Source organism: Camelus dromedarius, unplaced genomic scaffold, assembly GCF_036321535.1.
Source record: "Camelus dromedarius isolate mCamDro1 unplaced genomic scaffold, mCamDro1.pat HAP1_SCAFFOLD_114, whole genome shotgun sequence".
Taxonomy (NCBI): Eukaryota; Metazoa; Chordata; class Mammalia; order Artiodactyla; family Camelidae; genus Camelus; species Camelus dromedarius.
This window is the reverse complement of record NW_026989787.1, coordinates 8,062,571-8,184,466: the sequence shown is the minus strand read 5'-3', so window position 1 is coordinate 8,184,466 and position 121,896 is coordinate 8,062,571. Positions and strand designations below refer to the sequence as shown.

General features: G+C 37.5%; 1 long non-coding RNA gene and 1 pseudogene across 12 annotated transcripts; one reads left to right on the top strand and one right to left on the bottom strand.

Annotated features, from left to right (window-relative positions):
• Nucleotides 1-21,859: 21,859 nt before the first annotated feature.
• On the bottom strand, nucleotides 21,860-25,128 carry LOC135320674 (diphosphoinositol polyphosphate phosphohydrolase 2-like; annotated as a pseudogene).
• A 129-nt stretch (nucleotides 25,129-25,257) lies between these two features.
• Nucleotides 25,258-73,141, top strand: LOC135320753 (uncharacterized). 12 transcript variants are annotated; one of them, XR_010380052.1, is made up of 11 exons: nucleotides 25,258-25,621; nucleotides 26,593-26,717; nucleotides 27,432-27,542; nucleotides 27,900-28,073; nucleotides 37,041-37,136; nucleotides 42,029-42,169; nucleotides 45,087-45,260; nucleotides 52,064-52,176; nucleotides 60,877-60,977; nucleotides 62,927-62,991; nucleotides 73,011-73,141. It is a non-coding gene; the product is annotated as an uncharacterized LOC135320753 (long non-coding RNA). The 12 variants fall into 12 exon arrangements; XR_010380048.1 differs by lacking the exon at nucleotides 73,011-73,141 and having other exon boundaries at nucleotides 62,927-65,841; XR_010380050.1 differs by lacking the exons at nucleotides 60,877-60,977; nucleotides 62,927-62,991; nucleotides 73,011-73,141 and adding an exon at nucleotides 48,245-48,341 and having other exon boundaries at nucleotides 52,064-52,621.
• The last annotated feature ends 48,755 nt before the right edge of the window (nucleotides 73,142-121,896 follow it).

Genomic DNA, 121,896 nt, shown 5'->3' with positions numbered 1-121,896 from the left:
CCTAACAGGTTTACTCCCATTTAGAAATCTCCAGTGCATGAGAAATCAAATATGTCAATTTATGAACTTTTAATTCCTTATCATTAAGAGAATATGCTTCACATTTCATTGTAATTTTCTAAGTTCTTTCTGAAACTGCATTTCATGTTCTCCTTACACCTATCTGTGAGATAAAGTGAGCAAATGTTTTAATTCCAATTTTGTACATATGGAAATCAAAACAGAGAGAAAGGAAATAATTTTCTCCAATTTCTTGAAACCAGTCAGTGACCAAATTGGGTTTCAAATCTAAGTGTTCATTTTTCAAACACGTAATGGCCTAAATAAATAATTGGATCTGAAGGGCTGTAAAGTTAACCCAAGCAACAATAGATTTTCTCTAAGAAGCTTAATTTTCATGGGAAAATTATTGCACACATGTGGGTAGATAATAACATCCAATGTATCTCAAAGAAGCAGAAAGGATAGGTCAAAAGAAAAAACATTTAGAGATGATAAATAATCATCATCCAAGAATACTGTAAGTATCTTCTTAGCTATATAAGCAAACATAAAATTGGAGAGTTGAAATTATTTAAGATTAGAAGTAGAATAAGAATCAGATGGCTTTTTTCAGGTCCTCAACATCAATTATATCTTTTCCTTTGTGATTAGTTAAAAGGAAATTATTTCTTCCCATTCAACTTCTGAAAGGAGAGTTAGGCAGTCTTTGCCTGTGACTCATATTAGCTGGTAAAGATGAGGTGCTCAATAAACATTTCTCAAAAATATAGTCTTACAGAATGTTTTTAGTGCTCTTCATTTTTAAAATTCTTGTGTATTCTTGTCTACAAAACAGACAGTTTAAAAGTAATAAAAAATAAAAGAGTCATTGTATTGGAATATGATGTATGTTTTAGCTGTGGTGTGTGCAATTAGCAGAGCAACGCTCCCCATTCTCTCTTGACTCATGAATCACAGCTGAGCCCAACACATGGCATCACCAAGTGACACACGTACAAATCTTCATAAAATATAGTAATACATTTCTCACATAAATTATATTTATTGGCTATTCGTCAAGTCACAGGTTCTTTCCCTGAGTTTTCACAATGATTCAGGACTTGGGACAGTTTGGTTTTGGCAGCTGTTCTCATAATTGCCTGATTGTCAGTCATTAAATTTGCCCTGATTTTTAATAACCTATGGGTTCACACACACTTGGTGTAACAATGATTAAGCCTACACTTATTCAATTATCACTTTTTTATTGTAAAATATTTCTAAATAATTTTGAAAAGAAATTCACTTAACTCTTGCAACATCTGTTAATGAGGGAATCAGATCACCAGTATTGTCTTTTTTGTTTTATTTTTGTTTGCTTGTTTTTGTTTTGACAATGACCAGCATCAAGAGGTTGCTGGCTTTATTTTATTTTTTTAAATTAAAGTGTAGTTGATTTACAATGTTGTGTTAATTTCAGCTGTACAGCATAGTGATTTAGTATATATATATTATTTTTCAGACTCCTTCCCATTATTGGTTATTACAAGAGATTGAATATAGTTCCCTGTGCTATACCTTGTGCGTCTGTTGATCCCAGACTCCTAATTTATCCCTCCACTGCCTTTTCCCCTTTTGTAACCATAGTTTGTTTTCTATGTCTGTAAGTCTGGTTTAGTTTTGTAAATATGTCCATTTGTATCATTTTTAGATTCAGCATGTAAGTAATATGATATTTCATTTTCTCTGACATCAGATAATATGATAATCTCTAGATCCAAAAATAATTAATAAAAACCATTCTTAGTTTCTAATCAATTCTCTCATTTGGTGGACTCAACACTTGTAGATTTTAACTTTAAACTTTTAACTCTTCCCAAGGAACTCTACAAGTTCATAGTATGTAATATTTTGTATCTTAGTTATAGTGAAATTTAGATTCACAATTTCTCTTGCTGGGATGAAGAAAAATGTTTTTGAACTATAATAAATTCACATGACCATCTCATATAAGAATAACAGTGCTTTTTCTGGTTCTTAATTCCCTGTCAATGCATAAAACTCGAGAGGAGTGCTATGAATAATATTTCCTAAGGAACAAAAAACATAGTTTTTAAATTTTAAAACATTGAGTGAGAGAGAAAACTTCTGCCAGAAGTGAAAAGTTTTGCTATGTAGATATTTTCCCATGACATATCAAAATATAGTGACTTAAAATCACATCTACCTGTTATTTTTTTGCAAGGTTTTGACTCAGTTTGGAGGTCTTGCTAATCTGAATTGAGTTGGACTGACATTGCTGAAGGTTCTTTCTCCTGTATAATACACTTATGAGTCAGTAGTGAACTGACCAGACTTGGCTGGCTTCAGCTGGGGTGACTTTACCCAGCTTGATGGGGCCTCTTAGCTGCCAGGAAGCTAGTCTCAGCTCATTCTCAGGTTGATGGTGAGGATTCAAGAGAGAGTAGGTCATGTCATGAACAGGACAATCAAAAGTGCACTCTTCTATCTTCAATTAATTTTCAGCTTATATCACAATTGTTAACATTGCTTTGACCAGAGCTTGCAACGTAGAAAAGTCCATTGTCAAAGGGAAGAGCAGAAAATTACAAAGTAAATGACAGGATTTAGAAAAGAATTAATGAGACCATGAATGAAATTAGCCTACCACAAAAGGTGATTCACTTGTTAATAACACTGTTGAAGACCTGTCTTCTAAGACAGGGACTGATTCTCCATTGAAGGGTGAAGACAGTAGTAGTAGTAGTACTACTACTACTACTACTAATACTACTACTAATAATAATAATAATAATTAATAATAATAATAATAAATAATAATTAGAACAGATATAGCAAAGCAGAAACAGACTCACAGATACAGAGAATGGACTGTTGGTTGTCAGGAGAGAGGGGTGTGGGGTGGGGCAAAGCTATTATAGAAGATTATGGAATACAAGCTACTATGCATAAAACAAGATACAAAAAGACCTAATGGATAGCACAAGGAAAATAGTCACTATTTTATAATAGCTTTGTATGCAGTATAATCTATAAAAATATAAAATTTCCATGCTGTACACCAGAACTAATTTATTGTAAGTCAAAAATACTTCAGTTTAAAATAAAAGAACTTAGTGAATGAAATGAGGGTCATTTGGTTTTTTACTATAAAATAATTACCATACAATAATTACTAGCTTCCTGATGGCATTTATAATGACTATAACTTTCAGTTAGAGGCAAACTAGGAACCTCTAAGAAGTCAAAGAAAACACATATTTTGCATGATTGACAAGTCTTTCCTTCCAAAATACACTCATACTTCAATTTAAAAAAAAAATCTTTATTGAGAGCCTGGAAATACCGTTATGTTCAATTCAGAGTCCTTGCAGTTGAATTGGCAATTGAAATATAAAGAAATCCATGTGCCAATAGAGCTAAATACATGAATTCTATGGAGTGCTACATAATCAAAAACTAAACTTTGCCACATATATGCTTTACTCTAAAAGTCTTTATTGAAATATATAAATGATAAGACAAGTGCATAAAACTTAACTTTAAAGCTTGATGAGATTTCACAAATTGAAAACACTGACATAACCAGCTCTGGGATGCTTTTGAATGTTTTCTCTGTGTTGTCTCTTTCTTTCCCCTTATTATTGGCAAATACTTAGAATAGCAAGTGCGTGTAGTGCAAAATTTGTGGCTCAAACTAGACCAGATATCTGACCATGTTTTTTTTCCAGATGCATTTTTCTTGAGAGACATTAAAATGTAATATACATGTTATCAGTGCATTGCCTCTCTGCTGCAAACCACCCTTAAATGACTGCTCTGAAATAATATATTTGGACCCTGTAGATGTTTCTCCTGTGGCAGATGGCATGCTTTGTTAGTAGAGAGTACCAGAGAGACACTAGAGTAAGAAAGGGGTTTCCCTTCCAAGTCTGCTGTGTTTTCCTAGGCAGGCTCCTGCACCATGTCAACTTCCAAGCTCAGCAGAGGGCATAGCTCCTCCAGTCCCTTGACTCCAGAAGTACCTGACTTATAAGCAGCTCAGGATATTCCTGGGGGGTAGATTTCTCCACCAACTCCACAGTGGCTTCTTAGTGGGGATTTTCCAGCAGGGTACCTCCTATTAAAAATTTCTTCCTGTACTCCCTGGGAGGCTTGTGGCCTCTGTGAACTTCTCCACTCTCTCATGAGCCATAGATATACCCACCCTCTAAAAAGAGGTCTGGGTGTTCTCCACACTTCAGGAAATGAGTCTCTCCCTGTGGTTCATGATCTCATCTCTAGGAGATCTGGTTGTTATTTTATCTGTTATTTCTAGATTTTCTATAGGACCCTTTACATTCTAGTAGATGTTTCCCTGTTATAGTTAATACTTTTAATTAAAATGTCCACATTCAAGGTACCACATGGTTCCTGCCTCTGGATTAGTGCTTGACTGATGTGCTTGCTTTCTTCAGGGTCCCAGAGCTCTTCTGATTCAAGACATGATTCACAGTAGTAAAGTTGGGTGCATTTTGCATAGTATTATTTGTCAGTTGAATCTATGAAATTTAAAATATCTGTCAATGAATATTAAGCTCAACTTAGTAGAATATTAAAATCAACCTGAGATATTGGAAAGGTAATTATTGAAATTACATTGAAAGAAAGAAGCAAATTCTATTGAAAAGCAAATCAAAAGGGAGTGGGAAGGAATAAATTGGGAGTTTGAGATTTGCTGACACTACTATGTATAAGATAGATAAAAAACAAGCTTATACTGTTTAGCACAGGGAACAATGTTCAGTATTTTTCAGTGACCTGTAATAAAGAATATGAAAAGGGATATATGTATGTATATGTCTGATTGAAATATTATGCTGTACACCAGAAATTGATACATTGTAAACTGACTATACTTACATTAAAAAAAAACATCAGAAATGTATATTATTTGAGTACAAATACCGAGACATATTTTGTTTTATCATTTGAATATATAATAGCATCAGAATATAATTTTAAATTGTCTTTATTAGTTATTTATATATGTTCATACAGTTAATTAATTGATTCATTGATTTGTACACTATATATGACTGGGTGATCCAAATTCTAGCCAGGAAAAGCATACTTTACACAGGATAACTGACCTTGTTACCTCCCTTCTCTGATTTCTCTTAACCCCTTTGGCGGATCATTCACTCCTCTAAATTATACATCATTTTTTTAGGCACGTTGATAACTTTATTCTGGTTCCACCTGGTCTCAAACACCTGGGAGACACCCCATTTACTAAAGATGATCATGTAATTTTCTCTGACAGAGTTTAATGCTTCCCTTCATCTTTGGCCTTTAGCAGTATGAATTTATTTCTAGGTTGTTTTTTAATTCATTATTTGTTGAAAATTCTTGACCATTCATTTTGCAATTTTTTTCCCTCATTCTTTTACTTTCTTTTTCCTTCTGGGACTTCAATTAAATATATTTCAGACTGATTGGCCTACATCTCTTGGATACTCTGTTCTTTTAAATTTAAATTATTAAAATTTTCCAAGAATTTCCTCTTTTGTTTTCATTTGAGTAATGTCTGTTGACCTATATTCAAGTCCACCAAGGCTTTCCTTGAATGTGTCAGGCCTACTGATGAGCCTGTCAAAGACATTCTTCATTCCCTTTGCTGGGCATGTGTTTAAACTTATTCCTAGCCTGCTCTTTGACATTTTCTTATTGTTTCCATTTCTCTGCTGAAATGACCCATCTATTCATGAATGTCTTCATGTCTTTTCACTGGAGCGTGTGATGTATTAATCATAGTGATTTTATATTCCCTGTCTGATTTTCACTTCTATTATTTGTTTTATCTTTCAACAGTGGATTCTTTTTTCTTTCCATTTCATAGGTCTCATAACTTTTAGTTGAAATCTACATATTCCGTGTAGGGGGTCAGAAGCCTAAGTAAATAATGTTTAAGGCTGGAAATAGGCACACCTCTTTTCCTGCTAGGCTTTCATTGAGGAACTGAGCTGTGTTTCTGTTTTGCTGGTAGTTTCAATTACCTGCCATGCATGGCCAACCTCAGGTTCCTTCAGTGTCACCTTGTGGTTAGGGCGGGAACTAGACTGATAGACTATCTGAGTTTTATTCTGGAATGTGCTTGGTCCACCTTCAGTTGTAGATGTTCCCTGTGACCCTGCATCTTGGTCCCTGTGTGCTCTTATCCCTCTGCTGGGGGTTGGTCTGCTGTTGCTTGTTTCTTGGTCCTGGTTACTCCAGGTGGTGAGAAACAAAGAGGCTTTCCACATTTTCCTCATTTAGCATCAGTCTTAGGTAGCTCACGTGTCTCTGAGTCATTGGAGCCAAGTTTCCTTGGTGATCTTGCCCTGCCCTCCATGGTAAAAAGAAATCTTTAATTTTCTGAAACTAGGAGGATGTCTGCCTGTCTCCATTAAGCAAACTCTGAGTTTTCAACCCCCTGAAATTGACAGGATTTACTGCCCTTTATTTTCAGCATCTTAAGACATTATTCCACTGGGGAAAGCATCCAGGTAAGAATTGATTTCTCCCTCAGCAGTGCCATCCCAGGGCAACAGGAACACACCAACTGTGGGAGGCTTTCTCCACTCTTTCCTGCCCCCAGGCTTTTTCACAAGCAAACAGTGAGGTCCATGGAGAAGGGGCTGCGACCATCTGTGATCCCAGGACTCCATACTCTCCCAACTGGGAGTGCTCAGCTTTGAGCAGTTCATTAAGGAGTTAGTTGATACTTTTGTATCTGTTTGCATCCCCACCTTGTCTCCTTCTGTTACCCTAAAAGGGGGAAGGAAAAGGCCCCAGTTCTTGACTTACTCAAAAGATAAGAATTCACATGGGAGATGAAAGCATTGTGCAGTGAAAGATTTTATTAGGAAAGGTGAAGTACCCCTCCAAGAACAGGAGGCAGGCTGATCCAAGTGCAGACAGCAATGGTCTTTGCTCCTTCCTCTTGTACCCTCACTTAGAGGTGGTCTTTTGATTGATTGATGGCTCTTGCCCCTGGAGTGCTCAGTCATGTTTGTCCCCTTTTGTGAATGCCCTTATCCATGATGAACACAGAAAAACCCATGGAGGGGCCAGAACCTCAATGCTAATTATATTACAATGAGCACTGTGTCATGTCCGGTTAGGTCCTTGTCACTACCATGAAGTTCCAGCCTTTTAGTTCTAACTGGTTTCTTGCTGGCACTCACTTAGAAGAAGTAAAGCCCCTTTATGCTGGAGGCAGGCATGCCACCATCATCCAGACCATCCTGTCTCTCCTCCACCTGTCTGCCTGGTGCCCCCACTTATCTAACTACCTAACACTTTCAGTGCTCTGGGACAGGTGACGGATTGCCAGTGTCTTGTCTGTCTGGAGGCTCATGCCAGCATTCCTCAAATTTTACCCTGATGGTAACCATTCAAAGTCAGCACTCTGATGGGTTCAGCAGCAGTGTGATTTTGCAGATTTCCCAGCTTCTTCTTATGGTTTGATAAGTATGACACTCTTTCCATGTGTCTATCCTTAGATGGAACCAGGTCTCTGTAATACATGTGATTAAATCACTAATTATTCATGGTTACCAAGATTCCAGGTATTTTTGGTTATTATGTTATTAATATTTCATGATGAAACCAAAATAAAGATGTGTTCTCCTTTGAAATATGCCAAAATATAGCTTAAAATCTAATGTTTTATTTTTATTCCATTAAATTAAAAAATACAGTTCCTGTCTATTTAAAGCAATAAGAAAGAGATGTGGGATTTTCTATGTATACTTAGGGGAACCTATGTACTTTGAAATATGTGACAATTTTTATTGAATTTTTTATACGTATTGCACACATGAGGGTATCTATAAGCTACATACGACTTAAAGTAAAATAATACTCTGATAACTGTAGAATAAATAATCATTTAAAAATATACAATGGCAAAGACACTTGAAGCCCTTGGAGGCTCCTCCCCACTAAATTCTCCTTTTTCTCTAGAGGTAACTCCTACCATGAGTCCTATGTTAACCAGTTCTTTGCTAGTCTTTGTATTTTTACTGTAAATGTATGTATCTGTAAAACATGCCATTTATTTTTGCCTGTTTGGAATTTTACATAAATTGAGCTATACCTCATACATGTATGACAGAGTCTGGAGTTCCATCTGTGTTAATATCTATGTCTATAAGTGTGGACTTTCAGAACAGGGACTCAAGAGCCAGAAGGCCTTGTTTTGAATATTATATCATTAACTTAACAGCCTTCATATAGAAGTTCCTTAATTTTCCTGTCCTGTTTCTTTGTGTGTAAAGCATATTGTCATATTAATTAAACAAATTAATGCAGTCGATTCATATAGCTAACTAATACAGCTCAAGGCTATATGACCCTTTAACTTTTAAAGCCCCTCCATTTTGAAGCGGCTCTATTTAAGAAATAGAAGACAAATTATAAATAACTATCAGTCACAAAATAAAATATTAATTACAATAAGAAAAAAAATCACAATTATAAATATATTTCTAAATGTAACAAAAATAACTGACCATATAAACACATTCTAGGACTGTTTTCAGGTCCCTGGAAAGGTTTGTACAAATGAGGTGCTCGGAAACAAATTCCATCAGCTTCATGGCAAGTCTGACTCCGCATATGTAAAACACTGAATAATAGTTCTGTAAAAGTGACTGATATTTTTATGTATTTTTATTATGCATGTTAATAGAAATTTTTTACAGTATTGTTTCCTTAAGTGAAATAAAATTAATCTAACTAATTAAATGTACCATCAAATAATATTGTCACATAGAATTTTCATACTTTTGGTTTTAGTTTTCTTTTGTTGTTGTTCTCAAAGTTTATTGTTGCAGGGATTAAAAAGAAATTGAAACTAATGCTGTTATTCACTCGTGCAGTTAAATACCTTCAGGCACATATGAGACACGGAGTGAAAATTTGAAGCTTATCTTTCTGCAGTCAGGGGTTGGGGACGAGGGAGGGAAGCACGCTCCAGCTCCGGGGGAGGGGGCTGTTTGCGAGTGTATGCGGTGCGCGGTCCAGATCCGGGGATGCCCGCGGGCAGCGGGGTCCCCGAGGGGCGATCATGTCTCCCAGGTGCCCCCCTGGGGCTCTAGATCCCACGCGCTTGGCACGACCAGCAGCGCGCCAGCCCCTCCCGCTCCAATTCGGACTCGCGGGTGGGCGGCAGAGGACGCACATCTGTCCCGCTGGAGACCTTTTCTCTCTCTGACTTGGACACCAAGCTGGGCCCAGTCAGCCCAAAGCCCCAGCTTCGGGAGCCCGGCTTTGACACCGGATACTCGCCAGCCCTGCACTGAGGCCAGCGTGCCAGGACCTGAGCCCCCAACCTGCCTGGAGAGGTTCTACCCGGGGCCAGGGCCGGCCACGTGGGCAGTCCCCTCTTCCACACCAGGCCTTGACGCTGGATGTCCCCGCTCCGCGTGTCCCGCCGCCCCTGCCCAGGTCCGAATCCCGGCTGGGCAACTTTCTGGGCGTCGCAGCCACGTTAGGGACGGGGTGCGCATCGATGAACGGTGGCGCCCGCGCCGGGCTTACGTTGGAGCGGGAGCGGCGGAGCGGTCTCGGGCGCAGCCACGCCGCCTGTGCCCGCGGCGCGAGACGCTCCAGTCTCGTCCTGGAGTTACTTTCTCTCTCGGTCCCAACCCTCCCCGCACCCCTCCCGGCCTGGCCCCAGCTTCGCGCGGCCCCTCCCCTCCCCTTACCGCCTCCTCGCCCTGCTCTCCGGCTGCCCTCCCGCGGCTCCCACCCCCTGTCCTCCCTCCCCTCTCTCCAGCGGCCTTCCCCGATGGCCGGCGAGAAAACCAGCCCCCACCCCAGCCGGTAGCTGGCGACCCACGGCGGCCAGCCCAGGCGCAAAGGGCAGCGGTCCGGCTCCCAGTCACCCAGCGTGGCGCGCGCGAGCGGGAGCGCGCCGCCACTCCTGGCTGGGGGCTCAGCTGCGCCGCCTGGTGGTAGCTTTTCTACCAGATAACGCAGTTGCTTCACTTTTTGTTTGCTACCTATTTGAAATAAGAATTTTAATTCCTGTACATTTCGTTTTCTGCTGTGTTTCTTTGAATTGATACATGAAATTTTTTACTTTAGGAAAGAAAGTTGTTAAGAGTAATGTATCTATCAAATTCAATTTATATATTTAATTTATATTTCACTGTGCTATTTATTGATGAAAGATTAAATATCTAAGTAAATAGGCCAGTAAGAAATTGCCATAATTTTTAGAAAATCACATAAATTTTTAGATAATAGTATTTCTGTGACCTTCAATAATTAGAAGCTTGCCTAAATTATGTTTATTGCTATTTTATAAACATATATTGTGTGCACATTAAAAGCTAGGAAAATAGTTTTCACAATATTACAAAGTAAAAAGCATACTGACATAATCAAACTTAGAAAGGAAACGACTTTAATGTCACTGTATATGAAAGCAATGCATGTTACATAGAAAACTGCATTTAAAGTGTACTAAAATGTGGAGACCATGTAATTTAGAACCATGAGTACAAACCTAATATGAAATGGGAAAACAAACTTAAATTTACAATTGACCACATTGTAACAGACAGAATTTATCTTTTACATCGTAACAAACGCCAATGGTTAAATACATGTCTGAAATTCAGCTGCTGGAGTCCGGTGCAATCACACCTGATGTTCACTGCCTTGTACATTCTGACTGAAAAGTGCTCATCACCTACAGGTTGTCAAACCTTGTGATTATTATTCTCACACAATATATTACAGTCAATTAGCACTAGCCATACAATTTTCAAAATTTTAGAAATGTACTACAAATTTTCTTTCCCCCCCACCAGTTCCCTTCTGTGCTGTCTTGAAAATAAAATTAGCAATCAACTCAGTATAATACATTATTTTAGGTATTTCCTATTGACTTTCCAGATATTAGCACCCTGAGGCAACTGTTAATAGTGTTGAGGCCTATAAAGATTTAATCACTGAGAAAATATTTATGGAGTGTCTATTAGCAGCAAGACTATAGAGACGTAATAAGGGTTCTGAATAAGTCAAGATTTTGTCCCTGAATATAAGAAGTGTCGGTTCTAAGGCCGTAGCTCTCCCTGGTGACTAAACATCACAATCACACATTTGACTTCATCTGTTTAAGATTGGGAGAATGCTGAGAAAATCAAAGAGTAAAAGATCAGAAATGCTGAATCAGGATGGAGGTAAAGAGTAGAACTGATGTATCTGTGTTAAAGAAAATTTCAACAGATGATTTTGATGTTTCGCTAAAGTAGTGGAGAATTGGGAAAGAGGAAGATGGGTTAGTAATTGTAATATCACAAGAGCAGGTCAGTTCTAGAGTCTGACTGGTTGGATGCCAATCTTAGACCATTGCTTTGACGTATGTCTTATTCTGCTGGGCTGCTGTGACAAAATCCTACCACATTAGTGACATAAACAACAAAAATGTCTTTCTCACAGATCTGAGGCTAAGTCCAAGATCAAGGTATGAGCACGTTAATGTCCTGGGTGAGGGCCTCACCTTATGGCTCATAGCCAGTCTTCTCCTGTGTTCTCAAATGATGGAATGGGTGAGAGATCTTTGTGGGGTCTCTTTTCTAAGGGCACTGACCCATTCCTGGGGGCTTCACCCTCACAACCTAATCACCTCCCTCAGGCACCAGGATTACAACGGATGAACTGTGGGGTGGGGAACACATTCAGCCCATAGCGGTTGATGACCCCCAAACAATTTAACATCAGTATATTTCAGTTTTCTTGTATATAACATGGGGCTAGTAGTAGTGCATTTTAAAAAGATAGTTTAAAGGATGAAGTTTATTTATTTAAATTCTTAATCACAGTGCCTGACATATTTAAGTGATCAATACATATTTATCGAGTTTTACTTTAAGTGTAGTGAAAAGATCCATGCTTTATTCAAAGTGGGGAGGCAATATTAAAATATGACTTATTCAGAAATGCTGTCTGGAATGGTGATTGTAAAGTTGAGTCTGGAAGTTTCTGCTTCCACTTAGAAGAAAGAGGAAAAAACATGGAAAGATATATAAGTTAGAAGTGATCACACAATATTCTGATTGAGACAATATCTAAATTAAAGGGATTTCCTGTTGCAGAATGACACAGATAGCAAATTAAGATACTTTAGTAAACATTCTCAAGGTTATATTCTTGGATAATTTTCACTTCACTGGGTGAAGGGATCTTGATTATAGCAGATAGCGAAGGGCTGTGCTTTCTAGATAGCCATATAGGAAAACGGTGGAAAACTTGTTTATTTCAGGTTTTAAGGGTTATTTTTAAAAGATTATTTGAAAATAGACTTTAAAAACATGTATGCAGTTTGGGATAAAAGAATATATAAATGTAATTACAAATATCAGATATACTTTGTGTTTGGATGATCGTTTCCAGTTATTCTCATCCAGCAAAGGGGCTCATCTTTGTTCTGATGTGGTCCCCTGAGCTGTTCTGCTTGTGAAAAAGCTTTCTCATACTTGCATTCCTGTGTGCTTGTCTATCTTACACACACTGGTTATCTTACTGTTACACTTCTGGTCATCGAGAATTCTTTTTGGCTTGTGAGATTTTTCAAAATATTTTTAACTTGAATCATCCTGAATTGGTATCTGCAGAAGTTTGACCTCTTCCTTATGATACCCAGCCATGTGTGCACTAGCTGCCTTGGTGTTAACTGGAGGGATGGCTCTGGCCTTTCTGTTTGGAATCTCTGTTCTACTGCCTAAGTGCTCGCCCAGGAACCCTGTTTTTCATGATAGCCTACGGTGGTGTTGGGGGTGTTATCTCACAGTAGTGTTACACGGCGATGTCTTTGTTAGGGTCTAAGCCCCAGATCTTCTCCCATTGTCCAGGTCATGAGGCTTTTCCTGTAAGTCCACAAAAGCTCCCCCTGGGAGCTGCAGAAACATGATATGCATAATCTTCTATAATATGACATTGAGAAATTTTATTTTGTTTGATAGTTATTGAGAATGTATTCTTCTTGAGCTAAATAATACGGAAGCCAGAACACACAGGATGTTTCCCTTTCTCTTCAGCTCCTCCTCCTCTTCACCCTCTCATTGACTTTCTTGATAGAGAGAATATTTTCATCATTCGAGACCTAGATTCAACAGCCCCATAATAATTTTTTTCCTTAATTGCCATCAATCTGTGTCTATCAGTTGGAGGGAAGCCATTTTTAACAGAAATGCACATGTTGTGAATACAGGTAAATTCAGAAACACAATAGAGAAGATTTTTGGAGCCATGCTTTGTGGATATTGCTAAGTCCCTCAATACTACAATATTTTAAAGATACAGGGATAAAAAATAACAGATGAGGGAAAGTTTTCTTAAACAAATGATGCTGACACAATTAGTTACAGTTTAGAAAAAGAAGTAAAGATGGATACTTACTTCCTTAAAAAAAATTTGAAAGGAAATGTTAAAGGGTTTGATGGAATTGTTACAACAATAAGGGAATGAGTGAAATGTATTGGGAAATGTATTAAATTAGAATGAAAAAGGGTTTTCTAATCATAAAGTTGACATAAAGAATGAAAAAAATCCCAATCAAAAATGTTCTACACAAAAATTAAAAGATGAGTAATACATTAAAAGTAAAATTGAAGAACAAACATGAAAAATAGTAAACTCAATACTTAAAAACTGGAAAAGATAATAAAGAATTCTTAGAGGGTACATCCTAATCATTAACAAATATATGAACAAAAACCTTTAAATAACACCTATAGTAAGAGATTCTGAAAATGTGCAAATCACAGCTTAAGAAGACAGGTGCATCATCCCCTCCTGGTCATCCTCATTCTCTGCTGCTGAGACAGTGAAGACACCACTTTTGACTCTAGTTTACAGGTTGTTGTTTCCTGACCTCAGGAGATCTGTCAACTTTTCTTCCCTTTACCCATGCATTTCCACTGTATTTCTAGCCTCTCGTTTTCAGCCCTATCAGGATATTTGACCTCCTTTGATTTGGGCATTTTTCTCTCTGCTTGCTTCTTTGTTCTCCTTTCCTGTCTTTATTCCTATTTCAGTTCATGATTGACAAGGTCAGCAGTGTATGTAGGGGCTTAAAAGCCCGGCCTCTGGAGGAAACTTACTGGTGTTTGAGCCTAGCTCTGCTAACTAGGGGCCAAGTGAAACTAAGAAGATGACTTGACTTCTCAGTATCCCCCGCTCTAAAATGGGAGGATTGTAGTAGTCTCTTGTCATTGGTTTGTTATAAGATCAAATATGTCAATATGTATGGATTACTTAGATTAAGTATATGGCATATAATAGCTGCTATGTAAGTAGGATTCAAATGTACTGATGATCTGTTTTTTCATTTTGCATACATAGTTTGGGTTATTATATTTCAAGCTTACAGTGTTTTGTAATTCAGTGTTTCTTCTTTAGAGAAACATTGATCATTCTTTCTAGATTTCTAATTTTTTAAAATTCATAAAGATTCCATTAGCCAAAGTGATATATGGCTTTATTTTAATAAACTTAATTTTTCATTTTTATGTACTCCATACATAACTTATTTTTAATAACAACTTTATTGAAATATAATTCTCATATGATAAAATTAACCCCCATAAATGTGCAATTTAGTGGTTCCTAGTATATTCCCAACATTATTCAGTCATGAAAGCTATTAAACTTTAGAATAATAGGATTCCATAGCTATTAGTGGTTATTTCTAGCAACCCACCCCCTCAGCTCCTGGTAAGACTAACATATTTTCTGTCTCAATAGATTAGGCCATTCTGGACGTTTTCATATAAACTGACCCCTACAATTGGAGGCTATTTTCATTATCATAATGTTTTCAAGATTCATTTATGTTGTAGTATATATCAGTACTCTATTCCTTTTAATTGGTAAAAAAAAATTCTATTGTATATAGGTATTCAATTTTGCTTTTGCCCATTCATCAACTGATAGCTTTTTGAGTTGTTTTCACTTTTGGTTACTATAAACATTCGTGTATAGTGTGTGTGTAGACATATGTTTTTATTCTTTTGGATATATGCCTAGGAATGCAATTGTTACACAAAGAATAACACTTTGTTTAAATTTTGAGGAACTGTCAAACTGTTATTTAGAGTTGGTACACCATTTCATATTCACACCAGCAAAGCTGAAGGCTCCAACTTTTCCACATCCTTCCAAAAGTTGTTATTGTCCTTTTTTTTTCATTTCAGCCATCCTAGCAGGTGTGAAGTTGTATCTCATAGTGATTTTTATTTTCATTTCCCTAATGACTAATGAGGCTGGACATTTTTTACTGTACTTATTTTTTATGTGCTCTCTGTAAATTTTTTTTGAACAATATCTATTAAAATCATCCAAGATGTACTGAAGATAATGGTTATCGTGTCTCTTTTCATACCAATACTTTTTTTTTTTTTTTTTTTTTTGCCTGGCAGCACTTGCTAGAACTTGGGAGTAGCAGGCCCTTTTGTATTTCTGACTTAAAAAATAATGATTTTAGTGTTTCACTGGTGATTACTATAGTTTTTTGTAGAAATGCTTTTTCAGGTTAATACAGTGCCTTTGCATTCCTAGTTTACCAAGAGGTTTTTTTAAAATAAATTTATTATGAATAGATGTTGACGTTTAAGGCTTTTTGTATATCTGCAAAGATGATTATATAGCTTTTATAATTAAGCTCCTAACATGGTGAATTACATTGATATATTTTCAAATATTGAACAGTCTTTTATTTCATTCTTGAGGTAAACCCTAATTGGTTATGAAATATCAAGTACATGCTAAATTGTATTTGCATATATTTGGCATTTTTGTATCAATATTCAAAAGTGAGATAATTTTCCTTTCTTGTACTAGTTTAATCCAGTTTGTATATCAGAATTTTACTGGCTTTGTAAAATTAATTTTTTAGCTTTCTTTTTCTATTCTTTGAAACAGTTTATATAAGATAGGAATTATTTATTCTGTAAAGGTTTAGTAAAATACATGACATTCTTTTGGGAAACATATTGGATATTTTTATTTTAAAAATTACTATTGTCAACTGCTGTAGCAGGTGTTCTTAAGATCCAGAATTTATATCTAAATCTTTAGATGAAATCTTCCTTAGATATATGGTCCCTAATAATCTTCTTTAGATTGCCCTCAGATGACTTTTTAGCACTTGGAGAATAGCATGTCTTTTCTGGTTACACACATTCTATTTTTTAAAAAAAAATCTTCAAAATGTTTACATTGTTCTTTATTGAGTTTAATCTCATTAGTTTTGATTCATCATTACAGCTAACTGAGGTGTTTTAATTTTTAATTTGTTTACATCATTTAAAGCTATTTTTTGTCTTTAAAATATTTTATTTTGAAACAATTTTAGAGCCACAGGGAGTTGTAAAGAGAGTTTAGAAAGTTCTATTTACTCTTCTTTCTGTTTCCTCCAAAGGTTACATCTTACACAACTATAGTACAACATCATAACCAGAGGTTTGACATTGGTACAATGTAAGTGCAGTTCTCCGTTATTTCATCCCGTGTGTGGATTTCTGTAATCACCACCACAGTCAAGATACAGAACTGTCTCATAATCGCAAAGATCTTTCCTACGCTATTTCTTTATAATTACACACTCCCCCTCCCCTCCACCATTCCTGACCTCTGACAACCACTCATCTGTTTCCATCTCTCTAATTTTGTTATTTTGAGGATTCTTGGTATATACTAGATATGAGTCCTTTGTCAGATGTGTGTAATTTCTCCTATCACATAGCTTGCCTTTTCACCGTCTTCCCAGGGTCATTTGCTGAGCAAAAGTTTTAACTTTTGATGAATTGTCTTCTTGATTCATTGATTTTTCTCTATTTTTTGTTTTGCATTTCATTAATTTCCTCTTTTTATTTCCTTTCATTTGCTTGCTTTGGGTTTACTTTTATCTTCTTCTAGGTTATTAAGGTGAGAACATAGATTATTGATTTGAGACTTTTTCTCTTTTCTAAAATTTTTCCTTTTGGCACTGCTTTAGTTATGTTCCACGCATTTTAATATTTTGTATTTTCTATTTTCATCCTGTTCATATAGTTTTTAGTTTCCCTGAGCCTTCCTCTTTGATCCATAGATTATTTAGAACCATGTTGTTTAGTTTCCAAGTGTTTGGGGGTATTTTCTCGTTACCCATCTCTTGCTGATTTCTGGGTTAATTCCATTGTAGTCAGAAAGCATTGTCTGTATGGTTTCAGTTATTTTAAAGTTTTGAGGTTTGTATTATGATCAGTATTAAGTTTACTTTGGTCCCCTGTGCACTTGAAAACAATATGCATTCTGCTCCTGCTGGGCGGAGTACTCTCTTCATGTTGGTTAGACCCTGCAGGTTGATAGTATTGTTGAGTCCTGTATCCTTGCTGAGTTCCCTTCTACTTGTGCCATCAGTTGCTGAGAGAAGGGATTGAAGTCTGCAGCTGTAACTGTGCACTCTTCTACTTCTCCTTTCGGTTTTTGCTTCATGTATCGTGCAGCACTCTTCTTTGGTACATGCACATTTAGAATTGCTATGTCTTCTTGATGGATTGACTTTTGATCATTATTTAGTATCCCTCTCTGTTAGTGGTAATTTTCTTTGTTATAAATTTTACTTTTTCTGATAGCAATGTGCCACTCATACTTTCTTTGATTAATGTTTATGTGGAATATCTTTTTCATCTGTCTAGTTTTAACCTACATATAGGCATACCTTGGAGATGTGGTGGTTTTGGTTCCAGACCACTGTAATAAAGCAAATATCACAAGAAAGCCAGTCATATGAAATTTTGATTTCCCAGTCCATTTAAAACTTATGTGTATACTGTGCTGTAGTCTGTTAAGTGTGCAATAGCATTATGTCTAAAACAACAATGTATGTACCTTAGTTTAAAAATATTTTATTGCTAAAAAATGCTAACCATCACCTGAGCCTTCAGTGAGTCGTGGTAGTTACATCAAAGATCTCTGATCACAGATCTCCATAAACAAATTAATAATAATAAAGCAGTTTGAAGTGGTGTGAGAATTACCAAATGGTGACCCAGAGACACAAAGTGAGCAAATGCTTTTGGAAAAGTGATGCTGATAGACTTGCTTGATTCTGAATTGCCACAAACCTTCAATTTGTAAAAGTCAATAAACTGAAGTGTAGTAAAACAAGTATGTTTCTATACTGTTAAATTGAAGTGTTTCTTATAGACAACATAGAGCTCAGTCATTTTTTTTAAATTGACTGTTATTTAACTGGTGTGTTTAGACCACTTAGATTTATTGTGGTTATTGATTGGTCCTTTTTCTGTTTGTTCTGCTTTTCACTTCTCTGTTTTGCTTTACGTGACTTCTTGTGGATTACCTGAAAATGTTTTAGAACTTAATTTTGACTTATCTGTGGTGTTTTTGAGTGCTTCTTTTTGTGTATCATTTTTTTTTTTTAAATTGAAGTTGAGTCAATTTACAATGTTGTGTCAGTTTCTGGTGAACAGCATAGTAGTTCAGTCATACAGATTTATTCATTTTCATATTCTTTTTCATTATAGGCTACTACAAGATATTGAATATAGTTCCCTGTGCTACAGCTATTTGTGTATCTTTTTAAGTGGTTACTGTAACCATTACATCATATACACATAACTTTTCTTAGTCTGCTGGTGTCAACACTTACCAGTTTGTTATGATAGTCTTGTATGTTTCCTCTTCACACACTGAGAAGTGCATTAGCATTATAATTTTTGCTTCAACTACCAAACAAAATTTAGCAAACACAAAGGAGTAAGAAAGTGTAATTGTCCATATTTGTACTATTTTTATTGTTCTTCCTTCCTTCCTGATGTTCCAGAATTCCTTCTTTTTTCATTTTCTCTTTGTTTTGTTCATTCTTTTAGAGTAGATATGTAGGTTGACAAATTCTGTTAGTTTTGTTCATCTGAGAATGCCTTATTTTGCTATTTAAAAAGTTTTTTTTTATTGACACAACATTGTAAGCTGACTATACTTCAGTTAAAAATACATACTTAAAGTAAAAACATTTTCTTTTGTTGAAGTACAGTCCATCTACAATGTTGTTACTTTCTGGTATACCACAGAGTGATTCAACTTTATATATATAGGCCATTATGAGGTACTGAATTCCCATGCTGTACAGGAGGACCTTGTTTTTTATCTATTTTATAGATAATAGTTAGTTGATTTGCTCTTCATTTTTGAAGGTTATTTTTGCAGAATACAGAATTCTGAGTGGGCAGTTCTCTCAACACTTGAAAAATATGTAACTTCCTTTTGGGCTCCCTGATTTCTGATGAGAAATTTGCTGGAGGCATTCAGAATTTTTTCTTTGGTCTTTAGTTTTTAGGTGTTTAACTATAATATGTCAGAGTGGATTTCTTTGGGTTAAGATCCTGTTTGGAATTTGTTCAGTCTTAAATATTTAGGTTTGTTTATTTATTTATATTTATTTATTTATTCATTCATTCATTCATGACAAATTTGGCAAAATTTTAGCCATTATTTCTTTGAATACTTTTCTAGCCCTACTGCTTTATCCTATCTGGGACTCAGAATGCATAAATGTCATATTCATTGATATTGCGCCCATCTGTCCCTGAGGCCCTGTTCATTTTTCAGTCTATTTTCTCTTTGTTTTTCAGTTTGGGTAATTTCTATTGTCGTGTCTTCAAGTTCAGTGATTCATCTGTTCTTTTCTGCTGTTGAGTCCATGTATTGGGATTTTTATTTCAGGTATTAGGTTATTTGGTTCTAAATTTCCATGTGGCCTTTTACCTTTGCTGTGATTTTGTGTTTCTTTGCTGACTTTTTTGTTTGTTTGTCTTTCATTTGTTTCAGGTGTGTTTGTAGTTGCTCACTGAAGCATTCTGTGATGGCTTTTAAAGTCTTGTTTGGTAACTGTTACCTGTGTCATGCCAGTGTTCTTATCTATTGATTATCTTTTCTCCTTTCACTTGAGATGTTCCTGGTTCTTGCTATGTTGAGAGAATTTTTGTTATTCAGTGCTGGACATTTTGGGTATTATATTATGAGGTTCCAGATCTTAATTAAATATTATGTTTTAGTAAGTCATTTCTGTTAATGCTCCATCAGAGAGAAGGGGATAATGCCAGTTAGGATTTGAAGCTCAGATTTTAATCTTGGCCTTTGCTGACACTCATCTGGGGAGGGGCTCCATGTTACTGCTGATTGTGGACCAGAGTTCGGGTTTCCCCCCAAGGCCTCTGCAGGTACCTTCTTTCTGGGATGGCAAGGGGTGCCCTACTGTCATTGGTGGAATTCCTGACGTTCCACTGGGCCTCCTGTCATAACCCAAACATGGAGGCAGTGAGGGGGATGGAGGTCCTCGTTCCGCATGTGGTGTCTACATTGCAGGTGGGGGCTTGTCTTCCTGTAATGTTTGGCTGGAGTTAGGCAGTAACTGTGTAAGTTTTCTGTGTTTCCACTGTCCCTTCATCTCCTTTGGCTGGAGAGAGCAGGCTTTCTGGGGACATTTTTTATTTGCACCCATTGGCGTTTCTGGGATGTTGGCTTCCCTGGCACCTAGTGTGGGATGCATGAGACAAAAAGAAAACTCAGGAAGTCACCACTGTGTAGTTCCTCAGGTCCTGATCCCTGGCCAGTCTGCCACATTCTCTTCACCTCTCAGCATGTTTTTGTTTCTTTCAAATATAAAGCCTAGGGAGTCTAGCCATGCTTAGTGGGAAGAGCAGGGAAAAGTATGTTTATCCATCTTTCCAGAAGCAGAAGTCCAAATTTAATTAACTTTGAATGGGTAATACATTCATGTGACATACAAGTTGAGTGATATAAAAAGAAGTTACAGTGAAATTAACTTTCTCCCACCCACTTCCCCTCTTAGATGGCAACAGTGCTTCTGGTTACTGTGCTTCCTTCTGAGGTAACTTTACAGATACCAGCAGACATACACAGATGCGTTGTTACCCAGGTGGTGGCATACTGCATACACTGTATCCTGTTTTTTTTCTCATAACACTGCAATTTAGTGAACCTTCTGGATTCATACAAGAAGAACTTCTTTATCATTTTTCATGGCCTCATGCTATTCCAGTGCATGGAGATGCCATCTGTATGTAACCACTTGCACTGTTTAGGTGTTGGTCCTGTTACCTGATATATTTATTTTCCCTTCCATCTTAGTGTCTTCTGCACATTTCTTGTGTTTTCTGTGTACACCTGAGTCAGGGTCCTGTGTAAGCTGAAGTGTGTTGGAGACAGTTGCTGGTGACTGAAGTCTTCATTTTATGATAAGTCATATGTATACTCCATAAGTATTTGGAGATACTCATTACAGCTGCTTTCCTAGACTTGGTTCTCCATCATGTTCACAAGGGCTCTTTGGTCCACAGCTTGCTTTTCATAGGTGTCAACAAAAGATTTTGGGTATAAGCTCTATATACCCTTATTCACTTTCATGGGTTTAGGTGCTTCCACATAACAGTTAACAGAATGTATGCGCTTTGTTGTTGTTATTTCTAAGGGGCATGAAAACACAGGTCTACTATGATTTGGGGTCAGAGTACTTGTATCTACATTTTGGGAAAGATGAGATTGATTTTGTTATCATTTAAATTTTTGAGCATGGTAGTTTCATTCTCACTAAATTAGCACTTTTTCTTTAGGGTGGTGATTTTTTTCTTTTGAGTAGAAATATTGCCCTCAAATTCTTGGTGAACTTGAGTAAAGTCATGAATTGAAGAACCTTTTTGCCTTTGTCTCTTGATAGTCTTTCATGTTCTCTTGGCAGTTTAATGCTAAATCCATGCATAAATAAGTTTGATCTTGCACAGAGGATGGAGTCTGGAACTTGCACTGATAGACTGGAACTTGCACTGACAGACTGAGGATTTTTTTTTTAATTTCAATTTTTTAATTTGATATTTCCAAATATATAAAACATCAAGATTCTTACACCAGTTATCTCAAATGAGACCATACAAAGCAATTTTAAAGTGTATACAACAATCATTCCCCCCTTCAGTTTTGCTACTTTATACAACTATGGGATAGACAGAAAATTGAATGGTATGTGCCTAGTTGGAAAATATCACCTGTTTACAAAAAAAAAAAAGGAAGAAATTAAGAAAACTCAAAATCAAACATGTAGGATACTTGCTACTTTGTGTCTGCAAGTCAATTTACAAACTTTTTTTTTAATTTAGTAGGCTCTTGGGACTGAAAATTTTAGCTGCCCAGTTTTATCCAACTACTTAACAGAAAGCAGCACAAATGAAATTCCCAACACTCTGTAAACTTTGAGGGACTGAGAGAGTAGACACTATTTTTTATCTGTAGTAGATTCAATTGTTGAGCCTGCAAATGTAGGCTTTTTTCTCTTAACAGAAATAAATATCCTCAGGGCCTTTCCTCTAGCTTCAGTGGGCTGAGTTCAAAAATAGTGAAGAACCCCTCATGTGAAATTTAAAGTGTGACAACTCTGAAGTATTCTGATGCATTATACAAAATTTTGCTAGTTGCATAGACCAAAGACAGATGTTTTGCTAAATGGCACTGAAGAAAATCCTGACCCAAGTGGCACTACTTGGTCCAAATGTTACTGACCAAAGAAAATGATACAATATTTATAGGCTCACCTTTAAGAAATGGTTGACATTAATACTGTACATATTTTACACATCAAATACATAGTCCAAGAGTTTATAAAAGAAATTCACGCATTATTACTTTTAAGAATATCAATGTACAACATACCCAGGCCCCCCAGTACTTGTGACATTTCAGGTGGACACAGTGTTATGTACAAAAACAATCAATTTATCTTCTGTGTTAAGTATATAATTTAAAGAAACTTCAGAGATTACTGAGGAAAAACTTAGTCCACTGAAGATTGATAACAAGTGTCAATCTGTGGGATTTTTAAGTATTTCCTTTAAAAAAAAAAAACACCCAGAAAACATAACCTCTGTACAAAGAAAAATATAAAAATTCTGGAAGATCATGTCTGATCACACTACATAATTTAGAATGAAATGTCAGTGGTTTAAAGTTTTTCTGTCTTATTTCTTTGGCAGCCTTAATTTGTGAACTAATACTCATATTTAGCTCAGCTGCTTTTATGGCACAAGAGCCCAGTTTCAAAATGGTGGCACTGATTTTCCTTATAACAGCACTATTTTCAGCAGCAATTATATTTTTAAAGGTTAACAATTTGTACAACAAATGTCTAACTATGCTTCTTCCTACTTTATTCTCAACAGTTATGATCTTTACAAAAAGCTAATATCTACATAGAGAACCACCTTTTACTTGCCTCATCTCATCTATGACTTGGTTGAGGAAGTACAGGCATTTCAGATTAGGTATTTATGTGTTTTGGATGGGATTCTTGGATTTATGTGAAAATAAAAATAAGACAAAATAATTCTTAGGTACATTCCAGTGTCCCAGAAATTAGTTACATGATAAATAGTACCTACTTGCTGACCACCTATAAAAGATGAGACATTCTGAGGCACCCTAAAAACCTAGGTCTGTAAAAGGTGAACAAGAAGGCCATTTTACTCAATTCTGATGCAGTCACCACTGACTGCTATTTAAAGTGTTTACTGGTAACCAGCAAGTTTAACTGAAGAGATGTCACTAAATTCAAACTGAATATATATATTTAAAAGCAGCAATTTACATTGAGGGAAATATGGTTCTTGTGTGTTCTGTGTAAAGAGAGATTATGAATAAAGGGAATTGGCAACTGAGCACCCTAATTCACTTCCATGATTACAGGTTCCATGATAAGATATCTACTACATGCATTTTGCTTACAGTAACTGCCTAAAACTCACCAGCTATATAGAGTTAAACTCTGTATTAAAGGACTATTGAGTTACAGGGGAATTGGCCATATCAGGTAGCTAGTGACATAGTACCAGTTGTGAAAATTGAGATAAATGAGTTGACAAATGGATTCATTGAATATGTTAATATTGTGAATGAGAAGACAATTCACCAGGATAATATACTCACATGTATGTTGATCTGAAAAAAACCACAGACTGACATCAAATGGATAAAAAAATACTGGGGAAAAAGTGAAAATGCCAACCAAAATAACAAGGTGGGTGGGCTGGGTGGGAGAGCACATTTAAGGCATCTAAAAAAAAAATTCCACATGGCTTTGGCTTATTAAAATATTTTACACTATCTTTTTTCTTTTTAAAGAAGATTTGAAAGCACCTACAAATCAAGCAGACTGTTAAAAAAATCCCGCATGGCAAATTCAGTTTGTAAGCGTCATTCAGATATTTGTCAAGGAAAATAAAGAAGCCTCTGCCCATGAGATTGCACATAGTGGAAGAGTTCCTTCCAAACCTGTCTATCTTATGCTGGATGGCAGCCCAGAGGTTCGCTGTGCAGCAGCTACAAACAAGGTGTTACTCTCTGGAAGGGAAGGGACTGTGGAATTTCCACTGGTTGGCGAGCAACCCAGCTTTAATTTTTCCAGATACTCTGCATGTACAGGCTTATGACACTGGAGAACTTTGATGGCATCCTTTACTTTGAACCACTCTGTCTTCCTTCCTGTATTAACAGAATCTTCCCAGTCTTCTAATATTTCAGTGACAGTAAGGACATAGACATATGCCCTGTGCTTTCTGTCTTGGTTCTCAAATATGCCCAGGAGTCTGCCTGACTTTCCTTTGACTCCAGCCTCTTGGTAAGCCTCCCTCACGGCAGCACCGGCAGGCTCCTCCTGGGGCTCCAGTCCTCCTCCTGGGCCAGTCCACTGGTCCGGGACCGAAGCCTGCCCACCTGCAGCACCTCGTCCTCCTGCTCGCTCCGGAAGCACAGGGACGCCGCCCGCTTCTTGAAGCCCTCGCGGTCCTAGGTCCGCGGCCTAGGGGGGCTTGGACCTCATCGCAGAGGCGGGCTCTCGCTGCCGCGGCCCCTGCGGAGGCCGCCACCCCGCCGGGGCGCGGGGGCGAGGGCGAGTCGGGGCCCAGGGCGACGCGGCCGGTCAGTCCCGGAGCCGGCGGCCGCTCCGACGCGGGGCGGGGCGTGAGCGCCAGTCCCTGCAGCCCGGGCACCGCGGAGGGAGCGCGGCCTCCGCCCGGGCATCTTCGGCTTTCCCCGGTTCCCGCCGCTGCCGCCGCCGCCCAGGGCGGAGCGGGGCGCGAGGTGCGGGGAGACGGCTGCAGGGGCTCCCGCCGGCCCGGCAGCAGCGCCGCGGCCGCGCGAGGCGTTTGGTGTCGGCTGCGGGACGTCCTGTCAGGGCCCTCTGACGTGCTGCGTGTGCACAGGTGGCTGCGCGGTGCCCGTCAGTGCGCCGCCCGTGGCGGGGTCTGTGTTCGGGGACGGGTGTGTTTGTGGCTGCAGTTGCCGCAGTTCGTCCCGGCCCTCCAGACCTCCCCAGCCCCACTCTCGGCCTCGTGGTCCTGGCATGCCCGCTGCTTCTGCCCCGGATGCTTCCTCTGGGCTCCGCCCCCAACACGTCCACGTCACGCCTGCTGCCTTAGTCCTGCAGAAATCCTGCGCTTTGGATTTGTGCCACCTTCTGTAAGTTGAAAGCTTCTGGACCAAGTGCGGCAGTGAGATGGAGTCAGAAGAGGAGGTGAGCAAAGTGATTTCTGTCCTGTACCTCTTTTTTTTTTTCCTACCTTTTCAAGCTATTATTTCAAGATGCCTTTCTGAGGGCAAGGTTTAAAATTCATTCCCTTAGATTTGCTGTTATTCTTCATTTCTAATAAATTGGGAACTACAAATACTCTACTTTTAAAAATGATTGTATATGTTTACTCATTTGTTTTGGAATAAATTTGATGAAGATGAGTTTATGGGAAAGCAAAGTGTGACCAGGGGTTAGGAATTTAAGTGGAAAATTGAATCTTCATGAAGCTTTCCACATTTCATTAGATGTTAAATTCTACAGTGAAGTTTCATATGATTATTAACTATAAGTATATTCCTAAATATCGTGGTTAAACTTTTATTAAAATAATATATCATAAAGCCATTAATATTTTTACATAATACAGTTGTTTGATTATTGAATTTTTCTTGTGAGATATTAGTCAGCAACCTCAGTTTTTTCTTTTAGTGATTTTGTAACAAGAATAAAAATATATTTTAAATCTGTGTGACACAGTTTTATTAAAATGACTTGAGAGTGTATGAGCATTTTTCAGTTTATTTTCTTCTTTCACATTATATTTTTAATTTTGTGTCCTTCTACATTGTATTCTAAAATTTGGAACCGATTGATATGTGCTTTTCACTTCACTATCATGAGGGATGTTTTTTCAAATGAAACTGAAAAATTTAGTAATTCATCTTTTGTCAGTATTAAAAGCAGACCAGCTAGGCTCCTTTGTGCCGCACTAAAAATAATACCAGAACATAAGAAAGGTTTCTGTATTACTTTATGTGCTCTGTGATAGCGTCTTTTCTGTGAACACTCTCAATTCCAAATAAGACCCTGACATTGAAAATTTACTTGTACATACACAGGGGTTATATTATGCTTCCTTGACCCTTGAAATGAGTATGGATGCAGACAGAAATCTTTGCGTTGTTCTCCCTAAGGTATTGCCATCAGAGAGTCAGCAAAAGTGGTTGACCAAGCCCAAAGGAGGGTGCTGAGGGGAGTTGATGACCTGGACTTTTTCATAGGGGATGAAGCCATAGATAAACCCACGTATGCCACAAAGGTAAACTCCCCACCGGGATTTGCTTCTGTAAGTGTATCACCAAGAACAGAGAGTAGGATGAATCATGCAAAATGGTAGATTTCATAGCAATTGTAATTGTGAGCTGTGTATTTTATTCTTGTGTTGGAAAAGAGGTTTTGTTGTTGTTGGTTTTGAATGGGGTATTTTTCAAAATTGAAGTATAGTTGATTTACAGTGTTGTGTTAGTTGAACAAGGTATTTTTCATGTGAGGAATCAAGTGAATTTAAGAAACCCCAGAATGCAGGATTGACTCTGGGAATGCTGGGCTTCATGTGAGAGCAAGATCTGCTTCTGTGGAAAATTGCAGGTTGACTCACTGACCTGTCAGATGTAGAAGAGCTGTAGACTGATTAATTAAAAAGAAGCACTAAAATTGTTTAACTAGGTATTTGTTCTAAAAACCTCCAAACTCCAAATGGAGTGGTATGGCGGATTAGCTGTACTTTTGCATCTATTACTCCACTGTTAAGATGATACTTTGTACTTAGAGATGTGAAGTAGAATATAAATGATAATATAACTTAATATTTCTGGTAAAGTGCCTGTTATTTCTTTACATAAATTAACATTCACCCAGTGCAAAGGGCTTGTTTTCTCTAATAACTCAGTCTCTTCTGGGCCAGTGTTTTTAAAACTGTTGCTCATACTAACATGGACTGAAGCTTGACATAGTTTGATTTCTCTTGCTTTAGTGGCCAATAAGACATGGAATAATTGAAGACTGAGATCTAATGGAGAGGTTCATGGAACAAGTTATTTTTAATTTTCCCTGAGCTGAACCTGAGGGCCATCACTTTTTGATGGTGAGTAACTGGGACTGAGAGAAGAGCCCTGTGGATTCTTGGTTGCTTAGATTTTAAACCCAGGATATTCTTCCCTGGGGAGCTTTTAATTCCCACTAAAGCTCTTTGTATGATTTGGAGTGCTTTTGGGGCAAATAACAGAAGGCTCAACCAAAATGTCCAAAACCAAAGAGGGCTTATTATCCCACAAAACAGGATGCCAGTGTCAGGACACTCAGGACTGGTTACTTGAGCAGCTCAGAGATGGAGGTGAGAATCCAGCCTAATTCACCTGTTTGGCCTCTTGTGCTGGTTCCCCTCAGGCCCCAGGGTGGCTGCCCTAGTTCCTGTACTGACTTTTGGTGTATTTACTTTCAGAGTTTTAGAATTAAGACTCTCATCCTCAGAAACCTTCCTAGCAGATTTGCCCTGTCTGTCCGTGCCCAGTGTGGGCCCTAGAGGGGAACAAAATTACTTTGGTACATTTTGATGAGTCAAGATTCTCTCCTGTTGCTGGTGAGGGGACCACATCTCATCACCTGGCCCCAAGAGGTAAGTACCTAAACCGGCCTCCAGCAGCAAGGAATGAGGAGGGAGGAATGGGTTTGGGTAGGAAACCACCTGTGTAGTTAGGTGTCCTCCTGAAATAACTGGATGGCTCTGACCTTTGCTTCTTACAGCAGAGGGAGCTGAGTCAAGGTGCTGTTTTGCCAAGGTTAAATCTCACTCTAACACTGAGCTGAGTTACGGGCCCTGATATTGTGGATGTAATTGATCTTGTTCAGATGAAATAAAACAATACAGAGAAATGAAGAGAAGTGTCTCTTGGTTGTGGAGCCTGTTTTCATTGTTTTATGTTCTTTTTAAGTTAAAATTAATTACATGTATAAAGCACTTACTTTAAGGAGAGCAATTGCATGTAACATAAGCTGCACATTAAAACCTACATAATTTAGCTTTGCATTTTTTCCATGCTAGTGCATTGTCAAATGGTCCCTGATCCAATTATATAATTCTTCCTAATGTTAAATATGGAATATTCTTTAGAATTATCTGGCTTAAAATATGTTAAGTACAAGGCTGTTATGGTAGTTAGTGGAATCTATATATTTTGTGTCTATTAAATCAAGTCCTTGAAAGTGCTCTAAGCTTTTTCCTGGCTGTATCTTCACAACTAGGAATTGCCACATCCAAGTACTGTGTTTTACAGGCCACTGTGTATTTTCTCTCCTGTGTATCTACGATGGTTTATGTAAAATACATGGAGCCAGGAAACTGTCAGTATGTCTGAGTGGCTTTGTCTTTACAGCCAAAACAAATTACAGACTCCCACCTGCCATGCTTGGCATGTTCCCTTCTCTCGTACGTCACATAACTATCTGTTGGTAGGACTCCAGGCATGGGCCTGGGGCCCAGCTTCCTCTCCCTGCCTGCCCCATCCTGCTCTGCTCAGAGGGAGTCTGAGTCTTAGGCCTGTGGAGCAAATGCAATCACCAGGACACAGCCCACAGGAAATTTTTCCTACCAGGAATTTTTCTGCTCTAGCTGGCATATACACCGCAGTACAATAAAACCAATTGCTGGGAACGAACTGGAGATGTTTGGTATGAATATGGAAAAGCTTAAATCCTTTGCCAAAAATGAGTATCTGAAGTGAATGTTCAAAAATAATTGTTTATTACATTAAACATAAGAAAATATTGTGTTACATTTATTGTACTTTGAAGTTAGGAGGTGTGTTTGCTGCATGATGTGACAGAGGAAGTTATGAGAAGGGTGGTTTTATCTCAGGCTTATGTCCTTCCTCATCAGTTAATGGGATAATTGAAGGGGAGTGAAGCAGGTACAGGGATTTGTGGCCATGTCCAGAAATTCATTGAAGACATTTACTGAACCACTACATCAGCTAATGGCTTCTTGGTGTAAAAGAGTCTAAAAGTTTTAAATTAAAGTTCCCTCAGTAGCCTATGAAATTGTCCCTTCTGACTGCCATGACAGACATCTGCACATCCATGGTGGGAATGAGCTCAGTACGGCTCATGTTTTTCAAGAAGTTTCAGAGACTCAACTCATGTTGGTCACGTGGACTAAACAGATAGCAAATGGGAACCACACTCTTTTCTCTAATACTGAATTTCCCAGAGTTCAAGACAGAATCATATATTCTAAAGAACTGCAGTGCTCTTGAAGGGAAATTGAATTGTAACTGTAGAGGAGATTTGCAAACCTTTTTGAATATGAATCAGGGGAGGAAGAGCAAGCAGCAGTGCTGCCCAAGGATGCTGGGAACCAGGAGCTCTGCCATCCACTTGAGAGCAGGAAAGATGTGTGTCCCAGCTCAGGGATGGAGGATCAACCTTCCTTCATCCTTTTGTTCCAATCAAGTCCTCAGTAGCCTGTGTGCTGCCCACCCACATTGGCAAGGGCAGGTCTCCAAACTCAGTCTGCTGCATGCTAAGCTCTTCCAGAGACACCCTCTCAGACACACCCCAGAAAGAATGGTTTACCAGCTCTCGGGGTACCCCTTAGCCCAGTCAAGCTGACACATAATATTCACCATGACATGTGGCTTGTCCTGGCTTACCGCAGTAACTCCCTTCCTGGTTCATGAGGGTGGCTCAGACCTGCTCTGTCCTGTACACTAGCACTGGCCGGTGTGGAGCTGGACATCCTTGGCACTGCTGAGTCTGTTACTGCTGGCCCGTGTTCTTCCCATTTTCAGTATATTGTCATCTCCACTCCTACTTGCCCTTCCTTGAGGATTTATGTTTTTAAAAATATTTCTTTACTGCAGTTATGGAGAGTTTTGGGACTGGAGCAATATTAGTTGCATGTGTTCAGCTTGCTTTCTTTATCCAGAAGTATGGATTGATTTTTATATTACTGACTAATTATTCATATTTGAATTAATATTTGATGATATTTTACCATTATTATGAATAAAATGCTTATGTAACTTACATTCATGTGAAGTTTTAATCATATACTTCAGTATTTAAAAAATAAGAAAAACTTGATATCTCCAATTTAGATCTCGTTATGTATAAATAATGGTTTTTGGAAGGTTTTATTTAAATTAGTCCTCTAAAGGAACAATTACTGGTGGTAAACATAGGAGAAAAGGAGGATTGAGGAAAACATAGATTTATGATTATGGTTCTGAGAACCCAGAAGAATGTGTCTTTAATAATGCTGAATTTGATTCAGGAGCCAGGAGAACCTAATTTTATTGTAAACTTTCTCTTAATGGAAGTGTATAGATTTTAATGTTAGTTCTTCACAGATGGTGAATTGTTTGGCAGCAAGTACTAAAGTGTAAAAATCAGTGATTTAAGCAAGTTAAAGGTTTTATTTTTCTTAAAGTCATTTGTAGCAGGGAGGGCAGTGCTGGTATGTCAGGTTTCTGGTGTCATTAGGGATCTGTGTGCTCTAGTATATTTAGCATATGGCTTCCATTCTAAGATTGCCTTAGATCACAAGTTAGCTGCTGCAGCTCCAGTCATCACCTCCATATTCCAGGAAAGAAGGAGTTAAGAGCAGAAGTGGGCCTACTACATGAGTCTACCTTCAACCTTGTAAGGAGCTTTCCCAGAAGACACATCCAATAACTTTTGCTTCTTATTGGCCAGAACTTACTTAGCCATCCCTGTACACCAGGAAGTCTGGGAAATGCTGTTTTCTGGGCCTGTGATTGATCAGTGGTTTGTCATTAAGGCAGAAGGCAGAATAGATACTGGGTAGGGAAATTGCAGTGCCTGCCATAATGATGTGACTACAGGTATGAAGACAGTGGCAGATCAAGAATTCAGCTGTCTTCACAACTGTGGTTGGATATGGAAAGTGTTTTCCACGTTACAGAGCCAACAGGCTAGGGAAAAGCCACACCAGGATGTGCTGTGGCTTCTGCCCTGGGGTGAAGTCTTTCTTCTGTTAGCTTCTCTGCCTGTGGAGAAATAAACCAGGAAGTTGTATTGGGAGTTTCTGTGGCCTTCGCACACAGGCTGTAACTCAGGGTTTCACAACTCTTGTAATGAATTTTTTTTTTCTTATTATAGAACTATATGTGCGATTTAGAAAATTTGGAAGATTCTTGTGGGGCTTTTCACACTCCTATCCCATTATCATAAATATTAACATTTAGTATAGATATACTTAATCTTTTCACTCATGTTTTTATATGATTTTGCATTCAATATTGTGTCCTCCATCCCTCTCCCCCATTTTCTTGCACGGTTTTCATAATCCTCGCTTTAATGGTCATGCAATCATGTATCCAGTGGTTGTTTCCTGTCTGTTTAGCAGCCCCACTATTTTTAGATGTTTACTGTTGTTTCCAGTTTCTTGGTTTTGTAAGACATAACATAAATTAATATTTGCACATTTTTTTCTATATTTAGAGCATTTTTATATTAAGAATATAAAAATTATATATATATATATATAATTTGGAGGTCCAGATGTGTTAATAATTTTGAATCTCTGGTATACCATTTCACACTGAAATCTTCAATGTACAAGAAGCCACATTATTTGAACTCTTAGGATTGATTAATATCATTTTTGATTATTTGACTTTTTAATTTGCAGTTTGAATACCTTTGATCTTAAACAGTTTTTCATGTATTTATTAGTTGTATTTTCTCCTTTGTGAATTGCCTATTCATGTCCTGGGTTTTGTACATATTAGTGTTTTATTGCTTTTATTGTTGCTATGATTTCTTTGAACTTTATTCTACTTAAATTTTTCTTTTGTGATAAAATGCACATACCATAAAATTTATCATTTTAACCATTTCTGAATGTACAGTTTGGTGAGTTGCGTACATTGACATTGTTGTGCAACCATCACCACCATCCATCTCAGGAACTTCTTCATCTTCCAAACTGAAACTCTGTCCACATTAAAGAATAACTCTCTTTCCCCCTCTCCCAGCCCTAGCCCCCACCATCTCCCCTCTGTCTCTATGAATGTAACTATTCTGGGTCCTCATATAAGTGGAATCATCCAGTATTAGTCCTTTCATGACTGGCTTATTTCACTTGGTATAAGGTCTTCAGGGTTCAGCCACATTGTAGCATGTGTCAGAATTTCCTTCCTTTTTTAGGGCTGAATAATATTCTGTTGTATGTATGGTCACAATCTGTTTATGGTGTGAACTCTTTCATATAACAGATAAGAATTTTTGTCATAAGCAGATACTTTTTCTCACTTGATTTTTTGTAGGTTATGTTTTTGAACATCTATAATTGTAAATTTTTATGTAAGTAAACCTACTTTCCTTTGATGTTTATATATATTTTTCATTCATCTGGGATTTATTTGGAACATCACTTGACACTGAAATTAAACCCAGGAAGAATCCAGAGCCAGGGTTAATCTACTTCTTGTTGGAATGCCTTCTATAGGCTCACATTTTTTTTTAAACCAGGCAGGAAGGAAATATTGCATGACTATGCTCCCACTTTGCATACCTTTCTAGCCTTCCTCTCTTCATCCTATTCCCCCCTCTAATCAGTTTAAATGTTATGTTTATAAAATTAACTTATTAAGGTGCTTGGATTCCTCTTCAAGGTAAGAGAAGACTCTAGGTCTCTGGAGTTAATACATTCAATTTCTTCTGGCCTGAGATATATTCTTGATATTACAGTTGTTTGTTGATATATTCAGCACTTGCTAAAGGCCCAGCCCTCTCCCCACCAAGCATTTGCATGAATTAACTCACTTATTTAATCCCACAGACAATTGTGGGGTAGGTAGTTATTAGGCCTGTTTTTCAGGTTGGATAGGAGGTGCCATAAGGAGATATATTGTAACCTAAATATTGGAATCCACAGCTATTCTTCATGTGCTTTAAATGAAAGAAAACTAAAAAAAAAAAAAATCTGATATAGTAATCACTAACACAGTTCTAAATGTGTACTGGGAACATTAAGGTATTAACTAATTTGATCTCAGCCCCTTGAGGTAGGCACATTAAAATAAGTAATGTGTTGTTGAATAACGTTTAGATCATTTACTTACAATCTGCTTTTGATGACTTTATTATTTCTTGTCTATGTCTTAAGATTGCTTTCTCTCTCCCATTCAGGGAGTGTATTGATTCTAATCAGAGTAATTAAAACTTACTTGGGGCATGATGTTTGAGCTTTATATCAGACAGGAGTATAAACTAAAGCCCCCAGCTAGTTGATAGCCAGATTTGATTATTTGCTTGAAGAGTTAGCATACACACAGCACAGAATTCAAAAGGTGCAGTACGATTTCCAGTGCAAGAGTGTCTCTTTCCCACTTCTGTGTTGCCTTCCAGATCCCCTTCCTGGAGGAAACCAACTTTACTGGTGCTTAACCAGCAATAATTATGTGCAGGCACATGGATTATACATAAACTTGATTCATAAAATGGTAACAAAATTGACATACTATGGTACATTTTGATTTTTACTTTAAAAATTTTAGAAATTATAATTTGAAATATATGAAATTTACCCACTTAACACAGTTTTAAATGTATCATTTGGTAACGTTACCTACATTGATATTGTGAGGTAACAGAACTCTAGAACTTTTCCATCTTGCAATATCAAAACTTTGTGCCCATAAACAGCTCCTCATTTCTCTCCCTCATACACCTTGCTTTTTAAAAAAAATGTTGTAGATACAGAAGTATATTTAAGAATGTGTATGTATGGAGAGGCCTCTTTTCATGTAGCAAATTTATAGTAGATATTGTTTCATATCTGCAGACACACTGCCCATCCTTTTTAATTGCTGCAAAGTGTTACATTTTATGGATGTGACCTAATCTGTGTAATCAGTTCCTTGTTATGTGCAGTTATGTTTTTTCTGATCTTGGAAGCTGTGACAACTGTGCACCTCTCTGAGGCACCTTGTTTTAGATGTCCCTTGGCTTGACAATGGAATTTGATTTTGTCTCATAGTCTTTGTTCAGAGACTTCCTCTTCAGTAGGTGAGTTTCTCACTGGTACATGCTGATGATTTTAGTGATAATAATGCACTTTCACTGAGTACGTTCCCCATGCCAGGTGCTGCCATGAGCACTTTGTTTAGACTCCTGTGAAGTCAGTGCTAATTATGCATGGAGAGAGGAAATCACTTTCCAAACTTGGTAAAATCGAAGGTGGGGTGTAGCTGGGCTGATTGGAGTTGGAGCTCTCCCGTTGCCCGTGCTGAAATGGCCTGGGCTGTGTGGCAGGTGTGTGTGGTCACAGCTGCTTTTCTGGTGCTGTGCTTTCTGGTTTTAGTGTGTTTTATTTATGTATGGATATTTTAAAACTCAGGCTTGGCTTTCTCTTTGGTTTCTATTGGGTGCATATTCGTTCTGATAATTGGTAAAACATATTTTAACATAACTGTACTTTTGTATAAGATATTTACCTGTATTTGTTTAGGGATGATTACTTCCTACTGTGCTTAGTGACCACGTTGGTACATGGCCACATTTCTTACCTCCTCCTCCTTTCTTCTATCATCTGCTTTTGATTGTTTATGTTAGTGAACTTAATCTGATATTTATGTTTGTGACTTTATGTTTACTGGTGTCTCTGCTGCTCTACCAAGAAAACAATATCTTTTGATTCCATGACACAAGGGCATCAGTGTCTTTATATTTTCCTCCTTTCCATCTGTGCCTGTCAACTTGATACTACTCCTGTTGTTTTAATTTATAATATTTACATTCTGTTCTATAGCTATAGATTCTCCCAGAAAAGAAAAGCATTTATCCCTACATCTTAAATGGACTACTTGCTCACTGTAAGTCTTTGGCTGTACTTTATGCATTCTTATTATTTGGCTAAAGCTTATTGTCTGATGGTTAATTCATGAAGGGTTCATAGAAACCAAATTCTCTCAAGTTGTTGTATGTTTAAATATATTTTGTTTTTGCAACAGACTTGATTGGCAGTGTGGCCAGATATAGAATTCTGGGGTCATATTTTCCTGCCAGAAAAGTCTGTAAATGTGGCCCTGTGTGTCCCAGTGTCCTGCATGCAGCTGTGCCAATGGCCAAGACAGGCTGCCCTTTTCCTGCTTTAAGAGTATGTTGCTCTGCTCAATAAGCCTAAAAAAACACCATAGGCTGAGTGGCTTCAACAACAGACAGTTGTTTTCTCACAGCTATGGGGGCTTTAGGTCTGAGATCAAGGTGCCATCATGGTTGGTTTATGATCAGATCTCTCTTCCTGGCTTGCAGATGGCCTCCTTCTCACCAGGTCCTTGTGTGGCTCTTCCTCTGTGTGTGAGTGAGAGAGAGCTCCCTGATCCCTCTGCCTTATCCTGCAGAGATGTTAGTGCTGTCCTGTGACCTCACTGATCCTGGATTACCACTCTAGGGGCTTCATCTCCAAACACAGTCACCTGAGGGTTGCAGCTTCAGCATAAGAGTTTTGGGACACACAGCTCAGTATATAACAAAGGGTAATGTGGATTTTTATTTATTTATTTTTTTGCCAAAAGGCCTAGATTTTTTTTCCTTTCTTTGTTTTTTTTTTCTCCTTTTCTCTCTCTTTTTTTCCCTAGCTTAAATATGTGATGTAAATCCATATTTATTAACATGGAAAAATGTTCAACATATTGCTGAATGACAAAAAGCAGTTTTATTTATTTTTATCTTTCTGTAATCCTGTTAATTTCCTCCTATTAGATAATAGTTATTATTTTAAATAGACATTTTAAAAAACTCGGATATCTATGTCATGATATTCATCTGCTTTATTTTTATATTTTTCTGGGTACATGTTTTTTATCTGCCATTTGTTTTTTCCTATTTTCTCTCTCCCTTCTCTTCTTCTTTGAGTGTTTTTATATGGTGTTTGGCTAGTCTCTTTGTGTTCTTTCCTCATCTTTGAGTGAGGGGATCTCTTTCTGAACTGGCTGTGTGTCGGGTTTAGGCTGGGTGGTGGGCAGTGTCTGGGTGAAGCAGCTTCTGTCCCAGGCTTGTCTTTCTCACAGCTGATGGTGGAGGTGTAACTTCTCACCTTGCTGCCTGTGCTCTGAGTGGAGCGACCTGGGGAGCGAGGCTCCTGCAGCTGTGTTGCTCAGACTGCTCTGATTCCAAGCAAGGGCTCTCTGCTTTTGCTCTTCTCTGGAGAACTGGATATTGCCTGGTATCTGAAGTCACTGGTGTTCTCTTTCCATGTCCTCACTCATCTGGTCTCAGTGGGGCTGTTATTGCCCTTGGCAGCTCAGTGCATGTCTCTTCAGATTCACGGTGTTTGGGTGTTCTGTTATCCGAGGTGGAGTTTCCTTTTCTGTAGCTTGTTCTTGTTTTGGGGTGGATTAGTAAGAGCAGAAGTGTTTAGAGAGGCTTTACTCTCTCAAAGATTTTAAACCTCACAGCCAAAATATGTTTAATCAATCACTCTGGGTGTACTCTGTCTGTCAAATTAAGGAGTTGTACAGCATCTTAATGAACATGCTTTTAGATTAACATTTTGCTGTTCTGATGTAATTACATGAAATTTGGGTGAACACTAAATATAGTGAATATTTCCTTACAGACAGAACCTCCTCTGAATACACCAGAAAATAAAGAATATCTTGCAGAAATTATGTTCAAATTATTTAATATACCGGGACTCAACATTGCAGTTCAGGTAAGGACAAGTGACTTTCATGATTCCCAAGTGACCTTAGTTGTCTAATGTGGAAGAAATGGTGATTCTAGAGGCCTCTGTAAGATTGTGTCATGTGGTTTCCTTTCCCATGCACTCAAGTGCACATGAACTCATCCCATTCAGGTCTGAGCTCAAACACTGTACAGAGCAATTTCTGTGATTTATGTTTTTACTGCTGGTGTAGAGTTTGTCCAGCTTTTGTCTGTTTACACTCATTAGAATCTAAGGTATCCTCAGGAAGACAAGATCAATATGTAGGTGTGGTTCTTTGGCTTCTTTTACTTCTGATCATAAAAAAGAAAATATACTATAGAATCTGTTAAAACAAAACAAAATGAAACAAAATAAATGTCTTTCAAGGGTTTCCCTTTGTGGATCTGAGCTCCTGTGGTTCCATGAGTTTGCAGAACTTCCCCTGAAGCTGCTTGTTCTTCGTGGGGGGGGTTTGTTGTTTTTAGGTGTAATGTATCTGCCTCTATATAAGGGAATTGACTGAAATTTGGGGGAATAAATGATAAAATTGTTTTCCAAAATGCTTCCTGCGTATTCTATTCCCTTACTTGTAGGAAAAAAGAGTAGGAGTTGCATAGATGTTTAACTTGGAAGATTCCACATGCTGTGTCCTCTGTGTGGTGATTCTCAGTAGACAGTGATGTCTTAAAGGCTCTGAAAATGCCTACATTAGGAAACTCTGTTTATTCCACCACTTCCAAATTTAACCAGAAATATTCCCCCACCCCTAAGCTGTTTCTGTTCCATGGAGTAGGAGACACTTCAGGAAACACTGGCCCAGTGGTTCTCAAAGTGATCTATGCAGCAAGGTCTCCTCAAAAGTGTTTTTTTCAAAATACACATTCTCAGAATTTATATCAGACCACGGGTTTCCAGCCTCAAAATTTTGGATCGGGCAGTCCTCAGGGGAGGGGAGGTTACTGAGCTGTGTGTTGGATGTCTAGCAGCATCTCTGGTCTTGACCCACCAGGGGAAGCACCACCACCAGCCTCCCCTCCCTCAAGTGTGACAGCGAGAAATGGCACCAGATATTGCCAGGTGCTCCTTGGGGGCAAAATTGCCCCTGGTTGAGAACCACTATCCTGGTTCTGCCGGGATGAGAATGAGAATTTCTGGGTGCCAGGCCCAGTATTTTGTCTTTCTAAAGTCCCCACAAGTAGTCTTATTGCAATCCATCTGTGGACCCACACTGGGAACCAGTGGATTAGAAATTAAAACCTCCTGATTCCACAATAAGATTCCTTTCTCTCTGGCTTTTCTTTGCAAGCTTTGATTTATCTTACTGAGAAGTTGACTCCTCCAGATTAAGTGCACAGAATTTACATGTTAGTTGTCCACTTTGGAATTTGGATTTGGGAGGAAGATGGAAGGTAGGGAAAGGGAAAGGTCATTCAGTCTCAGTAAGAAAGAAAGGGCTTATTGCTCCAACCTGAAGATAGGCTTGTGGAACACTTGAGAAAGTCCCCATGCTGATGGTCTCTGTGGTATTTGTGAAGGCAGTGCTGGCCTTAGCTGTGTAGTGGACATCATGACAAGTTGGTGAACACACATTAACAGGAATCATCATTGACAGCAGGGATGGGGTCACTCACACTATCCCAATGGTCAGCAGGGCCCCGAGTTCTGCTCTGTCTGTGGGCCTAACCTGATTTGAGGTGAAGGAAGCAGTGAAAGAAAAAACCCTTCTGTTAATTAAAGCACCACTTTTGAAGACATACCTGTACTTAGCAAAGGTAACAAGAGCCTTTAAACACAGTTGTGTGAGAAAGTGGAAGATGCCTAGTGTCTGTGGCACTGGCAGTTGGAAATTTGCTGTAGCAGATTTGTGCAGTCTGGTTTCAGCAGTCGTCTGATGTCCCGGGGCTCTGCTTGGCCCCGGTGTCACTTTGACAGGAGGGTTTTCCTGGCTTTCATTCTGAACTGTAATCTGGGTATCAGTGGGTGTGGCACATGAACATTTGGAGGATGATTTTGTGTTCTGTGACAATCCTCTGGAGAGGATTTGTTTCTTGCTTTTTAAAAATTATTTAAGAGCCAAGAAGGAGAGATTGTTCACCTTGACTTGTAGGATGCTCTGCAATGTCACTTTTTGGTTTTAATTTTCAAAATATAACAGAAGTGATTTCTAATTCAGGCTTCAAGAGACTATATATATATATATATATATATATATATATATATATATATATATATATACATTTGGTACAATGGACTAGTTAAATGAATTATTTAAAGTTTTTTTTTTTTAATAAATTGAAGCTATCTGGAGGGGGTTACATTGGGAATTCAGACCTGCCTTTCCTTCTCCACGTCCCTTCTTGGAGGCAACCCCTGATACTAATGTTTGTTATTTTGTGTATTACAAGTATCTTTTGTGCAAATATAGGTTTGTGTGTTTATGTGCTAAGCTCCATTTAAAAATGCAATAAATGAATCACTATGCTATACACTGGAAACTAACAGAATTTTGTAAATCAACTAAGACAAATTTAAAAAATGCAAACTAGTTTTTTTTTTAAAAAACAATTCATTTATTTCATTTAAAAATAGTCACTGTTTTATTTCAGGACATTGCAGAGATGATGTACTAATATGCTGGTGCTTTAATACCTCAAAGTTCAGAAATCACTGCAGGGGGAGGCTGATGTTTCTACAGTCAGGAGGAAAAAGCCAAATCTTTCCCCTCTGTCATTGCACCCTGCCAGTGTCCCCTTTGCCCGGGGGTGAGGAGAGGCAGGAGTCCTGCAGAGCATGCTCTGTGCTCGCAGCCCCTTCATCCAGTCTCAGAACACTGCCCCCTCCTGGGTGTGAGGTGTTTAGGTGCCACTTGCTGTGTGGTCCTGCCTGGCTCCTCTCTGAGGTCACGTCCTCAGAGGTCAGTGCAGGCCAAGGTCAGGGCCTGTGCCTGTGGGTCTGCTTCCTGGCCTCCCCTGTGCATCTGAAACAAGTTTCACACTACGTGCAGGCCCACAGAGAAAGTTGTTGTTCAAATTTTTCTCTGTTTCTTAATGCAGTTTTTTCCCCCTATTTATAAAAATTACATTTACTGTACAAAATTTAGGTAAAATGGAGAAATGTAAAGAAGAAAATAGAATGACCCACAAACCTGCCCAGAGGACTGTGCCACACTTTTTTGGTATAGTCTACTGAGCTCTTTTTCTTAGACAAACAACACACATTTTAAGCACAGTTGGGATACCCTCCATCTGATTTCATGTTCTAATTGTACAATGTGCTCCTGAGGTTGTATTTTGCATATTGACTTATCCCTGATGTATCTTTATGGTTAAATACTCTGTGGAAAGATATTTAGTAACTACCTGACAGCCCATCATGTGGGTGTAGCACAACTCACTTACTTGTTTTCCTACCATTGGCTGTGGTTTGTTTTAATATATTTAATCTGTGATGAAGCTGATACTCAACATGGGTTGAATTAATTTTAGAAAATGTTATATGTAATGTATTGAGTATAGAAATTGTGAATAGTTTCTGTTTGTGAGAGCTACTGTTCTTATGATTTTTTTTATTTTAATAATGTGTACATATCTTTTATCTTGATCTTAAATATTTTACAATTGGCTTGGGCTCCTGAGAAAGGCTACACACTCTCTCACTTCTAGAAGTTGGGCACCTCAGAAGACATAAGAGGAATTCTGTCACTGTTCTTGCAACTTCAGTGGTAACTGTGTTGTACATAGTGGAACTGATCCATCTGTCAGATGGATGAGGATTTGCTCCAGCCTTCTGTCTCCATGAGTGTGTGACAAGCAGCCAGTGCCATCAGGGAGCTCAGAGTGCCTCCTCTACCTGGTGCAGGTGGGGACATTGTCCACTCTGCACAGCTACTCCCACCAGCATGAGCTGGACCTTCCCAGCCTGTGGCCTGCATGTTGAGTGGCACCCCAAGGGGCTGGTGAGGACCTGGGACCACACAGCAGCTCCTGGCCCTCTCCTGCTGGTGATGGCTGACAGCCTGGTCACTGGTCCGGGAGGGCAGCTGGGTGAGTGGATCCAAACTCCCCCCAGCATGGATCTCACATAGCATAGGGTTGAGGGGTACCTGCCAGACTGTTCCTTCCTACCAAGTGCAGCTCTTACTAGAGTGAGCAGATCGGTTATTGAGACTTTAATGCATGCCTAAACCATGCTGTGTACTTGACCCGCTGTCTGTCACTGGGTCTCATCTGTGCACCCACTCACCGCATATGATGGGTGAAGGTGCCAAGGCTGAAACATATGTGTTAACAGATGTGGCCATGGTTACTCTGCCCACAGATGTGGAACCAGGATCTGAGTCCAGGTTGTCACACTCTAAGTCCTGCATGCTAACCAGGTGGTTGACTTTTAAGTGCAAGCCAATTTGTAGTTGGTTTAAAAATTAATAGTTAAACAGCAAAAAAAAAAATGTGACAATGAATATATATATGTTCATGTATAACTGAAAAATTGTGCTCTACACTGGAATTTGACAAAACATTGTAAAATGCCTATAACTCAATAAAAATGTTTATAAAATTAATAGTTAAAACTTTTTCCTTTTTGTTAGAGGAACAATAAAATGACCCATTGTTCGGACAGACAGCAGCATTTTGGAAATTAACTGCCTTCTGTGGTTTTCTCTTCACATTCCTAATGGAAAGGCCACTTTGCTTACAGAGCATCTCAGGTTCTCCTAATGGAATTGCATGCATGGTCATTTTATTCCCCCTCCCCCAGTCCTGAGCTTTGCACAGAGTGGAGATTCAGTAAATGCTTGCATTGCCAGGGCAGGTGGGGGCAGGAGTCTAACTTACAGTCCAGGGAGGGCTTTCCTCCTGGAGTTACTCACATGGTGTTTTGCCTCTCTGTCTCCCCAGGTGGAAGGTTAGGTAATTGGAAGCTGCATCAAACACATCCCTATTGCAGATAGAGATATGTATTTCATTCAACAGCTGCCAAGGGAGAGGGAGGTGGGAATCCCTCCTGAGCAACCACTGGAGACCACAAAGGCCATTAAGGTAAAAACAGATGGGAAATGGGCCAGTTTGGTGGTGAGAGAGAAATAGTGTTTGCACACTTCCCCTTGTGGCCACCACCCCTGCTCCCACTGTGCCTTCCCTCCCCTCCCCATGAATGTGGGTCTCCATCTGTTTACCACTTGAATTAAGGGGCTGAAAACTTAGCCTCTTCTCTGAACATGGATGCTTGTGGAGTTCTCCAGCTGTAAATGAGAGCAGCTTGATAACTGGTATTGAGCATCCTGCCTAGTACGATGTCATTTAATTGGAGCCTGATTAGACAGAACCTTCAATTAGCCAATGTGTCTTGCACCTCTCCCTCCAGGCTTCATTTCCCGAGTAAGGAGCAGACAGCAGCAGCAGTGACTGTGAGGAATCCTGTGCAGTCAGCCAGAATTCAAACTCATTTCCAGCTCTTGCTGTGTGTGGTTCTGTACCCTGAGAATTACCATTCAGAGTGATGCTGTTCTAGGGTGAATCATTGAACAGAGTCCACCTGTGTTTTCTAGACTCTGTTACCATGCTGGAGGAGTTACAGGAAGCTCTAAAATTAAATCAGTAAGATTCGGAGGAAAATGGCTCATTGGTCCTTATTTAAAATGCCCACTTGACTGATCCATCGGTTTGGTCTTTGTGTCACTCTGTAGGTAGCAGTTGACAGACCCCTTTCAAAGCAATTTTCTCTTCAGGTTGCAAAATCAGGACAAATTACTGTTTTGTTTTTGTTTTGTTTTAGTCAAAATGAAGAGATTCTTAGTAATACAAGGATAATTATTATATAAAGAGCAAAGATTTTGTTTTTGGAGAAAAATTTAAGCATGGAAGTGACATGTGACCTTGAACACACAGTTTCTGAGCTGCAGGGGAGTTTAAGGGAGGTTAGCCTCCTCCCTTCCCTCCCACTTTTGCACCCAGTAACAAGCTGGTTGAAGGAAAGTTAGTGCCTGGAGGAGTCCCACATTTTGCATGACACTCTTGGTGGACGGAGAGGTGTTTTTAGGACAGGGTGCACAGGTGCGAGTCAGAGCCGGTGTGAGTAGGGTGGCTGGGTGCCCGGGTGTGCCCAGGACTAGAGTTTCCAGGGATGGGTCACTTCACAGCTTGGGTGTGTGGTCCTGGGCAGCCCATGGGAGTCAATCCTTTCCCCCTGGAGGAAGGTTTACAGAAGTAGCATGACTTTCTTTTTATGTTAAAATATTTCCTAGAACTTCCCCTAGTCCTTTCCTTGTGTTTCTTCAAGGAAATAAATTTGGATAGTTGACCCAAGTTCCCTCACCTCCCCATTCCTGTTACCAATATGTCTCACAGCCTCTGGCTCCTGACTGTCGGGGTGGCCATGCAGGTGAGAAGGGCCCTGAGTATGCTGACTGTGACAGAGGCTGCTCTCCTAGTCCTCGTGGTGGGCTTTACCTTCCTCACTGGCTCTCTGGGGTCCATCTCTGACCCTGAACCAGGTTTGGCCCATTTGGGCAGTGACAATGTATCACTCAGCCATGAAGGTAGGCAGTGGAAGAGCTCCTTGTGTTCCCTGCAGGTCAGCCACCCCATCCCTGCTGTCAGTTAGTTCTTGCCCCACTTCCCTCTGTGGGAGTGGGTCAGAGTTACCCTGTGTCTTGTTGCCCCTGTGGGCAGGAGTGGGCCTGTGGATGCGTGGATTCTGTTGGTGGGGACAGTGGTGGTCCAGGACTTGGGGCTGACACACTGCACACCATCAACACTGTGGAGGCACTTCCTGCCTTCATTTAAGCCTCTGAGTTGCTGCGAGACATTGACCTGGTGTCTTAGGACAACTTACTGTTTCTGCCCTCAGCCTGGTAGATTTGAAGTTGTATGGGGTGACCCACTCACTCAGTTATCAGTGAGCACAGGGGTGTGTAGCAAGTCTGGCCCATCAGTCTTACAGTTGTGCAGAGTATACCAAGGATGGTATTAGGTTTCATTTCAGGGATTCTAAGAAATTTTGAACTTAGTATCATGAAAATGCCTTCAGAGGTCCTCCTGAGCACCAGCTTTCGGCCTGACAGAGTGCAGGCATTGAACAAAGCCCACCTGGCCCACAGGAAGCTGACTTTCAGAATCCGGTACCCAGGGGCCAACTGCTGTTCTTGTGAGGTTAGCTCTAAGGACAGATGATCAACCCAGAGACCCCCAGTCAGGCATCACCAGCTGAGGAAACACTTTGCACAGCACAGGCTGGGGCTGGCACTGAGCGGGTTCTCATGCCCCAATGTGTGGCAGCTCCATCCTGTCAAAGTCGGGCTTTCCTTTGGTTCATGGTCCCAGCACCTTATAAAGTGCCCTGCCATTTACTTATTTATCACTGTCACTTGTTACTCTGACTCTCAGCCAGTGTATGGGCCAGTGGGCAGGGGTCTGTGTGTGTTTTATTCACTTGTGCATCCCACGTGCCTAGGCACTCACTAACTCTCTGTCATGGAGCCACTGAGTGTGCTGTGTCAGACCGCAGAGCAGGTTAACCACCTGCCAATCGGATGTGGTGACCACAGGGCCAGATCTGCTGCCTTCAGATCTGGGTTGGGCTGCGATGCGGGTCTGCTTGTCCCAGTAGGTGGCAGCGAGTGCCTGGGCAGGTGCCACGTGGGGGCATACAAGGAGTAAGAAGAGAGGAGATGGAGACTAGGGACTTGATAGGCACCGTCAGACATCATCTCAGATAGTAGGCAGCAGCATGTGACACAGTGAGGCTGGGACTAATAGCAGAGCTGGAAAGAAAGCAGAGTACGTGGCCAGAGCATAGCTGTTAGACATCACTGAGCCCAGTAAATGTCCCTTGGAGCTGTGGCATTGGGCAGGACTGATGTCGGGGGTTTGTGGTGCTGGAGTTACTGGGTGTTTGCCGGAGGGCAGACTGGGTGGCCGCTATTGCCTGGTGACATCTCTGTGTGTGTGTCTGCAGGAGAAGTACTGTCACATTTGCCCTAATATAGTCAAGAAGTTTGCCAAGTATGACGTGGATCAGCGGAAGTGGATCAAACAGCAAACAGGGAAAAATGCCATAAGCCAGAAGAAATTCATTATCGATGTTGGCTAGGAAAGTTTCCCAGGCCCTGAAATTTTCTTTCACCCAGAGGTAAGACGTTTGCTTTCTGAGTGTGCAGAGAATGACGTGTGTGGAGCAATGCTGTCACCTCGTGTGTGCAAGAGTGGCTCCCCGTTGGGCTCCCAAGTGAGGTGGCCACCTTTCAGGGAGGACCTTGGGAGTGTAGGCTGCAGCTTCAGTGGCTGCTCTGGCTCCTGAATGGTCCACGCACTTGACTGTGTTTCATCATGCTCCTCTTTGGATCTGGCTATCTGTTAAACAGTTAATGGTCTGTTAAACCAAGAGTGGTTAGGAAGAAGCTTTAAGAGCAATAGAAGAGAATGGATTTGAAATTCATCCCCTACTGATATGAAAACTAGTTAATCTCAAGGATTGATTGGAATTTGCCTCTGTATAAGAGTACGATAGTGTACGTATAACCTTCCCATCACACATGAAGATCCATCCCCAGTCCAACATTTAACCCAGTACAGCTGGTCCTGCTGCGTTCCCTGCTGCAAGTTAGATAAAGCTTCTGTCTGAGGACAGCCTTGGAAAGAAGAATTAAAGATATCATCAGTTTAGCAAGTAGTCACAAAGAATTATTACTGCGTTTGTAAAAGCAGTAACTAAGAGGCAATATTTTAAGGTTTAAGTAAAATGGACTTTATTTTTATTTTGGTATATTTTTCTGCCTCATTCAGTTTACATTTAATAGGTAAAAACAAACCACTGCCTGTTCTTCGATGTGTGTGACTGTTCAGGGAAATGGCACACAATGTATGTCTGACAGTACCTGATATCACGGCACTCATTCGCTCGTGATAGACTTCAGTTAAAATAGACATAAACCAGCAAAGTCCAGTGAACAGCTGCATGGCGCCTTCTTCTTCCCTCGAGCACATTGACACTTTTCATGATTTTTAAAGCATTTTTAAGAATTTTGTAATTGAATTACTTATACTTTAGCTTATTTCACTTATGGAATTGAATGTAAGATTTTTTAGTTAATAACATGGTTATTACCATATTGATTGTTTCACCTAGAAGGCACCACCATTCCCCATTCCCAGTCTTCTAGCTCAGATTTACAGTGTGAGTCACTGACTAGGTTTTTTCTTATATCCTGGCTAACTTTTCATGACATTAGTGTCTATACATCACATGCTCATTATCTACAATATTTTTCATTACATGCCACATACACTGAGCACTTGCTTTTTACAATCTTGTATAAAGTTTGAGTCACTGTGTATTCTAATGCAGGGCTGGTCTGTCTTCGTTACTGTTTGATTTCCTTTCCCTCTCTAAACCCACACATTTCATCTCTTGAAGGGACATATCACTATCACTCCATGCACAGAGTCACTTGTATTAATTTGACACATTCATTCCAATGTGATGGTTTAAAAGGCATAATGAATTCTGTATTTGTTAAAGTTACATTTTAAAAAAGTTGTTGAGAGAAATGTGTATTGTTTCTTTTATATCTGTACAAAATTCTGTTCACCAACCTGGATTTTATGCAATCCATCTCAGATGTTGTTGACAAAGTAACACAGAACTGTCCCATTGATGTCCACCATCTGCTATAAAAGGTATAAGCTGCTTGGGTAACATGCTTGGATTTCATTCTGAAATTAAAGGCCCAGCATTCTGAGAATAATAGACCCTTACCATCAGTCTGCAGATAGTCCTATTTGACTTCTGTTTTATAGGATTTGTTAAGGGCCTGATTCCTGGTAAAATATTTTTCTTGGAGTGAGGGTGACTTAAATGCTTGGCAATATAACTCAGTTAGCCAGAAGTATTTGATTTAAATATTCTAGTATCTCTTATTCTTATCTGCCCAGCTGTATTTTTAAATTGGACAATTTTAACCCTCCATGTTGACTGAAAGATCAAGGGGGTCCTTCCCCTCTTGCTTTCTGTGAGTTTGCTGGTCTTGCTTCATGAGTATTTAGATTAGTGCCAGATGTGTTATTGTCAGAGAGAAGGAGGAATCTGAAATGAACAATCAGAAAATGTTCATGTAATGTTTCTCCAAAATTCTTTGAGTGCAGGGAATTTTGAAACTTGAAAGGAGAAAAAGGCAGTTCATGTAACTGTAGGATGAAGGAAGTGTTGCTGAAAGCCAGAGGGGAGGGGCAGAAAGTGGCAGTCAGCTGGCCCTGCTTCCCTGCCTGCTCACCTCTGTCTGCACATCCTGCTCTTCCCCCAAGACCACGTCTCCCCTTCACAGATGCAGGGGCCTGCACCTTAGGGGGGAGAGGACCAGGCTCAGTAGGGAGGGCTTAATACAGTTTATTTCATCTGGACAGTAGAATACTATTCAGCCTTTAAAAAGAATGAGGTAAAGCAATGTAAATTCAAATGAAAAGATGTCTACAGTATATATTGTCAAGTGAAAAAGAAAGTTGTAAAATTTACACATAGTATTAATACATTTTATTTAAAATATACTTTATGTATATATATACATATAAGAAAAGGTATTGAATGATATGTGTTAAACTCCTTAAAGGAAATAAAATATATCTGGGCAAGAGATGGATAACTCTTACTTTCTACTCTTTGTGTTTTAAAATTATTTGAAATTTTATGGTTAATAAATGTTATTTTTATTATTTGAAAACATTTTCTATATAGACAAATTTGATGGGTAAAAGCAAATAATAATTTGGTTTTTACTGGTATATAACCTTAATTAAACACATCTCACCTCCAGTAAGTGTGCAAGGAAGGGAAAGCAAAGGCAGATGAGAGTATTAAGTTTAGTGCAGTATGTGGCTTGTTCTCCCTACTTCTTAAATCTCACATAACATCAGCTGTGTCTTCCTGTCTATGAAAGCAAGGAACAAGTGTGCACTATCTAGTCCTCATTTCATCATGGTGGAGATGGAACTTCTGCCAGCAGTAAGGATTGCTCATGCTGGGATTGAGTTTTCTCATTTGATCATTTAGTTTGCTTTCAATAGATTTACAGGATTCTTGAAGTAGAGCTGGCCTTCTAGCCTGAGTACCTTATTTAACAGATGATGACACTGAGCCCTACAGATAGGAAAAGGAGGCAAAACTGGAGGGACCTCGGTCACATGGGGCAAACTGGTCTTCGACGTTTTTCTAATTGAGGTAGGGTTGATGTACAATATTATATAAGTTCCAGGTTGCAGTTTTTAAAGGTTATACTCCATTTATAGTTATTATAAGTTATCAGCTATATTCCCTGTGCTGTATAAAATATCCTTGTGGCTTATTTATTGTATAAGTAGTAGTTTGTACCTCTTAATTCCCTATCCCAGTCTTGCCCTCCCCTCTTCCCTGTCTCCATGGATACCCATTAGTTTGTTCTCCATACCTGTGAGTCTGTTTTTTGTTGTTGTTGTTGTTGTTGTTGTTATGTTCACTAGTTTTCTTTTTCAGAGTTCATATATAAGTGATATTCTACAGTATTTGTTTTTTCTGTCTGACTTATTTCACTCAGCATAATACTCCCCAAGTCCATCTATATTGTTGCAGATGGCAACATTTCATTCTTTTTTATGGCTCAGTAATATTCCATTTTATATATACCACAACTTCTTTATCCAGTCATCTGTTGATGGACACTTAGTTTGCTTCCATATCTTGGCAATTGTAAATAAGGTTACCATGAACATTGGGGTTCATATATATTTTTAGGTTAATGTTTTCATTTTCTTTGGATGAATACCCAGAAGTGGAATTGCTAGATCATATATTAGTTCTATTTTTAGTTTTTTGAGAAGCCACCATCCTGTTTTCCACTGTGGTTGTAATAGTTTGCATTTCTATTGTTCCTTCTTTTCCTAGTTTGGGTGTATAAATTATACTGACTAAACCCAGAGTGAACTAGTTGCTCACAGTGTCTCTCAATGTGACTACACATTGAATCAATTGGGAAGCTTTTCAAATCAGGATGCCTGGGCCAATTATATCAGAATCTCTGGGTGGGGGTTTGTGATTTTGGGGGACTCAGCTCCTGAGGAGACTGATGCGCATGGACAGCCAGGGCTGAAAACTGGCTTCAAGCAGCACATGCTGCCTGCAATGACTTGACCTCCTGGATAAATCACAGGCCTCCAGGACTCAGCTCTCACACACTAGTCTCTGTATAAACTATACACCAACAGTGTATATGGGTTCAATTTTCTCCACATTGTTGCTGAATGTTTGTGGTTTTGTGGTCTTTTTGATGATAGCCATCCTGGTAGACACGAGGTAATATCTCACTGTGGTTTTAATTTGCATTTCTCTGATGATTAACAACACTGAATGTGTTTTCACTGCCTGTTTTCTTGGCTCAGTGGCAGGAACTATAGGTCGATTTTCTTTTGATGAAGCAAGTAGGAGGAGGCTTGCTTTAGTTCCTGCTGACAACACCTGAGATCTTTTTGGTCACTGAGTGAACACCTTACTCAGGCTCATTGACAAGAAAAAGGTGGTGGAGAATATAAAATGTGGCTTTGAAAATTCAGACATTTTAGAAAACTAAAACTTTTTTTTAAGAAGTAGTCATAATCTAATTTTTATTTCAGTCTGTTCTGTAGATAAGGATGTTCACATGCTGCCTTTTTTTTAATTTATTTTTTGTTCAGTTTCCAAGTGTGTTGGAGGTTGGGTCTGGGAATTGTTCTTCTTTTTCATTTTATTATAGCTCTCTATCTTTATGGGTTAAAGATTGTCAGTTATCTGTTGTAGACTTGAAGGGCTTTTTTTAAGTGGAAGATTTCCTATGTTGGCTGCGCACATTTCCATGATATTGCTGTGAGAACTGTTTTTGGTATGGTGTGGTGCCATGTCATTCTTGTGAGTGCATTGCCTGTTATTTCTATGATTGTCAATGTGGTTTTTGTTGTGGTGAACACAATGTACTTTTGTTGTTTAACAGAGCCTCATTTTGATTAGGTGTTTATCACAGATTGGAGAGTGGCTAGGGTTTCTACTTTTATTGGAATTGAGACTTCCAAACCATTTCTGGGGTGCAGGCTGTGGTATGTGGTGTTGGAATGTTTCCAATACACACTCATAACAGTTCCTTTGCCCTTTCTATTGCCATGGGAATGTCCAAATTCTACACAGAAACACCAGTGGAAACAAATCTAAAGATGTCATGCACTAGGGCCTCCTGTAATGATCCTTCAGTCCCCCAGCTGGGTCCTCAGTGAAGTACCAGGTCAGTGCCATCCCTATTGTTACATTTGCATGTGGTAGACAAGGCTGATGGAAAGGCTTCAACTTCCCCTTCTGTGCACCCAGATCTCTGCTCTTGGCTCTCTCTTCCTTGTGGCATGGGACCACCAAGACAACCACAGAGCATATCCACACCCTCTGCCTTGGACCCAATAAAAATCACAGTTGTGCCAATGAAATATGCAGGTTCTTTGGCCATGGATTCTGATTTCAACCCGAACTTCCCCTGGGTCTCTCAGACCAAAATTATGATTATTCTGATAGAACCGTGCTTCTCTTCTATTGCAAAAATGCCAAATTGGGCCCTGGACCTGCAGAGATAGTGAATATGTCCATGAGATAACTAGATAATCCACACCATGTGCATCAGCAATGTTGCTTTTTGAATTCAGGTCCCAGGCAGTTCTGTTTCATAGACACTACCAATCACAGAAAACAACACACTCCAACCCCATGAGACTCAGTCTGTGCCATCAGCCTCAGCCCTCTCCCTCAGCTTCAGCAGACATTCCTAGCTCAGCATCAACAGCTCAAGTCAAGGTCTGGGGATTGATTACAGGGATGTTTTGTGCTGGTTTCTTTCAGTTCTGTCAGCCAGGCATCTGCTGTTCACTCCTCTCACCCTCATTGGATCTCCTTCAATCCCAACTGATCTCTCTGTGTGTGTCCCAGTAAAAGAGTGTTTTCCCCTTTTTGGCTCCCTTACCAAAAGTCAGGTCCTGCACTGATTTCCTTTTCTACTTTTCTATTTCCTCCTTCCCAATTTTGTGAGGACCTTTTCTGTCTCTTGAAGTAAGAGACAGAAAAGGTGAAATTGATGTTCAACCAATGTCCAGCAGGTGTCCTGAGCCAAGGGGTGAGTGTACATGGATGAGAGTGAGCTAAGAATGCACTTGTAATCAAGAAAATATATCAAACACAAGAATGTTATATGGGGATTAAGTTTTATAGAAGAGGAATGAAATGAGTTCTGCAAGGGAAACAACTATGTAAAATTCCTGGCTTTTCTAGAACAGTTTGTTTATAATGTGTTTTTTTTTTTTTTTATATGGATGACATGGTAGATACAAAATCACTTTGGTATTTAATTTAGCTTCCATTGTGTACATTAAAAAGAGTGGTTTTTGTAAATCAATATTTATAATGTAAGAAGCACCATCTTTTATAATGATTTAAAGTCAAGGTAAAATTTTTACATATTATCTTTTTAAATGGATGAGGAAAGGACACAGTGTTTCAAAATCCTTTAAGAGGGTAGTGGATGAAAAAACATTCAGGCACTATGTTCTAAACTGCCTGGAAGCTGAGAACCTGTGCTGACCATTTAACATTTTGACCCAGTGAAATGATAAAGCCAGAGTCATTTCAGAAATGTCCAAAAGCTATTTCAAGCATCCCCTGCAATTGGCCACATCCAGAACTCTGAACACAGTAAATGTTCAGTTAACACTAGCTCATTGACAAAATATTTTGGCCATTCAACTGATATCTATTAACAGCATAAATACAATATCCCTTCTTCCTAACTCTAACCTTCAAGGAGATCTTTCAATTTTTCAAATATCAGTCAAAAGTATGTTATTGAATGAAGCCCTCTACTAGATAATAAGTACACTGAATTTGGTTGTTTTGTTCTTTTCCAGATACTGATTAACATGCCAAGTATAATGCCTGGCCCAGGAAGCTCAGGAGATGAATCAAATAACTTGACCATGAAGGAGCACTGAGGAGGAGGCAGAGATGATCTCTGGCATGGGTATTATAATAGGCATATTACAAGGCTCAGAGGCAGTGCAGAGGAAGAAATGAGGAGCTCTTGGAAGTGGTGGGCAGAGGGCAAGTGTTTGGAATGTTCTTTAAGAATAGGTACACTTGAACTGACTCTTAAAAGATGGGCAGGTGTTTGACAAGGCAATGTGAACACCACAGATAGAGGGGAGTGAAGCCACCTGGAATCCTTCCTCTCTGCACTGCAAACAGTTTGGGATGGTTGGTGCATATGGCACTTGACTGTGCACATTCTGTCCATGTTGTGTGCACTGATGATTTAGAAATGACAGAAGGGCAAGTGGTGAAGCTGGAGAGTTGCAGAAGCACACAGAGGAAGACTGCCTTACATGGTTCTTCAAGGTATTTGGACATGATCCTGTGGCAAAGCAAGTCATTACATGATTATTAAACTAAGCAGTATTGGTGTGGAATTTGCCTTCCACAACAATTATTTTCCTACAGTGTGGATGACAAATTTGGGAGGTGGAAGAGGGGAAAGAATACAAACTGAACTGCTGGTTGGAAGACAATTATCAGTGGTCCTGGAAAGACTCAAGGCAATCAAGAAGCTGTGAAGGAAGGGTGCTGAAGGGAGGGACCTTAAGGATATGGCCTCTGGACAAACTGATTACTATTGTTTAAGGAGTAGTTTAGTGGGGAGCAAAGCAAAGACAAGCACAAAATGTGTTCTAAGACTTTTGGGGTTATGTAATTGGGTAAATGGTATTGATATTTGCAATATATATATATATATATATATATATATATATATATGGAATCAAATAATTAGTCACAAGTTTCTGGGAGAGAAAGTATCTTCGGCACCCTAACTCCAGGTCCTCAGTTTTTCTATGAGGCAGGAAGCACAGGTGATGTTATCCCTATTTTATGTCCAAAGGGGTAAACTTTTTGCCTACTATCACATGCAGCAGGTTGGGAAGTTTACTCTCTACCAGGCTTAAGAACAGGTAAACAAGGGAGACAAGAACCATGCTTTCACAGAACTTATATTCTTGTGTTTGTGTTGGGGGGAACAGAATATGAACAAGTCAGCAAGCAATGAACCCAGGTCTGAAGGACTATGATGGTAGCAGGCAGTGGTACTTTATCTAGATATTAGGGAAAGTATCCCTGAGGTCACTCTGGAGCTGACCTTCCATTGAGAAGGAAGCAGTCATTCAGATTCTTAGGGGAAGAATTTTCTAGGCAGAGAACAGCAATTGAGAAGTCCCTGAGGTCGAAACAAGTTTGCTGCACCCTGAGGGAGGAATTCCAATTACAGAGCAATTGAAGAGCTGGGGAAATTCCTAGTTCCAATGGCATTCCTGGGAAGGTGAAAGTGAAAGGCTTGTGACGCCTTAGGGTAAATACCTAGCACAAATACTCTTGGGGAGGGCTGGGAACCTGCCCACTGTGCACAAAACTATGCCTCTAGAAACTGCATCATGACTCACAAATGCTTTTGGAAGACAAGCCCTTGCTCAGTTGCCTATTTTGGTACCTCATTTAACTAAAACTCATTTAGGTTTGCCTACAAAGATGAACTTAAAATTCTTTAGATGAATGGAATTCATCTTAAATTTATCAGCTCAGAACAAGAAACCACCTACAGTCCAATGTCAGGCAGCTCTTCCCCCGAGGCTCAGTCATGCCCTTACATGTTACATGGGAACAGAGCCTCCCAGCCAACTTCCAAACCCCTAAAAGAGACCAGAGAGGCAACATTTTCCCCAAAGGATGCCCCGTTAGCTCAGCTGGACAGGACAAGGAGAAATGGTACCCCACTGCCAAGGTGCCAAGCTGGGTTCTTGTCTATGTGAACCTGGAATGCCTTGGAGAGATGGGACATTGGGGCTGCCTGCTGGCTCTGAGATGGGCCATCCCAAGCACAGTCCTGCCTGCTCTCTGGAACACACTGCTCACACCACTCATCCTGTGGTCATCCTCCACTGCTACTTTGTGGGCTACCTATTCTTCTGCCAACAGTGTTTCTTATGCCACCCCATTCAGCCAAATGGCTTCAAATTCATTCTCACTACAGGAAATGCAGATCAACACTCTGACCCTCTCTGAAAAGATCCTACTTTACAGCCAATTTTCTCAGATATCTCTGCTTGGTGTATCAAAAAAAAGTATGTGAATTTAATATTTATCAATATAGCATGAATACATTATGAAATAATTAGATTATTCCTAAGTTATGTAGCCCCTTTCAGAGTATCACATTGAGAAGTTATATATCACTGGCACTTATTTTAAATACAGCCCCAAACCATGAAATGCATTCTTTGGAGTGGTGCTGGAGACTGTGGCATGTTTTGGTCCATGCCAAGGGCAGGCTCACCTTGTGTCTGAGCTCATTTCAAACCATATGCTCATAACATCTCTTTACTTCAACTGACTGGTCAATTTTTTGTTCCTAAAATCACCATTTAACCTTGGATCATAAGATGTTCGCACATAGTTTCACAGCACCGGTATGTCTCCTTCCTAACAACTTTAATAATGGCAATTTTTCATTTATTTTCAGTGATTGATTCACCTGTCTCCCTCAGTAACTGCGACTTCCACAGCAGCAGGGACCATGTGCATTTCTGCTTACCAATATGTCCCCAGAAACTAGCACAGCTTCTGGGACACAGTAGGGGCTTAACAACTAGCCACTGGGGGAAAGATGCTATGAAATATACTCATTGGTGGAAATGTTTCTGCTTCTAAGAGTGGATCTGCCAAAAATCATTCAAATCAAAGCTAAATAAGGTTAAGGCTCAGCTATGCTGTTTTTTCTTTAAAAAAAAACACAAGAAAGACTTTGCTGCTATTTGGGTTTAAACTGATTTTGGAGACAATTATCAAAAGGTTTGACTAACAATTTAACAACACTCATTTGTATATGTATGGAGATGACCAATTTTAAAACTTTTTTTTTTTTAATGGAATAAGAGTTCATTTTCAAAAAGGTTCACCCAGATTAGGCCAAATTTAAAAAGATAAGAAAAACTACCACTTACTTTGTCAGGCGCTCTCTCTCTATTATTTTCATTTAATCCTCATATCTGAATCTTACCCCAGGTCACAGATGAGGAAATGGAGGGAGCAAGAGGCTGGGGTTAGACACTGACTAAGCGGCAGAGCCAGGATTCACATCTAGGTCTATTTGATTCCAAGAGCTATGTCTTAAATTTAAGCCAAACTTTAAGCTAAAAAATTAATGCTGACATTGATTAATAATGTATTTGTTGCTCCCTCTTATGAAAAGGTACAAGACTACAGCTTAGTACCATCAACTGGGGCAAGTATTTAAAATAGAATTTGGATGCCAATGATGGGGTATCAGGGAAATGAGAAAATCCACAAAAAAGGAATAAGGAGAGATATTAACTAACATTAACCGAAAGCTTGTTTTATGCTAGATACTGTATTAGATGCTTTCATAGTAACATTTATTTTAATCCTAAGACTCCTGTGAGGTGGGTAATAACAGTCAAGAAAAAAGTGGTATAGAGTAACTGGTATTTGGCTACTCCGATGCTCCTTTACCCCTTTCTTTCTAAGGTTGTGAACCGCCCACATTTCAGCTGAGTATTGTCTGGAATAAGGACAACATTCCCCAGTCTCTATTCCAGCTTAGTGAGGTCACAATACTAAATTCTGGTCAATGAAATGTAACAGGAAGTGTATGACAGCCTCTGGGAAATTTCCTTAAGAGATCATAGATGCTTGCCTTCCTCTGTCTCCTTCCCTTCCTTCCTTCCTCATTTCTACATTGCATGTGATGGATAAAGCTCCATCTAGGGCTATGAGATTGAAGACCTCATCTGATGTTTAGCAAACCTAAAAAGGGGAACCAGCCTAAGCCTCAGGAGATTTGTGAAATCATAATACCAGTTCTGGATTGTCTCTCTAGAAATTTTTTTAATGTGAAAGAGAAACAAACATCACTTTGTTTATGCCACTGTTCTTTGCAGTCTCTGTAACTGGCAGCTAATTTTAACTAATCCAGAAACTTATCCAAAGTGATCATGTAAGGTTCAAACCCAGGCCCACAAGTTTGCAAAGTCCACCCTCTTAGGCAGAAGCCTGAAGAACTCCTGATTATAATCTGCAAAAGATTGGTGGTGCGGGAAGGGTGTGTGTGTGTGTAAAACTGCTGAAAAGAATTTGACAGAAGGAAAGAAGGAAAGTTCGAATATGCTCACAATTCTGCATACCTAAGAGACAATCAAAGGGAATATGCTACTGGACAGTAAAGAATATATTCTCCATCAGAGTTGGACAGAGAAAGATCTGTCACCTGCATGGATCTGGAAAGAGAAAGGAAAGAGAAGCTGTGTCTCTGAAAGATGCTGCTGTATTTTATTTCCCATCTATATTTTATAAATTTCCTATATGCATTTATTATTCTGTTCATAGAAAATTCTAAAAGACTCAGTCACTATTTCCACAGCCAAATTTGTCAAAGTGTAAAATTGTGTTTAGAAGTCTCATCATAATTATTAAGCACTCATTCTGTGCCCATCAGTATGCTAGATATCAAGAACAATATCAAAAAGCATCAATATTGGTTTCTGACCTGAAGCAGCTCAGAACTTAGGTGAACACATATAAAACAACCAAGTAGTACTTACATGAAGAGATGGATCAGTGCAGGTGATAATAATCAGAAAGAGACCCATGAAAGAGAAGTAAAATTTAGAAAGACCTAAATTCTATATGTTTGCCTTATTTGCCCCAAATATTGTCTTAAAAATGACCAATCCACCCTCAGGGCTCAGTCAATCTCTTTCTGGTAACCTGAGAAAATCCAGAAGAAAAAGACATAGAAATACTCTGTTTTCTACAGCATCCCATTGGTTTGGGGACATATCTAGTGGTAGGCTCCTCACATTCATATGATAAAGGAGATGACTGTGAGCAGCAGTGTGGCCGGTTCCTCTGCCCAATGGCACAAGCAGAGTCACAAATAACAGAAATGAAAGGGTCACTACAAATTGTGTTATTGAACTGCATGACCTACATGGAGCAATCAACTCACTCCTAGGTTTGGCAGGGCCTTTATGAGTTGATTCCCTGAAAAACAAAACAAAACAATAAAACCCAAACCAAACCAAAAAATAAAAAAAAAATTAAAAAAAGAGAGACTCTGAGTGTCATCATCTCTGCTCCATGTGGCTGCCTTGATAAGAGTTCAGATTTCTCTGTGTCATGAGAAAATTTTTATGATTAATGGAAGACAGAATATTATCCAGTATTAACAGTTATTTTCCAATACTGTATTATAAAATTATTTCTGATAATGGAAAATTCTCTATTTCTTTCAATTAATTAAAACATTGAAATTCTACAGTGTATAAAAGAAAGCACTGGAGTTCTGGAGAGGTGAGGCAGAATACGAAGGTAAACAGGAATCATTATTCCTTTTCTCAGAGGTATGTAATCTACAGGGGAAGCATGCAGCACCTGAAAGGGGAGGAGAGGTTGGTGGGCCATGCAGGGTTGAAGGAGGAGCATAGGAACATGGGTCTGGGAAAGTTTGGCTAGCTTTACAGTGCTCAATTGAAATACTACTTTGGAATATTTTCTCAACACCAGGGTTCAAGTTTGTTAGTCCTACTGAGACATCAGGTCAGAAGAAAAGAACAAAAGTGAGAAGGCATTGATGGCTTTGCATTCTCAGAAAGTCATCCTGCTGTTTCAACTGTGTATGATTGAGCATATTGTCATTGATGAAGAATTTTTATTTATTTTTGATCAAAGACTTCACCATGTTTCCTGAACTTTTCAATCTTCTGTTTGCAGAGTTTTAATGTGAGCTCTCCTCGGGCCTGGGAGAAATTCTGAGAGTGACCCCTGAGAATGAGCTCAGTGGTGAGAAGTCCAAGGACAGGTTGAGGTCGACATTGCAAGTGTTTTTGGAATAAGGTAGCTTGACTAGAAACTGTAATTGTGCAAGGCCAGCTGTGCACTTCTGTGTGAGCTGATCCCTTATCATGGTCCCAGTCTTAAATATTCACGACCAATTACTCTGTGTTCTCAGCCCACTATGCTGATTGACCCTCTGTCTTAACTATATGACATCCCTTCCTTTTATGACAAGTGTTAGGAAGGTGATCTTCCAGGCTCTCCTTCAAGGGAAAAACACGATTTCCTGCAGCAGGATGCCCGCCATCTCCAGCTAATCCGTCTTCTGGGAAGATGTCTAATTATTTCTTTGAAAGTTTCCCATGCATCCCATTTAAAGAATATGTACTGTCATCTGGGTCCCATATTGGAATCTGCCACACAGGAGCCAGCCAGTTATTGACTATTGTCTCTTTCCCATCCATAAAATGAAGACTTCTAAGAAAATATTTGCAAGTGAAGCCAGGCTGAAAGCTTAGAATTAAAGCAGAGTTAGTGCTCCTTACCTCCTGTGAAGTGATATAAAAAAAGCCCTGATGGGTTCTGCTAGTGACTGAGACAGTGCTTGCTGGGATCCCTGTAAGAATTCAATCTGTGTTCCCTGGACCATGTTGAAATCTGGGCAAAAGTTTTCCTGATACTGTGAAAACAGCTGGTTTCTGAGGTTCCTCATAGTCAACTTTTTCATTTCTTTGATTTGAAGTAACCCAGGTCTAATACCAGCTAGGCCTTGATTCCATGCCCCTCCCATCTTTTTTTCCTCAATGACTGTGCGTGTATGTATTTGTGCATATGTGTTTCTTGGCCTAATATTAGGCTATCTGTTAATTGTAATACACATTTAATACTGAACTTCAATTCTAATCTTAACTGATTCTCTAAGACTAGGACATGATATGTATGCATATGTATGTGTGTGTGTGTGTATGTATGTATATATACACACATATATATAGTTTGTTAAGAATTTTTAAGAATCAATATAAATTGTAAAAGAACAAGATTCAGAACATTTTAGAAATAGAGGAAAAGATATGAGTCAGAAAGTGTATGAGAATTGGTATCTTGGCTTCTGCTGGTGGCTCTTCAGGCAGTGAGATCTGGGGCAAGCCACTAACAGTCTAGGCAGGAGTTTCTGTTTTCTATGTGTTTAATGTAACTATCCTGGACTATATCAGAAAAGAAGATAGGAATATTTCATGTTCCAGATATCTCAGACTTCGTTTCATCTTACCACTCATTTATCATCCAACAAATGTTTATTCTATGCCTACTGTGTGCAAAACACTGGACTGGTTTCTGAGGATACATTGGTCCATTTGATGGATGTGGCCTTTGCCCTCCTGGGGTCCACAAGTCTCCAAGCATTCCTCCAGGGACCGTTAGGCTGGACATGATAAATCAGTGGGGACTAACTAAACAAACCCCAGTGTGTCCCTACACCACAGTTCTCTTTGTCTTTGTCTCCTGAATGCTATGTATCCAAATGCAGGCACACCTTCCAGTTATCCACTTATTCTACTAATTTATCTCTGCTAACTTCTTTATCTCCAATTCAGTCTCTCCACCAAATTGTTTTTGGAGGATTTAAAAACAAATAAACATGTGCCCTCAAGAAACTTATAGTTTAAAAAAAAATAGAGGCCAATATGTAGCTGGATATATGAGCAAATTCAGGGCTGATTAAAATCTCCTAGTACAGGATATTGACATGGTTCAGAGCCTATGACTCAAATATGCTTTATAATAGCTGAATGTAACCAGGTCACCTTATGAAAAAGAGCAGTATGATAATAAATCAGGCGTCCTTTATCTCATTACAAAATTGAAGGGCAAATATAGTTGGGTCTTACATTGGTAGATGAAAGAGTGGGCTAAAGTGGAGAGGACTTCCCAGATTTCTCAGAGAAATTGAGACCTAAAGGGCAAATTAAAAAAAAAAAAACTTAAGGCTTAAGGAAGCCTGTTGTTTTTGTGAGCAGAATAGCTTTTTGTGTCTGGTAAAGGCCTCTGTGTAACTGGGGGAGTTACAGACAGATTGATTACAAGTAAAAATGAGGGGGGGAAGCATACTAAAGGATGAAACAAATATGTAAGTGGGTGTAAATTTTATAATTTTACCTTCATCTTTGAGTGAACTTGATTATCAAATAAAATGCCTGGATTTGCTTAATTTACTTAACCAATTCAATAATCAGATACAAAATTTTGTTCTTCAGGGTCCTCAAGGACACAAACACACAAAAAAAGATGTGTGCATTCTGACAAAACATAATCATAATGCAAATAATTTCTATTTATAAACTATTTTATAGTTCATGCATATCAGTCAAACAGTGTATTACTGTCATTTCAAAATAACATGCTCTCTCCTCTGTAGTCTGCACACCTGAGAGTGACAGCATCTCTTAGCAGTCCCCAGTCTTGCTGAGTCATTCTGTTCATCCTCCTGTAGCTCAGGCATCATTCAGAGGCCCAACGGGTTGAGAATTGACCAGTGCTTAACTATTGATCCCTAACTTACTCTGGAGGAATGCTGTAAGACTGTGGACCTCAGGAGGGTAAAGGTCACATCCATCACATAGACTAGCACATCCCCAGAACCCAGTGCATTGTTGTGCATATGGCAGGCACCCAATAAATATTTGTTAGATAATAAATGAATGGGTGAAGTGAAGTCTGAGGCTTCTGAAATGCACATTTTCTCTATCTTGTATAGTGCAGGGTCCTCTCAAGATTTAATCCCTAGCTCTGTCTACATTAACATGTTCTTATTTGATTGAAGAATCAACACACTTAAAGACTGGGATTTGGAAGTGAGAAGGAGTACATGGAAGTGATTCAGGAAGACAAGGAAATGAGACACAAGTGGCAACATTTGTCAAAGTAAGATAAAAGAATACTTATTACAAGATTACTTATTATGTTTCTCATGTCCGTGCATGTCTTCATCTTCACCTTCTGGTAACATATACATCCACGTTGAATTGAGCCATTTTCCCCAAATCGAGGATCTTGTGACTTTGAAGTACCATAATATCTTGAGATTTCTTTGATAATTTTTGACCAATGGGTTCTAGAGATGCTGGAAGCCCTGACAGTATAAAATAACAAGACAGTGTAAAAACATGAGTCAGAAAATCATGACTGCCTTTAGACATAGCTACTTAAATATAGCATGGTGACTAAAAGTATGGATTCTGGAGCAAGACTACTTAGATTCAAATCCTGACTTTGCCCTTGTGACCTGTTTGATTTTTGTTGTTAATTAATTTCTCTGTGCCTTAGTTTTCTATTTCAAAAATGAGTTGTGTGAAGATTAAATAAACAATACTGTTAGAGCAGTTCTAGGCATATAGGAAGTGCCATATTAATCTTAGCTCTTGTCGTGATAGTGGGTAAGTCACTTATCCACTCTGGGTTTAAAGTTTCCAGGTATAAAATGAGAGACTTTGACTAGATTTTCTCTAAGGCCCTCCTGAACCTACTGTTTTCAAATGCTTACAGTCCATGTGCTTTTCTACATATATGTATGTAGTTTGTGATAGGAAAGTGCATGATTATTAAATGCTTTCCTTGATTGATGCAAGGAGATGTTATTAGGGGATTGAGACAGTCTTCTTCACTAGGCCAAATTCCTTGAGGGTAAGAGTGTATCTTTTCCTCCTCAGGATCCCAAGGCGTAATGTGGTGTCTGGGGACAGTGGGTGCTCTGTAAACTGTTAATAGATATGGAATAAATGCCTATGTCTTGTGTACCCAGATATATGGGAATGGGAAATGGTTGTAACTCCTTCCTAGGCCTTATCTCAATTAAAGCTACTTACACCGAATATTCAAAAAACATTAGTGCTCTCTACTGGAGACATTCCTAGTACAGGAATTCAAGTTTGAGTTTTTGATGGCAAATTCTGATTTGAGTTCATAAGTCCTGGATTTGAGAAGTAGGGTATAGCAGATACACATAGTTTACTGTGTTGCAAGCACAGATTTGGTGTTATGGCACTGAGGATGGCATGATCAGCATTAAAATGCCAAGTCTCATTTCTTTGCCATGTATTTATGCATTTTTTTCCAGAGCAGCTTTATCTATAGATTTGTACACATGTTGTGTTTGCTCTGATTCATTTTAAGTAAAAAAAAAAAAAAAAGAGAGAGAGAGACATAGCATTAATTGAAAAAGTAATGTTAAGAAAATGAAAAGACAACCCACAAAATGGTAGAAAATATTCACAAATAATATATCTGATAAGGGACTTGTATCCAGAGTTCATAAAAACAAAACTAAGCAAAACAATAGGATTTACATTTCTCATTTAAGTTATTATTTTCTCTACACCACAAGTCTTTTTTTGGCATTGCTGTTTTCTTTTTCATTAATTGAATATTTTCTAACATTACTTTTTAACTTCTTTAATGATTTTCTTGCTATATATTTTTAGTTATTTACTTAGTGATTGCTTTAGGCCTTACCATATATTTCTTATCAAAAACAGTTTCACAATTACACCAGCAATTTCAGAGAATGTAGAAACAGCATTCCCATATAGCTCTACTCTCTTTTCTTTCTTACTGTGGTATTCTTGTCATAGGTATTATCTCTATGCATGTTATAAGCCCGACAGTACATCATTATAATTATTATTCCTTTATGTAATTTTATGTCTTTTAAAGAAGCTGAGAGGAGAAAAGAGAGCAAGTTTATACGTATAATTTTTCTTTTTTTTTAAATTGAGTTATAGTCAGTTTCCAGTGTTGTGTCAGTTTCCAGTGTAGAACACAATTTTTATGTTATATGTATAATTTTTCTCATATTAGCCTTCTTTCCATTTCAGGTTCTATGCATTTGTTCCTTTGGATTCAAGTGAAACATCAGGAGTCAATTCTTAACCCAATGTTGGTTTGTTCTCACCAACCTCTTTGCCCTGCTATTGGAAAATATATTACATTTCTGTATGTTATATGCCCACAGATACAATTAAATGTATACTGCTTAATGATTTTTAAACAAGATAAGAAAGGATAAGAAATAGGCAATTATACTCCTTTATAATTGCATAATTACATTTATCAGTGTTCTTTGTTTTGTGTGTGTGTGTATTCAAATTACTGTCTTGGGTCACTTGCTTTCAGCCTGAAGAACTAACTTTAGCATGTCTTGTAAGGTAGGTCTATTGGCAGCAGATTCTTTCAGATTTTGTTTTCCAAATGTCTTTTTATTTCATCTTCACTTTTAAATGATAATTTTGCTGGATATATGATTCTTGATTAAGAGCTTTTAAAATTTGAGGGCTGAGAATAGGTTATCCTATTGCCTTCAGCCCTCTATTGTTTCTGATGATAAGTCAACTGTTAATCTTATACGAGTTTTCTTAAGCAAGATGTCATTTTTCTCTTGCTGCCTTCAAGATTTTCTTTGGCATTTTTACTATGTGTCTATTCATGGGTCTTTTTGAGTTTATCCTACTTGCAGTTTGTTGAACCTCCTGGATATATAGATTTAAATTTTTTAGGAAATGGGAATTTTTTAGCCACTAATTTTTCAAATATTTTTCTGCTCCTTTACTTCTCTGTTCTTCTGGTGCTGCCTTTACATGTCTGTTTGTATACATTAGTGTCCCACATTTCTCTGAGACTTTGCTCATTTTTCCTTCATTCTTTTTTCACTCTGTTCTTGGATTGCATAATTTCTATTGATCTATTCTTAAGTACTTTTACTTTCTGCCCGTTTAAGTGTATTATTGATTCCATCTAGTGAATTTTTAAATTTCAGTTATTGCTCCTTTCAGTTCCAAAATTTCCATTTGGTTATTTTTAATAATTTCTGTCTCTTTATTAATGTTCTCTATGTGATGTGACACTGTCTTCATGCTTTACTTCTAAAATCATGGTTTTCTTTGTTTCTTTGAACATATTTATAATGGCTTCTTTTCTCACATCAGGTCTCTCCTGCAGGTGGCTTTATTGCCTGCTATTCTTCTGGTATCTAGGCCATAATTTCCTGCTTATTTTGCATGTCTCATATTTTTTGGAAAATGAACATTTTAGATATTGCAGCAACTTTGGTTACTGGCTTCATCTCTCCCCTCTGTCAGTGCTTGTCATTGTTGTTAGCTTGTTTACTTGTTTAAAGACTAACTGGATTATTTTAGTGTTGTCCATTCCCTTCTCTTCCTCCTCTATCCCCTAAACAGACACAGGGTAAAGCCTCTGATGTTTTTCCTCAGGGATTCATCCTTGGACATGCCCAGCCACTTTGGGATAACAAGGTTTTAGCAGGACTTAGGCAGTGTTTGTCTAGTTACCTGACCACACTAACCTATGAAACTCCACTAACTGCTGGTTAAAAGCTCTATTGTTCATAACAATGCCCTGGAGAATAAATTATTTACACCCTAATCCAGTCAAATTAAGGCTGCTATGAAGGGACAGTTCCTGATGGTCAAAGTTTGAAATTTATTCAGACTCTAGTTCTTGCAGCTGGTTTCTTATTTTTCTCCAGCAACTAGTTGGCTTATCATTTAGCCTGTATCTTCAATGAATTTATCAGTCTCCTCCCCATTGCCTCTCACCAACACTTCTACTGTTTTTGAAAGCACACTTAGATTTGAACTTCATATGCTGTTGCAAATAAAGTTGGCTCCTTTGGGGAGATAATTTGAGCTCTCTGTTCTATGGTCTGCCTTTCCTCCCAGGGAAAATCTCTGAGCCACAACTCTGGTGCTGGAGTAAGGAACAATAGGTCAATTCTAAGTGACAGCCCAGTTTGAAGAAGTAAGTGCTCAGTGGATATATGGGCAAGAGCCCCAGGTGTCCTTGGCTTGTCTCCCTTGGCACAAGCCCCTGTCCTATGAGCTGAGTCAATAGCAATTGGGACCTCAATGTCCTACCATGCCCAAGGTAGAACCTTTGTCTCATGAGAGGAAACATGGTGGAAGAATGGGGCCCCCACCTGTTGGCTGCAGTAGTACAGAACTTTGCCTCAGCAACAAGTATCTAGGGGCAGTATGAGAAATGCTAATGTCATGTCCTTCCCAGGAAGACAACCCTCCAACCAGGACCTGGGGGGAGTCAAAAACTTGTGTTCTCGGTTGTACAAGTCTGGGTGGAGTTCCCAGCTCAATGAGTGGAGAGGGGAAAAGTGTGGATCTTCAAATACTAAAGACTCATCATTTTATGGAGCTTTAGTAAATATTCTTTAGTAAATGTGTCTTCATTTGCTGTATATCTGTAGCGGCATTTCCATTTGTGTATGCTCATAAGGCCAACTATTTTTAAATGTGTTTTAAAAATAGTTTTCATCAGTTTTTTTGAGGATTGATTCTGAGTTGCACACCATCGTGCCAGAAGTGGAGCCAGGAAGGGGAAACTGATACAGTATAGATTAGCATTCTCTTTAACTGAGGGCTTGCTGTATCTTTGGTTGCTAGTGGAAGGCCTAAGATATATTTGTAGTATTAAAAATAAAAATTAAAAAATAATTTTCTAATGTTAGTATGTTAGAAGCAAAGCATAAGATGGCAATTCCTGTAGATGATTTGTTGCTTGAATCCTCTGAGAAGAAATCTTTAGAGAACTGGAGACATAGGAGGATGCAATTTCCCAGGCATTTCTCAAGGGAGATCATGTAAGCATTTCTAGAAGCCAGCACTCAAAGCATCTTGGGATGGATACTCTGCTGTAAAGAGACTAAGAGAGTTCAATATCAGCTATCAAAATCAACCTCATAAAAATATTCATATTAAAGAGTATGTAGAGTAAAGAAACTCAGTGTATAGTTTACTAACAGCTGCTCCAAGAATCCAAATCAACCACATAAACAAAATTGTAGCAACAGTAATAAAAACAATATAACAGCCACTCTTCTTGGACACTTTCTACCTTTAAGGAATTACACTTACTATCTCTAATCCTCATGATCACACAGTAAATTAGATATTATTCCTACATTTATGCAAGTGAAGAGATTAGACTTAACATATTCTAGGTCACTTAGCTTGGTTCTAGAGCTTAGTCTCAGATGCAAGCTCTCTGACTCCAAGGCCTGTCCTCTGTCCATTACTTACACAAAACTGTCCAAAAAGGGGTGAAGAAATGAGAAAAGAAAGAAAAACAAAGGGTAAAAATAGATAAGAGAATAAAGTGGTAAGGAAAAATGTATGAAAGTATAGTCATGCATGGGAGTGCCAGGGCAGGATCAACAGGTTCCCCTGTAGCTCTTCATTAGCACAAATACCCTCCAATTTGGTCTAAGCCTTCTGAGGTGAGCTTCATCAAGGCTCAACAATGCTGAACCCACAAATCTTTTCAATGTAGCCCTATTTCTACATAGGGTTTTTGCTGAGAAGTCTGAGGAAAAACTCCCTTAAACTTTCCAGAAGCCCAATTGTTTGAGAGCATCTATGATACATACTGTATCTCCTCAGAGAGTCTTTTTCTGATTATGTCATACTCCAAGGATGCAACCATAATGATTCTGAGGTTTAAGTAAAAGAATCTTCAGTCATGTCCTTCATTTCATATTTGACCCCTCCATCTTTTTTCTTTTCTTTTCTGGCAACACCCTGGATTTGTTCTTTGCTTGGAAACCATTTATGAATTTAATTTTAGGATCATTTCCCTTCCTGGGAACTGCTGCTTTGTGTCTTCCTATTCCCCTTCCCAAAATTGAGTTTATGGTCTCCATAAGATTATATATCATGACAAAATATCTTACAAGTCTCCTTCAACTTTCACTGCATTTTGCAAATTTTGATGAGTTGTATTTTTATTTTTATTTCATTGAATACATTTTAAAATCCCTCTTGAGACTTATTTGACCTATTTTAACGTAGAAGTGTGTTGTTTACTATCCAGGTATTTTAGGACTTTCCAGCTATCTTTCCATTGTTGATTTCTAGTTTAATTTCACTCTAGTCTGAGACATACATTATAACATTTCTGTTCCTTTCAATTTTTAAGGTGTGTTTAATGATACATAATGAGGTCTATCTTGGTGAATGTTTCATGTTAGCTTCAGGAAAATATGTATTCTGATGTTTTTGGTATTCTATAAATGTTGATTACATCCTGTAGATTCCAAATAGAAAAATCAATCAATATAATATACCACATTAAGAGAGCAAAGAAAAAAAATGGTCATCCAATTGATTCACAAAAATCCTTTAATCAAATTTAATAATTTTTCTGTTAAAAAAATACTAAAAAATTAGGAATAGAAGAAAACTTCCTCAACATGATAAAAACCATGCATGAAAAATCCACAGCTACATCCTACTCAATGATGAAAGACTGAAATCTTCTCCCCTAAGATAACAAAAAAGACAGTAATGCCCATTTTTCCCTCCTCTATTTAACATAGTATTAGAGGTACTAGCCAGTGTAATAAAACAAGGGAAAGAAATAAAGAGATTTAAATTTGGAAATGAAGAAATAAATTCTCTCAACACACGACAAGATATTAAATATAGAAATATCAAAGATTTCACCAAAAAATAGAAAAAATAAACGAATTCAGCAAATTTGGAGGATACAAAATCAACAATTAAAAATCAGTTGCATTTCAATACACTAACATGACAATTCAAAAAATTAAGAAAGCAATCCCATTTAAAATAGGATCAAAGTGATTAATTAAAAATAAATTTAGCCTAGAAGAAGAATGATTTGCATACTGAAAACATTGCCAAAAGACATTAAAGAAGACATAAAGAAATAGACATCCATGTTCATAGGTGGGAAGTTTTAATATTGTTAAGCTGTCAGTACTACTCAACAGATTCTACAGATCTCATGCAATTCTTATCAAAATTCCAATATTTTTTCCAGAAAATAAAAAGTTCTAAAATTCATAGGGAATTTCAAGAGATTCCAAATAAACAAATAAAAAATCTTGAAACAGAAGAACAAAGTTGGAGATATCATACTTCCTGATTTCAAAACTTAGTACAAACTATTGTAATCCAAATAGACATATAGACGAATACAGTAAATAAATCTTCTCATATGCGGTCAAATGATTTGGTAAAGGTGTCAAGACAATTCAGTGGGAAAAGCACAATATTTTCAACAAGTGATACTGAGGAAATTCAATATTCACATGCAAAAGGATGAAGTTATACCCTTACCTTCCTCCATATTCAAAATTTACTCAAAATAGAACAAAGATCTAAATGTAAAAGCTAAACAAAATCTCTTAGAAGAAAACGTAGTGGAAACTCTTCATTCTATTGGGTTTGGCAGTGATTTCTTGGATATACACCAAAGGTGTTTGTAGACAACAAATGAAAAAATAGATAAATTGGTTTTTAAAAAAATTTAAAACTTTTGTGCATATCAAAGGACAATATTAAAAGAATAAAGGGTAGCTCACAGGATGGGAGAAAATGTTTACAAATCATACATTTGATAAGAAATTAATATACAGAATATATAAAGAACCCTTTAACTCAGCAACAACAAAAACAAAAACAAAGAGCTCATTTCAAAATAGTCAAGGACTTGAAGACACCTTCCCCAAATAACAAAGATAATTGGCCAATAAGTACCTGAAAAGGTGCTCATCATCATTATTCATTAAGGAAATGAGATACATTTCACACACATTAATATGTTTGCCATTTCTTTAGAAACAGAAAACAAATTTTGGTAAGGATGTAGAGAAATTGAGAATCCTGTACATCATTGGTAGGAACAAATTGAACAGCTAATGTAGAAAACAGTATAACTATTCCTCAGAAAATTAAACGTAAAATTACCATTTGATTCAACAGTTCAACTTCTAGTTATATATCTCAAAAGAACTGAAAGTAAGAACTCAAATATATAGTTGTACACCAATATTTATAATAGCATTATTCAAAACAGTACAAAAAAATGGAAACAATCTAGTTATCCACTAACGTATGAATGGGTAAATAAATTGTAGTGTATTTGCTGGTCAGAATGGCTGTCATCAAAAGAACACAAGCAACAAATATTGGCAATGATGTGGATAAAAGGAACCCTTGGTGGGCTCTTGGTAGGAAAGTAAATTCATGCAGCCACTGTGGAAAATAGTATGGAGATTTCTCCAAAAATCTCAAAATATAATTACTATATGACCCAGATTCCACCCCTGGGTATATAAAAGCAAAACCAAAACCAAAACCAAAAACACTAATTTGAAAATATACATGCATGTCAATGTTCATAGCATCATTATGTACAATTGCCAAGGTATGGAAGCAACCTAAGTGTCCATGAACAGGTGAATGGATAAAGAAGATATGATATACACACACACACAGATAGATAGATAGATATAGATAGATATAGTATGTATAGATATTTACTGTACACTACACACACACACACACACGCACACACACACAATGGAATACTACTCAGCCATAAAAAATGAAATTTTGCCATTAACAGCAACATGGATGGACTTGGATGGCATTATGCTAAGTGAAATAAGTCAGACAGAGAAAGACAAATACTATATGATATCACTTATATGTAGAATGTATAAAATACAACAAGCTATTGAATATAACAAAAACAACAACAAAAAAAGAAGCAGGCTAACAAATATAGAGAACAAACCAGTGGTTACCAGTGGGAAGTGGGGCGGGCAATAAAGGTATGGAGGAGTGTGAGGAGTGGGAGTAACACACTATTGAGTATAAGACAGGCTACAAAGATGTACTGCACAACAAAGGGAACATAGCCAGTATTTTGTAATAACTGCAAATGAAGTGGAAATGTAAAAGTTCTATAATAATTAAAAATTAAAAAAATAAAATAGAGTGTAGTACATTCTTACCATGGAATGTTCTTCAGCCTTAAAAAGAAGGATATTCTAACACATGTTACAGTCTAAATAAACCTGAGGACATTATGCTAACTGAAATAAGACAGTCACAAAAAGAAAAATACTATATGATGTCATTTTTATGAGGTATCCAGGGTAGTTAAATTCATAGAAACAGAAAGTTTACTCACACTTACCAGGAGCTTGGGGAGAGGGAAATGGAGACTTGTTTATTGGATACAGAGTTTCAGCTGAGCATGATGCAATGGGTTGGAGGTAGATAGTGATGATGATTGTAACATCTATGTGAATATACTTAATTCCACTATATTGTACACTTTAAGTAGTTAAAATAGTAAATAGTTGCGCATATTTCATCAAAATAAAATAATTAGGTACTTTAAGTGGGAGGGAAATAGAACTTGATTGTCTGCATTTTCTATATTAATGGACAGTCAGCAGGGGCAGAGAGAGATTGGGGCCTTAGACCAAATATATCAGGGGAGGAATTCATTACTCATGTTTTACCAGGGACTGTTTCCTGGGCTAAGAGTGAGCACCATATTCAGTGCAGCCTGGGACCACTGTCCACAGAACAGTGGTTAAGGAATAAGATCACATTAACTGAAGTAAAAGGAATTCCATCCAAATAACACTGTTGAGTGGCACAACCACACTTCCATGGAAAAAGAGACACAAGGAAGAATATTCCAGAGTTGTCATATCAGTCCTAGTACAGTCATAGAAACAGAATCCACTTTAGTTTGTTTAAACATAATAATTTGTACAGGTGATAAAGGAATAGAGATCAAAAAACACAAAATTCTAAACAAAAGCCTTTACTTTTTGGCCTATAGGTAATAAGAGGGATATTTATTACCCTTTGAAATAATAAACAAATGTCACACTTATTCATACATCCAAACATTAATCTATTTATTCATTGTTTCAATCACCATGCACTCTAGGTTTTACCTTACTTTAAAGTTACCATATTTGGTCCTTAGGACTCTATAATACACAATTATATCCCCAGGCAAGATGCACTAGGTTGAAACCAAACTTAAAAAATGACTATTTGGTTGCAACTTAGATTCTTGATCACTACACATAAAATATTTATATATATACACACACACATACACATACATACACATACACATATCTATATACACACACACATCTATATACACACACACATATATATATATATACATGTATATAATTACAATATTTATTTCTGCCTAAATAACATTATGTAAGGCCCATACACAGTGTAAGCTGCATGAGGACAAGATCTTTGCTTTTCTCTCTTTACATAATCCAGAACAATGGCATGGAGGACATAAGAATTTAACAAACAATGTAAATAATTAGAACCAAGCATTCCTTAATGAGGATTAGAATAGATGTGTGAATAAATTGTTAACTACTTTTTAAAGCCTTTTTATTTTTCTAAGTGACCATTGTCAGTTTTATTATTTTTTATTGAAAGAAAATAGAAACAGTATTTCAAAGAGATATCTGCACTCAAGTTTATTGCAGCATTAACCACAGTAGCCAAGAAATGAAAGCAACCTAAATGCCAACACATGAATGGATACAAAAGATGTGGCACATATACATATACACAAGGGAATATTATTCAGTCACAAGGAAGGAGGATATCCTGCCATTTGCAACATCAATGGACCTTGAGCACATTATGCTAAGTGAGATAGGTCAGAGAAAGACAAGTACAGTGTGATATCACTTGTATGTCGAATCTAAAAAAGACAAGGCTTCTCTTTGCTCTTCAATGCAGGGTGTGTCTAGTCCAAGGGATTAGAACATCTGCTTAAGTCAAGCTCTCAGTGGGAACAGATATACAGATATTTCTGTAGAATAGTTTACTTTTGCATTAAACCCCATGATACATTGGTCACATATTCATTACTATATGGTTTCTTCTTTAAAAGGCAAAGCCATTCATTCTCCTTCTGAACACTTGAAGCCACGACTAGACGGAGTCATTTAAATTCTCCAGTGGAGATGAGTTAACATCCTCGCAGAGATACTGAGACTGTGGTGAATAAGGTCACAGAGGGGGAAACTGTACCAAAAGAGTTTCTTCTGCTCCTCTGGTCCTTAAGTCAAATTAGAGACCTTAATCTAATATCTAAAATCCAAACAATCTATTATCTCAGAGGTTTGGTGTGATCATGGAATTCTGGCAATTGAAAACAATCACACATGTGTCAGCTTTTTGTTTTTACAGAAGTTTCTTACTAAGTACCCTCTGTGCCTAAACATACACTATGAAGATGTAAAGAAAATACATATACATATATATATATATATATATATATATATATATATATATATATATATATAAAATGGTGTCTGTCTTCAGACGAACTATACTTTTATTTGAAAAAAATACTAGACCAAGTTAGTTGCACCTGGGCCAAGACTGTGTTCATACCAGGATGTCATGTACCTCTAACAGGGAGACTGTGATGTCTTTTCAGGATCTGAGCATCACTCCTAGCTTGAATCCTGATTCTGAGAGTCCTTGAAGTGTTTGGGCATTCTCATTTCCCAGCATATGGATCCAAGAACATTTCCAGAGGTCCCCTAGGAGAGGCACTGTGAAAATCATTATCATTTATCCTCATCCCAGAGTTGCAAGGTCCTCTCTCCTGGGATCCTGCCCTCCCCTCCAGGTGATAGTTCCATCATCTGAAATTGGTTTAGACCAAGGCTACGGATTATAACCTTTTATCAATGTTACCTCTCAGCTTCCTATAAATATCCTTGATTCCAATGGTTTCCTCCCCATTCTTTTTTTCTCTACAGACACCTTGTTTTATTTGCCATCTTCAGAATTTCCTCTGGTCAGGTCTGCTGGCTGCCACTCCAACCAAATTATAGACTGAATGTTTGAATGTGTTATTCAAAATCCATTTGAGGAAACCCCAAATACCAATGTCCCAATGTGCTTGGAAATGGGGTTTGGGAGGGATTAGATAATGAGTGTGGGGCCTTCATGAATCTAATTAGTGCCTGTATAACAAAGAATCATGAGATTCATTCTCTCTGTCTCTCTCTCTCTCTCTGTCTCTCTCTCGTCAACATGCTAGGACACAGTAAGAACTTTGTCATCTGTAAAGCTGTAAGAGGACCCTTACCAAGAAAATAACAGTGCTGGCACAGTGCTTTTGGACTTACAGCCTCCAGAACTGGGAGAAATAAATGTTTGTTTTGTATGCCACACAGTCTATGGTAATTTGTTATAGCAGCCTGAGCTAAGACAAACCACGATGCTCATTACTCTTATTGTATGTACTTGAATTCTGATGTTTAAATGCCAACACCTGGCCTCTGTGTGTCTGGGTTTTTCATTCCCCATTACTATCAAGGCATCCATTTCTGCAGTGGTGCATCACCCCTTCTGTACTTGCCTACAGCAGAGAAGCCACCACTGAACTTAAGGATGATGGGAATTCCTCTCACCAGTGAATATTCTTAGTGTTTAGTAATTTGTTTCTAAACACTGTAAAAGTGTAATTGAAACCTATGAAGTAAAGGTTACTGTTGTTGAGATTTCAAGGGGTAACAGGAAAGTTCATACCTTATTTTTGAAGCAAATATAAGGGATTAAAAACCAAGGCCAAAGCAAAAACAAGATTAGGATGCAAAGGTTATTTTCTAGTATTCTGATCTTAGTCTTATACCCCTCATTAAGCAGGCTAATGTCATTTCTGGAAGCAATGAGCAATTCCATTTATTCACATTCCATTTACTATTTTAATTATTAGTATTGTAGTTTGTTTTCTTTGTTATTCGAGAAATAACACAAGCTAACTTTGAAAAATTGAAAATATAGAGTATATAATGAAAAGCATGTGTCCTTTCCATCCCTGATGCCAAGCTGTCTTCTCCAGGAAGAACCAATGATACCAATTTGTAATGAATCTTCCAGAAATGTACTATACATACATGTGTATGAGTGCCCAAAATAATTGCCTTTTTTTTTTACGATGAACACATTATACAAACTGTTTTGTGCCTCTTTTTTCACTCTACATTCTATCTTCCAGATTGTTCTATATTTATATAAATAGAGCTCCACTATGTATTTACTAGCAACATAGAATTCTAGTATAAATACATGCAAAATATATATTACCAAATTACATAAATGAGCATTAAGTGGTTTCCAATCTTTTGCCATTAGAAGTGAAGCCTCAGTGAAACTCTTGTATATATGTACATACACATATATATTATTTTGCACACATATATATTTCCTAAAACTGAACACACTATATCAAAATGTCCATGAATTTATTCTATCTAATATGGGCCAGGCATCAGTATTCTCTAGAAATCACTGTTTATATTTAAAGCATTGCTGGATGAAAGTGAAAAGCATGCATATCAGAAATAGGCCAGAGAACATACATGTATATTATATTATATATCTGATTTCTTTACAAGGAGAGCTACTTCTTTTTAAATAGTGAGCTCACTACTTTCATAACATTACCAAGAATGTTAGCTGGGGCAGGCAATAACGAAGCGATTCTTTTGCCAAGGTTGTCCAAGGCTTGTGCAAGCAAGGAACTATCATCATTTTTAGTATCAACAATTCTCTCTCCCAAATGATTTATCTCTGTACTCATCTCCTCACATTTCTTTCTAAATCCTTCAGTACACAGATCTTCTTGGACCTAAAAAAAAAAAATGAGGAAGGAAGTAAAACTTTTTAAATCTCCCATTTTTTCAAGGATTACAGTTTGTCAAACTTTGAAACTTTGTCAGACTATCTTTGTTTTATTCCTAAAATTGTTCTCTCTTTATCATGAAAGGAGAATCTTGTAACAAGGAATATTTCCTTGTTTGGACCGAAATATTAAGAAGAAGTGTAGTTTACAGCCTTAATAATATTCATATACCTTTGGGTTTTGCCAGGAGGCTAAGCCTGGCATGAGGACAAATGTAAAATTTTCCAGTCAAAAAATGCAAATGAGAGGTAGCCTTGGTCTGACTGCACTAATTCTCAGTCCCACTCAGGATGACACTGTCACCCATATTATAGAAATCTGTTATAAACACATGGCCCCTAAATTATAGAAATCTCTTATAAATCATGTTCAGATGAACAATGAGAGAAATCCCTCCAAGCCACATGATAGCTTGGGGATCTGTCCACACCTGGAGGCAATGCAGCAAGTGTAAAATCTATCATTTCTATGTGTTTTTAAGTCTGGACATTTCTGGTAGTTTTATGTCAGAACAGATTTACCTCAGGGCCTTGGGCTGAGCAGGTCTCCTGGTAAAAGGTAGTGACTTTGGTAGAGCATACTAGTTGTTGTTCATATTAAACACAAATAATTGGAATATCTGTTCAATCAAGCCCTGTGAGATCATTTTAAAATTCTCTAAATGGCTATTCAACCCTATTTATATTCTCTGAGGGCTTGGAGTAGAGGGGGGAATACTCATCCTGAACTCTCCAAAGTCTACTTACAGAGCCAAATTTACAGGTTTTGGAAGGATTCAAAGGCTTCAGGGTTTTAATAAATCACAAGCAGTAGATGCACTTGTGATCTCTGCATGACCATGCTGTAACCTTCACCCACCCCTTCCTGGGGTACCTGGGCAAAGCTATCAAGCTCTACTACTGCCACAGCCTGATTCACCTTCAGCTGATGCTCCAATATCTTGTTTGGCTCTCTCAGCAGGTTTTCTTTTTCTCTCACCATCTTCTCCATCATCTGAACTATGTGTTTCTGGAGACTTCTCTTCTGAGCCTCCACCTGCTGCTGCTGCTCCTGCAGTTTCTGTTTCAGCAGCTCCTGTTCCTTCTCAGCTGTCTCCATCCAGGTCCACTCTTCTGCCCCAGGAAGGTATTAGAGAGGGAAAAAATAGGCAAGGATTGACCTCCACCCTCCTGAGCTCAGAGGCCAAACCAAATTAAAGAGAGAGGTAGGAAATCTCTGAAGTCCTCCCCCAAAACCCCATGTCCACACCATCGAGAACACACTTCAGAATGTGAGAGAAAAGGCTCTGCCTGTCTGGCGTCCAACCACAGTTCCCTTTGCTGTTTCCAGATGCAGCAAGGTTGTTCCACAGAAAGGAAGGAAGCTCCGGTATTGGAAAAGTTTTGCTCTCACACCTGTCAGAGGGCACTGCAATAACATACACATCCCACTGTGAGCCCAGCCATACCCTGTACCTGCTTTGGGCTTCTCCCCATCAGTGAGGGCTTTATCTGCCTGCAGGATTTCTCTAGTGCCATCTGGGACTGCAGAAACCTCTGGAGGAACTCATTTGCCTGAGGAACCAAGGAGGAGCACAGAAATTAGATTTCCAATAGGGAAATTAGTGATGCAAAGACAACTAAGTCCATGTAACTTTTGCTTCAAGTTTAAAGTTCCACAGTGGTTCCTTACAATGAGTCCAAGCTCCTTAGAGTGACCTGTCTCTCTCCAGTCTCTTACCCAGTGTTACTTCCTTCTCCCCACTCTAGAATCCAGCCTATCAGAATCATGTTCAGTTCTACAAACCCCAAATCTCTGGTGCTTTTACATATCTGCTTTCCCAGTGTGAAATAGTACCTCTAAATTGTGCTGATGTTCTCCTCTGCCACTAGCTGGTTATAAATTTAGACAACTTATTTTAACCTGCCTATGCTTCTCAGTTGAGATCTTTAAAATGTTGATAATGTAGATGCTTCTTAATGCTATTTGAAAGATTAAGTTAAAGAGTCTAGGGAAAGAGCTTAACATTTTGGCTATAGGAAACAACAGTTCAATATATATTAGTTGCATTATTATTGTTTATTATTATTATCATTATTATCATTATCATTATTATCATTATTATTTATTATTATTATTATTATTATTATTATTATTATTAATTATTATTATTATATTTGTTTCTAACACCTAAGTAGCTCTTTCCTGAGTGTTATAGCTTGCCTATGTAGTTGACTTCCTGTCTCACTTGTGATCATCCTTGTGTACAAAGACTGACTTGTAAATTGTCAGTGCTCAACTCGTCAAATATGTTGTTGAGTAAAAAAAATGAATAATTTCTGTTCTATCTCTTGTGGATTTAAGAAATCTGTACTCATGTTTGGGAGTTGACATTTGTACTCTCTTCAGGAATACATAGCATGCAGTGAACCTTAAAAGCCACAGCTGTTTGAATGGCCCCATACACTCTCTTTATGCATGCATGGAGCTGCACTCTCAGATTTTCAGGAGACTCCTTTGAGTATTCTGTAGGTTCCCCATGTTTCCCTTATTCCTCACCTTCACTCCTTTCATGGGCACTTGGTAATTTTCCTTTTCAATAATTTCCTTTGCTTTCCTGTAGAGTTCATGACCTCCAGGAACAGAGAAAGTTCCTGCTGAGATACTTTTTATTAGAGTCTTTGAAAGCTGATCAAGTTTAGTCTGGCAATATTTGATTGATGTCTCTTCATTCTGCATCAAGAAATCATCTTTCTTATTCTTTATGATTTCCTAGAGGGAAGAAAGATAGAGGGCTGTCACCAGAAGCAAGGAACAGAGGAAGTAAATTTCCAAAGGATCTGGTAGAAGAATTGGTCTAACTGTGTTCCTCATGAGAAAAGTATTCTGTTGGAGGACATGTAATAAAACAGCAGTCACAAGATTTGATTTATTCACAGCTCTGAAAACTCTGGAAGACCATGGGGAAGTTCCCTAACCTCCTTTGGGTATTTCATCTGAGCTGTTGGAGTTGCATTACCTAATCTCTCTGGTTCCTTGAAGCTGCCACATTCAGTGATGCTGTCTTCAAGATAGATATAACAAGGAGCAACCTAAGCTGAAAGTGGCCTGAGATGTGGATCTGAAAAGAGAAATTTTGGTTCCCAGCCATAGGAGTGTGTTCACAGAAAAAGAAGCCAGCTAAAGAATGTCTTGGGTGTTCTGGACAGGCTTGGAATCCACAGAAGTATATATTTCAAGAGGATATCTATACTGATTTTTCATTGAAGGTCAAAGGGAGTTCCAGATAAACTGCCTGAGTTCTGGCAGTCAAAAAAGAAGGAAATGTAGTCCTTTGAAACTCTGTCCCTCATGAGAACATGGACTACTTTATCCTTGAGTGAGAGATGAGCCATGGGACCGGTAACAACACTTCTAGGCTTCATTCTTCAAAGGGAGGCGACATAAAGTAAATACTAAGACAGATTACCACAAGGTTCCTCTGGAAATCCTGCTTGTCTTCCTTGAAGGAGTGCTCCATGAAGACTGCAGGGGCTTCCCTCTCACAGGCAGCATGCACCTCCAGCAGCTCCTGCAGCATGTCTGTGGGGAAGCTCACTCGCTGGGCTATCTGCTCGCTGTAGTGGTTGTCTGCCTTCTGAATCGCAGCTGAGTTCTCCAGCTGGGCCAGAGTTGTCACTGCATTCTCCAAGCGAGGTACTGCTCCACTATTGATAGTATCCAGGTAGGTCACAACCAGAGTCCTCAGCCCTGAAGAAGCCAGGAAATTTAGGGGCTAAATATCAAGTTATCAGTCAATGGCTCCAGGATTCTGAGACTATGCTTCTAGGGTCATATACACATGCACACACACAAACACACACACACACCCCTACCTCCTTCTACTATTATCACCTTCATTTTCCTACTGACTCTTCATTTTTATGGTTTTCCAGGCCACAGGACTAAAAAAGTTAATATCTACTTCTATCTAACATACTAGGGGCTACCTGGAAAATACCGTTTCTCATTTTAAAAATTGAAAGCAATATAGATTACATAGATAGACAGATGAGGCAAAGTGTACCATGTTTAATTTATTCCTAATTCTGAGGCTTTGAATGGATTTTCAGTGATTTATGGGCTAATATTTATTTTTGGACCACTCTAAATTCTCAAAATATCTTTTGAATTCTCCTTGTGAAGAACACTTATTGTATAGGACTTCCTTTGAAAACATGCAGTATTCTGTTTTTACACCAAGAGAGTGATTATATTCTAAGTGGAGGATGTTTTCAGATAAGTGGGAGTCACCGATATCATTGACAAAAGTTGCAATTTGGGGAAGGAATTTGTAAATCCCCCAAAGTGAGATAATTATAAAGTATACAGATTTCTTCATGGAGTATAAAAGTCTGTAAAATCAGAATCCTTTATAGAATCAAACAAAAATACTAGAAAGCACATTATATAAAATATTCAACACATAGCAGTCCCAATGGAAATGGGAAAAAAAGACTCACCTTTCCTAGTGACCATGATTCCTTCTGTGAGGGTCTTGGTCCTTGCATCAGTGAAGATGTAAGAACAGAAATTTTTTGTTTGCTCCTGGAATTTAGGATCCAGTTGGTCTTCAGATACCATCCCAATATTGGCTAGAATTTTTTTTTCCTATGTTGGCCAGTCAAAGACAAAACACTTCCATCTTGGAAATAAATGCCTGATGCAGTCTCTGGGTAGATTGGATGTTTGGGCTTTGGGATTCTTCCCTGAGGGACAGAAAAACAGGGGTTAGAGTGTGTAGAGTCTTGAGGCGAGGGGATTACAGGTGTTCATGGCAGGGATTTGTGTGTCTTTGCCATTTCTACACATAGAACTCTTTTAACATAGACATTCAATACTTCTTTGCACATCAGACTTATACCAATGATATAACTGCAGAGAAATTTAGGGAGATATCTGATCCAGTAAAGGAAACCTATGGCTGGTCTCTCCAGACATGCACATAGTAGAGTGGTTGTCTATGATGTGTTTGCTTAACTAGCAGCTAAAAGGATAAAAGGTCACATGAAACTTTCTGCTCAACTCAACCTCATGTAGGAATTGAGCTGTGGAACCAAAAATGAGAGCTACAAACAAGGGATCATGGACAGTAATTGGAATATTAGGAATGACATCCTCATTATTTAAGAAAAACTGTTTTGATGCTAAAAATAATTGATGCAGTGTTATGTATTTATTAGTAAACACCTCTGAAGTATAAATGTACCTGAAATATAATTTTAAGGTATCACCACTAATCTATAAACTCTTTGAGGTAAATGTTTATATCTAGTCCTCTCCTGCCAGCCAATTTCTTAATAGCTGTTTTGAGAAATCATAAATAGAAACATGAAAGGAAGAATGACTAAATTGGGATTGATATTTCTCTCAAGGTTTCAATAGACACACATCCTTGGAAATGTAACCCATGAAAATAATTTTTTACCTTGTAATTAATTCATGGGTAAACATGTGGGAATTAGGAAAAGCTATGATGTGGAAGGTAAAATGAATATTCTAATAATTGTCAGTATTATTGAAAAGGCATAGATTGTAAAGACAGTCACTTCTTCAGGTTTATTTAGAACATACAGTCATTTTGTAGATGATATAATTATACAGGATTAGAAAGTTTTCTAGCCCTCTTTGAAAAGAATAATATGTGAAATCTATATTTTGTTCATTAGATAAGCTTTTCACTGCAGTTTCATGTCTAACAATTAGCTGATTAGTTGTTTTCTTCAACAGAGAAAAATTGATGGAACAGGAAACACAGTGTCCAGTCTTTAGAATGTTTCATCACCCATGTAAATCTGGATGCTAAATTTAAAGATGTATAAAAAACAAATTGGTTTTGAGTAATTTCACTTTACACTTTACTTTTCTTGAGTAAAATTCAACTGTAGCCCCTAGATCTTTGCAACCCACTTTCCAGCCACCATTTCCACAGACTTTGATTTAGTCTCAAATACAAATGCAATCACAGAGATGAGGGATATTGTTTAGTAGATCCCACACTCTATTGGACCGTACACTGCCCAGGCCATACTCTGATACCTGGAATCAGCTTCAGGGCATTCTCCAAGTACTCATCTTCTGTGATAGGCTGACCACATAACTGCAGCTCCAGGGTGAAATCCCATACAGTCCAGATAAAGTCTGGAAAGAAATTCACAAATTCTGTGGAATCTTCTACTCTATCAGGTGTTTGAGAGGACTTTGCCCTGATGTTTTGCAAGCTCTGTCGCATAACTAACATTTGGTTAGGGAAAAGAAACTCACTACCAACAATTCCCACATTTCTCTAGTATAAAAATATTATAAACACACTCTTTTGCCATGGGTCCCCTCTGCTCCACCCAAGAAACTAAATGACAGGAAGGGAGAGATTGACTCTATCCTCATTCCCATGAATTCAGTGAAACATGGTGGTTCAGGACCTGGAAGGATACTGAAGATACTCCAGGGCCTGGTGGTTGATGGTGCTCATGCTGTTCTAGACAAAGCTACTGCAGAGAACCACGGCCAGGGCAAAGATCCATGAATCTTTCTTAGACTCATCCTAGAAAGCACATTAGAACAAGAGAGTTAGAAGTTTACCCCTACATTAGAAATTCATCTGTACACTTCTTCAATCATGGTTTCATTTATTATTTCAGCTAACATACTCACCATGCAAAGAAATTGAAGACAGATATAAATGCAGATATCAACTTTGACAATTACAGAGACATTTCTTGTGTTTGCAAATTTTTCATATATAAAATGATTCTAGTTTTCACAGTGCTTTCTTTTTCCTCAATTGGATAAAGTAAAATAACATATACAGAAAAACTAATACAGTACCTGTTGTGTAATTAGGAATTCAGTGATGAGTGTGGGCACTTATTCATTCTGCATATATTTATTAATCAGAGTCCATATAAAATACACCATAGTTGACATAACTGGGTATTTAAATTATATGCAATCAATAAATACTTGCAGGAAGCTACTAAATATCCCCCACTGTTCTTAGATTTTAAAAAAGCAATGCTAAAAATGAAAATTTTCTTACAACATGATTATTTCAAAGCAGTGGACAAACATCCATAATAGTAAGTGCAACAAAGATAGAAGTATCTGTAAAAGGCTTACTCTCAGTAATGTATATAAGCAGTGAAACCTATAGCTATAACACTAAACTAAAATTTAGAAGTCTATCAAGGAAGAACAGAGCTATGAAATTTGGAGAAAGAATATGTGATCTGAAAGCTTCCTCAATGTCTTGAGCTGAATATTAAAGAACTGGTAAATGTGGAACTGAAGAAATGAAGGTGATCCCATAGACAGGAAAACCCAGAGAAACAAAATTAGAGATGGGAGAAGACAGGGGTCTTGTAGTTAGAACAGAGTCATTTGAGGGAAGAGGGCAACTGGAGAAGTTAAGGTGAGTTTCATGCAGCCTAATCAAGGGCCCTAAAGCCCAGGCTAAGTTGTATAAATCATAGCATTGTCTAAATGATGGCATAAACTGGAAATAGTTTTTTTTTTTATTATAAATGGCATGTAAAGTTGCTCCCAGTGTAAATGCAAAAACTGTGGTTTATGTTGAGAATATTCTAAATGGGAGTTTGGTGGGATAAGAGTCTATTCATTACTTTCTTTCCCCAAAACCCAGTTTTTAAAAATAATCAATTAGGATAAGAAGAAGTAGCAGTTATGACAAACAATTATTTCAACAGCAAGATTATATCATTGTTTGATATATGGCTTTAAAAATAAGCAGACTTTCTAACTCCTGTTGAGAAAAAAGACAGAGCTATAAAAATGTAGGTATTATTTCCAAATAAATCTCAAAAGGGGGAAAGGAGGGATAGTTCATTTCACCCATTAGCAGAAAGCTAAAACACCAAAAATCCATTTTAAAATGTTTCTTGTAGGACAAAAACTTACTTTTATAGAACTTGCACATTCAGAGGTGTCTCACAGATTTCCAGAACACTCTGTGAGTAGTTGATGAACTTCATCATAGAAAATGTAAACCCGTCTCTTAAATCCAACCCTCAAATACACTCTTCACCTTGTAGCTAAGAAGGTGAATCAGAAATTTTTCCTCACTCACAGATTGATACTTCTCTTTCTTAGTTATGCTTAACTGTAAGTTCTCAAAACCAGTAAGGTGCTGCCTGGATTGCCTTTCAAAACTGAAGGACTTATTCCCCCAGCTGTTGGGAGTGCTGGTGGAAGACAGTCTTCAGGTGTCAGCCCTCTTAATTAGAAAGGCTTCTGGAGCAGCTCTTCAAAAATGTATCAGCACCCCTGTCCCAAAATCAGGATAACTCAAAAAAGCCAATCCAGCCATGGAGCTCCCATGAAATTCCCAGAAATTGGGGATTGCAATGCAACGTAATTTCTTCTTCTCTCCAGCCTGCTTCTTTCCCAATTACATGGCATTAAATCTGACTGCAGATAATGTCTTGTCAATTGAACTAAAGACTCTTTTAGGGCAGGACATTTACTTTGGTCACTGATATCTACAATCCTAAGTCCAAAGGCCTGGAACTCAGCCATTCAATAATGACTTACTAAATGTAATCAAGTCATCCACACAGTGCCAAGAAATAAAAGAATTTATCTAAGACACTATGATAACTTACCTAGAAGTGAGATTCAAACAAAACATAGTTTGCCTTATTTACTATAATTGATTTCTAGATTTTACAGATTAAAGCAGTAAAATTTCTAGGACCATGGAGAGATAAGGGGAAAATCCAGAATAAAAATATTTAATTGTGAATTTCTGCTTTACCATTCACACATCCCCCAGGCTCTAATTGTGCAGAAGGACCACCAGAGTACGATTGGGCTTGCGTGGGTGAGGCACACACCACATCCAGATGCCCTTGGTCTCAGACTGCACTGTAGAGCCTAGAGGAAAGCCTGTGAGTAGAGGGGAGAAAGCAGCATTCAGTTAGAGCAGATAATCTAAACAACCAAGGGGCTACAGAGTCAGATCTATTGGAATGTCAGTATCCCAGCATACGAGTTGGTGCTTTCTCCATTTCCTCAAGAATGTCCTACTTTGTGTGTCATCTGTTTCAAGGAGGAAGGAACATTAATTGTGATAAAGATACCAAGCAAGGGCTCAACATAGAGGCAAAGGGGAATCCATGAATCAGACAAAATGGAAGTCACTGATAACAATAACAAGAGTATCTTGAAAGAACGGTGAGGTTCAAAGCCAGAGAGAAATGGACTGAAGACAGACATGGGAAGAGAAAAAGGTGGGAAAAAAAATCAAGATTATATTTTTTGTCAGACAAATATTTCAAAAGTGGGGAGAGGTGTTAGCCACAGTAATATATGACATACAGGAAATATTTTTAAGATTATAGACATTTTAACACATTTATATGTTGAAGAGTATAGTCCATAAAAAAGCAAAAATGTGTTTCAAGAGCGAGTAGACACAATTGCAAGAGTCCAGAGCTTAAGCATGTAAAATAAGGTAGGATTGTGAGAATTGGTAGGAGAAATTTTGCTTTACAGGAATAAAACATACAATATGATAATGAATTACAGTAAGACAGTGGTTTAGCAGTGAGAAAAAGGAGTGGAAAGTTGATTTGTTAAGAGAAGTTTGGTTCTCCCTACACAAGATCAGGACAAAAATTAAGAAGCTGAGGTATTAGCTAGAATCAAGCAATTGGTCCTTGACCCAGTACAACACTCACCATGATTCTGACCTGCAAGATGATTCATCAAGTAGGATTTGCCTGTATGATACGGCCCTACAATGGCCACCACCAGCACTGGCAAAGAAATCTCACCAAGAATCTGCAGAGATTTTTGGTTCACTGAAAGCACCTTGACACTTTCCAGCAGACAAATGGTGCCCATCATTTTGGGTCTGGATGCCATGGCAACCTGCCAACCTAGAAGAGCTTCTTAGGGGAAATCAGATTATAAAGTCATTCTCTAACTCAGACTTATACAAAGCATCTATCAACTTAGGATAAGGTAAGTAAGAGTTCTGTGCTTTCCATGAGACAAAATGTAACCTAGAATTAGCATAATGCAGAGGTTTTCCCCCATCATTCCCTCAAGTCTCTCATGATATTGGTAGTGAAATAATATAATATCACTCTCCAAACTGTTATTTCAAAATAATAATATAATTAAAGTTATTGTTATGATGCACTGAAGGCCTACAATATACCAAGCCCTTTGATAATAACTTACATATCCAGCTAAACTGATATTAACAAGAGACTGAAAGTTAGAAATTAACATAACTACTTTGGAAATGAGGTAAATGGTTCTCACAAAGGCTGAGTGAATGTCATTGAGAAAGGATTGAAAATCTACATACTTGAGCAAAATGACAGACTAGCAAACTCTAAGCTCTTGTTTCCCCAAGGAGATATAAACAACAACCAAAATACTAGCTAGAATAACCTTACAGTAGTTCCATAAAACAGTCAAAGGTCCAAAGCAACCAACCAAATACCAAATCAAGAAACAGCCTCATTCAAAATGGTAGGAAATTCTGTGGTTTTTCTGTTGCCCTCGGTCCCCATTTTGGTAAGGTCTTTAAGGAAGTGGCAAATCATTTCCCAATTCCCTCCCCTGATTCAGAGAGAGGGAATTTTATAATGTTCTAACCTGTCAGGGCTGCCTCTTCAGGTCTCTGTTTCACTTCACATGAAACTCAGGGAAGGGTGGCAGAGGGGTAGGTGGTGGTAAAACTTGGATATCAGGTGGAAAGAAGCAGCAGGTATTTCTCAAGGAAAAATGTGGAGAGACAGCTCCACAGATGCCTAGAGCAAGAGGTTACCAGTGAATATATAAAATAGACTATCTAAGGCATCAATTGAGTTTCCAATTCCCTTTTTCAAAATAAACAGAGCAGAGGAGACTGCATTTACAATGTTCTGACATCACATGGGCTGCCTGAAGGACTGTTATCTTTTCCCTTATTTGGATCTTAGGCAGGGAGAAGCAGTGGGCATTGCTTGGGAAAGCTGCAGGGAGAATGACCTGCAGACACCTATGACAAGATATTATGGGTGTGTGATATTGAGATGTATAATAAGAAACACAAATTTGATCATTGTCCTTATTCCTGGTATATAGCTCTTAAAACCCTATGTGATGAGAGAGATGAAATTATTTTTCTTGTAACTTTTGGTCTTTTGTCCTCAATTCCTAAAATAGCTCCAGACTGATAAAGATGAAAGGAGAGTCTTTTGTTATTTATAACAAGCACCTTTCAACAACAACTGAGTTTTTGTTAATGAGGTGATTTTGTAAAGCCCCTAGATCACTACAATGGAGTTGTTTGCTAGAGGAATCAATGTTATTAGAAAGTTGCAACATTTAGCCTGATGCTCCAACCACTGGGGAGCAGAGAAGAGATGAAAGTTGAGTTAATCACCAATGACCAATAATTTACTCAACCATATCTATCTAAGAAGTCCTCCATTAAAAAATAAATAAAACCTAACTGAAATGGTTCAGAGAGTTTCTGGCTTGATGACTATGTGGATGTTGTTAGAAGGTGGCACATCCAAAGGGGTCATGGAAGCTCCACATGCTTTTCTTGATATCTTTCCCTTTGCATCTCCTATTTTGCTGTTTATAGGCTGTATCCTTTTTTAAAATAAACCAGTAATCTAGTAAGCAAACTATCCTTCCTGAGTTCTTAAGCCATCCTAGCAAATCATTGAACCTGGGGAAGAGATGGGTAACTCCAATGTACAGCCAGTTAGTCAGAAGCACAGGTGACAACCTGGATTTGTAATTGCATCTGAACTGAGGAGAAGTCTTGTGGGACTGAGCCCTTAATCTGTAGGGTATAAACTAACTCTTGGAAGTTAGGGTCAGAATTTCTTATTGTGAAAAAATGCTCACATATGTGGTGACCAGAAATAAGTATAAAGAATAGAAAGTTGAGAAGAGAAACTGAATGTTTCTTTTTCTTTTCAGGGTGGAGACACACAATAGACAATCAAAAGTTCAAAGGAGGCATCTTTTGGGAAATTAATATACTTAAAAGGAGCACATATATGGGAAAACTGAAAAAGCAAAACACAGGCCCAGGGAAGATGCATGCTCAAAAAAGCCTAAAAAGACTTCAGAACTTCTCTTAAGTTTAATCCCAAGTTTCAAAATCAAGAGCCAGCTTAGGAAAAGACTTCCTTGTCAAAAGGCCAGTATGCAAAGAATGGGAAAGGTGACTGAGTCATAAATGCTCAATTTTCAGGGGGTGGGATGGTAATAACTCAGTAGTAAAGCATGTAATTAACATGTCCAAAATCCTGGGTTAGGTACTGAGTACCTTCATTTAAAATAAATAAATAGATAAATAAATATCCAATTTTTCAACAACAACAACAAAAATCACAAGGCATACAAAATAAATGAAAATATGGCCCTTCCAAAGGAAGAATATAAAGTGGTAAAAAAAAAAAAAACAACCCTGAGGAAACATGTGCATTAGATGTTTTAGGCAAAGACTTTAGAATAACTTTTTAAAAATATGCTTAAAAAGCTAAAGGAAAACTCAGAAAAATAACTAAAGAAAATCAGAAAAACAATATATGAACAAAATTAGAAAATGAACAAGGAGATAAAAATAATTAAAAAAGGAACCAAACTGAAATTCTGAGGCTGGAAAATACAATGAATGAAATTACACATTTTCTACAGGGAATTAGCCTTGGTGGTAAAGCTCAGGGAAAGAGCATTTGAATACATATAAAGGGGATTAGACTTGCACAGGCAAAAAGACTCAGCAAACTTGAAGACAGGACATTTGAAATTATCAAGTCTCAGGAGCAGAAGGAAGAAATAATTTTTTTAAAGTGAATACAGCCTAACAAACTTATGGAATACTGTCACATAGACAGGTATATAAATTATGAAAGTCCCTAAAGCAGAAGGGAGAGGCAGGGCAGAGAGATTATTTGAGGAAATAGTGGCTAAAAAATTCCCAATGCAATGAAATATATAAATCTACAAATGCAAGATATTCAACAAACTCCAGTAGGATAAATAATCAGAGACCAATGCTGAGGCATATTATAATCAAACTGTCAAAAGACAAAGAGAGAATCTTGAAAGCGACAAAAAGCAGTAACTCATCACATCCAATAAGATTGTCAGTCAATTTATCAACAAAATATTTGTAGGCCAGAAGGCAGTGGAATGATATGTTTAAATTGCTAAAAACTGAGTGATGGGGTAGGGGGGAACCTACCAATCAAGAATACTGTTTCCAGAGGAGGGGGGTCAAGATGAGGGATAATAACTTCTCACAGAAAAGTGACTGAAAACTGGCAGAACTCCTATACAAACAAGATTTCAAGAGATATTTCCACATAATTAGGGAGGAGTAAAAACTTCAGGTTGGGACCTGTGCACCTAGGGAAGGACTAAGAGGAAAAGGAAGACTGTGCAAATAGGCCCTAACCCTGAGGAGTGAGTAGGTCAATCCACAGACTTGGCATCCCAGTCCTGGGGTCCTGCACAGAGGAGACAAATCCCCTTGGCTACTTGGAGAAAGACTGAAACAGATAGAAAGGCTGGAGAAGCCTAGACTAGAAGGAGTGAATGGGTGCTGGTTTGCCACCAGACAGGTTGGAGACAGGTCAGCCTGAGCAACTACCACCTTACTGTACACCCCAGGAAGATTTTCTATTCAAATAACAACAAAAAGAGTACTGTTGTGGTTATATCTATATGAGATAAAAAAGTTATTTCAAGCACTGTTAAAAGAGACAAAGAAGGACATTATGTTAAAAGAGTCAAGTTTATCTAGAAGATAAACAATTCTAAATATGTATACCTGAACCTCAGAGTTCCAAAATATGTGAAATAAACATTGACAATATTGAGCAACAGATCACTTAACAATAATAGAATAGTTTAATACCTTACTTGCAATAATAGGTAGAAAAAACAGAGTACTTGAATAACACTATAAATTAATTGAACCTAACAGACATATACAGAACACTCTCATACAACAACAAGAGAAAACACGTTTTCCCAGATGGGCATGGAATATTTCCAAGGATAGACCATATTTTAGGCCACAAAACAAGTCAACAAATTTTAAAAGGTTAAACTCATACAAAGTATCTTTTCTGAACCCAATGAAATGAAACTGGAAATTAATAGATGGAATAAAACTGCAAAGTCTACAAATATGTGAAAACTAAACAAAATACAATTAAGAATAAAAATAAACTACCTGAACATAATGAAGTCTATGTATGGAAAAAAGCACAGGTAACTTCATCCTCATAGGTAAACTACTGAAGACTTTTCCCACCCTCCTGCCTCCCCTTTTTGTGAAGGAGACTGCACACTTTAGGTCAATGTTCCCACACACTTGCTCCTTCTCCCGCTTGCCACTCTTCTTCTGTTTCAGGAGGATGTCCTGAATCTTGAGAGATTTAGGCCAAGGTACTTAGCTGAGAAGGGTCAGGATTTTTGCAACTTAATCCCATAAATGAAAATAAGAATGAAAATGCAAATATTGTTTTATATTATATTGAGAGACATATACATATATTTAGAGAGAGGAAGCAAATCTAGGAAAATGCCACCAGTGGGTAAATCTAGGTGAAAACTATATGAGATTCCCTTGTAATTGTTTTCCAAGGCAAATTTGATTTTAAAAATTAAGTACTAAAAACACAATTATACCATGGTTCTTCTGGCATATTTCTGATTGGCATTATAATAAAAGTTCCCTATAATATCTATGCATATTTCATAATCAGACTATATAAACATGATATTATATTCAAATGTCTAAACTATTCAGTTCCATATTTATAGGTCAAGTATTCAAGATGCTTCAAATACTATCAAAAATATTTTTAAAAAATACCAGCTTAATCAGTTACTACTTGTGTGGCCTTAAACAAGAAGCCTCACCTAGCTAAACCTAAGTTTTTAAGAATAATTATAGGGGTAATATGAAAAATATGGTAAGTCCAGTCTGGAGGATGTTTTGATAATAAAATCAGATAAGTAAAAGCTTATATATGAGCATAGAATGCAGCACAAAAAGGGATTTCAGTGCATGCTTACTGAATTAGATGGAGATTTATCCACAATAATTGCACTAAACAAATTGGGTTACATATTTGAACACAATCTGCAAACTTCAGGTTACTAAGAAACAAGGTCTATAATTTTTTTTTTTTCAGAGCAAAGCAGCAAGAAAATTCAAACACTGCTCCTGTACCATCTCCTTTTTTCTGATTCTTCATTGTGGGAGAAAAGAATACAAAGGTAAACAGGATCCTCTAACAGCTACATTATAATGACCAGAGTTGTCCAGTCCCCCTCTTTAAATGGAAAACTTAAAGGAAGCTGCAGGAAAATGTGAGAGAAACAACTTTATAAAAACCAGGTCTGCGGAATACAATAGAAAGCCCAGAAATGATCCCACAGGCTTTTGGTCAACTAATCTTCAACAAAGGAGGCAAGAATATACAATGGAATAAAGATAGTCTATTCAGCAAATGATTTTGGGAAAACTGGACAGCAGCATGTAAATCAATGAAGCTAGAACATTCCCTTACAACATACACAAAAATAAACTCAAAATGGATCAAATGTTTAAACATAACACAAGATACAATAAACCTCCTAGAAGAAAACATAGGTAAAACATTATCTGACATACAGCTCAAAAATGTTCTCCTAGGGCAGTCTACCCAAGCAGTATAAATAAAAGCAAGAATAAACAAATGGGGCCTAACTAAGCTTACAAGCTTCTGCTCAGCAAAGGAAACCATAAGTAAAACAAAACAAAAATATAAGGAATGGGAAAAAATTTTTGCAAATGATGAAACCAACAAAGGCTTGATCTCCAGAATATATAATTAGATCATACTACATAATACGAAAAAACCAACAGCCCAATTCAAAAAAGGGCAGAAGATCTAAACAAGCAATTCTCCAAGGAAGACATACAAATGATCAGTAGGAACAAGAAAAAATGCTCAAGATCACTAATTATCAGAGAAATGCAAATCAAAAATACAGTGAGGTATCACCTCACAACAGCCAGAATGGCCATCATTCAAATGTCCACAAATGACAAATGATGGAGAGGCTGTGGAGGAAAGGGAACCCTCTTACACTGCTGGTGGGAATGCAGTTAGGTGCAGCCACAGAGGAAAACAGTATGGAGATTCCTCAAAAGACTAGGAATAGACATAACATATGGCCCAGTGATCCCACTCCTGGGCATATATCAAGAAGGAACTCTACTTCAAAAAGACATCTGCACCCCAATGTTCATAGCAGCACTATTTACAATAGCCAAGAGATGTGAACAGCCTAAATGTCCATCAACAGATGACTTGATGAAGAAGAAGTGGTATATTTGTACAATGGGATACAATTCAGCCATAAAAACTGACAACATAACGCCATTTGCAGCAATATGGATGCTCCTGGAGAATGTCATTCTAAGTGAAGTAAGCCAGAAAGAGAAAGAAAAATACCATATGAGATCTCTGATATGTGGAATCTCAAAAATTTTTAAAATGAATATAAATACAAAACAGAAACTGACTCATAGACATAGAATACAAACTTGTGGTTGCCAAAGGGGCAGGGCAGGGGGAGGGACAGACTGGGAGTTCAAAACTTGTAGATACTGACTGGCATATGCAGAATAGATAAACAAGATTATACTGTATAGCACAGGGAAATATATACAAGATCTTGTGGTACCTCACAGTGAAATGTGTGACAATGAATGTATGTATGTTCATATATAATTGAAAAATTGTGCTTTACAGTGGAATTTGACACAACATTGTAAAATGACTATAACTCAATAAAAAATGTTTTAAAGAAACAGACCTGTGATTTCTTAGCTGTGAATAAGTAACATAATTTTTAACATCAAAGTAACAAACTGCAGCTATTCAATCCTGTTCCAGGTTGGTTTTCAAAATGTGATCTACAGAAAAAAAATCACCCAGAGGGATTGTTAAACCTAGGTTGTGTATGTATAAAACATGCTACAAATGATTCCAATGTTCTTATGAAAAACAAACCCACAAATGCGGGGGCGGGGGTTGGGAGACAGGGGAAGAGAGAGAATAAGAGGGAGGAAGAGGGAGCCAGAGAGACAGAATGAGAAAGATAGTTTTGATGTGATCGTAATGTTTAATTAATAAAGATCAGGGGTGAGGGGACTAAATTTATCTCTACATAGAGATTTACAGAGCTCTCACTGTGAGCTTTCTTAAATTGACTAATAGAAACATTAAAAAGAAACAATCTCTATAGATGACAGTTCCCTATAACCTCCTTGCCAGGGACTGTCTTATTCTCTGAATTCTAACGCCAGCCCATAGACCTTGACAGAGCAAGACAGGCAGGCCCCCAGGAGGACTCTCTCAAGGAGAACATCGAGGGGGACACAGTGTGTCTGGCTGTCACTTTGCAGCTGCTACTGGTCCATACACAGAAGCTGAGCTTCCTTTGAACTAAAGCCAGCCACAGACCCCTGCATGCCAGGCAGCAGGCCACTTGCCCTTCCTCAGGTGTCATTTTGAATCTGAAATCAATCTTGCTAACTACTACATACAGAATAGATAAGCAACAAAGTCCTATTGAACTATATTCAGCATCTTGTAATAACCTATAATGAGAAAGAATATATATATATCAATCACTGTGTTGTACACAAGAAACTAACACAGCATTGTAAATCGACTCTATTTCAATAAAAACAGAAAAGACATCAATTTTGCACTCCATGTAAAAGACAAGGACATACCTGCTCCACACACTGGGGATAAAAGAACGGTTCTCAGTGCCTCTCACACCTTGCTCACTAGCTCCTCCTACCAGTCTGACTCTCCTTCATGAAAGCTAAAAAAGAGCGAGGAGGTTCATCTTTACTTGGTCCATCTAGTATGATGGTAATAAAACTGAAGCTGAAAGCAAAAGTAATTCATGCTGTTTTTCAGTTAGCAGAGTCATGCTAGATCCACTGATTACCTTTCGAATATGGGTGTGTAGTTCATGGTGAGAGGAGATTAGAAAAAGCTACTTAATAGTCACATCTTAACACATGCCACCACTTTCTGTGGGCTGCCCTGCACTGGAAGGCCTTCATAGCCCCCCTTCTTGATACATCTCTCCCCCCGTGTAAAGTTGCCAAAGGCGGCTTAAGTTTCCTTAGCAAACAAGAAAAATAGAAAATCCATGGCACAAATGTAAGCAAGGCTGTATACAACAAGTATATTTCAAGCATTTTCCTCTTGGTGGGGATTCCTGGGTATTTTTGTTAGTAAAGGGCTTTTAACATTTTACATCTGTTCCTTAATATATATGTTTAGTTAAATGAAAAACTTTTATCATAATTAGAAAATAAAGATTAAAGATGGAAATGAACAACCCATCATTGTATTATCTGGAGATGCTCACTATTGGCATTTTGCTCAGCATGCCTGTACTTCCCTAACACATGGACCTTCTCCTAACATAGATACCCTCTTTCCACAGGAATTTAGCCAATTGGACCAGTTCCAAAGGGATGTATTTGGTCAGATAAGAAAGTGACTGGGGGCACACATTTGTGAGAAAGAAAATGGAGCAGCGTATAAGGGAAAGATGAGAAGTGCAGCAGGGAGATGTCCAAGGAAGCCAGACTGTGAGGGTATAGGGAGTACTTCTCCTTCCTCCTCTTCTCCACCTTCCTCAGCATTCTCCGTGTCTATGGTTACTTCTTCATAAAAGGCCAGATAGTAAATATTTTAGGCTTTTTGAGATATAGGGTTTCTGTCACAACTATTCAGTGAAAGCATCCATGCAATAAGTAAACAAATGGGCATAATTATGTTCCAGTAAGACATTGTTTACAAAGGTGGACAATGGGAAGTCATCCTGGTTTAAGTAAATGTGGTGCTACGATATACCAGGGGTTGTCATCAGCTCATATATGTATCATTGTCTTACAAGCCAAGTAAAATGGTCCAAGTCCAGAATCTCAGGCTGAGTGTCTGCTTCTAGTGCCATTTGGGTTAAACAGTGTCTAACTATCCTCATTGTCTTGGAGCAGAGATGCAGAAAAGGAATCTGTGTACTGTCCATGTGTCTATGCATCATCCACATGGGTTCCTGCCTGGTCCCCAAGCCATGCATCCACACATCTATGCCAGTAACTGTCTCACTCCCAACAACATAGCACTGCCAGTAACTCCTAGATCAGCCAAAGAGAAACAAAACGTGATGGAATACACTCAGTGGTAGTGAGGAAGAGGCTGGTTTGGTGTGTGACATCTGCCCAGGTCTGCAGGCCTCTGTGAGTGTGGGAGGAAGCCTGACATCTGGATAAGTGTCAAGGTGACTGTAAACTCAATTTTGGAATGGGGACTAGGAAGACACCAAGCAGCTATCTGGGTATTTTTCAAATTCATTTGAGTTGGTAAAATATCCACTCTGTTTTCAATTAGTCTTTTCCACATGTGGTAGTTGCTTTTAGGGTCCCTACATTTCCAAAAATCCACAGAAGGGAAAAAGAAGCCTAAAGCTGAGTGATTATAGAGAGTTTAAGGCTAGAGTGGGAAGGGGAAATTCTGATAAGGGTGGATTGAGGGTTGAAGTATATAGTTATGGGAACATTTAAATAGACCTCAGGATAGAGTTCTATTAGATTTGAAGGGGAACATGTTAGCATCTCCAGTCTTGGAATAGCCAGTATCCTTTCCATTTGGATTTTAAACAGCCAGAATGAAAGTGTTGCATGGGATACAGGTAGGAACCAGGAGTACCTTATCTAATAATTCTTGAACTATTAGCACCCATCAAGTTTCTCTTGTGTTATATTATATTGGGGGATCTTGGGGGGGGTGGGCATGGACAGAACTAATTCTACTTACCATAGCATTCTATTATGGGGTTCTCCACCTCATACATGCCCAATTTCAGTTAAATTCCTTGTCTAGAAAGAAGAGAACTCCTGTCCACTAATTGACTTAAGTCCACAGTAAGATTGGTACTATGTTGAGGAGGACAGAGAAGCTTAAGGAAGTCAGGTAAAGCCATTAGAGGTAACAAAAGTGAAAGAAATGAATAGGAGACCTGTGAAAGGAGTCCTGCAGTATCACAATGAAGTATAATACCCCAATCCATGAAGTTATTGGAGTAGTTGGTCTAAGAGGAAAATTGGGTTGACACAGAAGGGATCTTATAGATATACTAAGGGACTGGGAGGCAAACTATGAGGGAAATTATCAAAACCCACCACTGGCAGTTTGGTGACTTTCAAGAAGGTGCCAGAAAAGGAAGCAGTGTTAAAAGTGAAATATGTCACTCCAAAATTAAAGAGAAATGTGTTAGGGTGCCCTTCAACTCATAAAGGTAACCTCACCCTGTGAATTTAGTGGGAACTGTGGTCAAAGAATGCTTGCTTCCTCAGAGCTAAGTTAGTATTCCTCCTGTGTGTTTTGGGGGCTTTTCTTTCTATTTGGAGTCTAGACAGTCCAAAATCCAGTGAAATTTTCTTTGTAATGCCAGCAAGTATTCTGTTCAATGGAAGCCCTTATTTTGGGGTCCTGTCTTTGTTCAGATTTTTGTAATTGTTTTAATTGTAAAGCCATGTGATTTGATAGTGAATTTTCTATTTTTTAGAAATGTTACCCTCACAATGCTGAGCTGATGTCTGAAATTCAGGCATCTCAGCATTTTAACAGTAGACTTTTTTCTGTCATAAAGCTCAAGTCTTATATCATTCAGAAAGCTGCGGCTAGAGCAAAGGCTACTTTTGTAATTCAGTTCAAGCCTTGACTGATCTTTCCAAATAGTTTCTAATTGCTGGTGTTAATTTGCCACATTTCATCCTTCAGTTGTTTACAATTTTGAACACAGGACCAAACGATTTTAACAAGATAAAACTTGGAATGGCTTCTAACCCTTTTTCTCTAACTCTTACTTTCTGACTGAACTCAGCAGTAATTTGAGACCCCTCCAGGTCTTCCAAGATAGTGGTCCATTTAGCTTTCTGAAACCAAAGAAAAGTATCACCACAAAAAAGTTTATAAGTTGATATAAGTTTGGGGAATCTCAGAGAGTAAGCAGCCAAGGCTTCTTGACTTTTTGCATAGTTTCCCTCTTTCCTTTTGGGACTTGGGGAAATCACTCGCCATGCAATTTAATTGAAGACAAATGTTTAAATGCTACTTTCTCAGTTTGTTTACGGTTGGGAGTAGGTGGCATGAGTGGTTTGAGCATTGTCTCCAGAAGGTGGAGATCCAACAGATTTATTCTCCACAGTAAGCTGAAAAGCAGGAGATCATTTTGAGGGGGGAACTAAAAGAGAGGGTGAAGAGGGAAGAATGGAGGCCCTGGAGGATAGGGCATCTGGGATTGTGTTTGAGCAAGCAAACTCCTCTGCTGCCCTCTTGTGGATATCTGTGGCTGAGCAGCCAATCATCAGGCTCCCACTAACGAGCAACTGGTAGGTTGCTTTCCTCCTTGGCAGTAACCAGGATGCTGAATCAGTCATAGCCACACTTTAAAAAGATTAACCAGGGAGGCCGAGGGTGGGAAGGGATAGACTGGGATTTCAAAATTGTACAATAGATAAACAAGATTATACTGTATAGCACAGGGTAATATACACAAAATGTTATGGTAGCTCACAGAGAAAAAAATGTGACAATGAGTGTGTGTATGTCCATGTATGACTGAAAAATTGTGCTGAACACTGGAATTTGACACAACATTGTAAAATGATTATAAATCAATAAAAAATGTTAAAAAATTAATTAATTGATTTGTTTGTTTGTTTGTTTAGGCTCAGCTAGTCTTCTGTTGTTGGTAGCTTATAAGAAGTTTCCCCTATTTTCTGTCCTAGTCCCAAGGTTTAGAGTCAAGGAAGAAAGCAAAGCATTTCACAAATGTATGAAGCTGTTCCCTGCAAAGAGCTCCTGGATTGTGACTAGGTGGGATCAGAATGGTCCTTCTCAAGTGTCCAGATTGAACTTCATTCAGGGTGCCAGGGAGTTACTGAGCTATTTCTGCTGTTTTTTTTTTCCCTCCAGGAGGTTGCTAAGCATTTAAAATATCTATATCTATATCTATATCTATGTCTATATCTATATCTATATCTATATAAAAGTCACATGTTCATTTGTACTTTGGGGAAAACAGATAGTGAGAGAAAGAGAAAGGTCTCCTGTGATGTCAACACAGTGACAAGCTGTTGGTGGTTTGCATTGTATCATCCTGTGTGTACATGTATCTTTGAAGAGTTGTATCCTATTAGAGAAGATGTTCTAGACCCCTCTTCTCACACAGCACCATAATTGCAAACATGTTCCTCAGCCATGCTCATCTTTTTCACCTGTGTAGCCGTCCTCATGCTCACATCAGTGCCTTTACACTCTGCTATCACTTGTGAGGATGGGAAGATTTAAGAGGTGTCCCCCGTGGCAGCTCCTTGTTGTCACTCAAGCCTCAGCTCCAATACTGCCACCCCAATGTAACCTTCCCTCTCCCTCAATCTAGGGAAACTCCTCTGTCATTTATTATTTCCTTCATGCCATGCACCAGTCCTATCGGTAATGAATTTGTTCATTTATTTGTTGGCTTGTTTTTGGCTCTCCTCTGAGAGCAGAAGCCTTCTCTATTTTCTTTATCACTCTGTCCTCAGGGCTCAGGGTAGTATTGATGCCAAGAACTTGCCTGGGTGGTAACTGTTCACTGATTGGCTGAATTCATTCTGTGGCTGGACCATCTGTACTAAATGTGTTTAAGTGATTTATTTTTGCAGTGCATTTAGATTGTACCCTGAGTTATAATATTTTTAACAGCATTGCAAGAATGCCTTTCTACACTTGGACAGTTCTTTTCTCTCTCCAAACATTAAATTGATACATTTTAAACATACAGAAAAGTGGAAAAGATAGTACAATGAACACCCATATACCTTCCATTAAGATTTAAAATTTGTTAATATTTTGTCACGTTTACTTTCTCTCTCTACATACTTTTTTCGATGAACCATTTAAAACTTGTTTCATGACACTTCACAATACCTCTAAGTATTTCAGCATGCATCTCCCAAGAATAAGTATCTTTTCCTAAATAAACATTTTTTATTAGTGTAACTGGGAAAGAATGGTAATTTATAATTCTCTAATATAACCTGATAGCCAATATTTGAATTTCCCCAATTGCGTCTAACATACCTTTTTAGCTGTATCATTTATTTATATCTTTGAATCAGGGTCAAACCAAGTATCATGTCCTATATTTATTTGTTATATCTGTTTATATAAACCTAGAAGTATCATTTTGTGTTTTTAATGTGTTATTCATTTTAAAAACAGCATTGAATTTTAAAAGAAATTAGTTTTCATATAGAATATCCCACCTGTTTATTTTCTCATGGTGTCTTTTATATTGTTTTTCTTTCCCTATGTTTCCTATTACTGAAGTTATATCTGGATACCGGCTTAGGTTATGTGAATATAATCACTTATAGTCATGAGTCTTTTTGATATTAAAATTATCCCAAACTTGCCCATGATATGTCCATTTGGCATATTTGATATGACCTATTTGATATGACCTCATTAATCTTTGAGTGTACTTTTGTTTTCTGGCACCAAACTATATCATAGCCACATGTTGTGTTTTTCCCCTACACCTGCAATCAATCTGTGATTTCTCTAAGGAACATTGTTTGCTACATTTTTTTAAGTGAACAAAAATTTGAAAACAAAAATCTGGGTGTTGCATTTATTCATTATTTCTGCAGTACTGTTGCTTCAAAAACATTTTAGTGGGCCAAACTGCTATATATATATATATAATATATATTTATATATATATAATATGTATACACACACACTTTTTAATTTAATTTTTATTAAAGTTTAGTCAGTTTACAATGTTGCATCCATTTCTGATACACAGAATAATGTTTCAGTCATAAACACATACATATATTCATTTTCATCTTTTTCTTTATATGTTACTACAAGATACTGAATATAGTTTCCTGTGTTATACAGTATAAACTTGTTTATCTATTTTATATATCTTAACAAGTTTTTAAGTGTGTAGTGCAGTATTGTTAACTGTAGGCATAGTAACATACTGCAGCTCTCTGGAACATACACATCTTGTGCAACTGACAACCTAATGAGCAACCAATCTCCCTTTCATCCTCTTCATAGCTCCTGGCAAGCAGCATTTTATTCACTACATCTATGACTTTGACAATATTTAGGCACCTCATGTAAGTAGAATCATGCAGTATTTGTCCTCTGTGACCAACTTAATTAGCTTATATAACGTCTTCCGGTTTCATTCATGTTGTGTTAAATGGTGGGAATTCCTTACCTTTTTAAAGCCGAGTAATATTCCATTGTATGATTAGACCACATTTTCTTAATCTACTCATTTGTTGCTGGATATTAACTGTTTATAGCTTTGTCTATCTTATAGTTCTTTGTTCCTCTTTTCCTTTCTTGCTGTCTTCCTTTGTGTTTTGTTGATTTTTGTTACTTTTTGATTGTTTTCTCTTTTTCTTCTGTCTTCTCTGTTGGTATTTTCATGTCATGTGGTTACCATGAGGCTTGCATAAAATATCTTAGAGTTATGTCTCTTTTTAAACTGACAATAACTTGACTTCAATCACATACAAATACTCTACTCTTTTACTTCTCCAACTTTATATTTGTTGTCACATTTTACATATTTTTATATTGTGCATTCATTCATAACTTTTTATACTTATGTTTAACACCTTTGTGTTTTAACTCTTATACCAAAATAAGCTGTGAATTACACACTACTATCACAGTGTACAATATTCCATATTTGTTTATATATTTATATTTATCAGTGAGTTTTATACTTTGGTATACTTTCCTGTTGCTATTTAGTGTCTTTTCTTTTCAACTTGAATAACTCCCCTTAATATTTCTTGGTGATGAACTCCTTCAGCTTTTGTTTGTCTGAGAATGTCTTTATCTCTCCTTCACTTTTGAATACCAATTTTGTAGGATATAGTAGTCTTATTTTACAGTTTTTCTTCTATCAGCATTTTGAGTATATCATTTTACTCCTTTCTAGCCTATAAGATTTATGCTGAGAAATTCTCTCATTTCTGGGCTCACTATCCTGTTCCATTGGTCCATATGTCTGTTTTTGTACCAATACAATGCTGTCTTGATGACTGTAGCTCTGTAGTATTGTCTGAAGTCTGGGAGAGTTATTTCTCCAGCCTCTTTCTTTCTCTTCAGTAATGCTTTGGTAATTCTAGGTCTTTGTTGGTTCCATATAATTTTATAATGATTTGTTCTAGTTCTCTGAAATATGTCCTGGGTAATTTGATAGGGATTGTATGAAATCTGTACACTGCCTTGGGTAGTGTGACCATTTTAACAATATTGATTCTTCCAATCCAAGAACATGGGATATCTTTCCATTTTTTAAAGTCTTCTTTAATTTCCTTCAGCAGTGATTTATAGTTTTCTGTATAATTCTTTCACCTCCTTGGTTAGATTTATTCCTAGGTATTTTATTATTTTGGGTGCTATTTTAAAGGGGATTGTTTCTTTACTTTCTTTTTCTATTGATTCATCATTAGTGTAAAGGAATGCAACTGATTTTTGAACATTAACCTTGTGACCTGCTACCTTGCTGAATTCTTTAAACAGATCTAGTAGTTTTTGTGTGGACCTTTTAGGGTCTTCTATATATAGTAACATGTCATTGGCATATAGTGACACTTTTACCTCTTCTCTTCCAAATTGGATCCCTTTTCTCTCTCTTGCTTGATTGCTGTGTCTAGGACTTCCAAGACGATGTTGAATATGAGTGGTGATATTGGGCATCCTTGTCTTCTCCCAGATTTTAGTGGGAAGCTGCTGAGTTTTTCACCATTGAGTACTATGCTGGCTGTAGGTTTGTCATATATAGCTTTTATTATGTTGAGATATGTTCCATCTATATCCACTTTGGTAAGAATTTTTATCACAAATGGGTGTTGAATTTTATCAAATGCTTTTTCCACATCTATTGAGATGAGCATGTGGTTTTTGTTCTTTCTCTTGTTGATGTGATGTATTACATTGATTGATTTGCATATGTTGAACCATCCTTGTGTCCCTGGGATGAACACCACTTGGTCATGATGTATAATCTTTTTTATGTGTTGTTGGATTCTATTTGCTAATATTTTGGTGAGGACTTTGGCATGTATGTTCATCAGTGATACTGGCATATAATTTTCTTTTTTGGTAGTGTCTTTGCCTGGTTTTGGTATCAGGATGATGATGGCTTCATAGAATGAGTTTGGGAGTATTCCCTCCTGTTCAGTCTTCTGGAAGAGTTTGAGAATGACTGGTATGAGTGAACCCACAAACTTTTGGTCAACTCATCTTCAACAAAGGAGGCAAGAGTATACAATGGAATAAAGACAGTCTCTTCAGCAAATGGTATGGAGGAAACTGGACAGAACATGTAAAGCAACGAAGCTAGAACACTCCCTTACACCATACACAAAAATAAACTCAAAATGGATCAAAGACTTAAACATAAGACAAGATACAATAAACCTCCTGGAAGAAAATATAGGCAAAATATTATCTGACATACATCTCAAGAATGTTCTCCTAGAATAGTCTACTCAAGCAATAGAAGTAAAAGCAAGAATAAATAAATGGGACCTAATGAAACTTACAAGCTTCTGCACAGCAGAGGAAACCATAAGTAAAACAAAAAGACAACCTATGGAATGGGAGAAAATTTCTGCAAATGAAACCAACAAAGGCTTGATCTCCAGAATATATAAGCAGCTCCTATGACTTAATAAAAGAAAAAACCCAATCCAAAAATGGGCAGAAGAGCTAAACAACAATTCTCCAAGGAAGACATACAAATGATCAATAGGCAGATGAAAAAGTGCTCAATATCACTAATTATCAGAGAAATGCAAATCAAAACTACAATGAGGTTTCACCTCACATCAGTCAGAATGGCCATAGCTTAAAAATCCACAAATGACAAGTGCTGGAGAGGCTGTCGAGAAAAGGGAACCCTCCTTCACTGCTGGTGGGAATGCAGTTTGGTGCAGCCACTGTGGAAAACAGTATGGAAATTTATCAAAAGACTAGGAACAGACTTAATATATGACCCAGGAACCCCACTCCTGGGCATATATAGAGAAGGAGCCCTACTTCAGGATGACACCTTCACCCCAATGTTCATAGCAGCACTATTTACAATAGCCAAGACATGGAAACAGCCTAAATGTCCATCAACAGATGACTGGATAAAGAAGAAGTGGTATAGTTATACAATGGAATACTATTCAGCCATAAAAACCAACAACATAATGCCATTTGCAGCAACATGGATGTTCCTGGAGAATGTCATTCTAAGTGAAGTAAGCTAGAAAGAGATAGAAAAATACCATATGAGTTCGCTCATATGTGGAATCTAAAAATAAAAACAAAACAAAAAAAAAGCATAAATACAAAACAGAAATAGACTTATAGACGTAGAATACAAGCTTGTGGTTGCCAAGGGGGTGGAGGGTGGGAAGGGATAGACTGGGATTTCAAAATTGTAGAACTGATAAACAAGATTATACTGTATAGCATGGAGAAAGAAATACAAGGTCTTATGGTAGCTCACAGAAAAATATATGTGACAATGAATTTATATATGTTCATGTATAACTGAAAAATTATGCTCTACACTAGAATTTGACACAACATTTTAAAGTGATTATAAATTAATAAAAACGTTAAAAAAGGAAATTCTCTCATAGTTATGGGTTCTCTTGTATGTGACAAGTTATTTTTTTAATGACTCTTTGTAAAGTCTCTCTTCATCTTTGATTTGACAGTTGCTTATGATGTGTCTCAGTGTCGAGTTTAAAACCATTCCCTTTGGATTATGCTGTATGAATATGGATATTTATTTCCCTCCATAAATTTGGGAAGATTTCAACCATTATTTCTTTCTAATAAACTTTCTGTCCCTTCTCTCTCTCTCCTCCTCCCCTCATACTGTTCTAGTATTTCCTTCCTTCTACTCACTTTGGGCTTTCTTTGTTTATTTGTTTGTTTGCTTTAGTTTGTTTTGGTGTAAGGTTAGATTGTTTATTTGCTTTCTTGTTTCCCAAGATAGGCCTTTATAACTATACATTTTTGTCTTAGAATGATTTTTGCTGTGTCCTACAGATTTTGGAATGCTCTATTTCTATTTTAATTTGTTTCAAGGTATTTTTTAATTTCCTCTTTGATTTCTTTGTTGACTCATTTACTTTTTTAGAACCTTGATCTTTAGCCTCCATGTGTTTGTGGTTTTTTTTTTCCAGTTTTCTTATTATAATTGATTTCTAATTTTATACCGTTTTGGTCAGAAAAGATGCTTAATATAATTTCACTCTTCTTAAATTTATTGAGTTTTGTTTTGTGGCCTCACATGTGATCTATCTTGTATAAGACTTTATGTGCATTCGAAAGGAATATATATCTGCTGCTTCTGGGTGGAATGTTCTGTGTTTATCTATTATGTTCATCTGGTCTAAAGTACTGTTTAAGGTCATTGTTTCCTTTCTGCTTTTCTGTGATCTAGCCATTGATGTAAGTGAGGTGTTAAAGTCCTCAAATATTATTGTATTTTTGTCATTACCATTATTATCTTACTGTCTCCCTTTGTGTCTGTTAATATTTGCTTTGTGTATTTCGGTACTCCTATGTTGGATGCATAGATATTTACAAGTCTTGTGTACTCTTTTAAAAAATATTTTATTTATTATTGTATGATTTAATTATTTAATCTTGGGGGCAAGGTAATTGGGTTTGTCTATTTTTAGAGGAGCTACTGGGGATTGAACCCAGGACCTCATGCATGCTAAGCAAGAACTCTACCACTTGAACTATACCTTTCCCCCATAAAATTGTTATATCCTCTTGTTAAATTGATCCCTTTATCATTATGTAATGCTCCTCTTTGTCTCTTTTTACAGTCTCTGTTTTAAATCTCTTTTGTCTGATGTAGGTATTGCTACCCCAGCTTTCTTTTTGTCTCCCTTTGTATAGGATATATTTTGCCATTCCTTCACTTTCAGTCAGTGTGTATCTTAATCCAAAGTGAGGCTTTTGTAGGCAACATATATATCGATCTTGTTTTTCATATGTTCAGTCACTCTATGTCTTCTGTTTGGAGACTTTAGTCCATCTACATATAGAGTAATTATTGATAGGTATGCAATTATTGCCATTTAGTTAATTTCTTTCTGGTTGTTGATATTTCTTTAAAACTTATTCTGCATTAATCTCAATTTGGTTCTGGAACACCCATTTCATATAGTTAAGATTTTCTTGCCTTATCCTCTAAGATGCCTCACTTCTCTTCCATATCTTCTTCTCCTTCTCCTCCTACTTCCTCTTCTGTGCTGCACTCAGGATATTGTATTCTGATTTGTCTCCCAGAACAGCAGTTCTCTTGTCAGATGTCTCTAATCTGCTTTTAATAATATATTTTGGGTTTTTAATTTCAGCTATTCCATTTTTCATTTAAAGACTTTTCCATTCCTTTTGAAATTTGCTGTCACTATATAATTTTCTATTACTTGCAAATATTTTAAAGTTTGTCTTTTATTTGTTTAAACAGAGAAAGCTTATGAGTTTGTAATCTGTATTCAATAATTTTCAACATTTAAATTTTTTTAGTCACTTTATTCTTATTTTTTTTTTTTTTGGAGGGGTGTTTGCTCATTGTTTCCATTTGAGCTTGGCAATTTTTAAATTGTTACTGTTATTTAATTTCTTTTAAAATTTCTTGTTGGAATTGTAAGATGAATAGGGTAAAATTATCTTCCATTGTGAAGGATTCATATTTAATTTTCTAAGGTGCCTGTGGATATTACCAGTCCAGAGTCATCCTAAACCAAAATATTGGCTTGAGTTCCTGGACCATCCAAGAGATGCAACCCTGTAGTAACTATATTTACTAGCTTCTGTATTTAATGGTTTGGCATCTTGGGACTTTGCAGTCCCTGAAGAGACTGATCAATCTGGGGTTAGCCTATTCTTAGAAATAGTAAAGGACTCCCTTTCAAGTGTGCCTTTTGTAAAAAACCAACCAATCAATAGGCTATATTCCAGCCACCTCCTCTATCAGCCTTCACACTCTGGGCCACTATCCAACTGCTCTAATCACCTGAGGATCAGATATCAGTCAACTATGGACACCCCCATACCATACAGCCTCCTGAAATTATTCAAACTAACCAATCTTAACCTGACTACTTTGCTTCACCCCTTCCCTTTCCCCTTCCAGCAGCAGCCACAATAAAGCTCTTGCCCAGGTTTCACCTTGCTCACTCTGCTCCTTACTGACCCTGGTACTTTCTTGTGTTGCCCCACATTGTCATGGCATGCCCTCTCCTCTTGGGAGCTGTGAATAACAAACCATCTTTTCCATGACAATCATCTCCTTATCTGTTGGCCTCACCATATTTGAATAATAACAAAAGATACACTTAAAAACAAACCCCTGGCTGCAAATAAATATGATAGCCATGAATCTTTTTTTGCTACTCTTCTCTCTCCTTTCCATACTGTATCAAATCAACATTGAATATAATGCATTGGGAGTGAGGGAAGGCAGATTCCCTTCAAGTTCACACTTTCTTTGTAGGTGTACTCCAGTTGTTTTCATCCTTGGCTTGCAATTAAAATCACTTGGGGAGGAGGCCTTAAATAAACACTCATGCTTAGCTCCAAGTCCAGCTCTGTTAAATCAGACACTCTGGTGATGGTCCAAAGGTCAAGTGTGAGCATTTTTAAGAGCATCCCTGTTGATGTTTATGTACAGAAAATGTTAAGAATAACTAGTTTATTCTTTCAATATCTAAAGGAGGTCTCCCACTAGACCGTGTCTGTCCTCTTAACACCTTCTACTGACAAAGCTGAACTTTGCCATTTTGCCAAGGAAAAATACTTGAGGAGTTAAGCTCAGTTTTTTCAGAATAGATAATAAAGAGTAGACTTGGAGTTGGGAAGTCAATAAATTGACAAATAGCACAATCACATTGAGAATCACACAAGGTGTATAGTTATCACATTTAATTTATTAACATTGAGCAAGTTTAGCACAGTTACAGGAATACAATAATTGATTAATATATATTTTACTGTTATTATATTTTCTAATATAACATATAGTTTTATTTATAATAAATCCCATTCTAGTTTTATTATCAAATAATGCTGGAATTCTAATTAACGACTCTAGGAGGTGTGAAATAATGGATAATTTTCAGGAGAGATGAGATAGCATCTATTCCCTTTAAGCTGAAAAAAACAAACAATGCACAGTTATTCATTTGCCTCATATTGTTTAGGGAGTATTCTGATCTTAAGTTATTTTTTGAAGTGAAAGTTTAAGCCACTCAAACTGCAGCAAGAATTCTTTACTAGGGCTCTACTATGGGAATTTCAAGCTTGGAATTTTTAATGTTCAAGCAAAACATATTTCTTCATTAATAAAGACACTTTGCCATTGAAGCTTCATCACATTTTGTGTTGAATGGAACTGTGTTGTCATTGCATTAATCTTCAGTGTTCTAGAGATGCAAGAATATAGAATTATACATCCCATTTTATATTGCTTTTATTTCTCATAATTGGTTAATATCATGTTATTAAAACCTAAGTCATTTACCTTTATTTTTCTTCTTTTCTCCTTTGATATTTTAGTTCATGCATTTTTACATTATTTTTAAATTGAGATATAACTGGCATATAATATTATATTACTTTCAGGTACACAAAATAATGGATTTGAAATAGATATATTATATATATATATCATATTTATGTATTTGATACAAATGATCACAAGAAGTCTAGTTAACATCCATTGCCACAAATAGCTATATATATTTTTTCCTATGATGAGAACGTTTAATATCTACTCTCTTAGCAACTTTCAAATATATGATACAGTATTATTAACTATGGTCATCAAGTACAATGCATCCCCATAGACTCTTTGGGTGACCTCTGGCTTTGAACTCTGTCCCCTTATCTCAAACCTTCAAAATTGATGGCACATTCCTTTGTTTGACAACAGCTTCCATGCTCCACTTACCTCACTGAGTTCCCACTTTCCCTTGAAATTTGGCCTAATGATGTCATTCAGTACTAGTTTAACATTTTTATTGCTTTTGAAAAGATATATTTCCTTAATCCAGAAGCTTAAATTATTTTCAGTACAAGGCTTTGTCTGAAAGTATTATTCAGATTTGGTCACTCTATTTTGCAATTCTTAGGCTTCAGTTATTTCCAATTCTCATTGCTCATCCTCTTGCCTCTTTTCTCAAATGTACTGTAGCAGAGCATTACTGGTACCAGTAAGCTTACGTCTATGTCCTGCCTCGAGTGCCTTTCATCTATTCTGTCTCAGGATTTTCTTTAAACTGAAAGGCAGCTCATTTTGCACAAGCACAGCCTGAAAGTTTAGGTGTGTTAAAGACATCTACAAAAACTCTCAATCAATGGGAAATGTGAGTTGTTGGATAAATCTCCACATTGCCCTTCAAAGGGATACTTCTGAAGTGCATTCTATGTAGTTCTTCAGAATATCCATTTTGGGATTGACCTCATTTCCCAGAAGTGGAACCAGTCCCATAACTCGCCTTTCTTGACTTTTCCATTTTCCCTGTCTTACTGTCCCTTTTTGCCATCTACACCTCTCTGGATTCCTGTCATCACTTCCCAAATAAACCACATACATCCAAATATCTTTTGCTGTGAAATTGTCTCTCTATAGGAGCTTAAGATCTTACTACTTCTCTCTTCATTTCAATTAACCTTTAAAGAAACTACATTATAGCTGTTTATGTTAGGAAACATATGATGGCAAAATTATTATTGCATGCATGGGATATATTTGTATATGTGGATTTCTACTTCAGTATAATTGAATTTCTATAAAATCTACATTGAATTTATATTGAATTCTGTAAAACACTTTTCTCAGGGAAAATTCACACATTACTGGATGGATGATGGTTTTGAGTTACCACATGATGGCAGGGTCAGTAAGCCATTACACCTTAGGTTTGGCCTTGTGCAGCACCCGTGGGAACTGTGTTGTTCTCTAATCTGTGCTGGGGATGAACAGACCATGTTGCACAAGTGTAGGCAGAAATACCCCTGAAAAGTCTGTTATAACCTTCACCAATGCCCCACAATCTCAGCCCAGCTGAGGTCACCTTGACATGTACCCAGATATCAGGCTTCCTCGCTCACTCACAGAGGCCTGCAAACCTAGGAAGATGCCACATGGCCAAACCAGCCTCTCCCAAACCACTACCACTGACTATATCCCATCGAGTTCTTTTTCTCTTTGTCTGGTCTAGGAGCTACTGGCAGTGCTATGTTGTTGGGAGTGAGACAGTTACTTGCATAGACATGTGGATGCATGGCTTGGGGACCCAGGCAGGAACTCACATGGATGATGCTTAGACAGAATGGCAGTACATCTGCACCTCTGATGCAAGACAATAAGGATGTTTAGATACTGTTTAACCTTGATGGCTACTTGTATACTTCTCCCACAGTACCTCTTAATAGCAAGTGGATTTCTACAAGTGCAATTATCATCACAACTTTAGATGACCTTGGTCTGGATAAGTATTGGCCTCTATATCAACATTTGATATCTGTCTTATCCACGTTTCTGCCATGGTATTGATATGGTTGCTTTGAAAATATTGGACTTTCCAATAAATTTTGTAATGATAAAAAGTCCTCATAGTTGGCACTTTGCACCAAATACTGTAGTCTGCTTTCCCCAAAGCAGGGACACTCTCCTTAAGAACCACCATATAATGTGCAAATGAGGAAGTGATATGCTTTCCACATTATTATTTAATCCGTAGGCTCACTTCAACTTTCACCAGTAGGTCTAACTGCTTGTTTTCTTTTTTTTTTCTTTTTCTAGAATTGTTACTGAGATTCTCTCCTTTTTACAACCTTGATGGATTTAAAGCATACACGATAATCACTTCATCTGGGAGAACTTTTCTTTATGGCTTTTTTCACTAGGGATCTTTTTAGTGTGTATTACTATCATGCATTGTATCAGTACTACATTCCTGATTATTTTGATTGTGATTAAAAATACATAATATGACACTTAAATCATTTTAAATCATAACATTTAAATCATTTTAAGTACACACTTTTGTGGTATTAGCTGTCTATACATAATTGTATAAACAAACTTAGTAACATGAGTACCACCTTTAAGCATGGGAGATACCAAGAAAATTGAGTAATTCCCTGAAATGGCCCAAGACATCACTTGAAATAACATCTTCACCTAAAACCAAAAGAAACGAAGGGTATGTTCATTGTAAAGATTTAAATCTTAGCCTTCTCCATTAATAACAGTGTTTTGTTGTTGTTGTTGTTGTTGTTGTTGTTGTTGTTGTTGTTTGAGATTTAGTCATTTTTCTATTCCTGGCACAGAGGGGGACACAACCTTTCAAATGGAGATTTCCATTATAAATATAAAATTGCCTCAAAAAGGCAAAATTGACTTGGGTTTCAGAGAACCTCATGGTTCTTTTTTAAGAAATCTGTCCATTGTAATCTTCAAGCTAAAGAGATCTATGTTAGAGTGTAATTTGCCATCCTTCACATGGATTCATGCATGGAAGAATATCCTCATATTTTAAAGATTTTAGGCATTATGAGAAGAGTTGTGCATAATTGCAGGCTAGGTTTTGTTTGGACACTTTCAAAGCAGTTGTCTAAATACTAAAGACACACTGTTGGGACCTCAGGTGAACTTTGACTAGCTTTGGAAAAAACTGCCAAACTGTCTTTCAAAGTAGCAACACATGGATTCCTCCAGCAGTGAGGGAGAGTTCCTGTTTTTCTTCATTCTCTATAAATCACAGGTAATGTCATTTCTTTGGAGTTTAGTGGTTCTAATAAGTGTGCATTTCTATATCATCATTTTAGTTTGTAATTCCTTAATGGTATATGATTTTCTTTGGAAAGGTGTTTGTTAAGATCTTTGCCAGTTTTTATTTGGGTTGTTTGTTATAAAATTTTTGATGTAATTGTGTTGAAATCCTTAATCAGTTATGTGTTGTGTAGATTTATTTTTCTCAGTGTGTGGTTTGTCTTTGTGTTTTCTGAATTAGATCATAAACAATGTTTAAATTTTTATTTTTTTAAATTCCATGATACAAATTTTACTTTTGTGGATAGATTTGGGGATTTTTTTTAAAAAAGTTCATCACTTAGACAAGGTTATGTAGATTTTCTTACATGTTTTCCTTTAGAATATTTATAGATGTGCATTTTTATAATTGTATGGACAATTTAGAGTACACTTGGTAAACACTGAGTGGTTGCACCTGCAGTTCCCAGCTGGTCAGAAGGTGGCTCCATGCACACTCTCTGACCCTTGAGGTGCACGTTTCTCACTGAGGGGCTTGGCTCCTTGTGGAGCTAGTGGAGGCTGGGCCTCTTCAGGACCCGTCGTGGTTTCAACTTCAGGAAAATGCTCAGGTAAGTACACACAGGCAGGAGCCAGACTTCTTCAGGAACCAACAGGAGGCAACATCATGAGAGTAAAAGATGTGGAAAAAGTGGGCAGAAGCTTTCTCCAAGTGGTTACAGCCAAGGGTTTCCATTTTCAGAGGATCCAGCAGAGAAGGGGCTTTATATGGGAACTTGTGGAGTTTACTCTTAATTTTGTGTGTGATGTTGACAGTGTCTCGTGTCATTTTGGGGGGATATGGTTTCCGGTGTTCTTGGCACCATTTATTGAGGATAATGTCTTTCCCCATTTTGTGTCCTTAGCTCTTTTGTTGTGAATTAACTGACAACATAAACTGGGTTTATTCCTGTGCTCTCTATTCTATCACTCTGGTTCATGTGCCTGTTTTTGTGCCAGTACCACACTTCTTAGTTGACTGTAGCTTCATCATGTTCTGTGAAGTCAGTGAGAAAGATGCCTCTAGCTGTTTTCTCCTTTCTTAGGATCATTTAGGTTATTCCGTGTTCTTTGTTCTACACAAATGCTAGGATTTCTTGGTTTTTGTGTCCATGAAAAAAAATCTATTTGAATTTGATAGAGTTTGCAATTAATGTGTACACTGCTTTGGCTTGATGAATGTTATACCAATGTTCTTCTAATGTATGAGCCCAAATTTTGTGGATGTGTGTTCTGTATCAATTTCTTTATCACTGTTTTATAAGTTTCCATGTGCAGGCCTTTCACATCCTTTATAATTTATTTCTAGGCATTTTGGTTATTTTTTGGTACAATTGTGAAATAAGTTTGTTTTAGTAATTTATCTTTCTGGAACTTATTAGCTTATAGAAAGTCAACTCATTTTTCTTTTTTTAACATTTTTTATTGCTTTATAATCATTTTACAATGTGTCAAATTCCAGTGAAGAGCACAATTTTTCAGTTACACATGTACATATATATATATATACTCATTGTCAAATTTTTCTCTCTGTGAGCTACCATAAGATCTTGTATTTATTTCCCTGTGCTATACAGTATAATCTTGTTTATCTATTCTACAATTTTGAAATCCCAGTCTATCCCTTCCCACCGTCTGCCCCCTTGGCAACCACAAGATTGTATTCTATGTCTATGTGTCTATTTCTGATTTGTATTTATGCTGTTTGTTTGTTTGTTTGTTTTAGGTTCCACATATAAGTGATCTCATATGGTATTTTTCTTTCTTCTTCTGGCTTACTCCACTTAGAATGACATTCTCCAGGAGCATCCATGTTGCACAAATGACGTTATGTTGTCGATTTATATGGCTGAATAGTATTCAATTGTATAATTTTACCACTTCTTATTTATCCAGTCATCTGTTGATGGACATTTAGGCTGTTTCCATGTCTTGGCTACTGTAAATATTGCTGCTATAAACATTGGGACACAAGTGTCTTTTTGAAGTAGGGTTCCTTCTGGACAGAGGCCCAGGAATGGGATTCCTGGGTCATATGATAAGTCTATTCCTAGTCTTTTGAGGAATCTCCATACTGTTTTCCACATTGGCTGCACCAAGCTGCATTCCCACCAACAGTGTAGGAGAGTTCCATTTCTCCACAGCCTCTCCAGCATTTGTCATTTGTGGATTTTTGGATGATGGCCATTCTGACTGGTGTGAGGTGATACCTCATTGTAGTTTTGGTTTGCATTTCTCTGATAATTAGTGATATTGTGTATATTTTAAGAATTGATTTTTCTGTATTGATATTTTATCATACAGCTTTTCTAAACTCATTTATTTTTTCAGTTTTTTTTTTTTTTTGGTGGTTTGTCTCTGTAACAGCATCTTCAGTATACCCACAAAAGGAGCAGTCATAATCATAATGATTAGATATAAAAATGTCAGGTCTAAGTGTAAACTATTGGATGGCAAGTCAAGGGGAAACTTGAGTACAAAATAATATATACAAAATTGTTAAGAAATACCAAAGGAGAACATAGTTGTAAATTAAGAAGTGTGACAAATACAATCAGGACATGAAGCAGGCACACTCATGCCATCACTCTACTCTAATAGTGATAACATTTTATAGCCCATTAGCAAGTACAAGTAATTAACGAGGAGGTGATTCATGACAATGTGAGCACACCAGAGAGTGTGCTTTGATGCATTAAAGTGTAGTTGAAAGAAAAGCACCTGGTTTACACCCAGTAGATTCCATACTTCAAGAAAAATTTGAACTAAAGCCAGCCCCGGCTTCCTACCATATTCAACTATCATAAGTAAATTAGAGATTTGTTTAACAGTTAATATATTGAAGATAGAAAATTAAATCTAGTAGTATAAAGTACCATTAGGGAAAGATGAAATAAGTTAAATACCTTGAAACCAGATGATGTATTTATGAACAGTTTACTGGAACAAATTCATCTATATGGTATAATAGAAGATTTATGAGTAGAGGTAATAAGCCCAACAAGTCTGATGATAACAGGTTGTTCAGAAAATAATTTTAGTTCAATTTTAATTATTAATTAAAAACAAAACTGTTAATACAATTTAATATAATTTTAAAAGGTACAGGTATGTAAATGCAGGATATAATTTTCTCTAGAGAATAAGCATAAACAATGCTTTAGTTTGCTTAAAAGCAGCCACCAATTAAGAAAGTATTCAAGGTTAAGAACACATTCATCGCAATATCAATAGCAAAATAATAAACCTCATATTTTAATACTGGACTAATAGTTAGTAAAAGCAATACTATTCATATTGGTAGCAAGAAATATTTATCCTTGCATAAGCTTATATCAGTATGAATCACTTACTGATGGTTAACAGCAAAATAAACCCTAACCAATACTTAATTATTTTTAAAAAACTGTTAGTCCAACACAGGTTTGCATTTAAGGAATGACTTTGTAAAAGGAAAAGGAACTTTGTAATCACATGTCCTGCATGTTTACCAAGAAGGTTACCTCTAGCACTTCTAATCTTAGAGGCACTGCCTAACAAAGGACATATTTAATGGCCATGGTTTCCTGACACTGAAAATGTAGAATAATCACTTGTTTTCTAAATAAGCAGCTGGGAGAATGGCACAAGGTTTTTACTATCTCTTTTCATCAGTGAAATTGACCTTCCCAATAAGAGGTGGAAGCCATATAAAATGAGAAGATCCTTTGGTGCTTTATGTGTTTAATCTATAAAATAAATAACTGAATCTTAACGGATAGCATAGCTTTTAATGTGTTAATAATTTTGGTTGTGGTGGCCCCAATGAATATAACAAGCTCCAAGTGATTAAAATTTAGACCAGCTTTTCAAAATGCTGTAGCATGTATTGATCCAATACATTGATTAACAGAAAAAAGTACTCTAAGAATAATAGCTCAATTCAAAAGTAGAATTCATTTCAGCCATAGATTTTATACCCTCAGAATTGGATCAGAAGATCCCAGTGTTGTAACTGCTGAAAATGCTTCATTTAATGATTAAAGTTCTGTGAGATATGAGTTCAGACTGGATTGATCCCAATAAGTTTGTATGTATTACACACTTGTCCCAGTATGAGAGGACAAGAGAATTAAGGGTCACTTTATAAAAGCACCATCAAATTAATTGGTGATACAGTAAAATTTTAATAATTTATACATACCCTAGTGTAGAACATAGTTTGCTACGGTAGCAGAACACAACAATTGCATCAAACATAAATCTTTATTTCCTCAAGGTTAAGTCCTCTTCCTAAGGACAAGTTTATAATCTACATTCTTTTACTAAGTATTACAGGTTTGCTCACTGTATCACTTTTCACATTAATTAAAGGGAATTCCTAGGTTCTGGAAATTTAGAGAGACACAAATATCATCAATTTATGTATATTATTGCACCAATGCTGGCCTTAACCATGGCTTTCACATTTGCAGTTCCTCTTAACATAACTTATCCACTATCCACTGATGTAAACTTAGGCACACTTCTTATACTGGCTGTATGAAGCCTAGCTTCTTATTCCATGCTCTGATCTGGATGAGTATAATATTAAAAATACACACTAATCAGAGCTTTATGGGCAAGAGCACAATCTCAAATAATGTAAACTAGCAATTATTGATTTATCATTCCTACTGATAAATGGATCATTTATACTCTCAGTTATTAAACAAGATTACATATGATTAATTTTCCCCTCCCAAACCCTAGCTAGATTTTTTTTATATTTACCTCTACTGTAGCAGAAATCAACAGAGCCCCATTTTGATTTAGCAGGAGAATCAAAACTTGTATATACTTTCCATGTAGAATATGTAGCAGGTCTATTTTCTCTGATCTTTATAGCTGAATATGTCAGTATCACTATAATAAATGGTTTCAAAATTATTCTATTTTTAAGGGCATTTCAAAATCCCTAGATAACAGAATTATATACAGCCAAATTACATACAGCCAATGTTATTATTCAAACATGCCTCCTAACAATATCCTTTCTATGAATTTGAATATCCTACACACAATTTTGAGATGATCATCTTATACATCTCTTATTTTTTAACATTTTTATTGAGTTATAGTCATTTTACAATGTTGTGTCAAATTCCAGTGTAGAGCATAATTTTTCAGACATACATGAACATATATATATATTCATTTTTACATTATTTTCCCTGTGAACTACCACAAGATCTTGTATATATTTCCCTGTGCTATACAGTACAATCTTGTTTATCTATTCTGCATATGCCTGTCAGTATCTACAAATTTTGAACTCCCAGTTTATCCCTTCCCATCCCTCTCTCCCTTGGTAACCACAAGTTTGTATTCTATGTCTATGAATCTATTTCTGTTTTGGATTTATGTTCTCTTTTTAGATTTCTTTTTTATACATCCCTTATTTATGAAAAAAAATAACACAAAGACTAGCTCTATGTATATGTTTCAGTACCTGTCAGTGCATCAGGCATCCCACTACAAACATAAGAATTATGTCTGACCAAAGAGTTGTTGTTTGTTTGTTTTGCTCTGCTTTTAGGGGGGAAGTAAGTAGGTTTATTTATGTATGTTTAAATTTATTATTATTATTATAATCATTTAAAATATTTAATATATTATTATTATTATTATCATCATCATCTAAGCATACAATCTACCACTGATCTATTCCCCCCAAAAATATTTCTCTTAAATTAGTAAATAAAAGAGGTCTAATCAGTTCCTAGAATCATAGGAATTGATTCTACCCCTAAGAATTTTAAAATGTTCATGCTACCACATTATGCCACATTCTATGGTGAATATAGTCTGTTAAATAAACTATCAGGCACATACCCTAAGAGTATTGTTTTACATGTTTAGTATACTAGTAAACCTTATTTTTACTGTCATTCTACTGAACATTATCTCAGGAATCATTATTTTAATAAAAAGCTCACATGGTACTAGTATTTCCTATCTAAAAGAAAATTAAATGCACAAGTTATAGAAGCAACCAATAAGTATTTTCTAACAAAAAACACCACATCAATACTATTTATATTGGATATTATTATTAATCTAGTATACTCCAGTCAATGAACAAGTACAAAATTCTTTAATCTAAGAGCATCCACCATTTTAACAATAGCCCTAGACATAAAATTGAATTTCCCGCATTTCTTTTCTGAGTGATTGAATTTATACAGGGCATACGTCATACAATAGAGCCAATCTTATTAATGTGACAAATGTACACCCCTATGTGTTACACCAAATCTCACTGCCCACTAAACATACTATTCATCAAAGCTGTTTTATGAAGTATCATCAGCAGCTGAGACAGACTAACAAAACCCACTACAAAATGTATAGCCTGCTCATCAACTGTCCATATAAGATGAATAAAAGCTATTACAATGTGTAATCCAATCATGACAACCCTAAATGCACTAATTTCTATCAAAAACACTGTCAACTTACTATTTATGCCCTGTGCATGGACTGCAACAGTATCATTATCACACACATAAAATAAAACTCTTCTGATCACAATTTTTATCCCCATCATCATATTGTCTTAGGTGTCTGCCACCAGTATAAGGGTTTTTCCTCAAATGAGTAATAACTCAAGATGTAACAAAATTCATTAACATCAACCTACAAACATTAATATTCCTTGCAGCATTATTCAACATATATTTGTACTTCTGGCTAAAACCCTCCAAGGCACTACCTATATTTTTATCAATAAATTATAAAAAAAAATGAGATTTTAAACATAGAAAACAACACTCTGATTATTACTAATCCTAACAGTCATAGGATTACTGCCTTAATATCAACAGTATCAGTGATTAAGTATGGATTCAGGTTGTACACACCAACAGTCTTCAAATGTTTAAGGAAGTACAATTTCATTTCTGAAAATACAGATTACAAGAGTTTGCACTACATCAATTGAAGCCAATCAAACACTTTAATTAAGGAAAATACTTAGTAGATTGGTAGGCTTCCACTACAGGAAGTTTCAGTCAGCAGATAAATCTTCTAGTAAACTGGCTTCAGTCTATTTCTCTCTAGATCGCTTTGGGCATTCCTTCCATGTTTAGTTTTGTTATCAACATGGGATGTCTTCTTTTTTTAAGGTTTTATTTTATTTCTTTTGTTAATGTCTTTTCCATTTCAATTTACTAGTCTTACACGTTGATAAAATTGATTCTTAAGTATTCTAGTAATATTGATATTATGTAAAATATAATTCTGTTAAATTATTCTTGACATTATTCATTGTTACTGTGTACAAGAAAGAAATTCTGATACATTGACAATTTGTATTGTCTACTTGCTGAAGTATTTGAGTTGCTTACAGCTTAAAAGTTGAGCTACTTAATGAATTGTTCATGATTTCAAGATTTATATATATATATATATATATATGATGTCATCTGATTGGTGAATAGATTTGTTTTTAGTGTAACAATTTTATTTGTTGATAATTTTACTGTCTTTCACCCTGGCTTTTTGTGGAAGTTCCAGGAAAATAGTGAATAAAAGGGTTGAAAGGAAACCTCTGGGCTTTATTCCAGATTTTTATTTACTGTTTCTTATAATGCTGTGTATCATACTAAGATAATTTGTTTCTACCCCTATTTTCAAGAGTGTTTATTCCATGAAGTAAGAGTGGAGTTTTTTAACGTTTCTTGTGATCAATTGAATCAGATTATGTGATTTCTCCTGCTGTAATATTGTTGTTTATTATACCATTTAGTTTTATGTTAAAATTTAAGACATTGTTTGGTTTAAAATGTTAAAAAATTATAAAATCTTCTGTGGAGACATTTGCTTAAGGTGCATAATCTTTTTATTGTGTGGTTAAATTAAGGTAAGTAGTACTTTAGGTAAGTGGAGGAATCGAATTTAATAGGCAAATTGATTGTTTTTGTGATGTTTCTGTGGGTTTTTATTCCATCAAGATAGACTTAGTTTATTCCAAGAAAATAGGATTAAGGGATGAGGGGTAGACACAGGGTGAAAGTAAAATAGTCAGTGGTAAGGGTTAGGCAAAGAGTGTTAGGGGTCAGTGCTAGGGAACAGGGGTCTGGGGAAGTATTGGATGTTTATGTCATGAGTATGGGCTGTGGTTGTGTCTATGGGCAAGAGCTGGGTTAGGCATTATGGCCTAGGGTCAGGGCAAAGGTCAAGGTCTGGGTCATGGTCTAGGTCAGGGTCTAGGGTTTAGGGTCTAAGGTCAGAGTCAGGGTCTGGGTCTGGGTAAGGGTCAGGGTCAGGGTTTTAGGGTTCAGGTTAGGGTGTGAGTGTTCGGGTTCTGGTTCAGGCTTGGGTTGGGGTTTGATTCGGGGTCGGGGTTGGTGTTGTAATCAGGTTAGGGTTAAGGTTAGGGTCAGGGTTCAGGCTTATGGTCAGCATTCAGGCTTAGGGTCAGGGTTCAGGTTCAGGGTCAGTGTTTTGGTTCAGGGTCAGGGTTAGGGCTAGGGCTCTGTCTATGGCTAGGGTTATGGTAAAGGCTTGTTTTCAGGTTAGGGTTTTGGGTTAGGGTTAGGGTAGGGTTAAGGTAGGATTAGGGTTAGTGTTAAGGGTAGGGTTAGGGTCATGTCCAGTTCAGCATCTGGGTCTGGGTCAGGGTCTGGGTCATGGTCAAGTTCTGGGGCCAGCATTAGGGTCTGGATAGGAGGCAGTGGTCAGTGTTAAGGTCAGTGTTTTTGGTGTGGGGACAAGATTCAGGGACAGGTCCAGGGTCAATGTTGGTCAGAGTCATGTTCAGGTACAGGGTTTATGGTCAGGGTCAGCAGATGGGGTCAGGGCTTCTGGGTCAGGGCTTGGATAGGGCTAGTGTTAGGACCAGGGCTAGGACTAAAACCAGGGCCATGGTTAGGGTTTGGGCCAAAGTCATGGCTAGGGTCAGGGTCAGGGTCAAGTTCAGGGCTAGTGCTGGGATAGGGCTAGGGCTCAGGGTACAAGTTTAGGGCACGGGTATGTAGGATGCTGGCTCAGGTGATGGTTAGGGTACATGTTCGTTTTTAGTATGAGGTTGAGGGAGAGGGTGAGGTTGAGGGATTGGATAAGGGTGAGGGTCAGGATGAGAGTGAGGTTCGGGGTCAGGTTAGGGGACAGGGACAAGTTTGTGGTTGGGGTTGGTTTTGTGTTTGTGTTTGGGGTTGGGGTTAGGGTTAGGATTGAGTTTAGGGTTAGGGTTTGGGTTGAGGTTAGGTTTGGGATTGTGGTTGGGGTTGGGGCTGGGGCAAGGTTAGGGTTGGAGCTGGGGCTGGGGCTGGGGCAGGTTCAGGGTCAGGGTTTAGGGATAGGAGAAGTGTTCATGGTTAGGGTCAGGGTTCAAGGTTAGGGTCTGGATCCCAGAATGGAACATGTGGAGAAGCATACATTCAGCTAGCCTAAAGGGCAAGGGTAAATATAGAATCACTCTCCCTGAGTTCTCACCATGTTTCCCAGAGCCGGTTTCAAGGTAAAGGCAGTTTGCGAAGGAAAATTGAGTTGGAGAGAGTGCCTCCCCATATATACATATAGGTATGACTGTGTCCAAATCAATGAAACTCAGTGTTCGCAAAAAGGTAGGTGATGGATGGCTTCCACACACATTCAGTTCTGAGATTTATTTTTTAACATTTTTTATTGATTTATAGTCATTATACAATGTAGTGTCAATTTCCTATTTAGAGCACAATTTTTCAGTTATACATGAACATATATTTCATATTTTTCTCTCTGTGAGCTACCATAAGATCTTGTATATATTTCCCTGTGCTATACAGTATAATCTTGTTTAACTATTCTACAATTTTGAAATCCCAATCTATCTCTTCCCACCCCCCTCCTCCTTGGCAGCCACAAGTTTGTATTCTGTGTCTCTGAGTCTATTTTGGTTTTGTATTTATGCTTTTTTTTATTTTTTGATTCCACATATGAGTGATCTCTTATGGCATTTTTCTTTCTCTTTCTGTCTTACTTCACTTAGAATGACATTCTCCAGGAACATCCATGTTGCTGCAAATGGCATTATGTTGTCGGGTTTTATGGCTGAATATTATTCCATTGTATAAATATACCACTTCTTCTTTATCCAGTCATCTGTTGGACATTTAGGCTGTTACCATGTCTTGGCTATTGTAAAGCTGCTATGAACATTGGGGTGCATGTGTCATCCTGAAGTAGGGGTCCTTCTGGATATATGCCCAGGAGTGGGATTCCTGGGTCATACGGTAAGTCTATTCCTAGTCTTTTGAGGAATCTCCATACTGTTTTCCACAGGGGCTGCACCAAACTGCATTCCTACCAGCAGTGTAGGAGAGTTCCCTTTTCTCCACAGCCTCTCCAGCATTTGTCATTTGTGGACTTTTCAATGATGGCCATTCTGACTGGTGTGAGGTGATACCTCATTGTAGTTTTGATTTGCATTTTTCTGATAATTAGTGATATTGAACATTTTTTCATATGTCTATTGATCATTTGTATGTCTTCCTTGGAGAATTGCTTCTTTAGATCTTCTGCCCATTTTTGGATTGTGTCTTTTATTTTTTTCTTTTTGAGTCATATGAGCTGCTTATATATTCTGGAGATCAAGCCTTTATCGATTTCATTTGCAAAATTTTCTCCCATTCCTTAGGTTGTCTTTTTATTTTACTTATGGTTTCCTTTGCTGTGCAGAATCTTGTAAATTTCATTAGGTCCCATTTATTTATTCTTGCTTTTACTTCTACTAGGAGAAAAATTTTGATATGTATGTCAGATAATGTTTTGCCTATGTTTCCCTCTTATTGTATCTTGTCTTATATTTAAGTCTTTGATACATTTTGAGTTTATTTTTGTGTATGTTGTTAAGGGAGTGTTCTAGCTTCATTGTTTTACATGCTGCTGTCCAGTTTTCCCAATACCATTTGCTGAAGAGTCAGTCTTTATTCCATTGTATATTCTTGCTTCCTTCATCAAAGATTAGTTGACCAAAAGCTTGTGGGTTCGTTTCTGGGTTCTCTTTTCTGTTCCATTGGTCTATATGTCTGTTTTTGTACCAATACCATGCTGTCTTAATAACTGTAGCTCTATAGTATTGTCTGAAGTGTTGGAGAATTATTCCTCCAGCCTCTTTCTTTCTCTTCAGTAATGCTTTGGTAATTCTAGGTCTTTGATGGTTCCATATAAATTTTATTATGATTTATTCTAGTTCTGCGAAATATGTCCTGGGTAATTTGATAGGGATTGCATTAAATATGTCAATTGTCTTGTGCAGTGTGACCATTTTAACAATATTGATTCTTCCAATCCAAGAGCATGGGATACCTTTCCAATTTTTAAAGTCTTCTTTAATTTCCTTCATCAATGTTTTTTTTAAATTTTTTATTGATTTATAATCATTTTACAATGTTGTGTCAATTTCCAGTGTAGAGCACAATTTTTTCAGTTATACATGAACATATATATATTGATTGTCACATTTTTTTCTCTGTGAGCTACCATAAGTTCTTGTATATATTTCCCTGTGCTGTACAGTGTAATCTGGTTTATCTATTCTAAAACTCTGAAATCCTAGTCTATCTCTTCCCACCCCCTGCCTCCTTGACAACCACAAGTTTGTATTCTATGTCTATGAGTCTACTTCTGTTTGTATTTATGATTTGTTTTTTGTTTGTTTGTTTGTTTTTTGGGTTTTTTGTTTGTTGGTTTTGTTTTGTTGTGTTTTTTTAGATTCCACAGATGAGCAATCTCATATGGTATTTTTCTTTCTCTTTCTGGCTTACTTCACTTTAATGACATTCTCCACGAACATCCATGTTGTTGCAAATGGCATTATGTTGTCAGCTTTTATTGCTGAGTAGTATTCCATTGTTTATATGTACCACTTCTTTATCCAGTTATTTGTTAATGGACATTTAGGCTGTAGGTGACACCTGCACCCCAATGTTCATAGCAGCATTACCTACAATAGTCAAGACATGGAAACATCCTTCATCATTGGTTCATAGTTTTCTGTGTATAATTCGTTAACCACCTTGGTTAGATTTGTTCCTTGTTATTTTATTACTTTGGGTGCTATTTTAAAGGGGATTGTTTCCTTACTTTCTATTTCTGTTGATTCATAATCAGTGTAAAGAAATGCAACAGATATTTGAACGTTAATCTTGTAACCTGCTACCTTGCTGAATTCTTTGATCAGCTCTAGTAGTTTTTGTGTGGACCTTTTAGG